This window comes from Schistocerca gregaria, chromosome 4, assembly GCF_023897955.1.
Source record: "Schistocerca gregaria isolate iqSchGreg1 chromosome 4, iqSchGreg1.2, whole genome shotgun sequence".
In the NCBI taxonomy this organism is placed as follows: Eukaryota; Metazoa; Arthropoda; class Insecta; order Orthoptera; family Acrididae; genus Schistocerca; species Schistocerca gregaria.
The window spans coordinates 397443831-397588009 of record NC_064923.1 but is presented as its reverse complement, the minus strand read 5'-3'; the positions used below and the strand labels follow the sequence as shown (position 1 = coordinate 397588009).

Sequence of the window (144179 nt, the reverse complement as noted above, 5' to 3'; positions counted from 1 at the left end):
AAAGTCAACACGGATTTAGAAAATATTGTTGTTCTAAAACACAACTAGCTTCAACTTTTGTAGTCCTGTCTTCCTCAGTTGCATATAATAACACGGTATATTGATAATTTTTACTTTTTGGAGTGTCTGACTACAAATGAATGAAACAATTTTTGTGCTATACATGTTTAGCCTTTATTCTCTGCAAGGCATCTTCAGTGGCAGGTTGCATGGACGATTTTCTACATATTATGTCTCTGTTCCATTTCTGGTGCTATTCCTCTTTGTATAATTGCCACTTTGGTTTTTTTTCCACATTTCACAGCACTAGGAACTGAACACTTGTTTTGATGCAGTGTTTTGGTTTGTGTTGCTGACTCATCAATTTTGGTTTCAAGTCTCAGTTTGGCACAAATTTTCAGTTGTGACTACTTATGCGTTACAATACAGGCCACAATATCCGAATGGTCTGCACTAATATCATTTCATGATATTGCATATTCATTCATTTCAACCCCATCAATCCATTTGTTTCATTTCAGCACATCTAATACTTTATCTACATATATATGTGTAATGTGCAGAAGGCCTATATAGTGAAATGGTCACAAAAATTCAATTTTAGAAACATAAGTCCTATTTAATTTTAAATTTCAAGCATAAAATACTTTGATCAAACAAGAAAAATTGGAAATCAAAATCTGACTTGCTTTTGGGTAATCTGCAATATCAGTACTAACCATTTCCTCACCACAGAACGTTTGTTGTATTATACAAAGAAATAATCATGTTGCTTGATGAAAGTCAATAAGACGGATGATGGGTTATTGGTAACTTCAAGCAAATAAGAAGCAGCAAACTGTCTTCTAACAGTAATTTATGTCAGTGACAAAATTATGGCCTCATCTGTTAAATTTACAAATGTGAGGAACATCACAAATGCCCTGATAGGTTCTCATGACTGTGAAAACTAATTTTGTGAAATCATATCAGCAAACAGGATTGAGCCAATGTGTAAAGGGGCCTTCACATGCTCAATATTTAATGCACAATGCTCACTGTTGTTGATTTGTGCAATGTATTGAAGAACACTGCAGAGCTTTAGATATGTTGATGCTCATTGACATTGTACCATGTAAGGGTAGTACTGCCAAGACTGACAGAAATTCAATTCATTCCAAATGAATTTCTGAGGGGAACTGGAAAAAGTAAGAGATGAAAGATCAGGGAGTGTGCAAGGTCATGTGTATTAGCACCATGAGGTACTTCAAGAAATGAAATGCCTGCCTGTTTAGGAAGTGGCAGATACTTTTTGACCACTAACTGAAGACCATGGTGTCATGACAGTAAGTAGAAACATTTATTTTACTTGGAGTAGTTTTCAGAACTGGCTCAGCTCCTGCAAATATCATGAGCATATTTTTTTTTCTTGCAACTGTAGTCACACCATAGAAATAAGATAATGTAAGCTTTCAATGTGCAGTGCAAGTACATGAAAAATTGTGTAGTTCACTTGTTTAATTTGTAATTAGTAGTAGTTGGGGTTCCGTCAGCTATGCTGCGTGTATGAGCCCCTGGTCAACTGAAATATGTCTCCTGGAAGCTTTCCAATTTATTTCATCCATTCTGCATAATTTCTGCTTGTGTTTTGCAAGGCAAGCAATTCTATCATAATACATATGAGTTCTACATTGTCAAGTGCTGACACGTTCACTATGAAGTCAGAGTTCTACATGATGTGTGCCAGGCATAAATGTTGGGCAATACATATTGTGCCATTCTTGGCCTCATACTTTTGCACAATATATTGATACAATATTATTGCACAATAAATATTATGTGTGTGACTACCCCTTTAGAAATAAAATATAAAAATATCAAGATATATGGCTGTTGAATTAAACTCCTGGGATCAGTTGAAGATAATTCCAATCTAAAACACAAGAGGATTTCAGTAACATTTGTGATGCCTGAGTAGGCATTGATATTTAATACAATTTTTCTTTATCTTTTCACTTCAGTACAGTTTTCAACCATGGTGCCACAAATAGAGCTATAATGTTCCAACTGAATTGAGAGGAGTGCCTTCATCCATCAATGAAAATGACTGTTTTCATAAGGTCATATGAAAATAATTCTTCACATTTAATCAATCCACATTTTCAATATTGACTGGAGAATTTGTTTCAGATTTATAACTATCTGCTTTCGTATTAATCACTAGGCCTACATCACTATTCTGGCAATTCCAGCACCGGGTACAATAGTTGATGAATCCCATCTCTTTTTATTCCAATTACCAGGTTATAAAAATAACAAAGGTCCACTATATATATATAATGGAAATCCTAAATATATGAGTCCTTATAAAAGGACCTACTATAACATATCCAACACAAAGTTGAGAATTGTTGGTATGATGTGATCTTAGTAGCTGAATTGAAAGATTCTGTAAAACTATCTTAGTTATAAAATTATCTGTATAAACAAATACAACAGGTAAACAGCACAACAAAAAATACATACCAGCTCAGCTCCTGCAAATATTATGTACAATTGAGAACTTCTTCTCAGGTATGCCACTTACAGTTCTCACTCCCTTCATCAAATAAACTTGCCTCTGCAGCCAAGGTCACATTTGTGCAGTATTGAGTGCTTCACTCAAGAGACGGTGGTTTGGAATTCTAGCAGAGAAAAAATCCAATATCAGGATTTGGCTGGTCACAGAATATATGCTAGTATAAGATTCATGATAACCAGATGTTGCACAAATATTGTAAGTCAAATTTTAAATTTCTTTACAGTGTACGGGATTGAGAGCATGTGGTTATGTTGATAACCCTTCTGTCAGGTTGGAGCATTAAGCTTGATGGCACTCTTACTGCATTTAATTTCAAGTAAGGTAGTATATGTATTGGGTTCATTATCTGTCTATCATCATCTTAATCAATTTTGACAACAGAAAACAAGTTACAATTAAAGCTCATGGCATGGCAAGCTATCCAAGTGGTATCAACTAGAAATGATCACATCAGACTGATTTAATTTGATTTGATTTTGACAGGGAAGCTAAAACAGCTTAGGTCTAACCTGCCACTGCCCGCACTGAAACCGAGTTTATTGTGCAGTATTGCTCCCTGTGTATCTAGTAAAGCCTGGCTGCCTGAATAGATGTAGATGCTACGGTCATTGTAGCACCTACACATATTCTCCTCCAAACATGTCCTGGTTGCAGTAATTTCGGCTTGGAATACAGAGGCCAGTTTTCCTAGAGAAATGATGCCCTCCAGTCATGGCTGAACCCCGTACACCCCTGCCCCAATGCCTCGGTCCAATTTCGAACCATCAGTGAACCAAACAATGTCCCCCTTACGGCATCGAACTGTTTTTTCCCACTGCTCCCTGCTTCCAATTATTATACTGTAAGGCTCGTGAAGCAGTTATTTTATAGTCGGCAGGCATTTCCCAAGCCATTCCTCACTCACTATGTTAGTGTGTGATTCTGGATATCCTGATGAGATCCAGTTTTTGCCAGTTTTAAGTCTTTATGCCCCAGCTGCTGCATCCATCTTGACCCAAAGGTGTAGTGGAGATGTCCAGCATGGCTTCCATTCCAGTTGTTGGTGTGCTGCTAATTCCACCTGTTATGGCTAAGCAGGCCAGTCTCTGCACCTTAGCAAGCTCCTTAGCTGCAACCTGCTGTTCTACCTTCTTCCACCACACTACGGCCCCATAGGAAATCCTAGGTCTAACCACCATGGTGTATATGCAATGCATACCTCTGGAGCTTAGGCCCCAGTTTTTACTACAAGCCCTTCTGGTACACACTAGAGAACTTTTTACCTTGGAGCAGATACTCTTAATGTGAGGGGTTCAAATTAGTTTCTCATCTAAGGTTACCCCTAGAAATTTCACTATCCCCTTCACAGGTAGAGTTTCAACAAAGAGCTTTAGATTCCAACTTGAGTGTCGGATATGCCACTTCATAAATGGCACCACAACAGTCTTCTTAGGATTAACCCTCAGATTTTGTTTAATGCACCAAGTCTGCACTATGTCCAGTCCTCCTTGTGCCATATTTCTAACATTGTCAGTAAATTTGCCAAGTATGACTATGGAAAGGTCATCTGCGTATCCTTGGCAGAAGAATTGTCTGGAATTTAGTTCCCCAATGAGTTCGTTCACCACTGGATTCCACAATGAAGGGGATAGAACTACTACAGCTAGTGGTGTTAATTACAGTCTTTTTATTCATCATGGTAGCCTCTACCCTCCTTCCACTAACCATGGCCCTGGTCAACCTACATATAGTGATCCCTAGGTCATGCACCTCTGCTGACCTTAACATGGAATCAAAGGTCGTGTTATTGAAGGCCCCCTCGATATCCAGGAAGATGCAGAGGGCTATTTCTTGGAAGTATAGTGCTTTCTCCACCCTCCTAAGGAATTGGTGAAGAGCTGTCTCACATGATTTACCTGGTTGATATACGTATTGGTTTGAATGTAGAGTGGCCCTAATTAGCCCCTCTCCCCAACGTATACATTAACCAGTTTTTCCAATGTTTTGAGATTGAAGGAGGACACACTGATTGGTTTCATATCCTTGGCCTTGATATGATCAATTCTCCCTGGCTTTGGAATAAAGACAATCTTCACTGCCCTCCAAATACTGGGAATGATTCCTATTTCTAAGTTAACCCTAAATAACCTGCATAGGACTCTTATGAGATTCTCTTCTGCCCATTGCAGGAGAGCTGGAAAAATTCCATCTGGGCCAAGTGACTTGAACGGTTGGAATGTTCCCACTCTCATTGGATTGGATTTTATTAAATTCCACACACTCCTTGGCCGATTCCCAGTCCTCTATTCAACTGGCTGAGAACCATTCTCTCTCAGGGATCACATTCTGGCCTGTGTTGTCCGGCAGAGCATATTGAGGAAAGTGAGTTTTGAGGAGCAGTACCAGCATCTCATGGGCCATATTTGTACATTCCCCATCTTTCTTCTTTAACGTACCTCCTGCATTGATTGGTACTCTAGTGAGGATTCTGTGAAGGCTGGCTTGAGCAGTCGTGCTTCCACTTCCTCACAGAATTCTTTCCAGGATGTCTTCTTTGCTTGTCTGATTGCAAGGTTGTAGCTGACAAGGGCCTCATGATATTTAGCCCATTGTCCTTTATATCTCGCAATGTTAAACAGTCTTCGTACCTGTTTTCTTTGAATTTCCAAGTTATTATTCCATCAAGGCACACTCCTAGTTGCGCACTTCTTGGTGATTGTGCAGTTGTCCTGATATGAGGTCCCTATGGCAGAGGTAACAGCCTCTGCTACTTCCTCAGACTCTACTGGATTCCTTATCAAGGTTTTAATTTCCAATAAGCCTAAGTCAAGGTCCCTTCTATATGTCTCCCAGTCTGTTTTCTTGGGATTCCTATAGGTCATGGTCTGTCTGATTCCCATTTCAACCTTGACTTGCGCATTTGGTCCAATGAGGATGCCTCTAACACCACTTGCCATTGTTTGACATAGCTGCCCATCATCATCGAACCAAAAGTTATATCAATTACTTCTTCCCTTCTGCTATTCGTGCATGTAGGTTCGTTGCCCCTATTGAGGATCTCCACACACTAGGTTGTGGGCATTGGCGTCACATCCCACCAGAAATTGGTCACCTTGCTGATGGCAAGCCTCTACCACTCTCCTCACCTCCAGAGGAGGAGAACAGTCTTCGTAAGGAAGGTATGCTGAGGCCAAAATAATTTCCCTCATGATACTTTCCTCACATTGCTGAATTTTAATAGTCACTAGGTCCATGGAGCAGAAATCCATCACTGGCATGAAATAAATTCCATTTATCACATAGATGCATCTTCTGGAGTTTCTTAGATTTCTAGCATAAATCAGCTTACCTCCAGTGCCACCAAGGCCCGATACACCCCCATTATATAAATAGGGTTCTTGTATCAGGGCCACGTCCACTTCCTGCGTCCCCAGGCAGCAGCTCAGGGCAGCAGAGGCCTCTTTACTGTGTTGCAGTTTAATCTGCAGTGCCCCCAGTCTTCATCTTGCTGCCATCATTGCCTTTGAGGTCATTGAGAATCCTGGCGTTAACCTACAAGAACCCCAAAAATAATTTCAGGTCCTGCTCTCACATCACCTTGAAGGACTTCTCTCCAACCTCCACCACCAGGGTTCATCCTTCCAGTTGATCACTCTCCAATCTTCTGTTGAGACTTTTGGATTGTGAGCACCTATTTTCTCGAACAGAGTCTTAGGAGAGACATCCTTAAGGATCTTTGGTACCCATATTGATACCTTTGCGGTCTTAAGAAGTTCTGCTGCTGTCTTGACCAGCAACTTCGCATCTTCCCATGGGTATATCATGGGCACCTTGTCCTTAAGCTATTCCACCATGTAGACCACCTCACAAACAAAAATGAGGAAATGAGGGCACCGTGATCTAGATAGACCCTCCTGAAGTTGGGTCATGGACCAGTGCTGCCCCCCTCCAGTCTTTACAAAGAGGGTCATCTGTACAGATTCCTCCTGCTGCGAGGTTATGGCCACCAGTGGATATACTTCCTGGATAATTACCATCTTAAAAACCGAGACTGGTTTCCCTATTTCTTGCCTCTCTTTTTTCTGGGCTCGCTTATCCAGGGAGGAGGGAGTCTTGGATCCCTCCCTGACCTTCTTGCTGCCTGTCTTTGATGTTGTGGGGCTCTGCGTATTCCCTTCAACCTGGGATAGTTTTTTCTTGGAGGTCTTAGGTTCAAGTCCCTTTAATTCTCTCCACTTGTCTTTAGGAAGCCATTCTTCCCCTTCCTTCTTCCTCTGTTCCCTGAGTAGTTTCCTCCTCTGGGTCCCAGACAAGGCTTTAATCTCGATCTGGTCCAACTTCTCGGTCACGATTCCCACTTCTGGCTCAGGTTCAGGCCCCGATACAGTAGTGAGAATGCCTTCCATCAGTCCTGACCCTGATGTTTGGGCATCTGAGGTCTCAGTTTGCCCCTCAGTTTTTTATTTTTTTATTTTCTTTAAGAATGTCCATATTGTTCCCACAAGATTTAGGGATCTACACTGTCCACACCACAAATACCCTGCACGGTGTAAGGCTACTTACACAGGAAGGTTGCCCGGTATCCTTGAGGCTCCATTTGCGACACGTTTTCCAGTGTGCCACGCACCTCTTGGCATGGATTGCATCACACCTTGGATTGAGAAAAGGAATTGGAAGGACTAGGCATGGATATGGAAGATTGGACGTTGTGGGACACACTTAATCTGATCCACTGGCTGAGGCATTCCCATCAGTAGGTCCTCTACCTTCGGGATAGACATCAGCTTCACACTGATACTCAAGCCTCTCCACCTGCACGGGCAATGCTTTGTCAAGATGGTGTGACCCGAAGAGGCGCCAGACACTGAATCACACAAGTGAATAAGACAGATTCCTCTATTTTAACTCACAAATGTTGCACTAAAGCCAAGTGGCATTACAGGCAGTATCAGTTTCGCTGAACTGTAGAGTACTAGATAGGAACAGAGTCAGAGTGAATACATGGTTAATTAAAAGTCATAAAATGGATAACAAAAAGAGTAGAAACTTTTACTTCATCACAATGAGCCAACTCTTTTCCTCTTACCCAGTGCCAAGAAATCGTCAATTTTATCTCACTATCTACTTCTTTCTTGATTTGCTTCTTTTTTATCTTTATCAATTACCATTCACATTCTCTTCCCACTCTCCGTAGTTTCTTGATTGTGTACTCAGCGATGAACTTGATACATCTGAACTATTTATGCCCTGTGATGAATATAAAACTCGTTAAGAATATAAATTCTCAGAAGTTGAACCATTCTCAGAAGTTGCACCACCGCCATTCACACTAACAGTCATAACCTGCAGCACAAGTGGACAATGGCTGTCACTGCATTTCTTGACTAGAAGGGACTGAGCTGCCATAATGAAAATCTCCACCCATGCACTAAATTGAGTCTTAATTGCCACAGCACTAGCACTACCGTCAAAGGCTGGAACATTGTCAACACAGCCAGACCGTTGCCACGGTGACATGCATTAAAAAACAAATACCGTCTGAACAGGTCTTCAAAGGCCCAATGGTAGAAACTGGCAACCCTCTCATCCTCAGGTTTAGGCATTAGATAAGCGTGCAGATAAGGAGAGGCGTATCGTCAGTACACGGCTCTCCTAGCCATTGTCAGTTTTCTTGACCAGTGATGTAAATTACACCATTTCCATGACTGGGACTACTCGCCACTTCTGGGGCCTACACAATCAGAAATGATGACCTAACATGACAGGGTTGGATTGAGTGGCCATAAGTAGTGTCCAGTCTAGCTATGCAGTATCTGTCATCATCCGCAGCTAGCCCTGAGAAGTACTCCACACCAGTCATTGACCTGATGTAGGCCATTCAGCCTTTACTGCTAGACATTTCCTCCACTACCTATGCGTCTCTGGCTCTACCTAGTTCTGAAGCTAATGGGAGGTGAACTGGTGCCTTCCATCTGAAGACCATCTGCTGGCTGACAAACTGAATTTGGGGTATCTACCAGGGGTCTATAGTTTGTAGCCCTGCACCTGACTTGCAGCAGAGCCACCACCTGCCCTGCACGTACGCAATCAGCTACTGCAGACTTGCTCTCCACAGGCCAATGACGTTGGTTTATAACTGCGCCAAATAGTGTGCCCAACTTAAACCAGAATATGGTGCCACAGGAAGCTGCTTTCTGCCCAGGCCTGACGTAAATCTGCATTCACCAAGGTGCTGAAAACAGTTTCTTCTGCTGCCATCAGTCTGGATGGCGGCAGTGCCACTGGCCACCTACTGCTAACACATGCCAATCCAAGCAAACCATTCCACCCAGAGCCAGTCTGTACCACTGGGTGTTGACTGCAACAATAGGCTGCTTTCAACTGCTGTACTGATTATGCTCAATGAACTTACTAACATTTTTTCACTGTTTCTATGACTACATGATGGCTGACCACCTGGTCTATGTATCTGATGCCCTGCCAACCATCCTGCAACATCTTCATGCCCTGTAGTGAGGTCAATAAACACTCAAGCTATCACGACCCCATTACAACTGGCATTAGAAGTGGCCAGTGTATTGTATCAATGTCATTGGTCAATGTACAGCATCATCAGCACAGGCATTATTCACAACTGAAGTTTGTCAGAATCAATTAAGGTGTACATGTGAAACAGTTTAAAGGACATGTAAAAGAAGATCATGCAAGTATGTGTCCACTTAGGTGCACATAGTGCCATTTATTAGGTCATAGTGCACTCTGCGCAGAGTCAGCCCCAGGTAACATCCTTCACATGTAGTACATATGAACAATATGCAGTACGAAAAGTGCATCTCGCTAACAATCCAGAGGAAAGATTGAGTTATATTATGGTAGTGTGAGATTTAAGCATTCTTCTTGTCATCCCATTTTCTTTCTCCTTTTGTTTTTTATGTATTATATAAAATCTTCAGAATGTCTGAGTCAAGGACACAGGCTGTTATCACTTAGGGAGCAGTTCACTCTTCAGTGGAGCAGCTAGCTGAGCTAATAGCGGATAATACAGATCTACATGGGTTGTTCAATGCTTTGAAAAAGGACAGAGCCTCATCCAGTTTAGCTCTTCCCCTCTGTAGATTCAACTACCGCTAGCCTCACTGATCCTTTTTCAGGCATGACAGGAGAGGATATATAAACATTTGTAGATAACCTGTTGGCAGCTGCGAGGCTGAGACCTTGGACAGTTCAACAGTTGCGACAACTGATCCAGTTAAGTTTGACTGGAGACTTGAAACTTGGGTAACTTACCTTGAGAATCTAAGAAATGCACAATCATTCAGTGAACTAAAGAAAGATCTGGTACAGCATCATAGGAAGCAGAAAATCTGCAGATACTATTGCAAATGGCTGAATGGGGTGTTGCAGAAGCAAAATGAATCTGTCAAGAATTTGGCAGACAGGATACAAAAAAGCAGTGGAAATATCTATCTTCTGATCGATTGTGAAGAAACAAATAGGTTGTTTTTTATAAGGAAGCGTAAGAGAGGGCACTGGATGCATTCCTACATGAAAACAATCATTTGCTGTGTCAAGGAAAGTACATTGAGAATTTTCGAAGCACTTGGCTGACACCAGGGGCTGTGGAGGAAATATATGTGATTATTAGAGTGTGTGATGGATGGAATGTCTTTTCTATGGATGTAAAGTGTTACTGCTGTGACCATTCAGGCCCCATTCTAAGAGGTTGTAAGTAAGTAGTGTGTAAGAGATGTGGAATATTGGGACACAGAGTGAGAGTATCGAAATAAGGTGCGTAATTGGAAGTCACAAAATATGATTAACCAGCCATTAAATGGAAATAGGAACTCCAGGTGAAAGTGGTGCTCCCAGTGAGTTTTAACGCTGCAAAAATGCATGCAAAGACAGAATCTTGCTCGAATGGCAAAGTAACTGGTAAGCAACATAGATTTTTGTTGGATACATGTTGTGGCAAATCTGAACCACATGGCAAAGATGCCCTACACAGTATATGTTATGTGGATTGCGGGAGGGGAAGGGGTGGGGGGGGGGGGAGGTGGCTAATAAGGTGCAATTGCTAGATTCGGCGGTGTTTTAAGGGTAAAGCAAAGCGGCACTGGGAAAATATAGAAGTATTGTCCCTTATGGGTGAAGGATATTGCACAATATTAGAGTTAGATTTCCTGTGTAAATGTTATGCTACAACTGACATTGGAAAAAAAAAAAAAAAAAAAAACAGAGTAGAACCTGGGTGAACCTTGATCCATCTGGGGAAAACTATTGTCAGTGACATACTGTGGCAAGATTTGTTTCTCATGAAAGATTAATCAGCAAGATCACTAAGGATCAATTCATGTGATAAAGTATGGCAAGGTACAAGAAAACTACTGTGGTTGTACATGGGAATGGGGTTGGGTTGGGTTGGGTTGTTTTGGGGGGAGGGGGGGGGGGGGGAAGAGACCAGACAGCAAGGTCATCGGTTTCATCGGATTAGGGAAGGAAGTCGGCCGTGCCCTTTCAAAGGAACGATCCCAGCCTTTGCCAGGAGCGATTTAAGGAAATCACAGAAAACCTAAATCAGGATGGCCAGATGCGGGATTGAACCGTCGTCGTCCTGAGTGCGAGTCCGTGTACTAACCACTGCGCCACCTCGCTCGGTACATGGGAATGGAACTACCTGTAAATGTTTTGTGCAGGGTGGAACGATTGGAAGAAAATGATGAGTTAGAGAATGGGCTTTTGTGTGTAAAAATATTGTACAAATATGAGAAACAGATGGTAAGTGAGTAGCACTCGTTGGTGTGGATAATTTTGGTACCAAAGATTTAAGTTTGACTAATGGATTATTGGTTGCCAGTTTAGATGTTCTACACAAAGATGATCCATACAAATCAAGTTCAGACCCTAGCCCTGGGCAAGCAAATAGTATAACCAAACTGCGTGAAAAATGAATTGAAAGAATAGCTGTGGAGATGTTACTGTAAGAATTTGAGGAGTTATTTAATCCCCATGGCCAGTTACCAGCAATCCTGATGACCCAACACAGGATCCCTACAGAGAATCAATCCTCTGTTTACCAAAAGCCCAATAGGGTGCCCCATCATTTATATTCATTAACCAATAATTATGTGATGGTATCACAGAGGAATGTGCCATCACATGGTGGACACTTGTGTTAATATTTTCAAGAAGTTGAGACAGAACAAAGAAGTATCGATTCTGCTCTGACTTTGAATACCTCAATGGTCATATGATCACAGATGCATATCTGATACTCATTATAATGGAAATCTTGCGACAACATAGGTATTACGGCCCTGCAGATCTAAGAAGTGGCTATCATCAACTAGAGGTAGTACCAGAGGACCAACTGAAAATTGTATTTACATTTCCTTGGGTCGTTACTAGTATCAGTGAATGCCATTTGGTTTGAAAAATGCACTGCCGATATTTCACCAGTTGTTGAACGAAGTTTTGAGGACATTAAAGATGAAACAGTGTAAGATATGTCTAGATGATACTATTGTGTCAGTGACAGATCTGAAAGAGCATGTACCATGGTTGAGGTAAATTTTTAAGGGATTATGCACAGCATACCTAACTCTTAGCATAGAAAATTGTCATTCTGCCCAGTGTGCAGTTAGTCAACATGGAGTAAGGACAGGTAAAAGTTTAGTGAATGTTGTACGAAGTTTTCCAGCACACTGGACAAGCAAGGAATTACAGTTGTTTTTATGGTTAGCATATTACTATAGGAAATTCATAATGGGGTTTGAGGAAATAGCACAACCTCTCTTACACTTATGAAGGAAAGGTGTGAAATTCCATTGGACACCAGAGTGTGAAAGTATGTTTGTAAAAATGAAGGAACTACCAACAATTAGTACTGTATTGGTCCTTCCAGGTTATGATAAAAGGCTCATTTTATCATGCAAAACTATCAATCGTGTGTGTAACAGGTTTTGTGTCAAGAGAAGAGGTATAGGGTGGTGAACACCCAGCTGCTTATGCGTCATAATAATTGAACGAAATTGAGAGAAAATATTATTTTACAACAGAAAATAGGATGTTAAACTTGATATATGGCATGACATACTTTCACTGCTATTTTCATGGGAAGCAATTTCAGATTACAGAGTTGAAGTGGTTACTGGGACTGAAACATCCTTTGAGTAAACTTACATGATAAGGATTAAAACTGAGTGAGTGACTTCGAAGTAGTTCCTAAACTCAGTAAGAAGAATGGTAATATGGATGATGATAACAGAAAAATTGCTGAAGCTTTGACAGTAGCTCATAGCATTGCAGAGTGACAAAAGGCACAAGCTTCTGACATGGATTGCAAACCACATTCAGTGCAACCACAGTCTGTAATTCATGACAGTATATTGTGGAAGACAAGACAACTTGGGCTCACAGAATAGTAACTGTCACACTCAGAGTAGTGGTATTGAAACCAAGTTCATGACCGCATGTTCCCATGTCATAGTGGGAGTAGTAGAATCACAGACTGAAGAGTAGCCAAAAATTATTGGTGGGGAATGCATGGATAAGAAATAGAGCAGTCTGTTAAAATCAGGTGCCAGTAGGAAACCACTACATTCTGACTATTACAGATCATTTCTCATGCTGTGTGGGGATGTTCAGTATCCCAAATCAACAAGACAACACTATAGTGCACACAATGGTGAATAACGTTACTAAAGTTAGGTGTTGGGGAAACAATAATCATGGATCAGGGCATGGAAGTGATGAACCTGTTATGCTATGTGTTATGTATTTCCAAGCAAGAACAAGCCCATTAAATCTGCAAGCTCATGAAAGAGAAGAGAATAAACACTGAACGATAGGGAAAAAACTAAGCCACTACATGAATTGCTATCACAATGATTGGGATTCCTTAGTACCTGGTAGCAGGGTACAATACTAAAACCCATGAAAGTACAGGCCTATCGTTGTACAATGTTGTGTATGGTGGGGAAATGTGGTCACTATTTGAAATGATAAAACTAAAAGTAGGAAAAAATGATGAAGAGAAATGTGGAAAGGGATACAATGAAAAGTCAAACTATAGTTACCAGCACTTGATGACTATCGTACATGTCAGACGCTTACTTCTTTTCAGGGGTGCAACAGATTCATTGCCACCAGTAACAGCAGCCTTTCCTAGTAAAGCAGGAGGGGAAAAAAGAAAGAAAAGGAGAAACAAGACACCACACAATGGAGCTATTTATAAAATATCAATATTTTTTCCGAAAATTATTGATACATATCAACGATATTTTCTTCCCTGATTTATCGATATTGAAATAGCACTATCAAGTGTCAATATTTTTATTTTATATTATATTTTTTCGCAATTTTTAATTAATATTTGAAGTTGTTCCTTTGAAATTGTAGAAGAACATAATTTTACTTTCACTGTGTGAAAGAGTCTAACTACTTTTTGAGTTTTCATCATGTCCAGTCTTTCTCTTTGACTGTGTGAAATAAAAAATAGGTGGCACAAAGAAGACCGATTACATGGGGCAGGGGGCTGAATGGAATAACAAGATTTCCGATGTGAAGAGACAGCATACCAGTTGCATTAAAAAACAGTTTTTAATGCAACTAGTGAGCTATTTCTTCACATCGGCATTCTTCAAAAACAATTGCTGAAAATGATGAACAAAAATCTAAATGACAAAACTGGTCTTTGCGATGGGCTGAGACTTGTGTGGGGAAATGCAGATGTAATTGGTGCTCGGCATTACCAAAAGAAACAGCAACATTTAACTTCACCATGCAATTTTGATACTACAGTTGCTAGGTCACTGGCATTGGCAGAACTGAAAAACAAGGAAGTTGACATTAAGTGTTTCGGACAGATTCGATATGTGACAAAACTGAACAATGGAGCCATTGGACACCTTTTTGTTGTGCCCATTAGATGCAATTACCATTGTTAGGACAGTGGTTATTGCCAAGCATGAACGCGCATCGTTGTCCTTTCAATTCTTGCTCTAAGGAGGATAGTCATTCTGCTAGCTTGTTGATATAGTTGATATACAGAATATCTAATAGTAAATCTATACTTAAAAATATACAGCTCTAAAATCTGTGATATACTTACAATGTGAAGCCAATATTTTTATAGGTCAGTACATCGATATTTCTTCTGGCAATACATTGATACCTTTTTTTTTGCTATATATCATGGGCTGACAACAATATTTTTTTTAATTATAATGTATCAGATTCATAATTTTTTTAAAATATCAACAGTCCTACCACACAAACTGCACACGATTCCATATGCATTAAGACTGCAAAAAAGATAGCAGCATATTAAGATAGTTATGTTTTTTTAGGTGTATTTATTGTATCATATACTGTGGAAACAAAATGAATGTATTTTGTGCAAAAGGTGCAGGAAGTAATTATGATATTTTAGAAATTAATTGGGAAGGATAATGTGTGAGGGGACATAACTGATGGTAAGTTAACGATTAGAAGTCATTGTGTGGTGGGGTGATAGTTATTTAATTCTGGGATGCTGTTTTTCTAAGCTCCTTAGAATTGTTATGTAATTAAGGAGTCATTAGGCTACAAAGGACAATCAGATGAGAGGAACAGAATTTTGTGAGTATTATTTGTCGATGATGTACTTGGACTGAGGAAGGGGGAATTATTATCACTTCCTTCCCCCAGGTAGTATTGCCAGCAAGGATGACTATCAGATACAGCACCATTGTGGCAGTGCTGCACCTCCATAGCTGCAAAGGGTTGAGTGCCTTGCAGAAACAACTGGAGGGAGGGGTACTTTTCTCCAGGCAGAAGGACATCACCAGTGGACATTAAAACTAATGTACAGTGTATATATACTGAAAAAAATCAAAATTATATTTTTTCTGTATTAAATGACTATACTTTCCCTTGAAGCTGTTAAACTTATTAAACTTATCAATCTTTTCAATGGTACAGGTTTTATCCTCTGGTGAAGAACTCCCTAGCATTTTAGAGCACGGGATCCAGCAAAAACTAACACATTTGGAAAGATATTTGATGCATGGCAACATGTACATTGCATATTTTTGTATTACAAAAGTATAAACAAGAATTCCATCAAGTACAGCACAATATCTTCTGAAACACTGACATCACAATTGTGCTGTGCTGTGTGCTTTTGTCAACCAATCACAGCTCATGTCAAGTGATCTCACCAGCCAATGACAGCAAATATTTAGAGCACAGCGCACGGGATGCAGTCAACAAATAGTCACATCACTATTAAGTAGCTCAAACACACAAACTGGAAAAGTTAAAAGGTTTAAGTTAATATACATACAGTATAACTACAAGAAAAGTTAAGCTTTCACATATAATATTGGTCATCATCAAATTTTTACCTTTTTTCTCTTCGTCTTCTTCTTCTTCTTCTTCTTCTTCTAAGGGTATGGTCAGGCAGCATCCTAAGAGCAGCAGCTGAATATTTCTGACAAGTGCAATTATAAATTTCACTGTTGTGCACCAAATGTTGTGGGTTACATGGTATGTTGAGCACTTTTGATTTTTCCCCAGAAAAGCCAATTACACGTGAAATTGCTCAAGAACTCACCTCACATTTTTTAAATGGATGATTATATTTTTTACTGTTGTTATTGCATAATTTGTAATCTACGAAAGAACTAAAATAAATATGAAAACTAATCTTGGAGCTTTTTTAACATGTGTTGACCTTGAAGATACGTGAAACACAAACGCACCAGTCAAACATAAATGGCTGGTCTTCTGGGCCTGTAATTTTTGTTAGTGCCTGGTCCTCAAAATAAGTTTTGAATGAGAGTCAAATGTTTCTCAATTTAAGAAAGCCATTTCACAGTCTCAAATGTTAGGTAATTCATCTTGCATAAGAGGAAATTTACTCTGAAACTAATGTTTCTCAAACCACCATTCACAATATTGTCCCACGGTCTATCAGAAATGGATAGTTGTGATGTCACGCTCATTGAAAGCAGTTTTTTGCTGTGAAGTATTGCATAGTCTTCATCTCAAAGCCTCTGACAAATTTTTCTGTTATCAGATGCTTGTGTGAGCATTGCATTTGTTGTTTTAAATGGCACATTTTCTTTGCAACTTAAGTTTTACTTTGGTGTTCTCCTCTCATCTATGTTTTATTGCTGCAGTATTATTCTGTGGCAGTAGGCAAAGCGAAATCTTTGTTATAGTATCAATTCTTGCCAGTCAAACTCACAAAAATTTAACTGAAAACTAAAACAATGAAAAATTTACCAAATTCTAAAACATTCCTATTTTTTCCCCAGATGAAACATTTCTCTCATTTTCCCCAGATTTCTCAGCTGTCCTGTGACGTATACACACTGAATGCATAATGAATGGGAAGTGAGAAAAAAGATACAAAGACTGAAAGGAGTTTTCATGGAACTGCACCTTGAAGCTGAGGAGAAGGGAGTAATAGTGAGATACACTGACAGTCAGTGTATCACATTAGTCGGTACTAACGTCTCCAGGACCAACCACAGCAAGCAGTGGACTTGGTGCCACCTTCATTGAAAAAATGAAAGCGGTGGTGGTTAGACGCAGGAGATAGGTCATTTAAAACAATATTCAGGACAAAAGATGCTGACGAACATCCAGAAACTCAATGACATTCTAATGCATGTACAGAGGGAGGGGGTACTAAAGCTCTGATGGAATGGCACATGACAACTAACAAATCTAGAGCAAGGAGTTCTGAAGAATACCAGACTGCTTTGAGCATCAACACGGACTAACGAAGTATGTAAAAATGGCTACCAGTTTGGTGAACCAGGATGCAGGTATAGTACAGACCGGGTTCAACTGACTAGACACAAGAATGACAGAAGAAAGATTCCTACAGACACTGACAAACAGTGCAGGGAACACCTAAGCTGAAGTACTGGAATTACATGAAACAATACACCACAAGATGCAAGGGCAATTACCTTCCCCCCAGCTGCCATCAAGATAGTTTCTGGACAGCATAAGTAATAAGCAAAAGGAGTAGGCAGCTACACTCAAGCTTACTGCTTCCCCGGAAGAAAAGCCCTACCTCTATTTTACCAACTCATGAGAGTAAACGTTAGCACTGACTGCACTCTCCTCCTTGTGCTAGTCAGCTTCCCAGTATCAAGCTCTCATGCCCAGTATGAATTCTAAACAACTCATCTTAACCCAGTGAGCTGGGAGACCGAAAATCATGCACGTCAGAATGAAAGAGGTACAAGAGATTTCATCATGAGGAAAAAACCATGTACTAATTGATATCAGCAGACGAACTTCGTTGCTGCTATCGAGAACAAGTCACCATATGTCCATCCCAAGTGATTCAGACAGCCACAGGAGCATGTGAGATAAAATAATTCTAAGGAGGGACAGCAGCAGAATGATGCCTGTGGGACATGCTAACATTGCAACTTATTTTCAGAAGGCGGATCCACACTACATATTCTATATACGACCCAGTGGGTCTTGTGAGCTATGATAAGCTGGACAACCTAAGGATACAGTATGGTTTGTGTTATTTCAGGGTCAACTTTCCATCATGCAGCCACCATAACGGAAGCTACAATTTTAAACACAACATATCCCATGCTATAGTGGACTGATAAACATTTAGATGCACTATCTGCCCAAAACTTAACCCTCCTAATAGTGTCTCAGAATGCAACCTCTGTAACTCTCTGGACGAGGTAATACAAGTGCAGACAGGGTTTATTAGTGTGGAGTGGCCATTCTTAACAAAGGAGTACTTTAATAAACTGAAAATTTTACCATATGTTAAACCAATTTCCAATGCCATATTATCACATATTGATCTCATTAAATCAAAATCATCTAATTTGACACATAATTTTAATTATTCTTAAAAAAATCCAATAGACACAGCTTTCAAGCATACTAAAAGCTCCCAAAAATTATGGAAATAAATTTCAAAACATAATGGTTTCAAACAACAGCACTTTTGTACAACACACTTCAAACTAAAATTAGGCAATTCAGTGAACTAAATGTGTGTTCAGCTTAGTCTAGCTTGAAAGTGAGCATAGATAGTGTTGCAGCTGGAAATATGTACCCAGTTACCAGTTCGTATAGGCTCACAAATTTCACGGCCTTCCTTTTTATTATTATTATTATTATATACACAGTCATACATACAAGCCACAAACATACCTCTTAGTAAGTTCTGATTCTGAATATTCTCCAGCTGGTTTTAAGGTGTGTACACTGCAAGAAATTTGTATGTGTTCCATGTGCTGGAAGTATTCAATACGTGCATACAAACTGTTTTGGCAAAATGGCTTTGATTTAAAACATGTCAAACTGAAAAAACTGATATTTTCTCATAATTGTCACAGCAATTTATGTCCATTTCTTTCTGTTTCGTAACAGATGTGGTGTGTTTATGGCCTACTTGAGGCGTTGATTGCGAACAGGTCATAGAGATAAAAAAGGTTATGTAAGTACGTGTTTAGTTGCATTTATAAGCTTAATTTCAATGAATATTGTAGCTACAATCTATTATTCTTTACTTTGATTCTTTTTTTGTTTTTTTTTAATTAAATAGAGTTTCTATAGAAAAAAATTAGGCTTAATACATTGGTAGGGTAAGCATAATACACTAGTGATATTTAAAGACACCATACTAAACTGATTTAACGAGTAAAACTGAAGAAAGTGAAGAAAAACATCACCCATCAAAATGACCGGCAATGGTCCTTGCAGTCCTACTAGAGTTAGAGAGATGTGAGTCAAATTAAAGTAACAATGTCTGCTGCTCTTTTCATTCAGCAGTTTTATGATGTTCATAGCCTTATTTAATAAGATACCACACACACACACACACACACACACACACACACACACACACACACACACACACACACACACAAAACAAATTTTGTTGACATTTCATATAAAAATAAAAGTTATGGAAAATCAAACAAAGGAAACTCCCAGTTGGAATATCAACAAGGTAATGAAAAGACAGATTGCTAATTAGTATAAAGATGACATGTTAAGTTGCCTCTCTGCAAATAATCTGGTCTGGTTATATTCTGGTTATATTCCTCATGGCTGTACTGGGAATCTTGGAAATGATTTTCAAGCCTCTTCAAAATCCAGTTTATATTCCATACCTACGGACTGAGTATACCTCAGTGCCAATATATCTGTAACATATGGATCCCCTACATTATTCTCCAGGCGAACTGATTTATAATACATAACTTCAGAGCAGTCTTTAAAAAGTAATGAGATACATATTTCATACTGGCACTGCTTGCTACAACTTGTTTTCTTTACTACATGAACATAATTAGCTGAGAAATACAGCACTGTTTCTCTTTCAGCATTTAGTTGTGTAATGCACACTACCTCATTCCATTCTTGTGTGTCCTTCAGGTAAATATTTAATATCATACCACTTGCTATGCTGCTGTTGTAACACATCTGAGAGAAGTACATTTTGGTTAGGTTAACACCCATCACTACAAAATATTTTATTTTTGGCAGAATGTTTTAATTGTGTGTCTAAAAAGCCTGTAATGAAAGTTGCAAACACATTAGCATCTAGCCTTCCTTCCTACTACTCCATGTAAAATATAACCTTCCACTGCACCATTCAGTAAGTTATAAAATTGTAACAGTTTAAAATAAAGGGTTGCAGACACTAATTGCACTGCACTGCTTGTACATCTCCAGCAAACACACAACACTTTCCTGCTACAGCTGCCTTTTTATTATTTAACTTCTCCTCTCTCTCTCTCTCTCTCTCTCTCTCCCCATCTGTATCTGTCTGGTGGGCACTATACTAACATCCTGAAATACTATATAACTTGTAAAGTGGCAGCAGAACACACACACAAAAGACGGTTATAATTAGCAAGCTTTTGGAGTCAGTGGCTCCTCCTTCAGGCAGAAGCGTTGAAGGGGACAGAAGAGGGGTGAAGGAAAGGGACTGGAGATGGCTAGGAAAAGGGGTAGATTTCAGATAAGTCATCCAGAACTGCACAGTAAGTCTCTCCTCACCTGCAGTTCTGGGTGACTTTCCCGAAATATACCTATTTTCCTAGACCTCTCCAGTCCTTTTCCCCTCTTTCCTCCCCTTCAACCCTTCTGCTGAAGGAGCCATTGGCTCCGAAACCTTGCCACTTACAACAATCTTTTATACGTGTGTTCTACTGCTGCTTGTTGAGCAGATTTTTTATCTATCTCATGAAATTATTTGGTCAATAATTGGTTGTTTTTGTTGTTATATATAACTTGATACTACAACAGATCACAATCATCTTTCTTTGTGACAGAATAAAGCAATGTTACATCCTTTTATTTCTTTTATAAATGAATCTTTTCCAGCAATTGCTTAAATATTATTGCTAAAGCAATCGCATTTGAACACACTGTTCAGTTCACAAAATGGCAAAAATCTGTCTCCAAATAAAGCGAGGACGTTGTGATAGGCAATAATGGGGCGGCAGCTTGAAAATTTTATCTAAAGGTTTACAAACATCTTTCAGTGTCTCTACACCTTCAGATTCCTCTTCTGTAGTAGGATTATAGCTTGTACCTGAATCAATTAAATCACTGCCTTTTGAATCACATTTAATTTAGTAAACACTGAAAACCACTTTGCTCGTGAGGGATGCACACTTGCCCCTACATTGTTTGAAATCTAGAGTAACTGTTGAAATCTTGGAAAAGGAAATACAGAGGTATGGGTATCCCCTTAGACTATGGGATCTTGTTCACTTTACTTTTTGTTACTCACCAAGTGATGGTAGCTGGGGAAGATGCTAATTATGTGTTTTAAAATTGAAATAAGAATATAAAAAAATGGTGATGCATTTCAAACAAATCTAAAGCAGAATATCTAAAGAGGAAGAAAATGCTGCTAATGACATTCAAGTGGATGCTGATATTGTTAAAAGGTGTCATAACTTCAAATGCTTGGGAGTGACATTTGTCATCAAACAGTAGAAGTATGGCTGACCTAAATAATAAACAGTTTTTGATATTGCTGAGCAACAGTCATACAATAATTTTTAAATAAGCACTTTGCTATTTGACTGTATTGTTATTTATTTAATTACAACCCAGGTCTCGGCCTTTTATACCATTTTCAACTGATGTCATTAACATATATTGCAAGACATTAAGCTTAAAATTAGGCAAATTCAGAAAAATATCGACTCCCCATGAAACGCCAGATGTAAAATAATAAAATTGGTAGGCCATGTAAGCCATAACACATCTAAATTATATCCATGGGACAACAACATAACATGCAGAACAAAACATATAATCTATCACCCCACTGTTGGAAGTATCACGATGAATGACGCAGATTTGTGGGCACTAATTAAATGGCTGTCAAGATAAACTTTTGGAGGAATTGTGGATTTTCCAGGCTTGATCATATTAAAAATGACAAAGTCATGGAGATCATGAACATCTAAAGCACAATCCTAAACTGCACAGAAAGTAAGCACCTACTCTGGTATAGTCACTTACAATGTATGCCACACACAAGATGGCCGAAATGAATACGGCAATGGACTCCACATTAATGAAGAAACCATGGCAGACCTTTGAGATGCTGGAAAGATCACATCACAGAAGCAATGGCGGCAAGCAGCTTTAATGAAGGAGACTGGAATGACGGCAAAGGATGGAGACCAGGATGCAAGAGGCAGCAACAGACATAGAGAACTTGTTGAGCAATGTACGTAGAATTATGGTGATGGTATGCTTGGAAATTCTGTGCACAAGACGTCATTTACCTGTAAGACCATCTAGACTACTTTGCATAATCATTACAGGCATTTAGCACCGAAGTTAAGCTCTATCGAACTTGGCTGGCACTTTGATGGGTGACCTTGAAGATCTGTCGACCGCTATTGGCAAGTGGGGTGCACTTAACCCTTGTGAGGCCAATTGAGGAGCTACTTGACTGAGAAGTAGCGACTCTGGTGACGAAAGCCGACAAAGACTGGGAGAGCAGCGAGTTGACTACATGCCTCTCTATATTCGCACCAAGAGACTCCTACTGCTGAGGATGACACGGCGGTCGGTCGGAACCATTGGGCCTTCCGAGGCATATTTTGAGTGGAGTTACTTTCATGTTTTAACGTTTCTTGAACTTGGATAAGTTACGGATTTGTCAATTACATGCGCATTATTTTAGCATATCACACGCCACATAAATGTGTGTTTCACAAAAATATTCGAAATTTTTATGAGTAATAATAATAATAATAAAATTACTAATGATAATAATATACATTGACTAATTTTCACTTATAGCATATGTTGTTGTGGTTTTCAGTCCTGGGACTGGTTTGATGCAGCTCTCCATGCTACTCTATTCTGTGCAAGCTGCTTCATCTCCCAGAACCGACTGCAACCCACATCCTTCTGAATCTACTTAGTGTAGTCATCTCTTGGTCTCCCTCTACGATTTTTACCCTCTATGCTGCCCTCCAATACTAAATTGGTGAACCCTTGATGCCTCAGAACGTGTCCTACCAACTGCTCCCTTCTTCTTGTCAAGTTGTGCCACAAACTCCTCTTCTTCCCAATTCTATTCAATACCTCCTCATTAGTTATGTGATCTACCCATCTAATCTTAGGCATTCTTCTGTAGCACCACATTTCGAAAGCTTCTATTCTCTTCTTGTCCAAACTATTTATCATCCATGTTTCACTTCCATACATGGCTACTCTCCATACAAATACTTTCAGAGATGACTTCCTGACACTGAAATCTATACTCGATGTTAACAAATTTCTCTTCTTCAGAAACGCTTTCCTTGCCATTGCCAGTCTACATTTTATATACTCTCTACTTCGACCATCATCAGCTATTTTGATCCTCAAATAGCAAAATTCCTTTACTACTTTAAGTGTCTCATTTCCTAATCTAATTCCCTCAGCATCACCCAACTTAATTGGACTACATTCCATTATCATCGTTTTGCTTTTGTTGGTGTTCATCTTATGTCCTCCTTTCAAGACAATGTCCATTCCATTCAACTGCTCTTCCTAGTCCTTTGCTGTCTCTGACAGAATTACAATGTCATCGGCGAACCTCAAAGTTTTTACTTCTTCTCCATGGATTTTAATACCTACTCCGAATTTTTCTTTTGTTTCTTTTATTGCTTGCTCAATATACAGACCGAATAACATTGGGGAGAGGCTACAACCCTGTCTCACTCCCTTCCCAACCACTGCTTCCCTTTCATGCCCCTTGACTCTTATGACTGCCATCTGGTTTCTGTACAAATTGTAAATAGCCTTTCGCTCCCTGTATTTAACCCCTGCCACCTTTAGATTTTGAAAGAGAGTATTCCAGTCAACAATGTCAAAAGCTTTCTCTTAGTCTAAAAATGCCAGAAATGTAGGTTTGCCTTCCCTTAATCTTTCTTCTAAGATAAGTTGTAAGGTCAGTACTGCCTCACGTGTTCCAATATTTCTATGGAATCCAAACTGATCTTCCCCGAGGTTGTGTTCCACCAGTTTTTCCATTCATCTGTAAATAATTCGTGTTAGTATTTTGCAGCTGTGACTTATTAAAGTAATGGTTCGGTAATTTTCACATCTGTCAGCAGCTGCTTTCTTTTGGATTGGAATTATTATGTTCTTCTTGAAGTATGAGGGTATTTCGCCTGTCTCATACGTCTTGCTCACCAGATGGTAGAGTTTTGTCAGGACTGGCTCTCCCAAGGCTGTCAGTGGTTCCAATGGAATGTTGTCTACACCCGGGGCCTTGTTTCGACTTAGGTCTTTCAGTGCTCTGTCAAACTCTTCACGCAGTACCATATCTCCCATTTCATCTTCATCTACCTCGTCTTCCATTTCCATAATATTGCTCTGAAGTACATTGCCCTTGTATAGACACACTATATAGTCCCTCCACCTTTCTGCTTTCCCTTCTTTGCTTAGAACTGGGTTTCCATATGAGCTCTTGATATTCATACAAGTGGTTCTCTTTCTCCAAAGGTCTCTCTAATTTTCCTGTAGGCAGTATCTATCTTACCCCTAGTGAGATAAGCCTCTACATCCTGACATTTGTCCTGTAGCCATCCCTGCTTAGCCATTTTGCACTTCCTGTTGATCTCATTTTTTAGACGTTTGTATTCCTTTTCGCCTGCTTCATTTACTGCATTTTTATACTTTCTCCTTTCATCAATTAAATTCAATATTTCTTCTGTACCCAAGGATTTCTACTAGCCCTCACCTTTTTACCTACTTTACCCTCTGCCGCCTTCACTATTTCATCCCTCAAAGCTACCCATTCTTCTTCTACTGTATTTCTTTCCCCAATCCTGTCAATTGTTCCCTTATGCTCTCCCTGAAACTCTGTACAACCTCTGCTTCTGTCAGTTTATCCAGGTCCCATCTCCTTAAAGTCCCACCTTTTTGCAGTTTCTTCAGTTTTAATCTACAGATCATAACCAATAGATTGTGGTCAGAGTCCAAATCTGCCCCTGGAAATGTCTTAGAATTTAAAACCTTGTTCCTAAATCTCTGTCTTACCATTATATAATTATCTGATACTTTTTAGTATCTCCAGGATTCTTCTATGTATACAACCTTCTTTTATGATTCTTGAACCAAGTGTTAGCTATGATTAAGTTATGCTCTGTGCAAAATTCTACCAGACGGCTTCCTCTTTCATTTCTTAGCCCCAATCCATATTCACCTACTATGTTTCCTTCTCTCCCTTTTCCTACCCTCAATTTCCGGTCACCCCTGACTATTAAATTTTTATCTCCCTTCACTACTTGAATAATTTCTTTTATCTCATCATACATTTCATCAATTTCTTCATCATCTGCAGAGCTAGTTGGCATATAAACTTTTACTACTGTAGTAGGCGTGTGCTTCGTGTTTCTTGGCCACAATAATGCATTCACTATGCTGTTTGTAGTAGCTTACCCATACTCCTAGTTTTTTATTCATTATTAAACCTACTCCTGCATTACCCCTATTTTATTTTGTATTTATAACCTTGAATTCACCTGACCAAAAGTCTTGTTCATCCTGCCACCGAACTTCACTAATTCCCACTACATCTAACTTTAACCTATCCATCTCCCTTTTTAAATTTTCTAACCTTCCTGCCCGATTAAGGGATCTGATATTCCACGCTCCGATTCGTAGAACGCCAGTTTTCTTTCTCCTGATAACGACATCCTCTTGACTGGTCCCCACCCGGAGATCTGAATGGGAGACTATTTTACCTCCGGAATATTTTACCCAAGAGGACGTCATCATCATTTAATCCTACAGTAAAGCTGCATGCCCTCAGGAAAAATTACGGTTGTAGTTTCCTCTTGCTTTCAGCCGTTCGCAGTACCAGCACAGCAAGGTCGTATCAGTTAGTGTTACAAGGGCAGATCAGTCAATCATCCAACTGTTGCCCCTGCAACTACTGAAAAGGCTGCTGCCCCTCTTCAGGAACCACATGTTTGTCTGGCCTCTCAACAGACACCCATCCATTGTGGTTGCAGCTATGGTATGGCCATCTGTATCGCTGAGGCACACAAGCTTCCCCACCAATGGCAAGGTCCATGGTTCAATGGGTGGGGGGAAGGGGAGGGGGGGGGGGGGGGAAGAATCATACAGTTCTGACTGAAGCCGCCTGCCCCCCCTCCCCTCCCCCCCCCCCCCTCCCTCTCTCTCTCTCTCTCTCTCTCTCTCTCTCTCTCTCTCTCTCTCTCTCTCTCTCTCTCTCTCTCTCTCAAGCACCAAAGAAACTGTTATAGACCTGAGTATTGAAATACAGAGATATGTAAACAGGCAGAATACGGCACTGCAGTCAGCAATGCCTATATAAGACAACAAGTGTCTGGCGCATTTGTTAGATTGGTTATTGCTGCTACAATGGCAGGTTATCAATATGTGAGTGAGTTTGAATGTGGTGTTATAGTTGACGAGACACAGCATCTCCAAAGTAGCAATGGAGTGGGGATTTTCCCTTACAACCATTTAAGAAATGTACAGTGAATATCAGGAACTGATAAAACATCAATCTCCAACATCACTGCGGCCAGAAAAACATCCTGTAAGAATGGTACCAACGATGGCTGAAGAAAATCTTCCAATGTGGCAAAAGGTGCAACTCAACCGCAAGTTGCTGCAGATTTCAGTGCTGAGCCATCAACAAGTGACAATGTGCAAACTATTCAACAAAACATCATTGATATGGGCTTTTGGAGCCAAAGGCTCCCTTGTGTACCATCGGCAACTGCATGCACCTCACCTGGGCCCATCAACACCGACATTGGACTGTTGATGACTGGAAACATGTTGCCTGGTCGGACGAGTCTCATTTCAAATTGTATTGAGCAGATGGACTTGTACAGGTATGGAGACAGCCTCATGAATCCGTGTGTGTGTGTGTGTGTGTGTGAGTGTGTGTGTGTCACGGACAAATGTAAGACCTCTACTTGATTGTTACCTTACTAAAAATAGTGTACTTCATTATTTGGTAAGTGCCTACCATCCCTGTATAGTTTATTTAACCTCCTGTGTACTTTAACAAATCACTTGAACAATTAATAACTTATTGCTTATTAAACAGTACACTGTGACATTAAATTACTCAAAGAACACTATAAATATCGCCAACAAAGTCTAAATAGTTACTACAGTGGCGAATCAATGAAATTTGTATGGTTAATTTCGAAGCAGAAACATTATTCTGAGAAACAAAGTTACATGCTTTAAGGATTAACAACAACAATATGGAAATTCAGAAAAGTGGCACAGGCTGTGAAGCAGTCACTGAAGTGAAGCACACTGTATTGGGGAGCATGGTTAGCAACTGGGTGGCCCAGCTGTTTCTTGGCCATAGTTTATTGGTGGCCATTCAAGTGGACAGACAGCTTGTTTGTTGTCATGTCCACTTAGAACACAGCCCAATCATTGCAGTTTAGTTTGTAAGTCACGTGACTGCTTTTACAGGTAGCCCTTCCTTTTATGGGATAGGTAATGACTGATCAAAATAGAGTTGGTGGTGGTAGCAGGCTGTATGGGGAAGGTCTCGCATTTAGGTCTATTACAGGTTTATGAGCCATGAGGCTAGGGGTTGGGAGCAAGGGTGGAACAGGGATGGACAAGGATACCACAGGTGGGGTGGATAGCGTTATACGACTGTGGGAGAGAGAAGGGAGGGATAGTTGGTAGGCTATTCCTCTTTTCAGAGCATGATGAGTTAATTAGTTGCTTGAATGATTCTTTTATTGAAATGACGTGGAACAGGTCAGTTAACAGGATATGCGTACTTGATTACTGTCAACAATAATGAACAGATAATTTTGTTCCTACTCATGCAACAACTACTACTACCACTACTACTACTTAAAAAAACTATTTTTACTGGCTACCAGTTTTTAATTAGACATTCGTCAATGGAATGGAAGAAGTTGTCCATGAGAAATGATATTAAATTAGACTTAAAACTTACTTCACTGCCTATCAGAGATCTTATGTTATTGGGTAATGATCAAAAATGTTTATTGCTGCTTATTGAAATTTTCTACGAGCCAGTGACAGCTTTAACAATGGGTAATAAAGGTCATTTTCCCCTCTAGTTGTAGGTATGTACATCACTGTTACTCTCAAATAGTGCTTGATTATTTACGATGAATTTAATTAGTGAAAATTTGTATTGTGACTGCACAGTTAAAATGTCCAGTTTCTTGACAATGTGCCTGCATGACATCCATGGGTGAACACCACTTATTATTCTCACTGCTTGCTTTTGCGCAATCAATACTTTCTAAGTGATGAGTTAATCCAGAAAATTATTCTATATGACATTATTGAGTGAAAATATGCAAAATATGTCAGCACATTGATATGTTTGTTTCCCAGATTAGCAATTATTCAGAGAGCTAAAGTACCTCAACTTAATTGTTTGAGAAGCTTAGTAATATACTTCTTCCGGTTCAAGTTTTCATCAATGTATACCCAAAAATTTGTAGCATTCTAGCCTTACTAACTCCTGTTCATTTGCTACATCAGTTGTTGGTATTACTCTATATGAGAGGTAGTCGAAACCCTGGCAGAGAATGTGAGTTAGTTGCTCCAGTCCTGGTGGTAATGAGGGGTCCGAATGATGGGAAAGTCAGTGGTGGTATGTGACTGGTGAGGTAAGGCATGGGAACTCGCTCTCTGCACAAGAGTGGGAGAGTACTTAAGGTCTGTGGAGGCCTCAGTGAGACCCTAGGTATATCTGGAGAGAGACTGCCCATGACTAGAAATGCGATGGCCGTTGTTGGCTAGGCTATGTGGAAGGGACTTCTTGGTGTGGAACGGGTGGCAGGTGTCAAAGTGGAAGTATTGCAGGTTCTAATATGGACAGGGGTGCCGATGTAGCCGTCTTTGAGGTGAAGGAGGTCAATTTCGAGGATGGTGACTTGCTGGATCGAGCAGGACCAGGGAAGATAATGGGAGAGGTGTTGAGGTTCTGGAAGAATGTGGATAATTTGTCCTTACTTTCAGTATAGATCACAAACATATAATCAATGAATCTGAACCAGGTGCTTGGGATTTTGGCTGGTTAGGAAGAATTCCTGTAGATGAGTCATGGATAGCTTGGTATAGAATGATGCCATGCAGGAGCCAGTGCTACATCACAGATTTGTTTGTAGGTGGTGCCTTCATAGGAGACACTATTGTGGATGAGGATACAGTTGGTCATGGTGACAAGGAAGGGGGTTTTAGGTCTGTAGTAAGACGGGCTTTGTGAAACGCAGCAAAGCCAATGGCATTGGGGATTATGTGTAGAGGGATGTGGCATCAATAGTGACTAGCAGCATCACCATGTTCTAAAGCAGGCTCATCCAAGAATTGTGCCCAGCAGGCGCACCCGCGGGCCCAAGGCAGTGTCGTTCAGCGCCCCGTCTGCAACAGTGTGTCGCTAGTGTCGCCATACGAGCAAGAGAGAGAGCTGCGGAGGGAGTGAGACCACACAGCACTACTCTGTGGTTGACTGTCCCACAGTCAGATCCAACGCAAACAAAATAACAGGGGAAGCACACCTCTGAGAAAGAGGCTGATGAGCGGTAAAACAAGCAAACCATTTACTGTTTAGGTAGCAACTATTGTTCTTGTGGCAGAATTACTACGCAAAGCTTTAGACAATATCCAAAACAAGAATCGAACATCTTATTGTTTTCTGACCCATAGGTTCATTCTATTAGTACTGCACATGCAAACTCGTCATATCTACAATAGACGTCTTCTGAAAATTATATCAGTTTCTTAAATGAACTAGAGTCATAAATATTCTATTTTAGAAATAACTTTATGTAAGGGATATAGAGTCTCATTGTTACTGTTAGCAGTTACAAGTAAATATTTTTTGTTGTGCTTCGGGCCACATCTCTCTGAATCCCTTTTCAGAGTTTAGAAATCTGATCCTTAGTTTGCTGTTTTGTATGTAAATATTTTAACCGACCAAGTTTGAAAACTTATTAAAAAATAAAATTAAGGTTATAAAGCTCTAATTCTTATAGTCAACGTTGTTAAAGAAGACAATTAACATTTTACACTTTTTTTCTTTTTCGAAGAAACGATTTTGTCAATGTTTCGTACAATATTCCCTGAGATTGATAACCTCAAAGAGTTAGTCAAATTTTAATCGCCAAGTAATGAACGGTTATTAGAAAAAGCTCTCACACGTATACGTGGAACCAAACATTGAGAGAACTTAAGCCACGTGCTTGTGCAAAAGAGGATATTTCTCTCGTGGAAGACAGCTGTAAAAGTCATCCATAGTTTTACACATGAGAAAGCGGTCCTTCAGGCGCATATCGCACTGCACATCAATCAGCTCTAGTTGAAGCACTTGTCAGATGCCCTATGCCAAAGGGAAAATGGGCAAACAAATATAAGGCCGATTGAAGGTCACTTATCACCTAAAATCTGTTTTTAAACCATTCTTGTAATTCGGAAAAAATTGCAACATAATTTGAAAACTCCACATCTTCTTTAACGCTGTCTAGTGCAGGAAAGTGTCCACAATTCTTCTAGCGCAATTGTTTTTCGCACAAAATAAGTTTTTTTTTAATGCTTGAATCGTTTGCACTAAATTGACGACAGTGATTTTCATGTTGGAGTAAAATGTTCAAAGTATATAAATGACCAGTAAGGTCACTCAAAAAATGTTCAAATGTGTGTGAAATCTTATGGGACTTAACTGCTAAGGTCATCAGTCCCTAAGCTCACACACTACTTAACCTAAATTTTCCTAAGGACACACACACACACACACACACACACACACACACACACACACACACACACACACACGAGGGAGGGCTCGATCCTCTGCCGGGACCAGCCACACAGTCCAAGACCGCTCGGCTAATCCCCCGCAGCAAGGTCACTCAAAAAAGCCAAATTCGCCACCCGCTTACGATCACAAAGTAATTCTTCTGGACGTCCTTTTTCCAAAAAGGTATTTATTTCGCCCCTCAAGGATAAAAACCGATGGAGCACCTTTCCTCTTCTCAGCCATCTTACTTTGGTGTGGTAGATGATGTCCGGGTATTCCTCTTCGATCTCAACCAGAAATTCTTTAAATTGGCGATGTGTGAGTCCATGCGAGCGAAGATAATTAACCGTTCGAAGAACTGTGTCCATAACATTTTTTTTACATTGGCAATCTTCGCATAAATTGCCTCCTGGTGTATCAGACAATAGACTGCCGCGAATAAGCAACAGCTAACTTCAGCCATTTTTGACCTCACGTAACTCTGAAATCCAGTGCGCATCCCTCGTAGCACAGGGGCTCCATCCCTTGTTACACTGGTCAGGAGTACCCATTTCAAACCCATTGACTAACACGTTTTCCACAGCTAGAAAAATGTCCAAACCTGAGGTTGTGTCTTTTAATGGTATAAGATCGAGAAACTCTTCTGTGACACGGAGATTGTCATCGACACCTCGAATGAATATGACGAGCTGAGATAAGTCCGTAACATCCGCAGACTTGTCAAGAGCAATAGAAAGTGAAATGAAGTTTGCCGATCTCTCCATTAATTGCTGCTCAATATCTGAGACCATACCTTAGATTCTGTGAGCAACAGTTTTGAGGTGAAAGAGCTATTTTTTCAAATTTTTCCGTGAGGTCTGGTGGACAAATACAAGCCGCCGAGTCGACCAGGCAATTCTTGATGAGATTCCCAGCAGCAAAGGGTTTCCATGCTTTCCCTATTCTCGGCGATCATTTGTGACTTGCGCACAAACTTTTCCCACCTGTTTCCGGCTCGTACCACGCCAAAAAAGAACATACAATTAATTTTGTACAATCCTGTTTTTGAAACACTTATCACTTTAACAATTAATTGTTTCATTCATTGAAACTCAAATATAAAAACTAACAAAACAGAGTTATTTTAGATAAGTTTTCCCGCAGTTCCGCTGAAATGGACAGCGATGCGGGGTCGCAAAATAAATTTTTATCTATTGCAATATTTGCATACAGCGGCATGGCGAAGCTCGGCGGGGCGCTGGCCGCAGGTGATCGCGGGCGCTAGCGCCCAGGGGCACAGTTTGGACGAGCCTGTCCTAAAGTATCAGGAACTGTGGAGAGTCAGTGGAGGAAATGGTTGGTATATTTGATACAGCAGGGTAAGTTACAGGTAATAGGCTGAAGGTGTTGGCTCATGAGAGCAGAGATTCTCTCAGTGGTTGACAGTACAATGAGGTGTCCTGGGTGGTTGGGTTTATGGATTTTGGGAAGAATGTAGTAGTCTGGGGAGTTGCAGAGGTAAGGAGAGAGACTCAGGGGAAAGGTCTGGGATGAGCCTAAGGATTAGAGGAGAGACTGGAAATCCTGTTGTATTTCTGGAATGGGGTCACTGTGGTGGGTTTTATTGGTGGATGAATCTTACAACTAGCAGTGTCCTAACAGGTAATCCCTGTAGTTCAAAATCACAGTGGTGGCACCTTTGTTGGCAGGCAGTATTATATGACAGTGGTTTGAAAACTTCTCGGAACGAAATAGAAAAAAAGTACTTACATCATTGAAACTTTGTTTTATTTTTCAATGTAGTCTCCTTGTAAATTAATGCACTTAGTTCAACAATGTTCCAGTGCCTTGATCCCATCTAGAAAATGCGTTTCCTCCAGGCCTGCAAAATAGTTGTAAACTCCAGCTATCAATTCTTTGTTTTAAATGAATCTTCATCCACCAAGAAAAATTTTCTGTTCTGGGAAGAGCTGGAAGTCTGACGGAGCCATATCAGGTGAATAAGGTGGGTGTGGCAATAATTCATACCTTAGTTCATGTAATTTTGCCATGGCAATGGCACGTGTGTGGGTGCGCATTGTCTTGATGGAAGATGACTTTCTTCCTTGCTAAATACGACCTTTTTTCGCTTCTGTTGCAATTTGTCCAGGAGGTTAGCATAGTATTCTCCAGTAATTGTTTGCCCAGTGGGGGGGATAATCTACAAACATAATCCCCTTTGCATTCCAGAACACTGATGCCATGATCTTTCCCAATGAAGGAATTGTCTTTGCTTTCTTTGGTGTCTGAGAATCAACAAGTTTCCACTGCTTTGACTGTTTTGTCTCTGGGGTATAGTACTGCACTCAAATTTCATCTGTGGTCACAACCCGGTGCAAAAAATCTTGTTCATTTCTCCTAAAATGGGCCAAATGTTGTTCTGAAATGTCCACTCATGCGTTTTTGATTCAGTGTCAATAGTTGCGGCACCCATCTATTTTTTCATTTCTAATTCTTCAATTAAAGTATGATATACCCTTTCAGATGGCATCTGGCAAGCAAGAGCAACATCATGCACTACCAACTGATGATCCTGAATGATTATTTGGGCACTTTTGCAAAGATTTCTGGAGTACTGACACATCTTGGCCGACCACTGAATGGATCATCATCTATGCTCTCCCAACAGAATTTAATTCATTTGTCCACTTGGCAACAGTTGAATATGAAGGAGTAGAGTCCACCAGTGTATTCTGGAAATTGTCATGAACGTCCTTTGCTTTCATATCTTTCTTTACAAAGTACCTAATCACTGCTCGAATCTTGATTTTTTCCATCTCCACAAATCACTATGCAGGAACAACAGAACCATGTCACCGCGACAGCTCTCTTCGAAGAGCACTGACGTGGCACATGTTCACAGGCAACAGTCCAATGAATATCACATGAACAACTCGTTGGGCTAGTGCTGACCTCTCGTGGTGATCCCAAGAACTTTTCAAAACACCCTCCTAAGGTTATGATAAGTTTTTTAGTTGGTGGATTGCACTTCTTTCTGTAGAAGTATCATTAGCTTCCATGTTGAGGGATTTCGGGTAAGCCCTTTGGAATACTTCGGTAGGACTAACATCATTTGGAGGAAAGGTTCACTACGACTTCAGGTCTGTTTAGGGAAGAAAATCAGTCATGCCCTTTCGAAAACAACCTTCCTGGATTTTGCCTTAAGGAATTTTGGCAAACCATGGCAATCCTAAATCTGGATTGCTGGACAGGATTTGAAAGGTCTTTCTCTCAAATGACAGCCCAGTGTGCTAACCACTGCACCGCATCACTCATCTGGAGTTACGTTAAGGATAAAGTATTTTCATCAGTTCCTGATGTGCAAATTGTTAAGGCACAAATGCTGTTGAAGTGGTGGAGAAGAGATGTTGACAAAGACATGAAGAGAAACTGATTACCACCTGAGATGTTAAATGGGCACCAAATGGAGCACAGGTGGAAATGTGGGCTACTGCGTGCAACAAACTGTATAACTGTATCCAATATAGTTTCTCAGAAATAAATTTTTGTAATACAGGAACAAATTTATGCTTACTCTGTATAATACTGCTGAAAAAGCACGAGATTTTCTGTTGTTTCATTGGTAATAATTTTGTTAAAGTTAGTTGGTTGATTGGAAACTCCCATAGTGTGGTTGTATATAAACTAACTACAATCACAGATTTTGTGCAAGTCAAAAATTGGTTGGAATTTAGATAAGACGACTGTCTTAAGAATTAAAGTTACCGTCCTTTGGTATCAATGTTACTTTAGATCATATTCTGTTAGTCAGAGTTATTCGTTTTGGACTGTGCGGCGACAAGAATAGTCGTGCTATGTCCAACATCAGCACAAGTAAAGCAAATATACCTTTGTGCCATACCCTGCCCCAAGGAACATCAACGACCCAATGTCCAACATAACAATAATGTCTCAACTAAATTTATCTTATTTGTAATGGTATTTCAATTAGTTACGCCACTCATCTACTTATTGGTTTCCTAGCATTAGATTAATATGGAATTACATTTTGCTATACAAACATACACTGAAGGAAGAATTCTGATATGTTACACCAAGTCCAAGTTAGAGTCACTGAATATTAAGAGAAGAATATATTGTGTGTTTATCTTCAAGTTGTTGAACTATGCCTTTAACAACATTGTAAATTAACAAGAAACTCCTGACATACGCTCCTTATAGATTGTGGAGCATTATCATATATTGAGCATGAAAAACTGGGGTTGCCGATTACGTGTCTACGGTAGCTCAGTATATTGGCAACTATATGTATCTACAGTCACAGATGAAGCAATTGCTCAGTTAGCTCCATAATGCTGAATGGGAACCATTCAAGAGTTTTTCATGATATAGTTGAAGGAAAATACAGACTGTTTAAGAGTCATGAACTCTTGCATTACACCACATAACTGCAAAGAATATTATGTATCATTCATTTCTTCAGAGGCAACACACAGTATCAAAAGTCTTCACTGCACATAAAACATATAACATTTATTGCCCATAAAATTACAAACTCCATATATTTCCTCCTTCTATGTTATTAAAAATTCTTAAATTGTTTCCATTCAGCAGTATGGAGTTAACTGAGCAATCTTTTCATCTGCGATTGGACGTCACTTGTCACCAATATACTGAAATATCATACACACGTAACTGGCAACCCAGTTTTTCACACTCAATGTATGAAGCTGCTGATCACAGAGGAAGAACAAGATTATTGCTGCCATGTAGTATTACATTTTTACGATTTCTTGATATTTGGCACCAGACAAACAGCACATCAATAATATGCTAAATCTGTATCTTAATATTACAAAAATAAAGATGTAAAGGTGTTAATAAAAATCAATACTTTTATTTGTATTTTATGTACAAATATGTCAATACTTTTTATTAAAGTCACCACTTTATTCTGCAAGTTTCACAACCTCCTTGTGTACTATGATGCCTGGAACTTTAGGCAACTTCTTATTGAATTTTACAATAAGTTTGTCCTCAGTTTCTGCACTACAACAACAGTTTTGGTATTCTGCCACAATCTTTTTACGCAGTCGTTTCACTGGTATCTCACCACCTTTAGATCGTACTACTTCCAATATTGCTTCATTCCATTGGAACTTCTGTAAGCCATTAGTGTTCTCAGCTGTGATACACTCAACTGCACATATTTCTTCAATCTGTTCGTCACCTGTAGGGACAACAATAATAAAATTTTATAAGCAGCAGCCATCAAAAACCTAGATTCTAGTGTACATTTCAAAATACACTTTTTGGAAAAGTAACTGTCACTATCTATGGTGTCATTCTTATACTGATAATGACTCACTGGCCACTCCATGACAGATGAGTGAGGACATGGTATTGCTCAAGGGCGTGACTATAACACAAAATTAGTTATGCCACTCATTTACTTATTGGTTTCCTATCATTAGATTAATATGGAATTATATTTTGCTATATAAACATACACGGAAGGGAAAAAATATTGATATCTATCATCTTTCAATCACTACACTTTTCTCAGTAAACTGCAGAGTACAATGCCTTACACCTGAGCATTTTGATACTTCAATTTTTTTCCTTCCTACTCATCTGTCCTCCATCAGTGATATTAGGGTGTGCAAATCAGTGAACTGTTCCATTTCATATCTCTGCAATGTGTTATACCAAGGTATTTGTATGAGTTGACTGATTCCAACAGTGACTCATTGATATAGTCATAGGATACTATTATTTTTTTTTTCATTTTGTGAAGTGCAAAATTTTACATTTCTGAACATTTAGAGCAAGCTGCAAATCTCTGCACCACGTTGAAATCTTATCAATAATGTAAAATCAGATGACAATTATTTACTTACTGTTAGTATGGAACACTTTGACAAATGTGGCAGATCATTTTGAACTATGGTTTCCATTTATTTACTGTGATGCTCACAGAATATCCAGTTTCATTTTATATTTCAAAAATGGAAAATGCAGGATGGAATAACAATATTGCAAAAATCCAACACAATCTCCAGTCTCTCCTCAAATCCTTAGGCCCATCCTATAACCAATCAACCAACCAACCAACCAACCAACCTACCTACCTACCCACCCACCCACCCTCCATCTTCTACATGCTTCCTAAAGTCCATAAACCGAACCACCCAGGATACCCCATTATGGCTGGTTACTGGGCCCCCAATGAGAGATTATCCGCTCCTGTAGATCAATACCATCAACCTATTACCTGTAACCAATCCCACTCCCTCCAATATAAAAAATATCATCCATTTCCTTCACTGATTCTCCACAGTTCCTATCCCTTCACCACACAAACCCCTGCTCATCACACCCTCTTTATTAACATCTCCAGTGCCTACGGTCTAGGTCCTATTGACACTGCCTTTCCCATCACCTGACACCAAACCTACAACCTCCTTCGTTGTCACCTCACATTCAATTACCTTTTCTGTGAAGGTATCACCACATGGCACTACCCTATGCAAACCTATTCATGGTCCACGTAGATGAATCCTTCCTAACCACCCAAATCCCCCACCTGCTTAAGATCTCTAGACAGAGTGAAGACATCCTATCCATATTCCTCCATAACATTGACACCTTCTCCATTTGCTTCACCTGGCCCTCCTCAACTCAACGTCCTTGATGTTGCCTCTACTTTAAGAGTGTCTTCATCAGTACCTTGATCCACATCAAACCTACCAACCACTAGCAATATCTCCACTTCAACAGCTGCCACCCATTCTATACTAGAAGTCCCTTCCAGTCAGCCTAGTCACCCACGGCAGTCACATTAGTGAAAATGAGCAGCCCCCCCCCCCCAAATATACCAAAAGTCTCACTGAGGCTTCACAAACCAATACTCTCCCAACAGATCTCACATGCATTGTCTCTCTAGTGACAAGGAGCACTCCCCTAATGACTCAGCACCACATAGGACTGGAGCAACTGGATCAGATTCTCTGCCAGGGCCCTGAACTGAGGAATATCCATTCCACTCCATCCACTGTGGTACTCCACTGTCCTCTGAACCTACCCAATATTTTTTTCATCCCTACCCCACCTCTGCTCCCAAAAGCTTGCCTCATGGCTCATATCCCTCCTGTAACTGACCTAGATGCAAGACCATCCTCCCACCATGACCTACTCCAGTCCAGTTGCAGACATCACCTATCCCATCAAAGACAGGACTATCTGCGAAAGCAGTCACGTGACCTGCAAACTAAGCTGCAACCACTGTGCTGCTTTCTATATGCACCTCACAACCAATTATCCATATGCCTACATGAACTGCATCAAAAAACTGTGGCTGAGAGACAGCTAGACCACCGAGGTGCTGAAAATACTGCTCAACTCAATGTGCTTCACTTCAATGACTGCTTCACACTATAGCCACCTGGACCCATCCAACCAACACCACCTTTTCTGAATTGAACAGGTGGAAACTCTCCCTGCACTATATCCTACATTCCTGAAGCCCGTCCCCCATGCCTTCTGTAGTCCCTGTTCTGCAACCACTTGTCCCCTTCCCTGTATCCACTCCAGCACTACTCAGCCTTGTATTCCACCTGTGCACTCTCTCTCTCTCTCTCTCTCTCTCTCTCTCTCTCTCTCTCTCTCTCTCTCTCCCCCTCTCTCTCCCTTCCCCCCCCCCCCCTCCCCGCTCCACTACTTCCCTCTCCAAAACCTTCCCACTGCATCTAGCAGTCCTACCCTGTCCTAACTGCCACCTTACATCTCCCATAAAGCAGCACTATACCTTCTACTACCTTTCCCCTACTATCCCTCCACCTTGTCCTTTTCTACTTTAGAAGAAAGCCTTTTGGTCGAATGCTCAAACTTACAGCAGCTCAAATGATGTGGCTCTGCGACTAAATGTCTCCTTTTAATTTTATTTTTAAATTAATATCAGCAATAGTACTTGTTTAGGAAGGTATGCCATAAGGTATGTCACTGCATCTTCAGACACAAAGCATGTTTTTAATGAGTAAAAGTGGATGTTGCTCTTTCATTAAATTACTTCAAAAATGGTTCAAATGGTTCTGAGCACTATGGGACTTAACTTCTGAGGTCATCAGTCCCCTAGAACTTAGAACTACTTAAACCTAACTAACCTAAGGACATCACACACATCCATGCCCGAGGCAGGATTCGAACCTGCGACCGTAGCGGTCACGCAGTTGCAAACTGAAGCGATTAGAACCGCACTGCCACACCGGCCGGATTAAATTACTTCGTTGTATTTTCTTTTTATTCTAACATCTGCAATTATAAAAAGTGAACAGCAGATTGTTTACATCATGAACAACACATTAACAAAATGAGGATGTCTGCATTTCTACTTGAAGTTTCTGCTACCAATAAATATCTGATTATGCAACAACATTACAATTTATTTTCTGCGACACATTCTAAAATCTACAAGCCTTTATCAACAATGAACTAAAAATGAAAGAATTTTAATTCACAGCCAGCTGCAAACGTTCTGATCCAACATCTCTTCAGCAGCTTCCATGTCAAATTTATGCTTTATTTTCTCCAAGACTGGGTGGACCCTGTTCCTGACTTCCACATGTTGAAAAAAATGGAAGAAAGTTGCCAGGAACCAAATCTTACATTTTCACATCAGCAACCAGTGATGGTAACATCTAGCCTGTGAATCACTGAATAATCTACACAAATTTTTCTATTGAAATCAGTCAGATCAACAGATTTAAACAAAATAGTGTGATTTCCTCCTCAATCCATTACATGATGTGCAGACTTAACAGTTTGCCTTTGCTGGAAACAAAAGGCAAGGTCTCCGTCTCTGTCTCAGCCCATGGGCATATTTGGCACCCTTGGTGTGCTGTGTAACTGACGTAAGAAGCTTGCTTATTGTCTATTAAACGTGTGAAATATGAGAGCGTTAGGCTGATAAAATTTATGTGGATCTAGAAAACAAATAATGCTGTGATTATTTAAAATCCAATTGTGACTACGTATGTGTGGTCACGACAGGGTCCGTATCTTGTTTAACCTGTGCAGTACACAGGCTGTTTTGTTTGTCATAAGTGTCAAACACAGAACAGCCACACGGCTTTGTCACACTGAACAGTTCTGTTATGGGATAAAAAAGTGGAACAGTTGGTCAGGGCAAAACAAAGTTAACTATCACAAACAGCACACTGACCAAGATCGACATAATTAACAAAATCTGTGTACCATATACTGAGGCTGTCAACTCAGATCACGATCTAAGACTAGCCCAATGTAAATTGTGAAATTTAGGCAATTTTACATGCAAGAAAATGGAGAACAGATTTAGTTAAAAAACTGTCATGAATTTTTTTCAAATGTTGTGGGTATGATAGATATGAGAGCAAAATTTGTTTCAAAATTAAAACTATGATTCATTATGGGTCTGGAACATTGCAACAGCGATGAATAAAGGTTTTCCCAAAATACTGCAACCAGTCACCTTTTTTGCACATAAACACACCCCTCTCCCATATGCCTACATAAATTAACATTTCGTTAAACAAAGACACATGCTAAGCACTGATGTTTAATTTCCAAGCAATAACCAATATTAATTAAGTAAAAATAAAAGTCAAATGTAATTTCAGTACTAAAACATCATAATATTAGTCTGAAAGACTTTCTAAATAGCACATGCCAACTTTCAAATCTTAATACATGTTACTTTTGTAATAATGAATCTAATATAAATCAGTATATACACTCCTGGAAATTGAAATAAGAACACCGTGAATTCATTGTCCCAGGAAAGGGGAAACTTTATTGACACATTCCTGGGGTCAGATACATCACATGATCACACGGACAGAACCACAGGCACATAGACACAGGCTACAGAGCATGCACAATGTCGGCACTAGTACAGTGTATATCCACCTTTCGCAGCAATGCAGGCTGCTATTCTCCCATGGAGATGATCGTAGAGATGCTGGATGTAGTCCTGTAGAACGGCTTGCCATGCCATTTCCACCTGGCGCCTCAGTTGGACCAGCGTTTGTGCTGGACGCGCAGACCGCGTGAGACGACGCTTCATCCAGTCCCAAACATGCTCAATGGGGGACAGATCCGGAGATCTTGCTGGCCAGGGTAGTTGACTTACACCTTCTAGAGCACGTTGGGTGGCACGGGATACATGCGGACGTGCGTTGTCCTGTTGGAACAGCAAGTCCCCTTGCCGGTCTAGGAATGGTAGAACGATGGGTTCGATGACGGTTTGGATGTACCGTGCACTATTCAGTGTCCCCTCGACGATCACCAGAGGTGTACGGCCAGTGTAGGAGATCGCTCCCCACACCATGATGCCGGGTGTTGGCCCTGTGTGCCTCAGTCGTATGCAGTCCTGATTGAGGCGCTCACCTGCACGGCGCCAAACTCGCATACGACCATCATTGGCACCAAGGCAGAAGCGACTCTCATCGCTGAAGACGACACGTCTCCATTCGTCCCTCCATTCACGCCTGTCGCGACACCACTGGAGGTGGGCTGCACGATGTTGGGGCATGAGCAGAAGACGGCCTAATGGTGTGCGGGACCGTAGCCCACCTTCATGGAGACTGTTGCGAATGGTCCTCACCGATACCCCAGGAGCAACAGCGTCCCTAATTTGCTGGGAAGTGGCGGTGCGGTCCCCTACGACACTGCGTAGGATCCTACGGTCTTGGCGTGCATCCGTGCATCATTGTGGTCCGGTCCCAGGTTGACGGGCACGTGCACCTTCCGCCGACCACTGGCGACAACATCGACGTACTGTGGAGACCTCACGCCCCACGTGTTGAGCAATTCGGCGGTACGTCCACCCGGCCTCCCGCATGCCCACTATACGCCCTCCCTCAAAGTCCGTCAACTGCACATACGGTTCACGTCCACGCTGTCGCGACATGCTACCAGTGTTACAGACTGCGATGGAGCTCCGTATGCCACGGCAAACTGGCTGACACTGACGGCGGCGGTGCACAAATGCTGCGCAGCTAGCGTCATTCGACGGCCAACACCGCGGTTCCTGATGTGTCCGCTGTGCCGTGCGTGTGATCATTGCTTGTACAGCCCTCTCGCAGTGTCCAGAGCAAGTATGGTGGGTCAGACACACCGGTGTCAATGTGTTCTTTTTTCCATTTCCAGGAGTGTATTTACAATCACCAATATGCAATGTGAGTGCTGAGCAAACGAAGTCTCTGCCCCAACATATTGTTTGAACATAATTTTAGCCACGCCTTTTATTTTTTTTGCATTCTGTAATGCATGTGGGAGTTGCTATGTATTGCAAAGTTTGTGTATTGCTATAGATTTACTGTTACTGGAAAATATACATTTTATTTTCTAGAGTAACGTGTATCAGGAATAAACCAAGTAATGGCTGCTATCGACAGGGAATCTCAAGTTGATTCCTTATTTCTAGATTTCCGAAAGCTTTTGACACCATTCCTCACAAGCAACTTCTAGTCAAGCTGCAGGCCTATGGGGTATCGTCTCAGTTGTGTGACTGGATTCGTGATTTCTTGTCAGGAAGATCACAGTTTGTAGTAATAGACGGCAAATCATCGAGTAAAACTGAAGTGATATCAGGTGTTCCCCAGGGAAGCGTCCTGGGACCTCTGCTGTTCCTGATCTATATAAATGACCTGGGTGACAATCTGAGCAGTTCTCTTAGGTTGGTCACAGATGATGCTGTAATTTACCATCTAGTAAGGTCATCTGAAGATCAGTATCAGTTGCAAAGCGATTTAGAAAAGATTGTTGTATGGTGTGGCAGACGACAGTTGACGCTAAATAACGAAAAGTGTGAGGTGATCCACACGAGTTCCAAAAGAAATTCGTTGGAATTTGATTACTCGATAAATGGTACAATTCTCAAGGCTGTCAATTGGGTGTTAAAATTATGAACAACTTCAGTTGGAAAAACCACATAGATAATATTGTGGGGAAGGCGAGCCAAAGGTTGCGTTTCATTGGCAGGACACTTAGAAGATGCAACAAGTCCACTAAAGAGACAGCTTACACTACACTCGTTCGTCCTCTGTTAGAATATTGCTGCGCGGTGTGGGATTCTTACCAGGTGGGATTGACGGAGGACATTGAAAGGGCGCAAAAAAGGGCAGCTCGTTTTGTATTATCACGTAATAGGGGAGAGAGTGTGGCAGATATTATACACGAGCTGGGATGGAAGTCATTAAAGCAAAGACATTTTTCGTCGCGGCGAGGTCTATTTACGAAATTTCAGTCACCAACTTTCTCTTCCGAATGCGAAAATACTTTGTTGAGCCCAACATACATGAGTAGGAATGATGATCAAAATAAAATAAGAGAAATCAGAGCTCAAACAGAAAGGTTTAGGTGTTCGCTTTTCCCGCGCGCTGTTCGGGAGTGGAATGGTAGAGAGATAATATGATTGTGGTTCAATGAACCATCTGCCAAGCACTTAAATGTGAATCGCAGAGTTGTCACGTAGATGTAGAATATTAATACCTGTAAGTCAATCTCATGATATAAATAATTCTTGTAATATTCAGTGTTTGCTTGGTTCGTTTTTATATCCTGCCACTGCCACATGACATGCAAAATGCCCAAACATTAGTTATGTGCACCATCTGATAGTGAAACTTTTTGCGATTCAAAACCAGTCTGATAAACAAAAACTGAAGAATAACAGAAGGAAATTGGTTGCAGTTATTTCTGGAAAACTTCGCTCCAAAATTGTCTAACTTCAAAGACAGTGACACATGCATGTTGCTCAGGGGACACAGGATGAAGTCTACAACAGTGCATGCAGAACTACTGAAACTTGTCATAACAGATGATGCAATATGTCAGATATGTTCTCTAAACCAAGGCTCAGTAGTCCTTGTGGATGCATTCTAGATGCCAAAAATGAATACTCCTCGTGTATAGTCAAAAGTGAAAGTTTTTCTCATTTGTTTATTCAATTTTAATGGCCCAGTGCGTAATGAGTTCTTTGCCCAAGTGTGAACGATCAGTGTGAGTGCTCGAAGGGAAATAAAATATTAAAAGAAGACTGAATCTGTGGCAAAACAATTAATGGTTTTTGCACCATAATGCACCTGCTTGCACTCTGTTTCTTGTTTGTGATTTTGTTAAATAATTACTTTCACTACCAGATCAACAAATGACGATGTGATGCATTCCTTCCAAATGACAGTTTTATGTGTAGCATGAGAGACTACGTAACTGAGAAGACGGGCTACTTAAGAATTCACCATTGAGAATGGTAGGTAGATAGGCAGCAGTTAAATATCATGTTGATGTCAATGGAAACATACCATTGCTTACAAAAGATCAAGCTCATTACAAAGTTTTAAATCAATTGTGAATTGTAGATTGAGTCTCATTAAAACACAAAGTTTTAAAATTGTGTCTACAGACAAATTGGCCACAGATTTTTGAAGAAAGCTTATGAAGAGGTTACCAAATTAGCAGAGAATTCTATAGTGCTACCATGCAGTCAATTAAATGATTTTAAATATTTCAAGAGTGAGTGAGTGTCACATTCAGAAGGTGTCCTAGTTTTGAACCATTCTGTGCACTAACTACTGGGAGCCAAGCAAATACCATATGCTGTAGCAAAGACAGTATTTTTCAAGTGATGATTGCGTCCTTTGCTGCATAAGTGTACTTGAAAGTAATTGAAATATGAGAAGACGAGGTAACAGAGCAGTATACTGAAGATGCAATACACACACAAAAAAAGTATCATCTCCTGTTATTTTCCTGAAGAATTCCTTTATAGAAAAATCCCCACAACTGCAATCTGACCTGCAATACACTCAAATGAAGGATATTAGAATGTACATGTTACATTGTGTGAAGTCCAAAAAGAGTAAGTTCCATATATACATCCCACACAGAACAGAGTGTGCTTCAGTTAAAACACTAATAACAACGAAACAAGGGAAAATACAGGATGGAATAACAACAATTTTAAGAAAAGGATAGAGTACTACTCACCACATGGACGAGGCACTGGATCACAGCCAGGCTCAATGAAAAGTGTGCCTGTCTGTTACTAATAACAATGATAATTATTTACAGGAATATAACGTACTACAGAAAATGGGAGTTTAACTACATCACTTACAAGTAGTGTGACAGAAGACCAAAAATAAAGTAGAAGTATGAGGGGCGATCACAGCCAATTTCAGTTGAAAAATGCGGAATTTGTTGTGGGACATCAAGGAATATTCCTGCTTCAGCTCCTATAGTTTCCTGACATTCCAATAGGTGGCAGCACTATACATAGTCTTTAAAATGACATCTAAAATGGATACGTGCTCCAAGCAGAAGGTTGTCACTTAGTTTCTTCATGTGGAAATCCAGGGCATCATAGATGTTCATAAACACTTGTAGAATGCCTACAGTGACCTGGCAGTGATAAAAGCAGTGATGTATTGGCTGATATATGTCACTATCACAATAAGGTCATACAAACCTGTCCAATCTCCCATGTGTCAGGCATCAGCACACAGCAGTGGCTCCTGCAACGATGGTACATGAGCACACTATTGCGATGCAATCGACAGATCACAATCAAACACCTCGCTGCTCAACTGGACATCTCTGTTGTTAGTGCTTACACACTTGTCCATCAGTTGGGGTACTCAAAGGAGTGTGCCCATTGTGTGCCTTGCTGCCTAACAGAAGACCATAAAAGAGCAAAGGATCATCTGTGCAGAGTACAGTTGTGTTACAAGTCTGATCATGAAAATATTTTGTTGAACATCACAAGCAGTGTAATATGGTTCCTCACTTCAAACTGGAAACAAAACAGCAATCCATGGAGTGGTGCCAAGCCATCTCTTCTTTGAAGAAAAAGTTCAAAGCAGACCATCAGCTAGTGAAGTCATGGCAATCGTCTTCTGTTACTCAGAAGGGGTTAGTCTATTCAATGTCCTCCTCATGATCCAACGATCAGCTGTGTAGTGTCCTGTATTGCTCTTAGAAAACTGAAAGAACAACTTCAGCATATTCAGTGCCACTAAAATCAAACCATCTGCATGACAATGCAAGGCCTCACATAAATCTGTGAAATTGGGAGCAGCTCAGAAAAATTCATTGGACTGTCATTCTTCATCCACCCTAGAATCCAAATCTTGCACCTTCCAACTTCCATCTGTTTGGCCCAAGAAAGGATGAACTCCAAGTTAAGCAGTACATGGATGATGGCGAGGTTATTGATGCAGCAAGACGTAGGCTCCAACATTGACCAGTAAATAGGTACCGTGTAGGCATAGGGGCCTGCCCAGTAAGGTGGTGTCAGGCCATTGCATTGAACAGAGATTATGTTGAAAAACAGGGTTTTGTAGCCAAAAGAGTGAGGGGAAAATATGGTGTATTGTAATCCTGAATCAAACTAATATGCCTTCAGAAAAATAATGTTTTGCCTTACTTACTGAATGCCCTCACAGAACAAAAAGGCCATCCAATCCCACCATTGAAATTCACCAGGTTGTAAGCAGAGTGTGCTCTATACAAGATTGCATATCAACCTCATATAGGGCAGTAAAACATGTAAAATTTTCAAAGTCCCAGAATAAAGTTATCTTGCTACATTAAGGCAATGTCGACATGAGGCGGCCGCAATGCAAACATGTCGCCGTCAAGATGGGATCAGGATGACACAGGCAGCAGACTTCAGCAGAATGTATTGGCTCAGAGCAGTGAAACAGGGTCACTTAACCTTTCTTATGTGACAAAATAAAGGCTAGGGCAAAAGCAACGAACAGTACCAAGAGCTTTTGCGAACCAAACTACCGATGCCTTCATAATAGCAAGCCCTACGCAGTCATGACTAATGATGTCAGGTAAAAATTAATCACTACTTTGCTCCATAAATACTCTAGCAGTTTAGCTCTTAAGACAGTCAAGTCAGATGGATCGATGGCGTACATGACATCTGCACTCTATTTCCTGATTGCAGTAAAGTGACGTCTGGCACAAACCTGTTGTAGATTCCCTGCACACTATGGACAACAACAGTCACTACTGAGAGAGATGGCTAGCTCATCATATTCACCAGTTGTAAAGTTCAATATCACAGTCTGCCTCTGTCACAGATGGGACGAACAGGTCTTTCTGTTCCAGAGATCAGGACACCAGCATTCCTGACATTCCAGAGGACTAAATAGGGCCTGCCTGGACGGCAGACCAATACTGTCTAACTTCACGGCAACTGTCATCACAGTAGGAAGGATGACGAAAAAAGGTGGTAAGCGGGAGGCAACAGAGTACCTCCCAAGTCAGTGTGTGTACGTTCAATACACTCACCACCATTACTCAGGGTGTCACAGTGTCACACTGCAGCCAGTATCACCGCAAGCAGCGAACTGCCAGTGTCAAAGTCAGCTGGAATGAAGTGTGTAGTGTTAGCTGCCTTGAGTGATTCCTCAGTGGGCATTTGCAGACAATGCTAACTCCGAGTCAAGACAATAGCCTTATTTTTATGGAAAATAATAACTAATTGTGAATCTTCTTTCACAGTACCTATCAGTGACCATAGGCCACCACCATCCTTCCAAGAAAAACTGGCAAGGAGCGAACTGGGAAAGTGCCTCCTGACACAGAACCAACTCTATTTACACCCTCCTAATAGTTGCGTCTTGCAGTCTCTATATACATAAACAATCTAACAGGCAGGGCGAACAGCACTCAAATTATTTGCTGATGATGCTGTAGTGTAGGGTAAGATGTTGTCATTGAGTGACTGTAGGTGGATACCAAATGACAGCCAAAAGTTCTAGTTGGTGTGATGAATGGCAGCAAGCTCTAATGTAAAAAACTGAGTTAATGCAGATGAATAGAAAAAAAGCATTAATAGTGTGCTGCTTGGTACAATCTGGTCAAATACCTAGGTATAATGCAAAGCGACATGAAATAGAATGAGCATGTAAGGGTTGTAATAGGGATGGCAAATGGTCAGCTTCAGTTTAATGGAAGAATTTTAGGAAAGTTTACTTCACTTGTAAAGGAGATCACAAACAGAACACTAGTGTAATCCATTCTAGTGCACTGCTCAATCAACATGCAATTATTAGATATGCTTCGGAAATCAAACTGGAATTCCTGGAGGGAAGGCGACATTCTTTTTTTTTAGGAACACTACTGAGAAAATGAAGAGAACTGGTATTTGAACAATACAACTACTGTCAAGGTGCTCTTTGCGTAAGGATCACAAAGACTGATAACAGAAATTAAGGCTCATATGGAGGCATATAGACAGTTGTTTTTCCCCTCACTATTTGCAAGTGGAACAGGAAAGGAGATATCAGTAGTGATACAAACTATCTGCCGCCCCTTCCAGATGACAGCTTGCGAAGTATGTATGGAGAAGTATATACAATTACTGTAATCACTGATGAATCTGGAAGGATTAACTGGTGATGGGCCACATGAGCTCCTGATCTGCATTATGTTTAATAGTTCTGGAGAAAGCGCAGATAAATAAATGTGCCACTTAGTTTGATTATTTCATGCTTCGAAGCTGTTGACTACCCAAATTTTCAGAAATGAAAAGATGTGTCTATAAATGGCAGATTGTGACAAAGCATTCATAGGCTCCAAGAAATAACAATGTGGAGTGATAACTTTTGAAATTCAAAATATAACTCAGGGAAACAAAAGCAGTAATAAATAATTTAAAATATCTCAAGATCCAGACGAAGAAAGGTCTGGGCTGGCTGATCACAATAATAAACGAGGATGAGCCAGCCATTCTGCAACACATTAAAATGTACACCACAAAAAGAAGGCGAATGAACATGTGTAGAGAAAAGAATACCAAGTCAAACAAAGGCAAAGAAAGTGCGACAGAGTTAAATGGAGAGCAGGTGGCGACCTCAGAGAGGAGGCTAAATGCCCCCTTAGATGGCATGATAACACCCCCCCCCCCCCACACTCACACACGATTAAAATGTAAAACTAAATCTGCTGTTGAGGCACTGTCACCCAACACCAAAGGTAGGATGCAGGGAAGGTAGAAGCCTATCACAGAGTGGCTAAAAGTGGGCAGTCCAGCAAGATGTAGATGAGTCACACGTGTGCCACAGTGACACAGAGGTGGGTCCTCGCAACAGAGGAGGTAGCTATGTAAGGCCAATGCGGAGCCGGCAAAGAACCACAGAGTCCCTGTGAGAGACCTGCATGGAGGTCTTCCACACATTTAAAGTCTCCTTAAGGGCACACAGTTTGTTGTGCGTACTGTGAGATTATGCCATTCCGTCTCCCAAAGATGAAAACCTTGTGGAGTAGTAAGGATCGCAGGTCAGTTGCAGGGATGCCTATCTCCAGAAGTGGTTTCTGTGTAGCCTGTTTGGCTAGCCTGTCGGAAAGTTCATTTTTTGCAATTTTGATGTGACCTGGGATCCACGCGAACACCACGGAATGACTGGACCGTTCCAGGGCATAGATGGACTCCTGGATGGTCGCTACCGAAGGATAGGGGTGTAGCACTGGCCAATAGCTTGTAGGCTGCTCAAGGAGTCAGTACAGAGAAGAAACTACTCACTAGGGCATGTGCGGACGTGCTCATTAGCATGGAAAATGGCTGCCAGCTCTGCAGTGAAAACACTGCTACCATCTGGCAAGGAGTGCTGTTCAATATCTCCTCCTCATGGAAGCCACGCGAAGCCAATGTGACCATCAGCCACTGAGCCATCAGTGTAAACCACTTCATGGTCCCAGTACTTGTCAAGAACTGAGAGGAAATGACAGCGGAGATCCGCAGCGTTAGATGAGTCCTTAGGACCATGTTAAATGTCCTGGCAAAGTTTTGGCCTAAGTGTACACCATGAAGGAGTATGTGAATAGACCTCGAGTACAGGTGGTAAAGGCAAGGACTTCACTTCAGACAGAAGAGATCGGATGCAAACCGCAATCGTAAGCCCTGACCTGGGCCTCCGATGCGAGAGACGAACCATCGTGGGTGGGAAAAGGAGATGGTAATTCAGGCGCTCAGGAGAACTACGAATGTGTGCAACATAACTGGCGAGCAGTTGTGCATGCCCAATATTCGATGGACGGACTCCGGCCTCCACCAGGACGCTGGTCACCGGACTTTTCCTAAAAGCTCCTTCTGGTGTTGCTCAGGCAGTCGAGGGCATTGAGGTGCTGCCAGCACTTCTGCTTCAATTGACGAAGATGAGGTAACCACATCAATAAGGCGTTGAAAACCAGTCCTAAAAAGCAATATGTCTCCATTACAGTTAGAGGATCGTCATTAAGGTAAAGTTCTGGATCTGGATGAGTGGTACAACACCAACAGAAGAGCCGAAAACTGGAAAACATGGGCTAGAGCCCATAACTGCGCCTTGTGGATGGCTTCCTGTTGGCGTCACTCAGCAACACCAGTACTAGAGGAGCAGTATGAAATGCAGATGTCATCTGCATACAGAGAAGGTGTGCGGGACCCCATTCTCCTGGATATGGGGGAACTATGGGAGGCACCTACTTGGACACACAAAGTACGGAGCGATAGGAAATTTTGTATAAAAATCAGGAACGGGCCCCGGAGACCCCACTCACATAATGTGGCAAGGATATGATGTCAACAGGACGTGTCTTAAGCTTTTCGTAAATAAAAAAAGATGGCAACCAGTTTTTGGCGTCTGGAAAAGGCTGTTCATATGGCAGACTCGAGGGAAACTAGATTATCCATGGTATAGTGACCCTGGCAGAAACTGCCCTGGCATGGAGCCAGTACCCAACACAACCGCCAACTTACCATATGTTCTAATAGCTTCCAAAGAATGTTAGTGAGGCTGATGGGCTTATAGCTGTCCACATCAAGTGGGTTTTTACTGGGATTGAGCACTGGAATGATGGTGGTCTCCCACCATTGTGATGGAAAGACACCATCGCACCAGATCCGGTTGATGATGACGAGAACATGTCACTTGTAGTCAGATGAGAGATGTTTGATTATCTGACTGTGGATCCAATCTGGCCCAGCAGCTGTGTCAGGGCAATGTGCAAGGACACTGAGGAGCTCCCACTATGTAAATGGATCATTATAGGGTTCACTGTGACGTTCAGTGAACGAGAGGGCTTTCCTTTTCATCTGTTGTTCGAGGGTGCAAAATGCTGGGGGATAATTCTCTGATGCGGAAGCTCAAGCAAAGTGCTCAGAGATTGCATTTGCATCGGTAGATAACATGTCACTGATGTTAATGCAAGTAACACCTGTCAGGGGTCTGGTACCCACAGACACGTCTGATCTTTGTCCAGACTTGGGAAGGTGGCATATGGCACCCAATGCTCAAGATGTACCTCTCCCAACACTCCTGTTTCCGTCTTTTTATAAGCTGGCGATCGTGGACACTGAGCTGTTTGAAAGCTAGTAGGTGCTCTAGGGAAGGGTGCCATTAATGTTGCAGTAGAGATGGCCGACACTCTTTAATGGCCTCACCGATTTCTGGCAAACACCAAGGTACTGACTTTCAAGGGATTGTGTTTTCTGCCACAAAAACGATTGTTCTAGTGACCTGCTCAACTACCACATCGATGGTACCGTGTGGGGGAGACTCAACTGTGACAGTAGAGGTGAAAGCTTCCCAGTCTGCCTTGTTTAGAGCCCATCTTGGTAGACGTCCAGAGGAATGGTGCTGGGGGTGTGACAGGAAGATGGGAAAGTGGTCACTATCACACAAGTCATCATCGGCTCTCCAGTGGACTGGCGGGAGAAGTCCTGGGCTGCATAGGGATAAATTAATGGCAAAGTAAGTGCCGTGAATCTCACAGAAATGTATGGAGGGCCCATTATTTAAGAGGCAGAGGTTGAGTTGAGACAGGAAAGTTTCGAAATCTTTACCTCAGCCAGTAAGCACAGTGCCACCCCACAAAGGGTTATGGGCGATAAAATCTCCCAAAGGTTTAGGGAGGTGATGAATCAGTGCAGCCAATGCATTTAGGGGTACAGCACCATAAGGAGGAAGATATATGTTGCAGACAGTAATTTCCTGCGTCATCCTTATCCTGACAGCCACAGCTTCAAGAGGGTTTGATGGGGCACAGGTTCACTGCATACCCAGTTCAGGACATAGACACAAACTCCACCAGACACACTATTACAGTTCGTACAGTTCTTTTAATAACCCCTATAGTCGTGAAAGGTTGGGGTCCGCATTGCCGGGAACCAGATTTTCTGGAGGGCAATGAAGAAAGCAGGTGTAAAGCTTAACAGTTGCCGTAGCTCAGCCAGGTGGTGGAAAAAAACCACAGCAATTCCACTAGCCACTGATTGAGTGGTTGTATCCATTCCTATTGTGGACGAGGCATCAGTGACATCTAGGTCCTAAGGGGACGCCGAGATCTCCACCCCATCAGCAGGTGCACAACTGGTAGGGAGTGGTGGTACTGAGGCCACTGGAAGGTCCTTTTTCTTAACAGACTTCTTTGTTTGCTTGCCCTCTTGCTTCTCTTTAGGGGCATGCTGGGAGGACTTCTCTAAAGTAGCTCCAGGCATGGAGGAAGACCGTGAAGCTCTTTGTCCAGCAGCTTTTGGCTCCTTTAGCCACTGGCGAGTGTCCGCTGTGGCGTTAGTGGAGACCTTCGAAAAGAGGGTCCCAAGGGACCCCCTCTGCAAGAGAGGAGCTGGGGGAGGATGTTGCTCCTCTGACTGGGGGGAGGTGACTGATGTCCTGTGTGTTTGGGGGGTGGGGGGGGGGGGGGAGGCTTGCTCCCGGAGTAGGTACTTTGGGAGCAACGGAAGGAGATTTTCCCTCTACCACAAAGTGGGCAGATGTAAGCTGGAGGCCCGGCCACTGTTTGTGGTACAGAGTGAGGTATGATGTACCTGTGATGGGGATGTAATGTAGCTGCAGCATATGTGGACGTCAACCGAATGCGGTGTAATCATTCAAATTTATGTTTAACCTCTTGGTCAATTGGTCCAGGGTCTTGTACTCCATAATTTTCTGCTCCTTTTGGAGTACTGTGCAGTCTGACAAGCAGGGGGACTACTGCTCTCAGCAGTTAATACAAGTGGGAGGAGGTGCACAGGGAGTGTCTGGATGGAGTGGATGTCCGCAGTCTCGACACGTGGCATTGGAAGTACAGTAGGAAGACATGTGCCCTAATTTCCAGCACTTAAAGCACCACACAGAGGAAGGGACATATGGTTCAACGTCACAGTGGTAAACTATCACCTTGGCCTTTTCAGGCAATGAATCACCCTCAAAGACCACGATGAAGGGACCGGTGGCAACCCTGTTGTCTTTGGGTCCCCCGTAAACACGTCAGATGAAATGAACACCCCACCATTCTAGATTGGCACCGAGCTCATTGTCAGACTGCAAGAGGAGGTCGCAATGGAAAATAATCCCCTGGACCATGTTGAGGCTTTCGTGGGGAGTGACAGAAACAGGAATATCACCCATCCGGTCACAAGTGAATGTCACTTGGGATTGGGCTGGAGATGCTGTCTGAATCAAGACTGCACTGCTTCTCATCTTGGACAGCGCTGTCACTTCCCCAAACTTATCCTCATGATGTTCAACAAAAAACAGACTTCACAGGTAGAAACAAGTCCCTGTCCATTCTGCTACAGACTAAATACTGAGGCAAATATGGCTCTCTTCTTTCTACTTTCTACTTTTATGATACATCTTTTATATGATTCATTAGTGTTCTTTTAGAGAATAAAATGCTGTGCCAAAAGAAAGGGAAGTCATTTTACTGCACGAATAATGTGTGACAACATACTAATAACTTTTAGCCACTACTGCTGATATCTGAATGAAACTGTCCAATTCACGAATTATAATTTTATCAATTGTCAGCAAACTATTATCTTACTGCTACATCTCAAATTAATCAGCATGAGTGTGTGCATCATCCCCTACATTATTTGATTTTAGCTGGCATGAATTGTTATTTTGTACTGAAGCAAATTGTCTACAGTTATTTCAGAAAGTCCAGTATGAGTGTGTATAAAGACGCAGCCTGAGACTGGAAGGGGATATAACTGTGACCCCACAAGACACCAGACCTGTGCAGCAAACCTACCACCCATTTATTTCACCTAAGGGTATTATTTGCATGTGAGCCCTCTGTGCAGTAGTTGTTCCTCGGACCATCAATTTTTTTAGTGCAATTCCAAGAACATTTAACATACCACATTTGAATTTCTTACATTTTAGCCACGAGGGAACTTGACAAACCATCTGGACTCATCTGCAGATCGAGGATTGGTCGGGGCTTTTAACTACTTGTGCTATCCCCAGGTGTGACTTAAGGAATTATTTTGTGGAACAACAAACAAACAGGACTTTTATTTAGCCTCCAACAGCTCAACACTAGCACTCAGGACGTAGGTACTTTTTAAAATTTTGTCTATACTGTGTGGGGCTCACAAGTCAGTCTACAGACTTAAATATTTTTGTTTCAAGACAATTTAGACCAGGACTCTGCTCGGTACTCAAGTAATTCAAGGTTGAAACAATTTTAAATTGCATTCTTTCTCATAAAAAATGTTTTTAAATGCAGAGCCATTTGAAAGGAGTTGCTGGTTCTCATGTTTCAAAAGAGAGAAGTTTCAGAACTGTTTCAATAACACTTCTGGAAGTTTATTCATCACCAAAAAACCACAGACGACTTTCTTGTTTACTGAATGGACTACTTACTATGACTGTAATAAGGCAACTGAAGAGGAGCCTCACTGCACCCATGTCTTCATTTAAGAGAAGAAAATGTGCACTCTACAAAATCATTACTGATATCACCAGACGAATACTTTATATCAAAGTGGGTACTGTGTTGTCAGATATGCATATATTAGAGCTTTCGTAGAAGTACCTGACCTAATGAAGAACACACAAAAATGTTGGGAAAAACCATTTATTTCTCTACATACCCCCTTTTTGCTCGATACACTTTTCCCTGCAATGTTCAATGGCTTTGATAGCGTGATAATGCTGAGAACCATCAAGTTCCACAAAACAGCCTTCAACTGCAGTCTTCACCTCGTGGTTTTTTTTTTTTTTTTTTTTTTTGCAACTCTATTGTCACCAAGCTATTTCTTCAAGTTTGGAAATAGAAAATAATCAGTGGGCTAAAATAAGTGAATGGGATCCATGAGGAAGCAATTCCAAAGTTAACTCATTGATTTTGGCATGGTGATAATGGATTTGTGAACTGGTACAATGTCTTGATTAAATAAAACTTTATTTTTTGCAAAGTCAAACCCTACAGTAATTTGTGTAATACTCACCATGGATAGCTTTTCCTTTCTGAAGGTAATCAATGAAAATTATCCCATGTGAATAGATATAAGAAAAAAAACTGACAGATGGAACTGTCTTTGCCTTCTTTGGAACCAATTCTCCCCTTTCAATGTACTGTTTTGACTATTCCTTTTTCTCAGGTATGAAGTGATAGACCCTTGTTTCACCATGGTTATGAATTGATGCAAAAAGTTGGGTTTATTGTAGTAAAAAATCCTCATGAAGCTGATTTTGTTCCACTGTGACACATGGCACCCGTCTTGTGCACAGCTTTCTCATGATGAAATTTTCAGACAGTATGCGGTGTACGACTCTCTTTCACAGGACTGATGACCTCAGCTGTTAAATCCCATAGTGCTCAGAGCCATTTGAAGCAACTCTCCTTCAAATCCTTATGATGCCTGCTAGCTTGCGCACTTTCAGTGGATCTCCCCAAAAACCATTTTATGGATTTTCTTCATAATTTCTGGCATATTCACCTTATTTGATCACACCTGGGCAGGTCGTATGGGCTCACTTAAACTCTGTCACCCAATATTTTACTTTAGTAAATGAAGGAGCACACTCCCACAGAGAAAAATCTAGCTCAGCTTTAACATTAGGTGGACTAGGACTTTTCAAATGAATGTACTGTATGACATAACAATGACCAGTTTGATTCACATTCACTAATTTGCTGAGAGCGTCCATTGTTGATGGTTGCCAAACAAACACTATACAAAGTAAAATCGTCAAACTTCAAATTTAAGCTTTATTAAGTTTGTACTTCCCATCACAGTAATTTGTTTAATGCAAGAACCACTATCTATATGTCAGGTCGGCTCCCTGGGATAGTCCTCGTATTCACAGGGGAAAAAAAACAAACACAAGCTTTTCCAATGGAATTAACTGGAATGGTATCTCACATTACACACTGTCTAGGTGGAAATATCACTAGCTATATTGTGTGAAATTACTGAATAATTCAAATTCTAGAAATTTTTATTCGATACAAAAGAGGAACACTTATTTGCCAGTAGTCAAAACCTAAAGAACTGGAGAAGGGCAAGAAGCAAAAACCAAACTTTCAACAGGTGAAACGAGGAGACGGAAAAGAACAATTATTATAATAGAAGAAAGTCTGGGACACAATGAATCTAATGATGTACAGGAAAACACTAACAACAAGACAAAATAGCCAATAGAAAGACTCGTTAATTTTAATGGCGTTAAATTTATAGAAGAAATTCAGCAACACTGCAACTTTTCAGACTGCCTTTATAATAGAATTGACCTCTCAATCATTGAATTGTGTGTCCTCTTTCCCTGGTAGGATTACAGAGGTATGTTAAGGACATACAACCAGCTGATTCCCAGGGCCTATCTAGCCATACAAATTTACCTTACTATGTAAGATGTTCAGTTGCTGTATGAAAGGACATGCGATTTCACATCCTGAATTAGGAAAACATAGAACATGCATTACAGGACTACATTTTCTTCCATCTACCTTCTGCTCTGTCTTACTACCCTCTAATTTTTAACATTCACTTGAAGCAAATATTTGAAAGTTAAAGCCCTAGAATAAACTTGTGTAAAATGATTCTTAAGGTGTACCTTACAGCCCGTTCCAGAACTTTCCAATCCAAAATTGGTACGCACTCCCCACTTGGTCTTTTACTCTGCTGCCACAGGTAATATTATTAATAATTTCAGTCTAAACCTGGATCAGATAGGCAATAATGTACAGAAATTTTGATTTACTCAGCATTACTGTAAATAATGAATTAATGATTATACGTTTCTTACCTTGTTCTTTTTTCTTCTTCTTCAATGGCTCAGCAAACTGGTCATCATCTAACTGCCGTTTTTTCTTAGGTTTTATTGGCACTTCTTCAGAATGCACTCCTGTGACACTATTTACATTGTTATCTAATCCATTTACATCTTTATCTTTCTTAGACTTCTTTTTCTTTCTGTTTTGTCCATCATGATCATCTTCCTCCAGAGGCTGATCATTGAACTGACTATTTTCAATTTCTTTTAGTTCAGCTTCATACTTCTCCCTCTTCTTTTTCTCTTTTTTCTGCTTCTTCGTTAATGTCACATCATCTTGTTTTCCTTCAAGTTCTTGTATTTCACCACCTTCTACCACTTCAGTTCCAGTCTCCTTTTTATCCTCTTTCATTTTCCTTTTTGGTGTAATTTGAGATTCTTCATTGACTTCTATAGGGATGGTTTCATTTTGTTTTATTGGAGCTTGAAAATTCCCACTTGCATGACTCTCAATATCATCCATAATTTCACTTCTATTTTCTTTTTTATTCTTTTTCTTCTTTGCTTTCTCCTTTGGTGTAATTTCACTTGTAACTTCCATTGAAGTGTTTTCATTTAGTACTCCTGCAGCTTGTAAATTCCCATTTTCTTGGGTTTCACTACCATCCACAGTTTCTGTTTTGTTCTTTTTCTTCTTCTTTTTACTCTTTGTTGTATCTTCACATTCCTGATCAATATCCATGGCAGTTTCATTTTGTTTCTCTGCTGCTTGTACACACTCATCTGCATCTTTCTCAGTAATGTCTATCGTTTCATCTTTTGACTTTCTCTTCCTCTTCTTTGTTTTATCCTTTGGTGTGGCTTCACAGTTTTCAACTATTTCCACAGACAAGTCTCCATTTTGTTTGTGAGAATCCTTACCCACCTCTGCAGAAGAATCTTCTTTCTTTGTCTCAACAACTTTGTCTGTAGTAGATGTTTCCACATTTTCTTTCACTCGTTTATGCTCCTTCTCCAACAAATCCCAAAGCTGGTCTAAATCATGCGGAGCGAGTTTGATGTGATTGCTTTTTAAGAAGTTCTGAAAAAATAATAAACAATTTTGAAGAAATTTTGACCATAATTTTATAGTTTTGTATGGAGACATGAAAGAAAGTACGCAAACAAGAAAAGTACGCAAACAAGAAAAGTACGCAAACAAGAAAAGTACGCAAACAAGAAAAGTACGCAAACAAGAAAAGTACGCAAACAAGAAAAGTACGCAAACAAGAAAAGTACGCAAACAAGAAAAGTACGCAAACAAGAAAAGTACGCAAACAAGAAAAGTACGCAAACAAGAAAAGTACGCAAACAAGAAAAGTACGCAAACAAGAAAAGTACGCAAACAAGAAAAGTACGCAAACAAGAAAAGTACGCAAACAAGAAAAGTACGCAAACAAGAAAAGTACGCAAACAAGAAAAGTACGCAAACAAGAAAAGTACGCAAACAAGAAAAGTACGCAAACAAGAAAAGTACGCAAACAAGAAAAGTACGCAAACAAGAAAAGTACGCAAACAAGAAAAGTACGCAAACAAGAAAAGTACGCAAACAAGAAAAGTACGCAAACAAGAAAAGTACGCAAACAAGAAAAGTACGCAAACAAGAAAAGTACGCAAACAAGAAAAGTACGCAAACAAGAAAAGTACGCAAACAAGAAAAGTACGCAAACAAGAAAAGTACGCAAACAAGAAAAGTACGCAAACAAGAAAAGTACGCAAACAAGAAAAGTACGCAAACAAGAAAAGTACGCAAACAAGAAAAGTACGCAAACAAGAAAAGTACGCAAACAAGAAAAGTACGCAAACAAGAAAAGTACGCAAACAAGAAAAGTACGCAAACAAGAAAAGTACGCAAACAAGAAAAGTACGCAAACAAGAAAAGTACGCAAACAAGAAAAGTACGCAAACAAGAAAAGTACGCAAACAAGAAAAGTACGCAAACAAGAAAAGTACGCAAACAAGAAAAGTATGCAAACAAGAAAAGTACGCAAACAAGAAAAGTACGCAAACAAGAAAAGTACGCAAACAAGAAAATTTTAGATAAAAATGTATTAGAAGCAAAAAAATAAAGAAAATCTTATTAGTTTTTCTTAATTCTTGGGCATAATTAACACACATTTATAAAATGATCAACAGACATTTACTAAGAATCCTCCACGATACCATTCTTGTTTTTGTTACTTTACACCATCATGAAAGTCAGCTTGAAGTTAACCACAAACAGTGCAAACATTTTGTGTCCGTCTGATCTATATAATGTTGGACTACCTAAAAACACTGCTTTGAACTTGTACTAAGCTTTCAAAAATTGTGTCGTCCTCACATTACCAAGCAAAGACTGATAGACACACAATAGTTTCGCTATCTAATTGGTCACAGTTACCATTAGGTAAGTAACGAAAAGTACAACAGAGCTGTTATGTATATTAACTGCCTGAATACACATTGGCAGATACCAACTGAAATCACCAATAATTCACAGACACGATACCACAAACAGTGACTCTCACAATAATTTGCGGCTACTCGGGTAGCAGAGTGCTTGTGGCGTGCACATTTTTTTTTTTTTTTTTTTTTTTTTTTTTAGGCTAGGCAGTAGTGCGAGGTCTCCTGATGAACACTCACCAGTCGACGTGCAGGCAGGGAAATCAGGATGCACTCAGTGTAAAGACACTTCAGCTATCAAGATATTAGCAGTAAATTTTCAGTGTGTTCGGAATAAAGTTCTTTAATTTACTGCCCTCCAGGGAGCGCGTGGTGCGAAAAATTATTCTCGGGACAGACTTGGCTGAACCCTGAGATTGAAAGTTGTGAAATATTTAGTGAGGGTTGGAACGTGTATCAGAAAGACAAATTAGACACTGTAGGAGGTGGTGTCTTCACAGCAGTTGACAGAAATATTGTGTCTACTGAGGTTGAAGTAGAGTGTGATTGTGAAGTTATTTGGACACGTTTAACAGGACTAGGAGAAATAAAGTTAACTGTGGGGTGTTATTACTAGCCACCAGGTTCCACCGTGGCAGTTCTAAAATCATTCAAAGGGAGTCCACATTCTGTATCGCAGAAGTACCCGGATCATGCTATAGTAGTCGGAGGCAACTTCAACTTACCTAGTACAGACTGGGATGTCTATGGATTCATTACAGGTGGTACAGACAAGCCGCTGTGTGAATTACTTTTGAACACATTATCCGAAAACTGTCTTGAGCAGCTAAATCGACAGCCAACGTGTAATGGAAATATTTTAGATCTCGTAGCCACGAACAGACCAGACCTCATCGGCGGTGTCAGTGTTGAGACAGGGATTAGTGATCATGATGTTGTCATTACGACTATGGTTACTAAAGTTAAAAAGTCGGCCAAGAAGGCTACGAGAGTATTCTTACTAGAAAGAGCAGATAAGCAGTTGTTAGCAGTCCACCTAGAAAATGAATCTACTTCATTTACTTTCAGTATGATGGATGTGGAAGAATTATGGGCAAATTTTAAACACATTGTAAATCACGCATTGGACAAGTATTTGCCGAAAAAGTGGGTTACGGGCGGAAAAGACCCACCGCGGATTAACAGTGCAATTCGGAGAATGCTAACGAAGCAAAGACAATTGCACTCGTGTTGCAAGAAAGATCAGAAGAAGAGGACAGGCAAAAGTTAGTTAGAGATTCGTGCCGCTGTAAAAAAAGCAATGCGCGAAGCATTCAACCACTACCACCGTCATACCTTAGCAAAAGATCTTGCTGAAAACCCAAGGAAATTCTGGTCTTACATAAAATCGGTAAGCGGGTCGAAGGCTTCCATCCAGTCACTCACTGATCAGTCTGGCCTGGCAACGGAAGACAGCAAAGTGAAAGCTGAAATTTTAAATTTAGCCTTTAGAGAAATCTTTCACGCAGGAGGATCGTACAAACATACCGCCGTTTGAGTCTTGTACAGATTCCTGTATGGAGGACATAGTGGTAAGACATCCCTGGGGTTGTGAATACAACCCAGTACATTGTCCTCGATGATGAGTTCATCGGAGGTGAGGGTATCATCTGGAGTGCCCCAGGGAAGTGTGGTAGGTCCGCTGTTGTTTTCTATCTACATACATGATAATTTGGATAGCGTGGATAGCAATGTGTGGCTGTTTGCTGATGATGCTCTGGTGTACGGGAAGGTGTCGTCAGTGAGTGACTGTAGGAGGATACAAGATGACTTGGACAGGATTTGTGATTGGTGTGAAGAATGGCAGCTAACTCTAAATATAGATAGATGTAAATTAATGTAGATGAATAGGAAAAAGAATCCTGTAATGTTTGAATACTCCATTAGTAGTGTAGCGCTTGACACAGTCACGTCGATTAAATATTTGGGCGTATCACTGCAGAGCGGTATGAAGTGGGACAAGCATGTAATGGCAGTTGTGGGGAAGGCGGATAGTCGCCTTCGGTTCATTGGTAGAATTTTGGGAAGACGGAAGACGTGGTTCATCTGTAAAGGAGACCGCTTATAAAACAGTAATACGACCTATTCTTGACTACTGTTTGAGCATTTGGGATCCCTATCAGGTCGGATTGAGGGAGGACATGGAAGCAATTCAGAGGCGGGCCGCTAGATTTGTTACTGGTAGGTTTGATCATCACGCAAGTGTTACGGAAATGCTTCAGGAACTCGGGTGGGAGTCTCTAGAGGAAAGTGAATCACTACTGAGGAAATTTAGAGAACCAGCATTTGAGGCCGACTGCAGTACAATTTTACTGCCGCCAACTTACATTTCGCAGAAAGACCACAAAGATAAGACAGATTAGGGCTCACACAGAGGCATATAGGCAGTCATTTTTCCCTAATTCTGTTTGGGGGTGGAACAGGGGGAGAAGATGCTAGTTGGGGTACGAGGTACCCTCCGCCACACACCGCATGGTGGATTGTGGATTATGTACGTAGATCTAAAATATCGCTACATGTTGGTAATATAAGACTGAACAGCAACTTTCGTATATACACTAACAATGGTACTTCAACGAAACTCTGACAAAACACAATATCTCAACATAAAAGTTTCATTGTATTCATGTCAACTGAATGTGCCCTTACAGCATAAATCATAAAACTGATTGAATAGCTGCAAATATGCTTATATTCAGCAGTTAAATTTTAACCCTTTTGCTAATGTTTCCAAGCTGGGGGAAATGTTTGCAAAATATTTCAAAAGTTCTCGAATAATAACTGTTTGGCTGTTCTTATAAATTTATTTAATGACTGATTTCATAGCCCAGAAGCCTCTTCATCAGGTTAAATCTGTTAAGTTACAAAAGGCACTGTTACAATTGTGGTTGAATTATAGTAAAAAATAAACAGCAAAAAATAGCGCAAAGTACTTACATGGTGAATCATGACATTAAAGATGCAACGAGGACAGGACCACGCATTCTTGTTTATGAAAAAAATGGCAAAATAAGCCAATCATCAGGTATGCAGAAAGTATGGGTCCCCAATTCCCCAGATCTGCCTTTTTTTTAAAAAACTAAGAACCATCAAGGAATATCCTTGCAAATTAATGCAACAAAAAACCAATAATGGGATTGAACACCCTGTCAAAAATTTAATAAATTTAACACAAATCCAAATGGATAACAAGTCCAACTTAACCAGTTAACCATTGGACACAGACACCACCCATACAGAGTTCCTAAAAAGTACTGGAAATGTGGGAACTATCAACAAGAACCTAATTAATAATAAAAACAGTATAGAGATGACAACTGATAGGGAAATTTGTGTGAAAATGACATGCTGCAAACACAGAAGACTGCTCTACATAGAGATGCAGGAGGGAAAGTGGCCGGCATGCCTCGGTAATTTGTACGTTTATATTCTGAAAATGTTTTTGCCAATGTTATTCTCAGTATGTGCTTATTTAACATATGACAAACTGAAATTTTTGCCCCGATATTTCAGTCACGTGTGACTGTTCTATTATGTTATTTGGCAGGAACATAACATTTTTTATCAATGACTGTGACCATGCCATGCAAATTTCTATAGGTAACACTGCCCCACTGCACATGTGCAGAACTGATTTCCACCATTGACATGGCCTACCACTCTTTCTACAGCTGACCACTTTACCACCAGCATTTCAATGTACTGCAGCCTGCTGTATTTATGGTATGTCATTTTCAAGCAAATTTACTGCCTTTATACTGTTTTTATTACTATGTGGGTTCTTGTTGATACTTCCAGCAATTTCCTTACTTCTTAGGACTCAGGGTGGATTGTGCCCATGTATCCAACGGTTAATCTATAAATTTCACCTACTGTTATCCATTTGGATTTTTAATTTTTAATTGGGTTTCTGGCCCATCACTGGTTTTTTATCGCATTAGCTTGGGAACACATTTCTTGACTGTTCTTACAGTTTATAGAACAATATTTTAAGCACGCTTGAGGAACCATGGACCCCTACTTTCTGCTTAGCAAACAATCTGTTAATTGCCTCATTTATTCACAGACAAGGAATGACTGATCCCGTCCATGTTGGAACTTCAATGTAATGATTCACCATGTAAGTAATTTGCTCTAACTCTCACTAGTGATTGTAATTATAATTCGAACACAATTTTAGTGAACGCTTTTTCTAATTTAACCTGATAATGTGGTTCCTTTGCTATGGAAGCGGTCAGTACATAAATTATTTACAAGAGCAGCCAAACAGTTATTATTCAATATGTCTTCTTAAGGTTGCAGTAGTCCCTTGTACAAGACGGGGTGTATTTCAAGAATGGCTATTTTTATTCTGTGAGCACATATTTTATAACACTGATTCCTTTCCTGAGTACTAGGAAACAATTCTGCTAACATTCTCATGGAAAACTAATGCCACCTTTTCTCCGCGTTTCTTCCTTACATTAATGTGAAGCGACAATGACCAGAATACCATGCATAATCTTAAGGTAATCTATATGCACACATTAAAATACCTGCTATTATAAGAATTTTTCTATTTAATTCCTTCTTTCTTTACATCAAGAAAAACTTAACACGTCACAACTTCTGCTGATAACAAGCAAGTATACCAGACGAACAAATTAGCGAACTATCCAGGAGACAGCATATTATTATTATATAACAAGAGCTCTAGCCTTTATCAACAGCCTAAATCTGACAGGTATTTTCTTTAGGTATTCCATATCCAAGTAAGCCACTCATCAGTTATTAGATCCCGCACAGCTATCAAACTGTGGTTGTGCTGACTAACGTGTTTCTTCACTTGCTGTTCCAAACAGTGTCAGATGCTTTCTACAGTATTAAGATCAGATAGTTTAGCAGATCGATCAAGGAGCAATAAGGTGCCTGAGTGTTCATCAAACAAGGAACCTATGCAATTAGAACTGCAAAGACTTGGGAAGAGGGGTGTGTTAATAATATGCCCCTCGTGAAGATGTTTGTCACCAAGTATGTTGAAATAAGCATCTTCATGGTAAACTGAATGAGTGGGCCCAGTTCGCTGTACAAAAAAGTATCCAAATAAATCACACAGCCACCTCCAGCCAGATCTACTCTTCACACAATGGGCCATAGGCACACTTGACAACTTGCACAAACAAGGCAAAACTGCTATTTGTCAGACTATACTGCAGACCTTCAGCTGGCTACTATTCAGTTTGAGATGTCCGGAGCATTGAAGAGTGTTGCTTTTAAGTACCCAGCATGCAATTTACCTTTTGCAAGGTACCAGACACCTAATGTCAACTGCTTCCAGTTCCTTTCACAAGGTTTGCTAAGAAACTGGAGGAGATGGATGCACATTCATGAGAGCAGCAACTACTGTCAGATTTGAACCAGAGTGTATCTGATGAAGTGCGAAGTTATCTTCTGATCGCCATTCAGTTAAGATTTCTTTACGACTGTTGTTGTTACACCTTGTTACATGGCTGCAAGTGCTACACCACTTCTCGTGGACAAACTGGAAAGACTGGGTTGATACACCAACAAATGGGAAACTTCATCCACTGCGTGATCACAGACACATCAGAACACGACAGATTCTTTCTGTTATCTCTCCTCGACAATCGGTCTTATTGCGCTTATTTCATACAAGCGACTATCCCACACTCACCACTTTGCTGCCATTACTTACATCATCAGCAGATGAGGGTCACATGACCACCTCGTACCAGTTCTACACTCCAAAGTGGCTAGTGTACTTTAAGAGGATTACTACTATTTTGCCTGGCTAGATTATTATTGCTTTCTTATCTCAGACGTTATGTCTGGTCAAAAGTAGGTGACGCGGACCTTGATCAAGTGTGACTTCCTTTTAACTGTACAGTATATGTTATATTGCATTTAGGAACTTTTGGGTAATTGAACATGTATCAATAATTACGGATTTCTGTAGTTTTATATATAAGTTTGGATGTAGCTGTATTGCATTGATGTACTGGTGGATGATGTGTGGTATGACTCCTGTAGTTGACAGTATAATTGGTATAATATCAACTTTATCCTGATGCCACATATCCTTGACTTCCTCAGCCAGTTGGATGTATTTTTCAATTTTTTCTCTTTTTTTCTTTTGTATATTTGTTGTATTGGGTTTGGATATTTCGATTAGTTGTGTTAATTTCTTCTTTTTGTTGGTGAGTATGATGTCAGGTTTGTTATGTGGTGGTGTTTTATCTGTTATAATGGTTCTGTTCCAGTATAATTTATATTCATCATTCTCCAGTACATACAACTGAGAACCCAATCAACCAAATTCTGAAAATTTTCTGATCCTTCAGCTCCATTAATGTCCTAATAATTATTTTTACACACTTCCATCAATTTCTTATGACCTTCGATCTTTGAAATTTTTTTTCACCAAGTGCGGTCAATATTCCAGAAACAGTATAATCAAGGATAACTCCACACCACTTGAACAAGCAATGTGAAATACTTCTGCCATAAATAAATTTCACTAAAGAGAACTTCCCAACATGCCTTTTTAAAAAATCCATGGTAGGAAGATCACCCCTGTTTGAAGGCACTGAAGGCACAAGGGAAATCCTGGTACAAGTCATCCATACAAGATAGTTGTTAACTGAAAACTATAATATACAAAGTGGTGTTCAATTCTGCTTCCACTACTAAATCAGTGAGCAGTTTTGCTTTTTGGACCTGTTTGCACTACTGGGTGGTAGCATTGTTCACTAATATCCTCCTATATGAAATGCATTAAACCTAATGAAATGAATGGATCAATGAGGATGAAACCAAAGATACAATGACATGAAACAGTATCAATGGTAACCATTCAGATAAAATGCCATACATTTTCAATTGTTACGGTAGATTAAAAACTGTCCCACTACTGCACCACTTGATGGTATTTATGGTATCTACATTGCTCTGCAGTTATTGTGGAAATAATCTTGCCTGCCTTCTTTACTATACAGGGTGTCCCAGCTATCTTGTCCAACCAAAATATCTCTGTAACAAGAACAGCTATTGGAAAACGATTTTCACCGGTGTCAATGTAGGGCTGGAGCCCCATGAGCATACATATTTGGAAACATTCTAAAATGAAAGCATTTGTGTTTTTTAACACAAACTTGTTTTTTTTTTTAAGGACCTCCTATATTTTTTCTTCAGCAATCCATAGCATGACAAAGCACATACACAATGGCGTTGATTGCATTGCAATATTCCCATTACATCCCGAGATATTAAGACGCAAAGTTGACGCTTGAAACACCCGACATGCACTGCTAGGGCGGGTCCTGAGGCTCACCATTATGTGCTTATGAGCGTTGATGGCAGCAGACCGTATTATTCGTTTCGGATCTCTTGATAAGTATGGAGGTGTGATTACGCATGTCAATCACATCGCAATTACGGGCAGCATGTGGTTCACGCCTGAGCCTCAGGACGTACGCTAGCAGCGCATGTTGGGTGTTTCAAGCGTCAACTTCGCGTCTCAATATCTCGGGATGTAATGGGAATATTGCGATGCAATCAACACCATTGTTTATGTTCTTTGTCATGCTATGGATTGCTGAAGAAAAAATATAGGAGGTCCATTTAAAAAAACATAAGTTTGTGTTAAAAAACACATATGCTTTCGTTTTAGAATGTTTCCAAATATGTACATTCATGGGCCCGAGCCCTACATTGATACCGGTGAAAGTCTTTTTCCAATAGCTGTTATTGTTCCAGAGATATTTTGGGTGTACAAGATAGCTGGGACACCGTGTATAAAAGACAATCTGAGAAATACTCCCATTACTGGAATATCCTGTTAGATTAAAAATATGTGCAGGACAGACTCAAACTCGGGACCTCAGCCAGAGCGAGCTGTGCTTGGCATTTAGCACCACCCAGGGAACACATTATTCACAAAGCACCACTAACGTATTTTAGTAGTAACCCATCCTTAATTATTCTCTTCAAACTGCATTCTGTGTGATTTTACTGCATACTATCAGAACCAGTTCAAGTATAATAATGTAGGTCGTTTTTCAGTTGCTTGTTAATTAGTTTCCACCTCTAATTAGTGAAAGCTGCACCACAAATATAGTTTTGCTTAAATTCTATAAATATAAAAAGCTTCTCACCAAAAATTTTGGTTTCTTTCTTGGAACATTTTCGAATTTAACAATACTGTCTAACACAGTCTTCAAACATTTTGGTAAGTTTTCTTGCGATTGGACTCCTCTGACAACTTCAAGCCATTCGTGCTGCTTACATTCACCCTTATTAGAGTTTGGCTTTGGTACAAATCCTTTTGCTGAATATTTTTCATCTTCCGTTATGCATTTTGTATGAGCCACATAATCATTACCCCTGTAAATAAAACAAAAAAGCATATAACATACAGTTATCAATTGACAATTATTGCAATTTTTCAGCATGATGCAATAAAAGTTAAATGGAAGTATATGACAACAGGAGATGTGAAGAACAGGGTCTAGACGAGAGTGAAATCGGGGCCATTATGGAAATGGTGCAGTGAGCATTCCATGCTGCAAAATTATTCAGAAAACTGGGCTTGGAGAAGTGGGTGGTGGCGAAGGGGAGAGGCATGGGTGGAGGAACAGGATGAGAAAGAGGGAGATGGGAAACGATTAACAGAGCACAGGTTGCGAAGCAGTCATTTATGTCAACTACATAAAGCAGTACAAAATACTTCGAGACTGGCTGTCCTTGTGCCCATGTCAGTAGTCTTATTGGTGGCAACGTACCTGGTTGGATAGTTTGCTCATGACCATATCCTCACAGATCACTTTCCCTCAACAGCAAGCCAGGAAATTGTTTTTTGTTCTTAAATATGGAACTGAACCACCAGGAACTACCCATCAACATGCAATAATTATACACTAACAAAGTCAAGTTAAAAGCAGTAATTCCAGTATTACAAGTTGAAATGAGACAAAAACGTTTCATGAGATGATTATCTTCTTGCCAGTGACAGTGATATGTGGTTTGTAAAGATTAGAGAATATTTTAACTATTAAGTTTTATTGTTAATTAATGTATTCTTTATCAGTGAGCTACAAGTGACTTTTTCTGTTTCATAAATGATGCAAAAAGGAGACTGTGACAGTCACATTCTCGCAATGCCAATTTTTGAGAAATAAAAAAATTAAATTATAAACTGTAAATCTGCTTAGTATTCAAACAGCCTAGATGCGTTTGTATCACAGACTGGAACAGTACAGTTGGATTACATATATGCACACTGTATGACATTATGTTGAAGTAAGACAATTTTTTTGTACAAGAAGATGCGAATAAAATGTTGTGAGCAGTTTCAAAACTTATCTGAAGATTCTTAGTTGTGTTTTTTGGAACGTGTGGACTGGATATCTATTTGGATTTTATGAAAGAATGTAATCAACTTCAAGCTTGGATATTTGAATGGAAAGTCAAATGTAACTTCACTTAGTTGGCAACCCAATCTCCCTCTTCACTTAGTTGGCAACCCAATCTTCCTCTTCTTTTAGAAAACTACGATGAAGGAGATTGATCTAGTGTGAATTAAGTTGGACTCAGTGAACTAAGCTTGAATTATGCACTTATTTAAAATATCTTGAAGTGAATAACTGACTTTTGGAGCTGATTTTTAACATACTTTCTGAGATCCAACACTGTAACCACATTGAATTAGCAACCAACTGTAGGATTTGGGGAGTTCTTGTTACAAGAATTTACTACCAAGCCGAGATTAAAATACTGCATGTACATCTCAGGATCTAAACTCATGTTAATACCACCAATTTAAATGATAGAGCAAGTTATTTCTTCAGTTGCATCTAAAGATAATTTGAGATTAACTCAAGATACAAAAAAGTATTAAGCTGTGTTGTGAATGTGGCATATTAAGATACAGAAGTTAAAATGATCGCTGGTGGCGATATTACGACAGGAAACTGAATGAAATTGAGGATTCATTTATACTTCTGGTTCACATACACTACTCGCTGCCAACAACTAAACCACAAAGCACCACGTAACTGTTTACATTGGTGAACACCTTCAGATGCAATTGGTTTATGATCTATGCAAGTGTACTGAGCATATATTAAGAGAGATAATCACACTACATTAACCCCTACTATTGATCTCATAACACAGTTACCCTAATGAAGAAGATGGTACAACTGCAAAGTAACCCAAAGAAAACAAAAGGACACATTATGATTTAAAATACTGTCGGTAATCTGAACAGTAGAGAACACAATTTTGATTGGAGAAAAAGACACACATCTGTAGCACTCTTTTCAAAGAAGCCATCAAGGAATTAATGTTAAGCATGTCACCATATTAACACTGCTGTCAATAACTATCCTCAATCCGGATATCACACGTACTGTACTTCAATTACTCTGTGACTGACATTACAGCAAGTCACGTGGTGGAGCCAGCCACCAACCGATTACAGTTCTTTCTCAAGAATCATATTCAGACAGTTTTGCTGTATCATACTTATATGTGTAGCCTTGTCAAACATGGCTGGCTGCATGAGGCACGGAGATGAGATGCCAAAACTGAAGATTTTGCCGTCTTGCATATCTCAAAAAATATATTTATGTAATCAAAGCAAAGATGCATCAATTTCTGGATGTTTCTGGGCTTTTTTTTTTTTTTTTTTTTTTTTTTTACAGATAACTGAAAACAACTATTTAAGGATTCAAAAGTTTTTACCTATATAGCCCTTAGCAACTAATTTTAAGGATGCAACCTGACAATGAGGCAAAGGTCTTTTCTTTATTGTTTTAGTACTATATCTTGAGATTAAATAACTTATTGCACTTAATTTGGAGAGTTTGTAGTGAAAAAATGTGATCTCCCGAACTCTTTGCTTTCAGTATCATGTTGCTGTGAAGAAAATGTAGCCAATATATAAGAATAGTTTTAAAATCTGCATGGATCTGTGAACTACCATCGAAATGACAGCCTGCAAGGGAATGGCACATCCTGCCACACTACGTTCCCTACAGGCCTCCTTCAAGGCCTTGTCGGACTCTTCATTTCCTCAAATTTCCATGGGTCTGGTACCCAACAGAAACAATACCTCCACCCCTGTAACTGTACAAAGTACAGCTGCTCGTACATGAAGTGTACCAATTTCTCTACTGGCTACGTGCACTCAAACAACTGTAGGACACTAAGGGAATCGGAGCAGATGAGAAACTTTTGTGTCCTGATAACACCTCATCTGCTCCAATGCCTTCAGGAATGCATGGAGCTCTGAGAAAATACATTATAGCTCTAGGGAAGGCAAATCCTGAAGAGACAGTCGGGGAAGATGGAATAGCCAAGGGAGAGCCCCTTGTTGGGACCCATCTGTATATACAACTGTAATGTAACAAAACAGAGATTAAAATGTAAAATTGGGAGTGGTACCTTTCTCAAAATTCATCAAATCTAAAATCATTCCGGGCCTCTATAGACCTCTGCTCCAACCTTAGTGTAAAACATTAAAACTAGCCACACAAATCTCTAAAAGACAATCCTCTGCATATATCCCCCATGGCCCAGCTCCTCTGTGCCAAGAATAAAAGTTTTCTACTGGTAGCTGAGCAACAGTATAAATGCAGGCGAGTATCGTATGGTCATTATTTTATAGACCTGATGCACCATGAGGATTCGTTGCCAGATGTGAAGTGGTGACTCACCAGCCTCAGCACAGAGTCTCAGTATAGTGGTGCCGCAAAAGGCTCCAGCGGCCAGCCCAAGTCCTTCATCGTGCACCGTCCAGCATTTTTATATAAGATGTTCGTGCAGATTCGTACAGTGTACACCCACAATCAGGCCGAAATTGCACAAAGGTCCTATAAAACTGGAGCACAAGTCTGGACCACTCACCTTGTACTGTGGCTAAGACATTTTAAAATGCTGAGTGCTTTCAGGGAGCATTGTTTAAGGTCTATAAAGTGTGGCAACCATATAAGCTTTGAGTTACATGTGATCTCACCATGTCTAGTTAAATGTGAGGTCCAGTAATCTCACCATGTCTTTAAAACTAACAACAGTGTTCCTCACCCACAAATCAGGAACATTTACAACTGAAAGGAAATAAAGAAACACACACACACACACACACACACACACACACACACACACACCAGTTGAGAATTTAAAATCCCTATTCTCCACTCATTCATCCAAATGACAAAGAATCAGTTGCAACTGACATGTTGTAAGGCCTGAAAGGAACAAAAGATACAGAAGTAGTTTACAAATCAAGATCACTAGACAGGGCATTTAACAATGGACATGATATCATTGATAGGTATGGCAAAGATAGTCACACAACACTATCTTGGGGGTATCACTCTCCTGCTCAAAATGACCAGAGAGGACAACTTGATAACTAAAATAGTGGGGTGAGAGGGAGGACCATATAAAGGTGTGAAGACATACTAAAAAACTGCACTCACGGAGCTGCCCGAGAATAATATGCCGCCAACTATATCATAGACCTTCTCAATATCAAAAAATATACTCAGGAAGTGATGCTGGTGCAGGAAAGTCTGTTGCGTGGCAGCTTGCACGACAGCAAGGTCATCGAAGGTGGAGGGATAGCTACTGAAACCATACTGAAACTAATCAGCTGTACGGATTCTAATATCAAGACAAGGCATTGGCTGACCATCTGCTCCAAGGTCTTTCACACATAACTAGTTAGGGCCAACATTACAATGACTACTTGGACACGTTTGGTCCATACCAGAATTTAAAAGTGGAATTAAAATGACCTCTCCACAAGTTAGGAAAGTGACCTGATACCCAAATGAGTTGGAAAGGACAAAGAGGATTTCTTTGCTCCGCCCTGTGAACTATCTTAACATACCGTAATGGACCCTACTGAGACCAGGTGATGTGTCACAAACTGTAACTAATGCAGAAGACAGAAGGGCAGTTTTATTGTTCAATCAATGGTGGAACTTAAAAGCCATAATTGCGCCTCTAAGTGATCACACTGCACCACTGGAAAGGTGAATCCTGACTGGCAGTGGCAGTAACTGTGGAAAAATAAGTCACCCTTGTCTGCACAATTTCTCACAGGGTGGTCTGGAGACCTACTTTCCCCATTACAGCAGCCACTGGCTTCTCCAAGAAATCCTCCTGATGGCCTCCCATACAACTATACTTCTAGTGGAACGGTTTATGGTGGTCAGGAACTATTGTCACAATCTCTTCTTGCTCTCCCTAGTAATTTGCTTACATTTGACCCTTGCTACCAGACAGAGTGCAAGGTTCTTTCCAGTTGGCCGGTACTTGAGAACCTGCACAGAGCCGCCCACCTCAATCTGACTGCAGTGTGGCATTTGTCGCTCCACCAAGGGGCAGGTTGCCTTTTCATCTAGCCTGAAGACTGTGGGACAGATGCTCCAAAGGCACTGTGGATCATCTGAGTAATAAGATTCGCACATGCCTGGATGCTGTCACAATGTTCAAACACAGCAAGTTGGCTGTAAAGTGTCCAGCCTGCCCTAAGATGCATCCATTGTGTGGCGGATTTCTCTGTCTGGCAGATGAATCCACACCAGTAAGCAGTCACTTCAGTGCAAGTCGTCGACCACTTCCCACTGAGCTGTGTGTATGTGCAAGACTGGGGAGCATACCGAGAGATTGACAGCAGTGAGCGACCCTGTTGCAGTGCTGAAGTGTGTGTTCCACCTGTACTGATCCACATTCAACAAACATGCACTTGAGGTCAAGAGAAGGCTCCCAATTTCTCTACCACTGGGACAGATGGTTGCAGAGACCCAAAGCATTTTATGTGCATTAAAATCAACACACAAGATGAAGACATACAGTTTTTATGGAGGACATAGCCACATTGCTCAGAGCATCTCTCTCTCTCTCTCTCTCTCTCTCTCTCTCTTTCACACACACAGACACACACACAGACACACAGACAGACACGCACACAGACACAGACACGCACACAGACACAGACACGCACACAGACACAGACACGCACACAGACACAGACACGCACACAGACACAGACACGCACACAGACACAGACACGCACACAGACACAGACACGCACACAGACACAGACACGCACACAGACACAGACACGCACACAGACACAGACACGCACACAGACACAGACACGCACACAGACACAGACACGCACACAGACACAGACACGCACACAGACACAGACACGCACACAGACACAGACACGCACACAGAGAGAGAGAGAGAGAGAGAGAGAGAGAGAGAGAGAGAGAGAGAGAGAGAGAGAGAGAGAGAGAGAGAGAGAGAGAGAGAGAGAGATAACAGACATTCCTCCAGAAACCATTCAAGTTCCACTTCAGTATTGATGCCATTTCAATGGTAAGTCTTTTTCCTTGTCACTCCTTTGCGGTGGGGAGATTGCATTGGAAGGAGGCAAGAGGGTGGGGGTGGGGGGTCGGGGAGTCTTGAGGGACTCACCAATTTCCTCTTGCAGATATTGACATCCATACCATCACAAGTATGGTCACCATCTGGTCCATCAGACAGGATCAACGCAATGTGGTCTGATGGCTTCAGTCCTGGTGGTTTTCGTCCCCAAGCTCGGATTTTGGGGACAGTAGCACAGCCATTTTAACAGAAAACATTTGCTAGATATCATCTACCGCCTGCTGTGAGAATCCATTCTCCTTCCGACACTCAGCTCTACAGCCACCACTATTGCTGTGGTGGGTACGTACAGTGGTTGTTTACCGATACAGACTTACAGCTGCATTTACAGGTGCAGGTGGAGGTGCCCTGATCGACTATCAAAGTCATGGTACCAACATCGGTTCTTGGCACAGGCAGCTTCAACCCTGAGGTAAACAACTGTACAAAAGTGTGCGTGGCCTTAAGCATCTTTTTTGTGTGAGTATGAGAGGTGTTGCGTCACTTTAATCTCCGGATCTTCTTCTTTGCACCACATGGGATGTGGTTGGGAGCAATTGACACAGTATGCAGTGTGACAGTTGCAAACGACGGTGATATGAAGAAAGCATTGACACAAAGCAGTATACATGTCCATAATGAACCAGCATGTCACAGCTCCTTTACAACAAGCCCAGCTTGGAGCTCACTGTTGACTGGTTATTTTCCAAATAATTTTGCATTCAGTAACTTGTTTACTTGGTTAGCCTGCAGTGTGTCAATCAGGAGCGTGCTGTTATGAAGCCTCTTCATAAATTTAAGCTACTCTGGAAGCTTCTCTAGAGCTTTATGAATGTAAAAAGGCAACAACTTTTAAATGGACATTCCAAACACTTTACAACAATAAATACATTATTAACCACAGGATGTGGTCCATTATTCAGACTGAATGTATTCAATGGTGTCTCATTCAACTAGCCATACTGCACAACAAACCACCCAAACCACTGGCAGGGTAAGAAAGATTTAAGCTTCATAGAAGTTCCATGAGCAGCTACAGAATTAAGTATCTGCCCAGACAAATCCCTTCTTGCCCGGGTAAGCCCTGTACAACAGATATGTGGTAGTCTCCCTGGAGGCTGCCTGTCAACAACTGTTCCAGCTCAACAGCCACAGCTGCTTTTGTAGGCAACTAAGGAAACATGAATTGTAAATATGACTGGTAAACAAGATTGATAAACATTTGAAACATCACAAATACACTTGTGGACAATCTGAGACTTGTAACTTCACAAAGGGCTTCAAAAACATTGTGGAAAATAAAAAAAATCAATACTGTCACATCTAGTAAAAAATCTAACCAGACACATTTTACTGGAGAATCTGCAACTCTAACAACAAGCTATCTTGAAGTCAGTTAAATAAAGACTCAGGTAATGCTGTTTGGCCAGTGAGACATATGTTGTTTGTTTCTAAAATTCAGAATAAAAGATGGGAAAAATGGCGTCAGATTTTCAATATTCAAATGTTTGAACACATCTGGTGAGCAGCTGAGGCAAAGTATGACACACTAAATAAGAAACAAGGAAACATTATATCTAGCAAAATGCAACAGGGGTAGCAAACTGGTCCATACATGGAGCATGTCACATCTAATGTACAATACCATATGGGGGATAATTAAGCTCCAAGACGTTTCAAGGTAAGGTGCAAGTGAATGAAGCTTTGTAACACGAATGATTATCACAATACTACATAATGCATTGAAACAGCAGTGCCAGCAATAAAACAAGGAAATGATCATATGGCATTGTTGGCCGGGAGGTCCCATTCGAGGGAGTTCAGCCGCAGTATTGCAAGTCCTCTTTCGTTGACGCCACTTCAGTGACTTGTGAGTCAATGGTAATGAAAATAACACCCAGTCCCCTGCCAGGAATCGAACCCAGGCCCCGTGTGGTAGGTGGTAATACTGCCGCAACGCTACAGAGGCAGACAGTGCTAGCAACAACTACTTTGTAAAAGGTAATCTATGTTGTTCACAGCATGCATCATGCGGCATTTTCAGTATGTCCTGCAATATCTGACACAGAGATCACTTAGTAAAACTTATGGCTCTCAATTCCAAGGCATTATTCACTGGCTGGGTTGTATTTACTTCATTCAGTGGTTAATTAAGGGAAGTAACAATGGTTTGTCTAATGCAAGTAATATTTGTAAACTGCTATACATCTACTTTGCATCTCCTTTTGCCATTATTGTGGATATGCAGGTTCAGTATTTTATCATATGGTAGTTATTAAATGACATCTATGGAGAAGATTAAGAGTTATCAGTATTTGCAATGACCAAGCAAGAGGATCACAAGGCAATTTTTGTAATTTTTTATTTATAGTACATGATTGGGCTGTTAATAAAATACTGATATATCGATATTTCTGTATATCAGCAATATTTTTTCTCCCAATATATTGATATCAGAACGGCAATTTTGGGTGCCAGTATTTTAATTTTACATTTTTTCACAATTTTTAGAGTACATTTGAAGTTGTTTCCCTGAAATGGTAGTAGGATATAATTTTACTTTCACTGTTTCTCTTTGACTGTGTGAAGCAAGTATATGTGGCACAAAAGAAGAACGCCGATTGCACTGGAGGGTGGGGGGTAGGGTGTCTATTCATCCCGTTTTTCCTGGGACAGTCCCATTTTTTTACCAAAATGTTCCACTTCTCCGAAAATTTTTTTGGGGATGCTCAAATGTCCTTTTTTTTTATAATTCCGATTGGCTAGAGTATTTTACCCTACCGGTTGTTTGACTTGCTATTAACTATGCAATTATTTATGCTAGGAAACATGTGATGACTTTCAGTATACCCCAAACATCTACCGAACTGTCACAAATCGCAAGTAATCTTAAATACACTATAGGTTACGAATAACAACGAAGATTCTTCTCTTCTAAATCGATCCACTGCATCCATCCTTTCAGCCCAGGGATACTCTACACCACTGATACTTGTTCTCTAGCTTTCGTCACGGCACTGTTTATGTTTTGCACTGTTCAATCACTGTGCCATTATGCCAAAACGAAAGTGTAATTTTAACAGCAATATAAAAAGCGAGTTTCCTTTTATCACTGGTATTGGAGAAACTGTAGAATGTATGTTCTGCAGATCAAAATTTGCTATTGGTCATGGTGAAAGGCCTGACATTGTGAATCACATTAAGACGAAGAAACATAGCACGAGTGATCAAACGAAAAGAGCAAATAAATGTGTGAGTGACTACTATGTAAACTTAAAATCAGTAACAGAAATGGACAGGCAGTTGGCAGTACAAGGAGCTACGTTTACATACCACAATGCAATGCATAACCATAGCTTTAAGTCAATGGACTGTACTACAGCAGTTGTTAAAAACTTTTCAATCCTAAATTCATATGTGGACACACAAAATGTAATGCAATCAGTTCAATTGTTATTGTACCGTATGCAGCTCAGCAGGTTTTAAATGAACTGAAAAGTGCTCGATTCATTTCTGTAATGATTGATACATCAAATCATCTGGATTTGAAGTTGGTTCCTCTCCTTATCAGGTATTTTCACTCTGAAAGTGGCATCACAGTGAAAGTGTTCGAATAGGTTAATTTATCTGGAGAAACTTCAGATTTACTTCAGAATTATGTGCTGGAGGTTTTAAAGAAATATGATCTTGAGGGAACGGTGATTGCAGTTTCTGCAGACAACACCAACACCAATTTTGGTAGTAAGCAGAAAAAAGGAAAAAAAAAAACAATTTGTTCTATAAACTGCAACAGAACACAGTGAATAATATAGCAGGTGTTAGCTGTCCAGCACATGTAGTGCACAATTCCTTTCCTTACAAACCGGCTCAGATTGCCTACCCATCGACTGCCAATTTATTGTAGACAAAATCCACCAGCATTTCCACACACACACACACATATATATATATATATATATATATATAGAGTAAGGGTTGAATCTCTGAAGTCATTCTGTAAGTTTACTGAAACTGAATACAAAACTGTACTGGGGGCGCAGCAAGACAAGGTGGCTATCTCTGCTACCAGCATTGGAAAGAATTGTAGAGAAATTTCTTGCTTTGAAACCATATTTCATTTCCCTTGATAAGTGTCCTGTTATCCTTAAACAATTCTTTGATAACCCTGGGTCTATTGTTCTGCATTTTCTTGTTAGCCAGCTAAAACCTTCCTCCACAACAATTAAATGTACTGAGAAACAAGAAATCACAATACTGGAATTATCAAGAAATAAACAAATCATTGGGCAAATTACAACGTAGAAAATGTGAAAGATTTCTAACATCCTTTCTACATGAGACTCTAAGAATGGTGGAAGAAGAGGGTGAAATTACTGTAGAACAATTTCATATTTACGCTGACATCATCTATGACTCTTGCATTGAGTACATTAAAAATGGTGTTTACCATTTCTCACACCTCTTAAAGCATTTGACTGGGTTAATACTGAAAAAGAGCAGCTACAGTGGAAGGATATTCAGGACTGTTGTGTTTTTGTTAAAAGTATTGTACCAAATTTTCATGTGCACAGAACTTCATACAAAGAGAAGGAGACAAAGTGTTTACAGGTGTAAAATATTTGCTTATTTCAAAAGTAAAAACATTAACATGAAAAACATGATTGATTTGGTGTTTTGTCTGGCAATTCCTGGGTCAAATGCTACTGTGGAACGTGTGCTTTCATTAGTGAACTCTTTGTGGTCAGATGAAAAAAACAGAATGAAAGTTGAAACAGTGAGGGCCTTGCTCATTGTCAAAACACTTTAATGGTGTATCGTGTACTGACTTATGATACAATTTCAAATGAAAATGAACTTCTTGATAAAGTAAATAAAAGTGAAAACTATGGTGATAGAATAATTGTAAAAAGCGATTTGGGATCATCTGAGTGCATGTTGTAAAATTAAACTTGTATGTGTATTAAATTTAGTCAATACAATATTTATGTCCTGTTTTTTTTTTCTTCTTCATTGTACCAGGTTTTTCTCTAATTTATTTTAAATGTGCCCTTTTTCAATGAAAATGAAATGGATACCCGGGAGGGGGGGGGGGGGGGGGGGGCAGTGTGAATGGAATAACAAGATTTCCGATATGAAGAACCAGCACACCAGTTAAGTTAAAAAACCCTTAACGCAACTAGTGTGCTATTTCTTCATGTTGACATTCTTCAAAAACATTTGCTGAAAATGATGAACAAAAATCTAAAAGACAAGACTGGTCATTGTGGCAGGCAGAGATGGAGGGGGAATGCTGACATAATCGGTGCTTAGCACTAGCAACAAACTGCAATGTTTAGTTTCACCACGCAATTTTGACACTACAACTGCTAGATTGCTGGCATTTGCTGAGGGGGAAAAAAATAATAAAAAAGCAAAAACAAAAAAAAAACAAAAAAAAACAAAAAACAGGGGAGCCGACATGAAGTGTTCTGGGCAAATCTGATATGTGAAGAAACCGAACGATGGACCCATCAGACACCTTTCAATGTGCCACTTACCAGCTGTTACGAAAGCAGTTATCGTCATGTGTGAATGTGCATCTTTTCGTTTCAATTTTTGCTCTAAGATGAATAGGCAGGCTGCTGTATTTGAGTCAAAAGACAAATAATGTGAGAAAATGCGTCAACAAGTAGACTGTTTATAAGCCAATATCAGTGAGCGCTATACACCACTGCACTGCTTTTGACCAAGATTCAAAAAACATTCTTCAGAATATGGTAAAAGCACTGGCTTTATGCTTCACAAAAACTAACCTGTAACTGTTAAAGTTAATGATGCTACTTGAGAGAGAATTTTTCAGCATTAACAGGACTGTCATCTTAATATCTCTACTAAATAAACTTAATTGTTCTGAGACTGTTGGTTGTTTACAGGACACAAAACATGGAAATGCAGATCCTGGAATAACATTTTCCTCTATGAATTAATGATGCTGTGCGAACAGTAAAAACAATCCTTGGAATCATCAGAAGATGAAAAATAAAACAACAATCCATAGCACCATCAGGGGACGAAGAATAAATTAAAATCTTGTTGTTCTATCCAATTGCAAGTCTCAAGAAAGGAGCTTTTTCAGTACTGACATGCATATTTTATTTGTGCTTTGTTTTAGCTAAATAAAACACAAATTGCAGCAATACATAGCAATGAAAAATACATTGACATGAAAATGTTCAGAAGAACGTTATAATTATATTTTCCCCTGAGACATTTAAGTCTCTTCTTTATCTAAGATAATGATCAAAGCAGACGAAATGAATTAAAATTTGTGCTGTGGCTGGGACTGAAACCTGGGTCTTCTTGCTCGCTAGGCAGAAATGCTAACCATTACACCACTACAGCACTATAGTCAACATAAGTTCAGTGCCTTCCCCAACACAAACTGCAATTCATGTCTTCAGATTATTTTCCCTTACATTGTCACTATTGCCAGGGCTCTCCGGCATTGGAGACAATGTAACGGAAAATAAGCTGAAGACATGAATTGAAATTTGTGGTGGGAAGGGGACTCAACTTGAGTAGTTCGCGCAGCAATGTTGACAGTGCTGTGGCGGTGTAATGGTTAGCATTTCTGCCTATCAAGCAAGAAGACCCAGGTTCGAGTCTCGCCGCAGCACAAATTTTAATTCATTTCTTCTGCTTCAATCATTATCTTGTTCAAAAGAAGATAAATTTGTGACTCTTTCTTTGTGAATGGATATACTACCTCTTTGTAAACTATATAAAAATACAAAATATCATTCCCTGGATTCTCTTACATAGTAATTACACGAAATTTTGAAATACCAGTAAGGAAAAAATGTATTCCATTTGATGCATGTAAACAACAGAGCAACACAATAAAATACAGGGGCAGACTCACTTATCAATCTTTTTCACTTTCTCATTTATATCATCTAAAAGATTGAATACAGCACCCTTCAATGGATGACATCTAGTAACAAGGTCTGAATTTATGTAATCTTATAAATAACTGGACCTTAATCTTGCTTTCTTCCCCTTCTGCACCCTGCCAAACATTTCAGCAAAATTTCCTCCTCACTGTCTAATAACATGGTTACTTCTGAAGTCATCATATTTATTCTCCAGATAATCTCTTTAACCCAGCACCAAATTGCCAGATATGTTATACCAAGTTTATATTCCACTTAGGTGCTACTCTACAGTGGTACATATTCCCCACACTATTCCTAAAATATAAGTTAACTGTCCCTTTAGGCGTGTGTCCACTAGTAACTTCTGCAAGTTCTTACTGCGGTGTTTACATTAGAACAAAAACTTGCACGAGTTCACTTTTGCAAGTCAATTGTGCAAATTAATTTCTGGAACTTACTACAAGTACTTGCAGAAGTGTCTCCACTAGAGTTGCTTCATGCAATAGACAAGTGGAAGTACATAGGATTATGCTTACAAACCAGAGCAACTGCCACTGTTGTGGGAATATTATTACCACTACTGAAGTAAAACCGTGACGAAAAACAAAAAGTTACAAAAGAAGGAAATTTTTAGGTAAAGTTATGGATACAGAGGCGCACATATTTAAACTGTCAAAAAACACCAATGATGGAAATAAAATCAGAGGACTTCGTACACACATTAAAAACATTCTGGGATTGCCATATGCAATTTTCAAAAATACATTGTCTATTGTACACTAAATTGTTCAAAACCAGAATGCAAAGCGATATCACCAAGCAATGCAATGACCTTTCAATTATTACAATTTTTGCACAAAGCATTTATTGCTTTTATAAATGTAGTGCATTTACATTTGTGTTAATATTGAAAAATCAGCTAAAATTTAAAGATGTGTGTACTGCCATTCTACTTCCCCTTCTGGCGAAACAAAATAATCAGTAAATTCATTTCACACTGACTTGGCCGACAGTGGCCAATTATATGTTTATGGATTCCCTTGGTACATTTGTTTCGGTTCAACTGTCTTGGTGCCATTCTCCTTTTCAATACTGACATTTTCGTACAGTACTGAATGCACGAAACACCAGTCTGAGAAAAACTTTCAGCTACTGGCAACTTTTCAGAGTACTCACAGCAAGATGCAAGAAATTGTTTCCATTAGCTTCCAGAAGCTACAACTGCAAACTGATGAAAACTTGTGGAAGTCTAATTGCTGCGGCTATTTCCATCTCAAATAACCCACAGAAGCAGCTTATGCAAGTACCTTGCAAAAGTTGCTAGTGGACATGAGCCTTTAATAATGAATGGCCTTCCTGTTGCAATAGTCATAGTTAAAGTATGATGTCATGTACACAAACTGTCTGAATAGGGTAAACTTCATTCTGCATGCTATCATAATTTAACTATTTGTGTTTTGTATTTTCTCAGGGAAGAGATTGGAGACCAGCACAGCAGTGGCCTGAACCAGGATGGAAAAGCATTTGTTAACTCCCACAGACTGCTCAGGGTTAATCCTACCCCGTGCATGAAACTACTTTGTATTCTCAATGCACAATTTTTCCTGGTTTGCTAGGAAATTTGTTACTTTGCAGTATTCATCTTATGGATGTTATTCACCATCAAAGTTGATACTTATGTACACAATGTGGTGACTGTAGCCTCTGCTTCTATTGCTGCCACTAATGCCCTCCCCCAGATGAAGATAGTGACTATAATCTACAAGTACATGTTCATAGACTGAATGGCAATGTGTGCTAGACAGTACCGACCTTCACCCCCATCTATGTCATAAGCAAAGTTATTTTATCCAAGCTACGAATATCAAATAGTCGCTCCTCTCGGACTGCAGATTCCTTTGTAAGCTTGTGGCCACAGTGTCACATTCTCACAGACCAAGGTGCAATGGGGCAGGAGCTGGTGACAGACATCAAGCACAGAGAGCAGCATGTTCCACTGTGCTCATGCCACTCATGAGACTCATTCACACTTTAAAATGCAGTTGGTAACAGTACACTACACTCAATAATTCGGCCCTCAGTAGTCCAGCACATATCCAAAAACACATAATGAATTGCCCTGCGCAACAATGATTACTTAAACAATGCTTTATATACTGTAATTGAAATTTTAGCTTTCCTTACAGTTCAGAATCATGTCTTCTAAAAGACTAGACTTTAAACAGAAACTCGAAATTTTAGACAAGTTAAATCGAGGTTCTTCACAGAAAGCCACTACTGTCGAGTTCAACGTTGGACGAGTAACTATTTATGACACCAAAAAGAAAGATGATGTTCGACAGTACTCAACACAAATGGATAGCGAGTTGGGAAAGTGGAAGGTTACGCGAAAGAGTGGAAATGAACTGGACGTAGCTGTTTACAGATGGTTCATACAACAACACAGTAAAGGAATTCCAGTCAGTGACACGATTATAAAGGAAAAAGCAACTGCATTTAACAAACAACTTGGTGGTAGTAACTTGTTTGCAGTGAGCGAAGGTTGGCTATGAAACTGGAAAAATCGACATCGCATTTGGCAGCTGCCAGTCACTGGGGAAAGTGGCTCAGATAACGATAAGGATGCTGATGAGTTTGTAAGCAAGATACGAAAGATAATGGAGGAAGAAGATTTAACTGCTGATGCCTCCTATAATGCTGATGAAACAGGATTCTTTTACAAGATGCTTCTTTCAAAAACATTAGCTGCCAATATTGAGAAGGAAGCTCGTGGCTACAAGTAATAGAAACAGCGTGTAACATTAATGGTGTATTATAACACAAATGGGAGTCATAAACTGCCACTTATGATGATTGGAAAATCCGAACATCCATATTGTTTTCAACACACTGACATAATACTCTACCAGTGCAGTATTGCACTAAGAAGAAAGCACAAATGGGCAGACAAATATTCTCTCGGTGGTTCTATGAAATGTTTGTACCAGCAGTGAGAAAAGACCTGAAGAAGAAAAAGCTTGCACTGAAAGCTATCCTTATAACTGGCAAAACTCCCAGTCATCCTTCTTCAGATGTTTCTCTTGAGCCCTACGGTATACAAGCACTCTTTCTCCCACCCAATGTGACAGCCCTAATTCAGCCCATGGACGAGGGCATTTTGGAATTAATTAAAAGTCATTCTCGACATTCACTTATCTCCTTGTTGAACGAAAGTGAAAACGACTATCGAGACTATGCTGAAGCCGTGGAAAGCAATTAACTTACGTGATGATGATTTTCAAGCAGCTGAAGCATGAAATAAAATGGAGAACGCTACCATAATGAAGAGCTGGAGAAAATTGTGGCCATCCATTGATGTCGAGTTGGATCCAGTAGCGAGAGACAGCGAAGAGCCAGTCAATTTGGAATCATCAATTACTTTGTACACTGACATGTTCCACAGCCTTCCAGGAGGAGGAGAAGAAATTGATAATTTGTTGCTAAGTGGCTGAATGAGGAAAACTGTGACACAGACCAAACTTTAACGGGGGAAGAAATAATCAAAAGCATGTAAGAAAGTAGTGATTAAGAAGAGGACACAGGAGGGGAGAGCATGAAGATTTCTCACATTGCTGATGCTGAAGCTGCCGAGGCCTTCCTGGAGTACATCATGCAACAACCAGATACATGCAGTACTGATGAGATGCTTGTAAAGTGGTTGCGTGATAAAGCATGCCACCGTCACATTTCATCATTGTGACAGTTAAAAATTAGGGACATGTTTCATAGTGAGTGATACAACTGTGTAATTATGTACAGTATATTGTACACTCATGGACTAAGTTTTATTTGAAAATTAATGTATTTTTGGATTTAGTAAAGTATATCCTCTATGTTTTAAAATTGTATACTTCGGTGTAATAAAGTAAAGTACACTACATCCCCTATGATTTCAAAATAAATGAATAAAATACAGTTCAGACACTCAATAATCTGGCACTTCTGCTAATCTGGCACCCATATGTGCCAGGAATGGCCAGACTAGCAAGAGTCTAGTGTATTATGATGACAAAGAAAGATGTCCTACGGCTATTAGCAGACATAACTTACATTCTACTACACAGACACTGAATAAGTTGGGGAAGTATCAGCTGGGAAAATTTCCAGCTAATCGTTTCTAATTTTGTTAGGAATTTCTGCAAGTGAATAACAGATGAATCAGGTACCTAATCCATTGCTTTGGATTTTCCTGCAGTTTTACTTGTTTACTTTTACATCACTTGAAACGAGACTGCATAAGTTTATTTTCAAACCTCTTATAGTTCTGAACAGTGCCATGCTAAAAGTATGAGTAAACATGCATTTCTTTCGCTCATTGTCTTATTTAATTTCCCTCAGTTACATATACAGTTAAAAAGCTAAACTGCAATTGAAAGTTCAGGTATAGAAGATGGAATGTAAAATAAATTCCAGTAACAGGTTTAGAAAAAACTTTCATTCAATTTCACTGGAAAATTTTAATAACTTGTCTTAATTAACAAAGGAGTTGTCCAACTTTCAGCATGTAAAAGTTATGGGAATAAGTAGCATCATATTGCTATCTTTGCCCTCTAGTTTAATAAAGTTTGCTTCACTACTTTAAAGTAGCAAGATAACGAGATAGGGAGCTGTATTTGGCAGAACAAATGTTTCTCAATACTATTCTTAATTTCAAATAGTGACTGAAACCAATACTGTTAGCCCAGTGCTAAAGAGAAGGATGTGAAGGATTACTCTTACGTCACATCTTGAGGAATAGTCAGAGCACAGTCATGACATAGTTTCAAAAAATGAGTATTATTACAGCAGACAAAAGTTTTGCTTCTAGGCACAAGCAGAAGGAATGAAAATTGTAGCTGTTTCCAGATACTGTGACATTTGGAAGCAAAAGTGCTACCAAAATATTATGATGATAAAACAAAATATTCATTAAACATGTTCTAATCACGCATACCTTTTCTACAGCAGGCCAGTCGACATTGACACACTTTGCCAATTTTCCACCCACTACCAGTGTGCTCTCATTCATGAGGCCCTGTACTCTAGCAACGAGTTTCTCGCTACTCCATTCCCATACAGCTACTGATTTCACATGTAATGAGCAAGCTTGATGTTCATGCTGCACACCTCTAGTATCCAACTTCCTTCATTTGAAGTGAAATTGCGAGAATGCCAACAAGGTATATAAAGAAACTCCATTGTTTTCCTGTCAGCAGTTTTTGATAAATTTGCATACAATTCTCTTCATTTTTCCTCTCTCTTCTTGCAATCTATCATTTTCTTATGAATGCACAAAGGTCGAATGTCAAATATTGTGACAGTGGATTCTAAATAAGAATTACTCTGTACTTAATGGGAAACTGTTTCTAAGGGGCTAAAACAACTTTGAAGGAACAGAAAGGTTCATTAATCATAACTTATTTCAATTTAATGTTGTCCCTTCATAACCACATTCAATCAAGCCCACACCCAAAAGCAGGTTCTTCAAGGAATTTAACGAAGTCCAGACAATACAGAACTGCATCCTGGACAGAAAATGCTATTTATACAAACATTACATATGCCTACATTACAAGCATAAGAAACTTCAAGAATGTTCCAGAAATGATACATACTGAATAATAAATATTTGAAGATGATCAAGTTCAAACTGTTGAGCCACAGTAAGCCAGCCAGCAATGCTAACTGCTATTCCACACTGCATGCAGCACAGCGCACGACAATACGAATACCGCTATTTCTACACAGAGTGGGAAAAAATTCACTCCCCGACAGGCACTATATCATATAAATTAAGAACGAAATAATATCTTTAACCATAACAAGGAACAACATTTGTTGCCTTTAAGAAACTATGTTTGAAAAATAATTTTAATAGCCAGAATGAATCTTTCACCCTGCAGCAAAACTATGCACTGTTTTGGAACTTCGTAGCAAATTAAAACTGTGTGCTGGACTGGGGCTAAAACCAGAATCATATCTTTTGTGGGCCATATTATGACTGATTCTGTTATCCAGGCACAGCTCACAATCCAGAGAGGACAGGTGACGAAATTTGTCTGGATGTCGGTAAGTGCTAAGTCGGTGAAAGAGAAGAGTCCAGTCTGAAGTCTTGATCTGGAACATAGATTTATCAGTTATATTAAGAAAATTAAAAAAGTTTCCACTCCTATGGTCTGTTATTATCCAACCAAACATTTAATCTGTTTTTGCATACCTTCATATACTCTCAATTACAAACAGTATTCCCAAGAATATGCTTATGTTTGTGGCATGTATATTCATCCCTCGTCTCATCAAATGACTTCTTCCTGCAATTTATCACTTCCTACTACAGCACCAGCACTACCAGTTCACATAGTGCATTGGATGGCAATTTCACACTGGTTACCATCTCTCCCGTCTCCTCTGCCCATCCTCCAATTCACCTTGTGGGATAGAACTAGAGGTAAAAGGAGGAAATACCTACCAGTTAACCTCATCTCCTGAGGAGCTCTAAGCAACTGGCACTTGAGAATATAAAATTGCCATTTAAACAACTTTTGTTTGTACTGAGAATAATGAGAACAAGAATAACAGTTTGAGTTGACTTGATCTACATCATACAAAAGTACAGCAAAAGGCCACAAATACACGCATTTAAAAAATTAACAAATACTGAAACTAACAATAATAAAGAAAGAGTAAGGTTTAATTATCCCACTGCCAAAGAGGTCATTAGAGACAGCAAAGTATGGAGAAGAAAATCACTTGTGTCCTTTTAAAGGAAACCATCTTGGCATTTGCCTTAAGCCATTTAAAGACACGAAAGAAAACCTTAATTTGAATGGTTTGACAGGAATTTGAATTGCTGTCCTGAAAGCAAAACAAATATCTCACCAATGACAAACTCACATGGCATGTATTATAGTATAGAACTGCAACTTTCTCTTAGAGAAACTCTAAACAGCCAAGAAAAAAATTGTGAAGATATCTTAGCTGACCCTACATATGCTGCAAAGTTAAAGTCTTACAGGTAGGCCACAACCCTAAATCTGGCATGATCTAGAGGATAACGATAATTTTGACTCAAGAATTGTCCAAGCATTTTCAAGAAACACTAAAATGCTGTGTTTGCAGCAGACATTTAATAATTGGCTAAGTTGTTTACAAGGCAACAAAAGCGAACAAGAAAAGTCAGTCACGAAGTACCTATGCTAGAATGACCAAACATACCTTAATGCATCTCCATCTGAATATTAGTAGCTACAAAATTTTCCTCACTGCAACATACCTGAATTCTTTGTGGCAATCCATACAAGACACTTGGGGAGCATTACGACACTGAAGTGCATAATGTTTGTCAACTTTATTTTTCTTTAAGGATGCACCACAGTGGCTGCAGATGAAAAACACCATCCCTGCAATAAACAGCCAGTTAGTACTTTTGACGAATATGTAACAAGCTTCATCAATGACTGACTGTTCGAACAAGCATCATATGATCAACTCAACGAACTTCCACACATGCATCTATATTCTTTGAAGTACATAAACCAACACCACATTCTCTTCATTGACACAAATAAGACAGTAAAAAGAAAATATACACAATATGAAAAGTAGATAAGATGAGGTAGTATATTCCATCAGACAGAAAAATCACTGCGGAAGAATTTATGTTATGGGTTTATCTTTGTCAGTTCTAAGGCGGACATGAGCAGCATAAAATGGGTATTGAAATCAACAGGAGAGATCGTTTATAGCTGATGAAATAGAAGCGACCAGGACAGGACTGGCAGACACACAAACGGAAGGGAATGTTATCGCTCATGTTTAGTAATGTTTTTCTTCACCATGCAATGACAAATGGGAAATGTAATGTATGTTTAAGATGGATGGTATTCACTGAATCATAAGAGAATAGCTATAGGTGGCCCAACAGTGACAATCAGTGACAGAGATATCCAAAAACACAAATAGAGGTGCAGTCACTGATTACAGATATGATAATTAAGAATGGTTAGAAATCACAGGCTGCTAATAGGAGTCAAACCAGAAATCCAAAGAAATGAATGAAGATTACGGTACAACTCTGAGGAGTGTGGTGTATAGGAAATTTCACTTGACATACAGAATTCAAATGAGCCCACGATACCATGAACCCACATAATTCCAACAACCGGTAGTGAAAATTTCACTTGATCTATAGAGCTCAAACAAAATACACGATACTACAAAATCGCACACAACTCTACCAATCTGGTATTTAACACGTCACTTGACTTATATAGCTAAGACAAAGTCCACCATACCATAAAACCAAAACTCACTGATAGCCTATAACCATATCGAAATCCTAACCTGACTGATATAGGTAAAACAAACTCCATGACACCTACCAACCACAACCCTAATACACTGCTGGGGTGAAGGTGGGAATAGTACACCATTTTAAGGTTTCCAATTCAGTCAAGATTTATTGTTGCAGAAGCGCATACATGAAATTATATCATTTACATATGTATAACAAGTGGTTCATAGATAACAGATATGGGTGTTTCAGCACGGGTCAATATTAGTATGTGGTGGCAATGCAGGCACTGACTCTGGCATCTCACTGATTGTACAAATGGCAAATACTGCTCTGGGATACATTACACCATGCTCCCTTGACCTGTTCACGTAGTTCTGTAAGAGCTGTTGGTTGACAAGTCACTTCTTATCTCATCAAACCCCTCATGTGATCAATTGGAGTATGAAGACTGTGCTGACCAGAGAAGCCATTGCATGTCTTGCAGAGCACGTTCAGCTTCATAGGCAATATGCAGGCAAGCATTTTCTGGTTGCATAAACACATCACCTTCGTGCTGCAAGAAGAAGAGCAAAATAACGAGACAGCAACATGCTGCACGTACCCAGCACCAGTTAATGCCACCTCTAGAAACACAAAAAATGAACAACAGTTGTAGCTTGTCACACCCCAAACATAAGGCTAGCGAAGGGGGCCAGTGTGCCTTGGATGGATGCACTCTACAAGACAGCACTCACCAGGTCTATGTTGTGCATGCCAATGACCACCACTTACATGCAGGTGGAATCTGCTTTTGTCACTGAAGACCACAGCATGCCAAACCATCTTCCCAGTGACCGTCTGACGGCACCAGTCTAGTCGTGCACGTCTGTACTGTGGCATGGGTGGAAGATGGGCTAGAGGTGAACAGGCCTGTAGTCACACTGCTAATAATTAGTTCGCAACAATTTGTGTTGACACATCTGGGCTTACATGGCCCCTTATCTATGGTGTGGTAGCTGTACTACCTGTCATTGCTGCCCTTACGACACGATGATCCTAGCGGGTGTCTGTGTTGCATGGACATCTGTTTGTGACAATGTCCATGTGACAACCGATACTAGCATTGTTGCACAACTGATTCAGCACATCCAACTTGGATGGCAATTCACCAAAAGAGCCATCCTGCCACTTGTAAGGCCATGATTTGACTCCTTTCAAACTCACTTAGTTGGCTGTAGGATGCACGAGTGCATCCCCGTGGCATGGATGCCTGCTTACTGCACACATCTGCGCCAGACTGAGCCTTCTCACAGTCAGCATTCCCTATTAAAAGGTAGATACAGATGGCACTCTGGTAGCTATGCCATTACACACTGTGTTGGCAGACAATGTTGATATCATTATCAGTATATCTACTATTGACCAGGTGGCTGGCATATGCCAACATCGGATCAAAATCAAAGTCAACTTTCCAAGGGTTTCTTTTCTTTCTTTTCTCTTTTTTCCAGCAATGCATGTACCAACAACTAACAACACAACCTAAAATTATATCAAAAACTGTGTTAACATCAACTTCAATGTACTACAAAAAACATGCAATTATGGAGTTAATCGAAGCGTCCGATTCCACCCGTCGGCTTTGACCCGTGACGTAAGGTTCTTGTGGTGTGTGACATCACGCCGCCGCGGAGTTTAGTTTGTGAGTGTGGCGTGTTTGTACATGTAGTTTTGATATGATCGGTGGTGCTCTCTGGTGGTGTGCGTATGTGTTGTGTGTTAGGTCACGTTTTTGGTTTAGTTTGCGTGTGCTGCATATTTATAGGTGGTGCATTGTTGTGGTCGGTGGTTCTCTCTGGTGGTGTTTATGGTTGCCGTGTTGTGTGGCGTATGAAGTTCATTTGCGTGGTAGCATTGCACCTGTGTGGTATCGGTGGCAACTGTGCTTTCAGCGGAATACTTCTCAGTGAGTTAACAATTTTGGTTTTGTAATGTCAATGTTATTGTAGTTTTTTTTCTGTTCATCGTGTGTGAATATTGGTAAATCACTTTGTTTATGTCTTTGGTAGGTGTGGATGAGACTGACAAGGTCAACAGTTTTCGGTTGTCGTCGATGATGGGGGGACGGTGTATTGTATCTAATAAAATTTCTTCAGTTATTCGGCCTGTTGGCTGAAGCCATGAAGTGTTCAGCGTATAATGAAGAAATGAGGCTTACTAAAGTTCCGGTGTCTCTGATCAGGGATGGCTATATGTGGAGATGTCCTAAGGATAACAGGTCAAGGGAAGTGTTCGATTCAAATTTTGTTGGTTTGTTGTGCTTTTTGAGGTAGTGATGATTGTGGACGTGGTTGTAATTTTGGGTTTCATGATTTGGTATCGATAGTTGCTCTTGACCTACACAGGTCAAGGGAAGTGTTCGATTCCAGTGGATACTGTATTTAGTTGATTTTGGGAAGGTTGTGGTCATTTTATTTTATAGTTTTTGTCATTTGGTTTAGTGGCATGTGTTTCCTTTGTCCCCACCCAAAAACCTCCACTTTCCCTAGCTTGTCCCATTAGTTTCATTATATTTTTGGAGGAATATGTATTTTATGATTTTTTGATCTAATTTTGTGTTTGTTTTCATGTTTACATTATGACTTCATAGTCACGATATGGGAGTAGTTGTGAATGGTCGTTTCTGCCATATTGGTGACGTCATTGATCAAAGAAGACGGGTAGAACCAGATGTTTTCTTTAACCCCAATTATGCACATAAACATACACATCGTACATTCTACAATAAAAAATTAAAACCATACAAACATACTTATAAACCAAAATCAGCTGATACATAACCCCATAAATCTCACAGCATAAAAAATATAAACACAATCTCTTGAATGGCCACCCTACACTTCTCAAATCAGGAAACCCAACAGGACACTATCGACAACACCACCGGTACCTGGTTCGAGAGGAAGTAACTTTCGTCAATCTCACACCTTCTCCACAAAACCTAACACTTCAAACACTGAGTAATTAAACCAAATAACTGTAGGAAGTAAATCATGTGCAACATGTCACCACCCTCCCCCAATGCAGCATGCAGAGACCTTCTCGTAAACTGCAGTGTCATACACATAACAAAAAAAATTACATCTCCATTCATAAACAATACTTTGCACTAATAATTCCACCCATCAGCTATGACCTGTGACAATAGTGTCATGGTGCGTGACGTCACTACAGTGCAGAGTTTTTTGAGTTGGTTATGTTTGTAGATGCCGTATTGTACTTGATAATGCCCTCTGGTGGTGGATGTGCTGAATTTAATGTGTGGTATTGGGTTCATCTGAGTTTTGGTTGTCCTAGTGCTAATGTGGTTTTCAGTTTCGGTAGTTGGTGTGAGAATGTGGGTTGTGGAAGGGTTTTCAGTGGGTTATTAACGTTTTTTGTTTGAGTGTTTGGTATATTTGTTAGGTCTGATTAGCTTGGTGTTTGATGTACGAAAAGTTGTTAGGTATGTTTCGTTTAGTGCTTGTTGTGCGGAAAGAAGTCTAATCTTTTATTGCTTTTTTAAAAGTTAAGTTCGGATATGACAGTGAAGTCCACGAGTGTATCATCACAATCTCAATGGGTGGTGATATTGCAGGACATGTTAGGTGTCACATTTGTGGTAACAACGTGAGGTTGGTGAGAGTTCCAGCGGTTCAGATCGGGGATAGCCAATGGTTTTGTTTGCATAGCTGAATGCTGTAATTTAATTTTTTTAAATTATTTCATTTGGGATAGTGTGGTGTTTTGTTCTTGTTGTATATTTAGCTTGTCCCAGCCCTATACCCCCAATTTTCTGCAGTTGTCCTGTTAGTTTCTACTTACTTTAGGAGTAGACATTGTGTCATTTTTATTTTTGTTTGCATTCATTGGCATGAGTCAAAGCAGATGAGTGTACCACAAACTATAGTTGACCTGATTATAGTTTGATGTCCCCCCAAAAAATGACAATTGTGCTGTGTGTGATAATTAGGTGGTGATGTATTTGAAAAGTGCATATTGGAGTACATGGTTATGCTCTCTGTGTGGGATGTTTGTTTCTGAATTTCTTTAACGCGATTCTTTGGGTTTCTTGAGTACTGTTTGTGTAAATAATGCTGGAAAATTTGTTAGTAAGTTATTTTGGCATTGCAGAAGTGTCAGATTCCACTCTACAAGAATATAGAAGGAAACTGGCAGTATTTTCTTCAATGAAACAATTATGGCCTTCACCTTAATTGATTTAAGGACACCATGAAAAATCTAACGGGCCTGCTTATTCCAACTGTATGTCCACTATCATAATTTTGGCTAGTAGTCAGTCAAATATAGACAGGGAGGAAAATTAAACAAGACAACATTGAAAAGGCAACAAAAACATGACAATGTCTGAATGAGTAACAAAGTGGAAACTACAGATTAAAAGAAAACTGGATAAGAAATCTGAATAGAATGTACATTTGATAGATTTTTACATAGTTCACAAGATTTAAAATTCAAATTCATACACAAAATTGAGGTGGAAATAGTCAATTCATTGTAGATTCAATCCATTTCCTTAACCACATGGCAAATGTCCATAAGAGAGAAACGATGTCAGATTTGATAATACTGATGGCATCAATCAGAAAATATGAAACAAGTTTATCAAGTTCCAGTCATTAGGCCTACTATAACAGAATGTACAGAGGCCAAAGAAGTTAAAAACAACTTGAACAGAAAGAGTCTTTGTAGAAAATAAACCAACCAACACTATCACTTCTGCAGTACAAGCTCCTTAACTCTGGCAAGTTTTGCAGCAGGTGAATGTGGTCAAGGTTTGATCATTGTTTGTTACATATAAACAGTTGGTCTTTCTAAGCTTGTTTAAGTCTGATAATTTACTAAATACAACTTTACAGCTTCTGAGGACATCTCCACCATACGGCCTATGAGACGAAATGTTACGTACAGAGAAATGCTCCAGACTGCAACCTAAAGCCATAAAGCTGAAATCATCATCAAAAGCTACAATGACATGAAGACATAATAACAACCTATTTTGCCACATATTAAAAATGTCAAAACTAAAGTATGACTGAAGCATTTTTGGAATACTATCCAGCTCTGTTGGTGAGCAGAACAGTTTTAGAGGGAACTAGTGGAATGCTATGAAGAATGCTGAGGTTGCCTGGCAACACAAGCCAAAGCTTGGTCATAATTGTTGTGTATTTGATTGGTGGATCAGTGCCCAAAAAAAAGCGTTTTTTACAGAGTGAGTGTCAAGCCTACAGGGAAAGGAGCGGGGCATAAGTGATGCACCCTTCAGAGAGAAACAGTTATTGCACGAAGACCTAACATCACTAAAGATAAAGCATTAACTCGGATCTTCAGTGTAGAGGAAATTGCCAATGGGCGTGTTAAAGGAAATGTTATAGCATTTACCTGTAGTGACTATAATAAAATTATTTGATTATGACGCCATAGTCACCACACTACTTGATGGTAACATTTATCAAAGCTGATAGCAGGAAGTACGATACTAATAAATAATAACCCACCCAGACATCAATTGGATGATCTGACATACAACATTATAAACCACTGCAATATTAATATAAATTAAATACGCACCTTAAACGAATGATAATTATCATAAAAACAAATTCGTTGGTTCGCCAATTCACAAGGAAAATGTCACCTTAACATCATAATCTACAACACAGGCTACAGATCTGACACTATATTTCAAAAAATGACGCACAAGCAAAATTAATAACCGAAGTTCTGTTTGGCGGCACTGGTCAAATCATTATATCACAACCTATAATTTATGAGCTGATTATCTATCACTTCGCATACATAACATTGGCGTCCTGGGAATTTTTTTCTCCATTCTTACAAACTCACGCTGCTGAATAGCCACCTGAGAAAAAACATACGTAAGCGTAATAACGATACTTTAATCCCCGTGAAACAAAAAAAGGGGGGGGGGGGGGGAGATCTGAGCACTATGAGACTTCACATCTGAGGTCATCAGTCTCCTAGAACTTACAGCTACTTAAACCTAACTAACCTAAGGACATCACACACATCCATGTCCAAGGCAGGATTCGAACCTGCGACCGTAGCAGTCCCGAGGTTCCAGACTGAAGCGCCTAGAATTGCTCGGCTACCCAGGCCGGCAATCCCCGTAAAAACAAGGTACCAATATGTATATAAATCTCCGATTTTAGTACATGTTTTTAGCCTTTAAAACTAATATACTGCAGCGCTCACACTATCGTCGACCCGCGCTCAGCACTTTCACTCAAACAACAGTTTATGTTCGCTTACTTGGTACAGTACTCGGGGTGAAAATGATTCTTCGTGTGTTAATGACCGAGTTACAGCACTGAATAAGTAATCTGCTTAGAAAGCAACTGAAGAACCCTGAGCATAACAACCGTAATCTAGTACCACTTTGGCCTGAAATTTGATGATGGATAACGTATCACATACAAATAAATTTTTCGGAACAACGTAAATTGAGAACTTAAAAACTTTCACGGATTTCAAGCAGTACTCACTTTGTCAATGCGTACACTCGTCGTTCGTCTACCACGTGCGTTCACCACAACAAATATTACGCTTTGTCAAAGCTATCAACGGTGAAAGATAGAATTCAGGCTTCCACCGGATGTATCTATAAACGTGATTACACAGGCATTGGAAACATGCATACGAATGCACCCAACTCAGCACCTTTCATCAAAATTATGAAACGACCCTACTTATTCACTTTCATACGAGTTAGCGTTACATAAAAATTAAAAGTAGCTTAACTTAATGACCATCAGCAACAGCCACTAGATGAGTCTACACACATTCGAAGCCTGCTCCAAATCTAAACACTGTAAACCAGCGTGAAGGATTTGGCAGGGGCTACTTTCCACTGTACAACGTATTAATGTTTATTCACGTTACATTTAAGAGTGAGGGGAGAATAATTGACTGAATGCTTCTCCTCGCTGTTTGAAGTCCATACTTTGGTCCAGAGAGGTGTCCATTAAACAGAAACACACATTTTCAATAACGTGCCAGCAGCCACAAAAAATTTAACCACTAATAAAGTTCAGTTTAAGAGGAACCTAAAGGACTTATTAGTTGCCAAATGCTTGTACTCCACTGATAAATTTATAAGTAGACCCAACTGACGTGCATATATTACTAACGTTATTAAATAATATATTAGTTCCACCTGGTTTCTGTACAAATTCAGCACAGTCTACAGCTAAATCAATGAGGTGCATGGCACTGGGTGTGACCATTGTACCAGTTACTAGCGATTCTTTCCGTTCCATTCATGGGTGGAGAAGGGGAAGAATGATTGTTTGAATTCCTCTGTGCATGTAGGAATTATTCAAATCTTATCCTCACGATCCCTATGTGAGCGATACATAGGTGTTTGTAGTATATTCCTAGACTCATCATTTAAAGCCGGTTCTTAGAACAAAGTTGATGGACTTTCATGGGATGGTTCACTTTTATCTTCAAGAGTCTTCCAGTTCAGTTCCTTCTGAACCTCTGTGACATTCTCCCACTGATCAAATAAACCTGTGACAATTCGTGCTGTCCTTTTCTGTATATGTTCAATATCCCCTGTTAGTCTTATTTAGTATGGGATCCAAACTCTTGAGCAGTACTCTAGAACCGGTCACACAAGTGATTTATAAACACTTTCCTTTGTAGATTATTCATATTTCATATTTATTTGCCTGTAGACGACTGTTGTGTTGTGTAGGCATCGTCAGATGGTTATATAAAGGATTATACATAAAGTCAGTAGTTACATAGTTATACAGATTGTGGTACAAATGATTACACAAAAGTTAACATATGATACATGATTATACAAAAGGTCAGTATGGTTGTATGACATTGACGAATTGCACTTCCCAGTATTCCATCAATAAACCGCAGTCTACCATCTGCTTTACCCATGACTGACCCTATGTGATCATTCCATTTCCTATCCCTACAAAGTGTTACACCAAGGTATTTGCGCGAGTTGGCCGATTCCAACAGTGACTCACTGATGTTATAGTCATACGATACCACATATTTTCCTTTTTTTGAAGTGCAGAGTTTTAAAATTTCTGAACGTTTAAAGCAAGATTTCAATCTATGCACCTCTTTGAAATCTTATCAAGACATGACTGAATATTTATGCAACTTCTTTCTGGCAGTACTTCATTATAGGTAACTACATCACCTGCCAAAAACCTAATGTTGCTATTGATATTGTCTGCAAGGTCATTAATGTACTACATGAATAGCAATGGCGCCGACACAGCTCCCTGGGATACACCCAAAGTTACTACATCTGATGATGACTCTCCATCCAAGATAACATGCTGTGTTCTTCCTACCAAAAAGCCCTTAATCCAGTCACAAATTTCACTTAATAATCCATATGATTATACTTTTGACGATAAGCATAGGTGTGGTACTGAGTCAAATATTTTTCCGAAATCAAGAAATATTGCTTCTTCCTGAGTGCCTTGATATAAAGCTTTCAGTATATCATGTGAGAAAAGTACGAGTTGAGTTTCACATAATCGATGTTTTGGGAATCCGTGATTTTGGCATTGAAGAGGTCATCCTGTTCAAGGTACCTCAATATGTTTCAGCTCAGAATTCATTCTAAGATTCTACAACAAATCGGTGTCAAGGACATTTGACAGTAATCTGTGGCTACTACCCTTCTTGTAGAAGGAAGTGACCTGTGTTTTTTTTTTTTTTTTTTTCAAGAAATGGGCACTGTTTTCTGTTCAAGGAATCTATGATGAAGTTAGAAGAGGGGCTAACATCGCCGCAAATTCAATAAAGAATCTGATGGGGATAGAACAAACGCGATCTTTGTAAATACATTCTGTAGAATAATTCTCGTATTTGATGATACCTAAAGGCCGTCCACACGCAACGATCTGTCTGCGCACATCACATCTGCGCAGACACATCGGTTGCGTGTGGACAGAAGATTTGCACCAACCTGAGGTTTGTGCAAACCTGGAAGATGGAGTTGGAGGTTTGAGCGAAACCTCTCAAATCTGTGGGTTCAAATCACATCTGCGCAGACAAGTTGGAGCGTGTGGACAGGAGATCGCCACAAATCTGGCGCGACTGGCGCGAAACAGCTGTTTGCTCAGTCTAGTGTTTGTATTTGTGCGCACAGGGCATTAAAATGGCTGATACTCGCCAGTGTTCTCGAGAGTTAGTAAGTGAATTCATTGAAATATATAGAAACCACCCATGTTTGTGGAATATTAAAGTAAAGAATATAGTGACCGAGACAAAAAGACAGCAGCATACACTGCTCCAATTGAAAAAATGCGGGTATTATTTCACTCAACTCTTGTTTCGATATTGCAGTTGAAAATTCCAAATGCTTGTAGCTCCTTCCTGTTGCTAGGAATCTTAATGTTACCGCCAGCCGTTCATGAGGAGAAATTGCCCTTCTCTATACAAGTATTTTTTATCATAATATGAGGGGTTACAAGCTTTAAGAGATAATTATAATTTTCGACATCCATCCCCAAATAATTTCGCCAGTCGTTAGGTTCGTTCTTAAACTCTCGCAGTAAATTTAGGTGAGAAAACTGCTTTCGATTTGGCTTTAGCTTGCCACTGATATTTCTTTTCCCCACCGACGGATAGCGTGCGAGTAGCAGACAACATCATAAACAACTGAATTTTTCTGCTTCAATAAAGCTGACTTGTTCACTTAATAAAGGTTGTTTAATGCAAATTGCCTATATCAATACATTTTCTTATTAATACACAGTGTAAGTGTTAGTTCTGTTGTGTAACTGTGAAACTCAAATCACTTTTCACTTTTAGATAGCTGACCTTACTTATAGAAGAAAACGCTATGGAGAAGCTCTCCAAGTTCTCGTGAAATTGTCATGAAAACAAATAAAACTAATGAAATAAACATGAAGAAGAAACAAAACCAGAAAGTCACTACTATATGATGAGTGAGCAAGACGGAAACAGGTTAACTTCTCTTGTTAGCACACCATGACACAGGTTCCCCCAACTAACGTCACCATCAAAACTTTCTTCCGGAGATACCTCAATTGCGACTTACGTGACCTGGAGTGATATGATTTGACATTGATAGCCTGTGTGAATACCGCCATTTGAAATGCATTGTAAAATGTTTTGACATGGTGTGACGTTATGTGATGTGGCGATAAGTGTGAATTGGTCTTTAATAATATCTCTTGAAATTCTGTAAGTAGACATTCATGGGACTATTGCCATCCACCATTAAATGTCTGCCAGTCCAAGTTTTACAGCTCCTCAGAGACGAACTCTTGTGGAGTAAATAAATCTGTTCAAGCCGATTCATACTTGATGGAACAGAATGTGACGTCAAAACATTCCGCAATGTATTTAAAATTGTGACTTTTACGTAAGTCATAAACGTCACATCACGTCACGTCTGGTCACCTCAACTACCATCAAGGTTTCTCGAGAAGAAAGTTTTGGTGGTGGCGTTGTTTGGAAGAACATACACTATAGTCTGCTATCATTGTAAGCTATCGTATTTATGCCATGCCCACTCATGTTATAGTAGTGATTTCGTGCTTTTACTTCTTCTTAATGTTCATTTTTATTACTTGGTTTGTTTTCGTGACGAATTCCTAATGATCTATGACAACTTCGATATTTTTCCATATATTCTCCGGTAAGTAAGGTCAATACCTAAAAGTGAAAAGTAAAATAGAACTGACAGTTGCGCTGAGTCTAAATAAGAACATAAAGTGATGCAGCACTTTGCATTATAGAACATTTTATTGAGTGAAAAAGTCAGCTCTTTTGAAGGGGAAAAATACAATTTTTTATACTGTTAATTGGTACATAGGAGGAGAACGTAATGAATAAGGCAAAAAAGTCTTTGTATTCTCTTAAAAGTATTGTTTGATGTGTTTGTATGTTTATAGTTTCGCAAGACAATAAATGTCGATATTTTGAAATGCTGTTTCACTTCCTAGCAATCTAACATACAAAACTGATCAAGAATATCGCTTATGGAATTTGATTTGGCTATTAATAAACTTTGTCATTGCTATTTCCTTAGCTGCAATACTATACTCTATTTATTTCTTTTTTTTAAATACAGATGGAATCTCGTAACCTCATTTTCACCATTCAGTATTGGTTTATCTGAAATGATATCATATTGACATTCTGTGCATGTTCGTACTGGAATTTACACCAACAATACAAACCGCTGTTTATTGAATGAGGATGATCAGATGATGCTTTTTCACATGCTGTGCGCCGACAGACTACTGCATTCACACACTGTGAAAATGCTAGGGTTCATTGCTTCTGCACATTTTCATGCTGCGAGCCAGCTGGCACTGCCAATACATGCGGGAAATGCGCTGCCTTTTTATGCTCTGTCAATTAACAGAGGAACAAGGAGCATTGGATGGAAGCAGACTACCAGGAAGACTGTATGACAACTAAGAATTTGCTACTTTTCTAGTAGTGCAGTGATTTTGAGAATACATTAATCTTGACTATTGTCACGAAGGATGTTGCACATTACCTCTTGTTCATTGGCAGTCTTGTAGAGTGGGCATAAATCTAGAGATGTGCCTGTTATTTGAAACAAATTTACTATAATTATATTTATAAATTTGTTACGTACATTATTTTGAATATCAACGGTCATTCAATGTTGTTACATGCTCAAACAAAAAAGAGTGGAAGGAACAGAATATGTATGACTTCTGGAGTTTTGGTGGCAACACAAAATAGATAAAAATGCATGATGACACAGAACTGTCTAATAAAATTATTTATTTACAACTGGTTTCATTGATAAACTACCTTTATGTTGATGTACATATGAAAAAATAGAAGAAGAAGTCCTGAACACTAAAACAAAAGCCAAAGAAAGAACACAATAAAAAACTTCAGATATTTAGGAAAAAAATTAGATCGTTGACAACACATAAAACTTCCACGTATGATAAATAATGTGATCAAGTTAAAATGTGAGTAACATTTAACATACGTGTTCAGTATCAAAACCATGGCATGATCAACAGTAAATTGGCACTCCAAGAGTACAGGTATGTTCCAAGAGGTCACAAAGCTAAGCCAAAGAACTTATGGCCAAAGGCAAGAAAAGCACAAGGTAAGGTGTAACTTTTCTATGTAATACATGAGTAATTAATAATTGGAAGCACATCTGACATTCAGCTGAAATCAGAAGGTGGTTATGTGATGCATTCGCTTGTATGACTTGAGTGATAAATTTATGAAAGCATTGTTAAGCATTCGATCATAGCTAAATAATTGTGACAAATAAGACTATAAATATGATTGATGCTCATTTCATTTGCAGCAATTTAAGCTGTACTCATACGTTCCTGCCAAACCATAATCAGAAATCGTTACCTATCCAAAAATGAACAACCAAATATTTATGACAGTCAAGAATATATTTATATATAATTACTGCTCATTTTATGTACAACAGTTCAAGGTTTACTCTTAGATTGCTTCCTAACCACATCCTCCGAAATCGCGACATGTTCAGAAAAAAATGGTCATATATTTGTGATGAGAAGAAACATAAATGCCACTGCTAGTTGTTTCACTGACAGCAATTTCATCTTCCATTTTTTAATCAGACTGAAGCCACAAAATGGAAGGAACTCATTACTGACACAGTACAGTCTTATGTATAATTAACATCGAATATTGCAGAATGTACTTCTGTTACATGAATAAGAAACTTCCACAATGTGTTACAAATGCGGAAGGAGTAAAATTTTAGCATAGACTAGGTATTATACGTACTTTCTTCTGTTCCACAATACCATGTCCCTAACCACACGACCATGAGATACACACGTAAGTTATCGTTTTAGAACTGTTCATAGTTAATTTTATAACGATTTTTTTTTTACAGACAATGTCATTAACTGGCATGTGATGGTAACAAATCGCACCTACAGTGATAAATCTTCATTGAGCCAGCCAATTTAAGCTTCCACACTTACATTCAAGTTAGCAGAACGTTTCGTGATGATAGGTAATTAATCTCGGGAGAGCTGTAGCTAGTTTTAAATGAATAAACATCAGGATACATATTGTATTCGACCATTGCGTCTCCATGCTACTATCCATTAAGCTCATATTGGTCATTGGTTGTAAAAATAAAACATTAAAACATTTCATGTACCATATATTTACTGAGATAACTGTTAAAATGGTTAATGGCGGCCACTGAGTGACGCGCGTTTCTTCGGCTCGCGAGTTTTTCCGCTCATTGAAGGTGTTACAGAGAAGTGCGGCAGTCCACAACGTGTGCATCTGACTAAACAAGTGTTACTTGCAGTGGTGTATTGTTCTCCGTTGATTACCACATGTGATAAGTGATAAGTGAGTGAAAAATGGGAAGAGCACGAGTAAGCGGCAGCAGGCGAGGCTACAGGGGCGCAGGCAGCGCGGGCGCCCGGTCTCCGGCGGCAGGTGAGGCCCCGCTTCCCGACATCGGGGAGCTCGTCCGGTCCCAGGTGAGTGCGGCGATGCACAGCAAAGACACGCTAGACGTAATCGTCCAATCCATCACGGACTCTGTGACGGCCGCGGTCATGGACAAACTGCAACAGTCTGTCGGGCGCAACAGCACCGAAATCCAGTCTCTTAGAAAGTCCCTGGCCGCACAAGAGAAAAAAGCCGCCGACCTAGAAGCTAAACTGTCTGCTTCCACCGATTAAATTGAGCAGTATCAGTGAAGGAACAGCTTGCGCTTGTTCGGGGTAGCTGAAAACGATCGCGAAAACACCGACGACCTGGCCATTAGCCTCGTGCGTGAGAAACTTGGCGTGCAGATCGACGTGGCCGATATTGACAGAAGCCATCGTGTGGGGCGCAGGATACCAGGTGCCACGAAACCCAGGCCCATAATAATTAAATTTGTGTCTTACCGGAAAAGAGCTGAAGTGTTTGCTCAGAAAAGAAAACTCGCCAAGAGTGGGGTTACCCTGAGGGAAGATCTGACGCGCGAAAGACTAAAAGTTTTAAACGCTGCTATCACACAGTTTGGCCTTCAAAATGTATGGACCCAGGATGGCAGGATCGTAATCAAGACGGAAGGAGGGAGGAAAACGGTGACAAACATGTTCGAACTGAAAGACTGAGCGAAATCTCGCGAGACACAAAGTCTCATATTGTAATCTGTCTAATATAAGTTAATTTTTATTCTTTCTTTTCATTTTTTTAGCTTAAATACTGCTCCATTATTTCCGTGAGTACCATAAGTACTCTATTTAAAATCAGTCAATTGTTTCACAAAAATATTGTTTCTTTATTTGTCTATCATAAGTGCTCATGTATATTCATATTGTCAGTGAAATGGGAATTAACATACACCATTAACAGGAATCTCTTTACAACCGCCTTTCTATATCTCTTATTTTCATCTTAGCCACTACCACTACTACTACTACTATCTTTTTCGTAACCACTACTGCCACTTTCCATCTTTCTTTTCGCTCCCTTCTTCGATACTTCCAGCGTGGTTTTCACCTTTAGTCCACAGACGCTTGAGTCAGTCACGACCTTGTACACACCTGTAAATATGTCTTGCCCCGCGAAATCCAGCTTTTGTCCCTCTTCCAGCCAGCAGGTAAACGGAGCGCGCTCGGTCCTACAGGCGGCCACAATGGAACGGACCAGTTCCGGCGGCGGGCTCTTTGTTGCCCACGCGAACGCGCAGTCGCTAACGGCTCACTTCGACGAGTTCTGTGACCTGTTCTGCCAATCGCTGTTCCACATTATCCTCGTCTCTGAAACTTGGTTGATACCAAACATTTCTTCCGACGCTATCCGAATCGCTGGTTACTCTCTCCTAAGGGAAGATCGTGAAACACGACGCGGGGGTGGTGTGGGTGCCTATGTTCGCTCTGATCTGACACCTACTGTACTATGCACATCGGATGCAAAGGGCGAAGGAGAAGCAGAATTCTTGTTTTTCGAAATAAATACATCAAATCAGAAACTGCTAATTGGAGTAATCTATAAACCTCCAAACGTCGGTGCCATGTCCTCCTTTCAGTCTGCCCTGTCCTCACTCGTGACACAGTATGAACACATAACCATTATGGGCGACACAAACATCGACTTACAGTTAAAATCTCCCTCTGCCGAAAAACTAAGGCGACTGTTCCACTCCAATGATATGAGTTTAACACCGCTGGACCCAACTCATCACACGCCACACAGCCACGCAATCATAGATATAATAGCAACAAAGCGACCAGATAAAATAATCCGCGCCAATGAGACATCCGCTCTGGGACTCTGTGCTCATGACGTGATATTCTTAAATTACTCAATGCATACTACCAAAGAAAAATCTCACCTGGTAACCTACAGAAACTTAAAAAATGTTAACCATGACGCTCTTCAAAAGGATTGCTCAGACATCCCTTGACATGATATAAGCAATGAACCGACTTTAGACGGAAAAATTCGGCAATTATGTCGCAAAATTATTGCACTGTATGATAAACATGCTCCTCAACGCACTGTCAAGGTAAAGAGAGCTCCCGCTCCGTGGCTCACCACTGCATTACGCCAGTTAATGAATAAACGTGATGCTGCACATAGTGCCTTCAAGCGTAACCCAACTCCCGAGGCGTACGAAGCTTATAGGAAACTCCGAAACAGAACCAAGCAAAGCATGAGGAATTCCAAAATCAGACATGCCCGCTCTGTCGTATGCGGCATATCAAAACCTGCTGCACTGTGGAAAAAGCTGCGCAGTTTCGGTATAGGGAAGCGAAGATATGACGCTGTTTATCAAGCGTCTGCAGAAGAATTAAACGATTTCTTCTCAACAGCTGTAAACTGCCACACAGCGACAAATTACCAGCCCCAAGATATCAATCTCTCGAGAGACAAGTTTTTCCTAAAACATGTCACTACAGGCACAGTACACAAGGCAATTATGAGAATCTCTTCCGAGGCAGTAGGAGGTGATGGTGTGAGCATTGGCGTGATTAAGAACGTCGTAGACACTATTATTCCAGTTATCACAGACATCTTCAACCTGTCTCTTGTCAGTAGTACATATCCTACTGAGTGGAAGCAAAGATTAATTCAGCCTATACCCAAGACTGACAACCCTAAGTCGCCAGGTGACTACAGGCCGATCAGCATACTTCCTGCAATTTCTAAAGCCCTAGAGTACATCGTCCATGAACAGCTGACGGATTACCTCAAAACTCATAACATCCATGACGAATATCAGTCAGGCTTTCGAAAGCACCATAGTACAGCAACTGCATTAATCAAAGTAACTGATGACATTAAACATGCTATGGACAGACGTGAAGCTACTATCCTAACACTGCTTGACTTTAGCAAGGCTTTTGACACAGTTGACTTCGATATTTTACTAATTAAAATGAAACAGCTGAATTTCTCAAACAGCGCAATACACTGGTTCGACAGCTACCTCAAAAACAGAAGTCAACAAGTCATTTGTGGGTCGGAAAAGTCATCATGGGAAAACGTGCGCTCTGGAGTTCCCCAAGGCTCCGTCCTTGGTCCACTACTCTTCTCACTGTACATTAACGATATTTCTTCAGTGATTCACTCCTGCAACTACCATCTTTATGCCGACGACATCCAACTGTACATAAGTGCAAGCCCCAAAAACATTGCTGGCGCAGTAGCGAGTATGAACGCAGATCTTTGCTCTGTTTCTCGATGGGCACAGAACCTAGGTCTGAAACTAAACCCCAAGAAATCCCAGGTCATACTTATATCTCATCCAAAGTCAATCAGACGGTACTTTCGCGAAACAGTCCCTAAAATACTCCTCAATGGTACCCAACTACCATACCAAGAAAACAGTAAAAGACCTTGGAATAATCTTGGATGAACACCTAAACTGGGAAGAACAAACAGTCACAGCTTGCCGGAAATCGCTCTCCTCCCTACATGCAATTCAAAAATTTAGAAAAATATTTCCAACCCATGTTAAACAAAAATTAGTCCAATCACTAGTCTTGCCTAATCTTTACTACTGCGATGTAGTTCAACACGGCACAAATAGTGAAAATTCTAGATGCCTCGAGCTAGTGATGAATGCTTGTGTTAGATGCATGTGCAATATTCGGTTGTATGATCATATCAGTCCTTCATACTCCCAGCTAGGTTGGATGCGCCCACATAAGGCACGCGATCTCCACACGATGTGCTTACTTCATCGATTTCTTAGCCACTGGTGCCCCCAATACTTATCTTCTCACATTAAACACCTATCATCATTCCACAATCGCAACACCATATCGGATACGTCTATCATCTTGGCTGTACCTTTCCATAACACAAAATCTTTCTCCATGTCATTCTCCACCTCAGCCATACGACTATGGAACGCGCTCCCCTGTGATCTTCGTCTTATCCAGAACTACTCAACATTCAAGAGGGAACTCAAAACTTACATATTAGGGATGGTATAGCCACCATTGCTGTGCCCCTCTCATCTCTTTCTTTCTCCTCTCCATCACAGCTTCGAATTTTACCGTTCTATTTCTCTTCCTCTAACCTATCAACCTCTTATATATCTCTTTCACCCCATTCTATCGTCTTATGTCTTTGCTCGATGAGAATAACTCACAAGCTGCAAGAACATAACGAGAAAATTCCCAATTAACAATGGGACTGACATTCAGAGATTATTATTCTTGATTGTTATAATTATTTTTATTGTTATAATTATCATTGTACTACTGTTATAATATTTATTTTTTTCTTTAACATCAATACTGCATAATAGGCTATATGTCCTTAATGTTATGTAGAAACTGTAACTCGTTCAATCTGTGTATGCCTGGTTAGGTGTAAGAGAGGGCCTGAAGGCCCTAATCTTGCCAGGTAAAATAAATTCATAAATAAATAAAATAAATAAACTATGAGACCTATCCCATTTATTTTTATTTTTATTGCAAATGCTTTTAAAGCTTGTACATAACACTTACATTCAATTTTTCTGCACAAAATAAAGATTAATTAAGAATATACAAGGAACACATCTACAGCGCATCCTATCAGTCTAAAGGGTAACAGACAAGAGAGAGAGATCTGAGCATCAAAACTCTTCACTTACTTTCTAATACAAAACAGAAACGTATCACAATTGGTTGCAATCAGCTATAAGCTGACCACTGCTGTATCTTGGAAACATTATAAATTAATTTACATAAGTTATCTAAATTTGAAATAATTTTCAGTAAATAAATAGACAGGTACACATGTTTGCCCTTTTCATCGCCTTAGCAACACCAGATTTACATGAAATTACGTGGGTCTGTCCATGTAATGCTTCATTCGCCCCCACAAAGCCTGAAGCAATTTCAGTTATAAACTGCCTTCAAAGCTTTAGCACGCAACATGAAAAATTTTTATATTCTTTCCAGTACAGTTAAAATAAGGTATTTTTTGGCTCTATAGTTGTTCATACAACATGTTTGAGCATTTAAAATTGTTTATACACTTAAGCTGTTGTTTCAGTACATTCCCACAAAATGTTAATGAAAGAGGTATTTGCATATGCACGTATATAGGTGAATAAAAAGTATTACATGAGTTATACAAACTGGAATGCAGTAAATCATAGAACATAGGATACATGGCAGAATTACAAAGGTCTTACATAAGCTGGTACATTATATATATTTTTTATTGTTTTATTATAATCTCTTTTTGTTGCCGGCTGGGGTGGCTGAGCAGTTCTAGGCGCTACAGTCTGGAACTGCGCGACCGCAGGTTCGAATCCTGCCTTGGGCATGGATGTGTGTGATGTCCTTAGGTTAGTTAGGTTTAAGTAGTTCTAAGATCTAGGGGACTGATGACCTCAGCGGTACAATCCCATAGTGCTCAGAGCCATTTGAACCATTTCTATAATCTCTTTTTGTTGGTTTTGGAGATTTCGTCGGTTTTGATTTTATGTAATGTTAGGTAGACTCGTCCTCATTGGATGTATTTACAAGGTTTTGATGGTGTCTTGAAGACTGATGACTGTTGTTGTGTAACTGGAGAATTTCAATTATATGAATTTATACAATATTATGTAGACTTTTTGATCTGTCGGTAGATGGTATCACAAAGATTTGTTGTTGTCTTGATGTTTGGCAGTTATAGGTGTGGAGCAGTAGAATTTCGACGATATGAATTTATGAAAGGCTATGTAGACTCTTTGTTCTGCTGTTACACAGAGGTTTGTTGTTGTGTTCTGCCACTCCACAATCCTAAACCTTGGCACGACATTAAGGCCTCTCCCTTGTGATAGAATGTTTACATCCACATATCGCCAGCATGTGACTGGCTCAATAGTCACCTTGCTGACATCTGACTTTCGCTACAGCCTTGGTGAGAAACAAGCAGCTGCAGTGTCGCCAACAAGTTCACCAGATCCAAGATTGTTTATAGAAAAGATAAAAGAGCAGTATCAAATCTCTGTAGTTGCAACAAAACGCTAAGCTACAGACACTGTAATTGCTGATTGACTGTTTATCTGTGTAAAGTATACTCAGAGTGTGGACTACTATTTAGAAATTTGTGTAAACTTGTGTTGTTCATTTTTCTAAAGTTGGTGGAGCATTTATCCTTGGAGACTACTCAGCACAAACCAAAGTTTCTTTTTCACTGCTCTAGGATTTCGTTTTTCACAGTTTACAGACTGCATTAAACTAATATCTACAATGCACACACAAGTGTCTTGTTATGTGTTAACTTAGTCACTTGTGTGTGGTAACAATTTTATATTTAAAACAGTGCATGCAAACAGTTAGTCTCTGTAGCACTCTACAATGTTCTCGGCAGTAGAACTGACCAGTGAACGTTTGTGGAAATACAAAGTTTGCATATGTGTTAATGTTTTATGAATTGTGCCTGTGTTTTCTAGATTTCTGTCGATACCGGTATACTGTGTTTACTGTTTCATCATTTCTCTCTTCGCACCAGAGTTTGGCGAAGGTGAGTACTTCTCTATGTATCGCTTGTTTCACTTCGGTAGTAGATCGTCACAGTTAAGGGTCTCTGACAATCTGTTTTGTGCTATGAAGGTGCGTTTTTCGTGGCTATTTAGTCCATGCAATGTCACGTGCACAATTATTTGCAGAAAATTTAGTCTTGGCTTTGCATTACTTCATGTAGTGAAACGTTACAATTTTGAAGTGTACAAAACTTGCAATTTGTTTGCTCTGGTTTTGACATGCTCATGTTATCTTGTGTATGGTTCTATGGCGAGATATCTTTTCTTGCCTCAAAATCTTACACATTTAACTAGTTAGAGAGTTAAAGGATAGGACCCATATTTGTGTAGCACCGCCTATTATATGGCACAAGCATTGTAACTTTACAAGAACGAAATATAAGGGACAAAGGGTTAGGAAAACACGAATGACACAAATTGTCATGGCAAAGAATAAAATCCTAACCACGATTTCATCCTTCATGTAAATATGACATGGATCATCTCTACTTAGATAAATGACAAACATACAAATCTGCGAAAAATGCAATAAATATACAAAGATAAGTACAATGACACTTTGTTTCTAATACAAATCATAAAAAGGGAAAATAATAATACATTTTCTATCCGAAACATAACATTTGCTTGCTAGTTTCTAAAGCTAACCACAAAATTCTGTGCATACTTTGCACTGTCATATAAACATACACTATTTTGAATCTGCATTTTACAGAAGTCTTTGCTTTTGTTTCATGCATAGCACCTCCATTTCATACACAATAGTCACCATTTGAAAAAATGGGTTTCTGTCATTAGCCCCAGGTTTGTTTAAAATTCTTTCATCTCATAAGAATGAAATACATACGTCTAGGTTAAAGTTCATGACATGAATAAATTCCTTCATTATCACAGTTGATACTAAAGATTTTCAATTTCCTGCTGATGAGACACACTTCATCAGCATGGCATACCCATGTTATCTTTTACACATTACAAATAATAGTATTTTATTAATTTATAGTTGCTGTTGTGGTCTTAAGTCCTGAGACTGGTTTGATGCAGCTCTCGATGCTACTCTATCCTGTGCAAGCTTCGTCATCTCCCAGTACTTACTGCAACCTACATCCTTCTGAATCTGTTTAGTGTATTCATCTCTTGGTCTCTCTCAACGATTTTTACCCTCCACACTGCGCTCCAATGCTAAATTTGTGATCCCTTGATGCCTCAGAACATGTCCTACTAACTGATCCCTTCTTCTTGTCAAGTTGTGCCACAAACTCCTCTTCTCCCCAATTCTATTCAATACCTCCTCATTAGTTACGTGATCTACCCATCTAATCTTCAGCATTCTTCTGTAGCACCACATTTCAAAAGCTTCTATTCTCTTCTGGTCCAAACTATTTATCATCCATGTTTCACTTCCATACATGGCTACACTCCATACAAATACTTTCAAAAACGACTTCCTGACACTTAAATCAATACTCAACGTTAACAAATTTCTCTTCTTCAGAAACGCTTTCCTTCCCATTGCCAGTCTAAATTTTATACCCTCTCTACTTCGAGCATCATCAGTTATTTTGCTCCCCAAATAGCAAAACTCCTTTACTACTTTAAGTGTCTCATTTCCTAATCTAATTCATTCAGCATCACCCGACGTAATTCGACTACATTCCATTATCCTCGTTTTGCTGTTGTTGGTATTCATCTTATATCCTTGTTTCAAGACACTGTCCATTCCGTTCAACTGCTCTTCCAAGTCCTTTGCTGTCTCTGACGGAATTACAATGTCATCAGCGAACCTCAAAGATTTTATTTCTTCTCTATGGATTTTAATACCTACTCCGAATTTTTCTTCCATTTCCTTTTTTTGTTTGAGTTCATTACAAAAAATAGTATAATATGGAAAAATAATAAAATAGATACATACATACATGACAAAATAATTATAAAAGAACAGATTATTGACAATTTTTCAAAATGTGTAAATATATATCTTTACTCAATAAATATTTTCAAATCACAGTGATGGTGCAATCCTTTGATCTCCTTTGTGTTTGGACATACCAGCAAATATGGTTCTTAAATAAACTGTTTACTTCCAAAATTTATCTGGCAAGTTCCACTATGGAAGTCGACCTTTGCATTCCCTGTTTGTAGAAATTCTATACCTAACAGGCAGGATACAGACAAAGCCTTAACTATGAAAAACGTGCTTTCTACAGCTCCGCTATCAAATAATACTTCAATCTGTGCCAGCATTTCAATCCTTTGAGTCCTTGCACCAAGTTCCCAAGACAACACAGTTCCGCACAGGGAAAGTTGGACCTTTTTGGTCTCACACATCTTATTAAAAAAATTTAAAGCAAGTACATTTAATTTCGTATGTATAATGATGGTAGCTGGTATTCCACCAACTACAACGTTTACTGCTGCATGAACTTGCTCTCCATAACATTCTATACTCACCATTGGATCGTTATATAATTCTTCTATTATGTCAGTTCCCTTGCTGTAATGAACCATGTTCATCATAACATTATCGATTTAGCCTTGTGGTATACCTTTTGCATTTCTTACTTTTATGTTTTCATCCTCTTTAAAAGCAAAGTGAAAAGATGAGGTAGTAGTAGCCCAGCGTAGAGCCTGTGCCTACCGTCAGGTATTTTTGACTTTCAGATGTTAAAAGAGAGAGCAGTTTTTGTTCTTGTACGAGTTGTTGGAAGGAAGGTTTCGCTCAGTGAGTGAACGAGTGAGAACCGCCATTTTTTAGCGAGTAATTGCAGACCGCCATTGTGTGTATTTTCTATGTGCATCGAACAGAAATATAGTAGTGTTTTATTAACAGAATATTTGTGAGAGTTATTATTATTTAAAGTAGTAATGCAATAAGAAGAACGGAAGCCCACCTGTGTACTTCGGAAAATTTACGAAGATCCGAATATAACAACACGGCCACAGTCAAGGAGACGGCGATCGGCCATAATATTAATAACTGGTACGCATAAAATACTATGAAGACGATTTATTTATATAAATATAAACTAAAATGATTCCTTTCCCATTACAGGCAATGCCTAGCTTATTGTGCTTGTCCTTCATGCCAAAGAATTAATCTCTTTAATTCATCCATTTTAAAAAAGCCACACATTCCACATTTTATTATCATTCATTCCCTATCCTATTATATTATCATTTTATGATATTATAAAGTGGCGACCGTGACAGGACCGATACATAGTGGGCAAAACTGTGAGTACTAGTATTGTTAGGAAAATGAATATACATGTATGTTAACAATTTCTTTATGTTCCATGTACGCTGATGATGTGACGGAGACAGTGATGTGATACTGAAAGGAAATAATAAATAAATTAGAAGGAAGAACTACAGAAACTAACATGAACACAATTAATTCAAAGATGTAGAGTTTAGACATAATACAAGCAGACATGACTAACATGAAAGCAGATATGACTAACATGAAAGCAGACATGACTAACATGAAAGCAGACATGACCACAGTAAAGCCCGAGATCGCGAAGGTAAATACAAACATGACGCACATTTCAGGCGAGGCACAAAGTTTGCGCACAGAACTCAATGACATGGATACGAAGTTCACACAGCAGATTTCGCAAATCTCCACAGAGGTGGATAGGAAAATTAATGAACAAGTGCAAATTTCAGTTCATGATATGGGTGAGAAATTAAAAGGCATAATGAGAGAAAATTTTGAGACACTAACACACACATATCGTCAGGAGCTATCCGGTATTAGAGAAACCCAAGAGAATTTACAGGCAATGCAAAAGAATACGCAGGTTAACTTAGACAACGTACAATCAGAAGTAGCAACGGGAAAAATTTTTGTGAAACAAATATACCATCACTGCAGGGAAATGCTGTTCCACCCTCCTGGACAGCGTTGTTAATGGATGAGAGCTTAATAAAACATCGACAGTTTCCCGTATTCTCAAATGAGAAAAAGCGAACGCACCCAGTAGTGTTTGTCCGAGCCTTCAGAAATGTACTGCCGAGGACTTGGACAGAAGCTCAAAAGATCAAATATGTAGTAGGACATACCGAAGGTGATGCCCTTTTGTGGGCTACGGAGATGTCAGAACTTTGCGAGACATATGATCAGTTTGAGAATGCATTTTTAGATAAATACTCGTCTACAGCTATACAGGAGAGGTTAAGACGAGAGGTATTTAACCCAGTACCATATCATTCAAAATTCGGGGGGCTAAGAAACTATTTTGAAACATATCTAAACAAGACCCGTTACTGGAATAATCGGATCTCTCATGTAGAGGTATTGAAAATCTTAAAGAACAAGTTACCTGCAAATGTTAGGCAAAAATTAGTAACTGTTCCCGAATATGACCTTGAGTATTTTCTTTCAGTGCTGGACTCAATAGATCTGATTCATGAGGATGGGCAAGCCATGCCTAGTTATCGTAACGGTAATGAACACTACCCAAACGGAAAGAACAACTATGGTAACGGCAATGGATTTGGAAACTATAATGGTCATGTGCGTATGAATGAATGGCATCCGTATGCACCGCCGCGTCACAACGGCAATCCATACAATCGGCCTACCCACCAGCCATAGGGTGACCGAGGGTACGAAAATAAATATCAGCCCCATAGGTACGGCAAAGGCCGAGACATCAGGAATCCGAGGGAAAACTTTGACAACAGGCGACAAGGAAATGCAAATTACCAGGATCGGAATATGCAACACAGGGATCCGAGAGAGAACAGGCAGCCAGTACAATCAAATCGAAACAACCAGGACACGAACTGGCGAGCACGCGAACATACAGTGAACATAGTAGAAATGACGGCAGAGAATGAATCCATACCTTTACCACCCCCAAGCAATAGTAATCGAGCGTGACTAGAGGAAGAAGGTAATGAACTGTCATTGTGCCACAGTACTAATATGAGCGACATAAACACTAACACGAACAGGGACGGAAAGGAGGAAGTAGAAACTGAAACAAACCTACACATACAGCACATCCGGAATCTATTTTTAAGGTATGATAAGGACACAGAAATGAAAGAAGACCTGTTTACTGAGGAGAAAGGAACAACACCCAAGGTAAGTGAAATTATTCAAGCAATAATAAAGTTAAAAGTGCAAAACATAGATGTACCCGTTGTTTTGGAAGCTGGCGCGTCGACAAGCCTCATGTCTAGTAGCTTGTTCAAAGAGATAGCGAGGGAAGTAAGTGTACCCACGCTACCCGTGGAGAACTGTAAGATCGTAAAGGCAATGGGAAGTAAATCTAAGGTTATAAAGTTACAGGCCAGCATACCCATTAGCATATGTGGTGTAACTTTGCAGTGTACTTTCTTGTTGATAGACAAACTGATAGTGAACTGTATACTTGGTATGGAGGTGTTCAGAAGGTATGGGGTAAAAATAGATATCGGCAGCGGGGAATGTCAATTTCATGTAGGAGAGCGCACACTGACAGTGGACTTAATAAAAACTACAACGACGAATCAGGGTAGGCAGATGCCCGATATTGATGTTAAACTTAGCTACCCTCAAGTCTTAATAGCAAGGGAGACGGAATTTGATGACCCTGGCGGTGAGATCCTAGATGAGCAAACAGTAGATAGTAAAATAAGTAAATCCACTTGTCTTAACAATGAACAGCGAAGTGAACTGGCAAAATTACTCTTCAAATATCATAACATTTTTCGTAACCAACCCAGTGTTATTAGGGGATATGAATATAAAATGGAAGTGTGTCCACATGAAACCTATTGTAGAACGTCATATGGCATTCCTTGGGCAAAGAAAGTCGCAGTAAGACAAGAAATAGAGCGTATGATTAGGTGGAAGGTGATTGAAACATCGCACTCGCCTTACTGCAGTCCGATTCTCGCAGTTGGTAAAACTGATGGAACGGTCCAGCTGGTGTTAGACGCGAGAGAAATAAACAAAATCATCGTTCCTATAAGAACAAGGCCAGAGAAACTAGAAGAGCAGTTATTAAAGTTTCATGGCGTTAAGTATTTAACATCCCTCGATTTGAAAGCTTCGTACTGGCAAATTTTGTTGCATGAAGAGAGTAGAAAGTATACAGCTTTCATAAATGCCGGGAGGAGTTACCAATTTAGGGTGCTGCCTTTCGGATTAAACGTGAGCGCTGGTGTATTTATTGAAGCATTAGACAAAGTACTTGGACCGGAGTTGCTTAGCCAGGTTACACTCTACGTTGACGATTTATTAATTGCAACTCAAACATGGGATGAACATGTAAGTATTCTGGAAAAGGTTTTTCAAAAATTCGATGAATACAATGTCACAGTTAACTTTAGAAAGTCTGAATTCGGAAAGGACAAAATAAAATTTTTAGGGCATATTATTTCACCAGAAGGGATCTTACCTGACCCCGGTAAATTAGATGCGATACGAAATTTCCCAACACCCTATAATAAGAGACAATTAAAAGGTTTTCAAGGAATGGCCTCGTTTTTCAGGAAATTTCTGCCACAACAATTGTTGAACAGTAGCTCGCTGTTGAACCTACTGCGTAAAAATCACAGTTGGCTGTGGACTAAAGAGTGTGAAAGTGATTTTCAACGCATTAAGCAGGCAGTGATTAATGCACCTATCCTTAAACACCCGGATATGGAGTTGGACTTTTGTTTAAGCACTGATGCTTGTTATCAGGGGCTTGGCGCGTGTCTGTTTCAAATAATAACAAAAGATGGTAAGGAAGAAATCAATGTAATAAGTTTTGCGAGTAGAACTCTTACAGAATGTGAATGATCGTATGCTGTAACTGAACTGGAATTGTTGGCAGTTATTTGGTCCTTTCGTAAATTTCAATATTACCTTTGGGGAAAACATACTAAAGTTTACTGTGATCATCAAGCTTTGTCCTTTCTTCTGACATGTAAGTTGTTACATAAGAGAATAGCGAGGTGGTGCATGTACCTACAGGAGTTTGATTTTGAGGTTGTGTCCATAAAAGGGGAACAGAATGTTTTGGCAGATGCACTATCACGATCACCACAAGGCCTCACCGATTATCACGACTTAGAGGAACAAACATCTGATTTCAAAGTACTTTTAATAAATGATGGAACTTTTAAACCATATTATATCAAAATGTGCAAAAACACGCAACGTCTGCAGGAAGAAGACCCGAGATGGAGCAAGGTAATAAGATATTTGCAGTCCGGAACAGTTAAAGCAGTATTACATTATATATAATAGCGTCCTCTTCCATAGAAGAGATCGGCGAATGGATAAGTGGTGTGTGTGCATACCTCAGGAATATGTGGACAACTTAATTCAACACACGCACCGCACATGGGGACATTATGGAGTGTTAAAGTGTGCTGCAAAAATTGCAACGTATTGTTATTTCCCTAATATGAAGCGACGTATAGAGCAAGTAATCAGACGATGTGCGGTGTGTCAGAAGGTCAAACATCAAAATAGGACATGTCTTAATGTACTACACCCAATAATACCAAAGCAACCAAGGGACCTTGTATCTATTGACGCCACAGGACCTTATCCCCAAGCCCGCGGCGGGGTTAAATACATCGTAGCCTTGTATGACGTTTTTAGTAAGTATCTCCAGCTGTACGCAGTCAAAACGGTTAGGTCTGGACCAATTATAAGATGGATTTTGGAAGACTACATACCACGTATTGGGAAACCGCAAGCTGTTCTAATTTGATAATGCTTCACATTTTACAGGTGACCAATGGAAATCATTTTTAAAATCACAAAACATACGTCATATTTTAGTATCCAAGTTCCACCGGGAAGCAAGTCCTGTCGAACGGTGCTTCCGTGAATTTAACAGGTTTATCCGGACATATATACCGCAGAACCAAAAGAAATGGATAGAATACGTGGGTCCGTTTCAGCACATAGTAAATCACCTACCACACACATCAACAGGGTACACACCGGCGGAACTTATGTTTGAAAAGGTGGAACTAGATGAATGGGCAAAACCGATACCTAAATTAGGGCACAAAGACATAGCCTTAGATGACAAAGTACAGCAAGCGCTAATAACACTGGAAGGGCAAGCTCAAATAAGGAAAGGCATTTACGACAAGAAATTGAAAAACGTAATAGAATTCCAGATTGGACAGGAGGTACTACTAAGAACTCATCCGAAATCATCGAAATTAAAGGCATTGAACAAAAAATGGCAATTGTTATATGTTGGTCCGTATATCATTGTTGACAAGCCACATCCTGGGTGCTACTAAATAGGAAATATAAAAAATGGTAAAATAAAAGGCATGCATGCACATAAAGATTTGCGGAAATTTATTAAATGAAAGTGCAAGTCCAATTCTTTCCTTATTTGTTGCGTTAATAAAACCCAAGTAGGTAGGAGGTTTGTCACTCTATGACGAATAAACCGATTGGCGCTCGGTTCCTCTCCAGCTAGGGGGTATAATATTTATATTTTCGTTACCCTCTCCCTCTTCTACTGTCCTGTTTAGTCAATAAGGAATGTTCAATTTTCTTCTACTATCTAAAATGCAGAGATGAGAATGCAACCTAGTCGTTAGAGATTTTTCTTGTAATTTTGGTATTGAGCTTTCTTAAGACTTAAATATCTATAGAAACACAAGAAACTTTTTTATATTCCTCAAGAGCTAACAGCTGATCGTAGGGGTCGAGTAGGCAAAAAGCATGGTTGAGTTCAGTGTCCTCAGCTAGATGCGCAAAGACACACTGCGCATCGCGACGGAAACCATTCTAGAATTTAAGCGAATCGGCATTCACGCTGCGCTGCCAACTGGACAAATCAGAAGCGACACGAAATGAAGTACCTATCAGCTCATTACTCTAACGTAAATCAGTTACACAAACAAAACGAACACAGACATTTATCCCCAAGATGGAGACTATACTGTAAAGAGCCTAATTTTAAGAGTATATCATTAAGTTAAGCATACGTAGTTTTAAGAGAAGGACCGCATCGGTGCAAGTAAAGTATAAGGAGCGTAGAATACGCTAAAATTGTGAACTTAACATAGGCTATTGAATGTACATAGTTAGAAATAAGTATGAGTATTCAAAGGAGAAGAAAATATACACAGATATTCCTATCAGACTATATACAACAGTATTAAGACAAGTTTAAAAGAAAAGTAACAACATGTACACTTAAAAGAACACGATTAGCACTGAACTTTATTGAGAACTAAGCGGCTTACATACAGCACGCAAGTCAGCGACAATGGGAAACGTAGAATGAAATATACACATAGAAAAGTGCGTGTGACGGAGACGTAAACTACAAAATAACATATCGTACGAGATTTAGCGAGAGGAGCAATAGTGCACTTATAAGACTACACTTCTTTATAGACAACATTAGAATTAGCGAGCGTGACGTATAGGGAGAATACATACCCACAAATTTGCTATTACAGGACTCACTTATGTTAGTTGCTATTAATTACATGGTACCTTATACGACAAGCATAAGCAGCTGAGTAAAACTGTCAACATGAACCGTACAACTTGCGGGAGATAAGCTAAGTAAATATGAAAACCAACCAATACACACACAACGTAATTATACGAACTAAAACAAAATAACTGAAGTAAGTTCTGTATGTTTAAAAAAGCAATATACAGAAACAAATTAATTTCACTGCTGGATAATACTTGGAAGTAGAGAGAGTGTGAAAAGTTTTAGATTCGATTGGAGGTATTAATTAGTTAATCTACGTTTGTGGTGACATAACATGCATGAATGAATCTAGGAAGAGAATGAAAGTGTATTAGAGTAATATGAGTTTATTTATATTTGTGAGAAGAAATACCCCCCATGAACCATGGACCTTGCCATTGGTGGGGAGGCTTGCGTGCCTCAGCGATACAGATGGCCGTACCGTAGGTGCAACCACATCGGAGGGGTATCTGTTGAGAGGCCAGACAAACATGTGGTTCCTGAAGAGGGGCAGCAGCCTTTTCAGTAGTTGCAGGGGCAACAGTCTGGATGATTGACTGATCTGGCCTTCCAACATTAACCAAAACGGCCTTGCTGTGCTGGTACTGCGAACAGCTGAAAGCAAGGGGAAACTACAGCCGTAATTTATCCCGAGGACATGCAGCTTTACTGTATGATTAAATGATGATGACGTCCTCTTGGGTAAAATACTCCGGAGGTAAAATAATCCCCCATTCGGATCTCCGGGCGGGGACTACTCAGGAGGACGTCGTTATCAGGAGAAAGAAAACTGGCATTCTACGCTTCGGAGCGTGGAATGTCAGATCCCTTAATCGGGCAGGTAGGTTAGAAAATTTAAAAAGGGAAATGGATAGGTTAAAGTTAGATATAGTAGGAATTATTGAAGTTCGGTGGCAGGAGGAACAAGACTTTTGGTCAGGTGAATACAGGGTTATAAATACAAAATCAAATAGGGGTAATGCAGGAGTAGGTTTAATAATGAATAGGAAAATAGGAATGCGGGTAAGCTACTACAAACAGCATAGTGAACGCATTATTGTGGCCAAGATAGACACAAAGCCCATGCCTACTACAGTAGTACAAGTTTATATGCCAACTAGCTCTGCAGATGATGAAGAAATTGATGAAATGTATGATGAGATAAAAGAAATTATTCAGGTAGTGAACGGAGACGAAAATTTACTAGTCATGGGTGACTGGAATTCGTCAGTAGGACAAGGGAGAGAAGGAAACATAGTAGGTGATTATGGATTGGGGCTAAGAAATGAAAGAGGAAGCCGTTTGGTAGAATTTGGCACAGAGCATAACTTAATCATAGCTAACACTTGGTTCAAGAATCATAAAAGGAGGTTGTATACATGGAAGAATCCTGGTGATACTAAAAGGTATCAGATAGATTATATAATGGTAAGACAGAGATTTAGGAATCAGGTTTTAAATTGTAGGACATTTCCAGGGGCAGATGTGGACTCTGACCACAATCTATTGGTTATGAACTGTAGGTTAAAACTGAAGAAACTGCAAAAAGGTGGGAATTTAAGAACATGGGATCTGGATAAGCTGAAAGAACCAGAGGTTGTACAGAGTTTCAAGGAGAGCATAAGGGAACAATTGGCAGCAATGGGGGAAAGAAACACAGTTGAAGAAGAATGGGTAGCTCTGAGGGATGAAGTAGTGAAGGCAGCAGAGGATAAAGTAGGTAAAAAGACGAGGGCTGCTAGAAATCCTTGGGTAACAGAAGAAATAGTGAATTTAGTTGATGAAAGGAGAAAATATAAAAATGCAGTAAATGAAGTAGGCAAAAAGGAATACAAATGTCTCAAAAATGAGATCGACAGGAAGTGCAAAATGGCTAAGCAGGGATGGCTACAGGACAAATGTAAGGATGTAGAAGCTTATCTCACTAGGGGTATGATAGATACTGCCTACAGGAAAATTAAAGAGACCTTTGGAGAGAAGAGAACCACGTGTATGAATATCAAGAGCTCAGATGGCAACCCAGTTCTAAGCAAAGAAGGGAAGGCAGAAAGGTGGAAGGAGTATATAGAAGGTTTATACAAGGGCGATGTACTTGAGGACAATATTATGGTAATGGAAGAGGATGTAGATGAAGACGAAATGGGAGATACGATACTGCGTGAAGAGTTTGACAGAGCGCTGAAAGACCTGAGTCGAAACAAAGCCCCTGGAGTAGACAACATTCCATTAGAACTATTGACGGTCTTGGGAGAGCCAGTCATGACAAAACTCTACCAGCTGGTGAGCAAGATGTATGAGACAGGTGAAATACCCTCAGACTTCAAGAAGAATATAATAATTCCAATCCCAAAGAAAGCAGGTGCTGACAGATAAGAAAATTACCGAACTATCAGTTTAATAAGTCACAGCTGCAAAATACTAACGCGAATTCTTTACAGACGAATGGAAAAACTGGTAGATGCGGACATCGGGGAGGATCAGTTTGGATTCTGTAGAAATGTTGGAACACGTGAGGCAATACTGACATTACGACTTATCTTAGAAGAAAGGTTAAGAAAAGGCAAACCTACGTTTCTAGTATTTGTAGACTTAGAGAAAGCTTTTGACAATGTTGACTGGAATACTCTCTTTCAAATTCTGAAGGTGGTAGGGGTAAAATACAGGGAGCGAAAGGCTATTTACAATTTGTACAGAAACCAGATGGCAGTCATAAGAGTCGAGGGGCATGAAAGGGAAGCAGTGGTTCGGAAAGGAGTGAGACAGGGTTGTAGCCTCTCCCCGATGTTATTCAATCTGTATATTAAGCAAGCAGTAAAGGAAACAAAAGAAAAATTTGGAGTAGGTATTAAAATTCATGGAGAAGAAATAAAAACTTTGAGGTTCGCCGATGACATTGTAATTCTGTCAGAGACGGCAAAGGACTTGGAAGAGCAGTTGAACGGAATGGACAGTGTCTTGAAAGGAGGATATAAGATGAACATCAACAAAAGCAAAACGAGGATAATGGAATGTAGTCAAATTAAATCGGGTGATGCTGAGGTAATTAGATTAGGAAATGAGACACTTAAAGTAGTAAAGGAGTTTTGCTATTTAGGAAGTAAAATAACTGATGATGGTCGAAGTAGAGAGGATATAAAATGTAGACTGGCAATGGCAAGGAAAGCGTTTCTCAAGAAGAGAAATTTGTTAACATCGAATATAGATTTAAGTGTCAGGAAATCGTCTATGAAAGTATTTGTTTGGAGTGTAGCAATGTATGGAAGTGAAACATGGACGATAACTAGTTTGGACAAGAAGAGAATAGAAGCTTTCGAAATGTGGTGCTACAGAAGAATGCTGAAGATTAGATGGGTAGATCACGTAACTAATGAGGAGGTATTGAATAGGATTGGAGAGAAGAGAAGTTTGTGGCACAACTTGACTATAAGAAGGGATCGGTTGGTAGGACATGTTTTGAGGCATCAAGGGATCACAAATTTAGCATTAGAGGGCAGTGTGGAGGGTAAAAATCGTAGAGGGAGACCAAGAGATGAATACACTAAGCAGATTCAGAAGGATGTAGGTTGCAGTAGGTACTGGGAGATGAAGCAGCTTGCACAGGATAGAGTAGCATGGAGAGCTGCATCAAACCAGTCTCAGGACTGAAGACAACAACAACACGAGAAGAAATAAATAGGGCGGTGGTTGTAGTGTAAGAACCCTGTAGGTAGTACATGAGTATAAATGGCGATTTATGTGGAAGATTTTTTAATGAATAATTACATGGATATACGGCGATGAATATGAAGATTAATTTTGCAGTGGTACCTAGGAAAGGGCCACGAATGCGACGTAAGAAAGAATAGATTATATAGTTTTAAGTCTTAGAATGAATGGTTGCATGAGTGTGGAAAGCAAAGTATGATGATGTATGTACGGTAAGTAATTATGAAAACGACCATCTTGAAGAAGCAGTGAAGAATAAAAAAGAAATAGTGGAGTCCATAGTAACAAAGGTACACGCTACATTTAAAGTACACTACAATACAGTGATCTGCTACACAGGCGTCAGAAAGTAAAACAAATTAGTATGAAAAATATTTCTTTAGCGACTAACTGTTACAGTTTGAGCAACTATAAGGTGAATATTAATGAAAATATCATATATGATTCGTATGAGGAACGAGCACAAAATGCAGTGAAACAATATTTTCTACACTGAGTTCTTGACACACGCAGAAGCGAAAACAGTACTTTAACATAAGCACGTTCTTCTTTCGCGGGAATGAATTATGAGTGGAATTACACATGGCAAAAATACAGTAAAAGTATCGGCCACACGTTACAAAGGGTAAACACGTACATGTCGTCGCATCAATAAGGCATAAATATGACTTGAAATATGTATACATGAATGTGTAATATTACGACGATTAACAAGCAGTGATGAAGTCAGGATTGTCAAAGGAAAAAACATCCTACACACTCGCTCACAAACGAGCACTTGTAAATATTGTACGTAGTATGGTGTCTATCAAATGCCAAGGATAGAATAAGTACACTAACAACGCACTACAAGTAGCAATCTTAGAAGTAGCTTGATCTCTGAAGCAGATCTTAGCAAATCTTCTTTTTCCATGTAGTGAGTAGTGCTGGAACGTATTTTCTATGTGTTTTTGTGAAGGTATAAACGCGCAGGAGGTCGGGCCTGCAAGTCAAGAGGAGAAAATGCAAATATGCAGAACAAATGAAAGATTCCTTCTAATTTACTTATTAGTGTGTAAAACGATACCAAACATGGAATCCATAAATGAAAACTGAAGGTGAATTGTACATTTAGTTGTCAACTATATTATTGTCAATGTCGAAGTCTATGTAAAATGTATGTATGTACTGCTTTCTGTGTGTATCTGTGAACGTAAAAATGCGCAAGTCAGTCCTGCAAGACAAGAACGAAAAAGGTGCCAACATTCTGAACAAATGCAAGATTCCTTCTAATTTAATTATTGGTGTGTAAGATGCTGTTTAACATGAAGTCCATATACGAAGCGTGAATGTGGACTGTACATTTATTTGCCAACTATATTATTGTCAATGTCGAAGTCTATGTAAAATGTATGTATGTACTGTTTTCTATGTGTAGTTGTGAACGTAAAAACGCGCAGGAGGTCAGTCCTGCAAGAAAGGAACAGGAAACCCAAATATTCAGAATAAATTAATGATTCCTTCTGATTTGCATATTAGTGTGTAAGAGGGTGCATGTCATGGAGTCCATACATGAAATGAGTATGAATTGTAAATTTGTATGTCGACTTTATTATTGTCAACGTTTTTGTCTATGTAAAATGTATGTACTATTGTCAATTTTATGTGAAATTTTATTCTTGGAAAGGAACCATTTATGTATGTATGTGAAGTGCAACGCGACGGACGACTAAAACACTCGCACGTGTGAAGTAATACAAAAATGTTAAGGCCTAATAATAGTGAAAATAACGGCTGAGCCGTAGTAAGAGTAAACGCTACAATGTGGCGAAGTGAATACAGTGAGTGTGATGCGTGTGCGACGGAAAAATGAGAGGAAATCCGTATAACCACGAGTTGTGGTGTGAGGACCGCTGAACTACAATGAACAACGGAAGACAATGCCGAGTTCTGCAGTGCGGCCCTTACCTCACCTTGCTGTGCGAAAACCTTGTCCAGGCGCGAGATGATGTATTGGTGTTCTTCGGGTTGAGCGTTGGAGCTGAATCCGTCGTATCCAGTCTCCGGACTGGAGGGCATATACAACACCGACTTCATGAGCCGGGAGCGACATTACGATGGATGCGCGGGCAGTGCTGCTGCTGACATGGCGCTCGCGTCACTGCGACGGGCGCGGTAAACAATGAGCTGCTGCTGGCCATAAGCGCAGCGAACAATGAGATAGCGTGTGCTGAAAAGGCACCTTCTCAGAACGGCCAATGAACCAAAAGCCAGTGAGAAAAACAATTTTTAACACATGGTGAGGACAATTTACGAAATGTAAAATTTTTCCCCTGTCCATACAGCTTAACAAGTATAATGAAAAATCACAGACTAAGACGTTAGCACGACATGGACGTACGATTATGTAATATAAATATATATGAATGTCGTTATGTGATATAAGTGTATGTGAATGTATTTATATGTATGAATTTGGAACAAGGAAATTAACTTTGTAGACATACTTGTAGTAGCTTAAGGGTATTAAAACTGCATTGACTTGCACCAAATGACTCAACATGAGCCCCAAGGTAAATAAGGCTACTGTATACTGTCTCACTAAATAAAGAGACTTATTCCCGACAGTATACAGTAGGGGGGCAATTGTGATATACCTTTTGCATTTCTTACTTTTATGTTTTCATCCTCTTTAAAAGCAAAGAGAAAAGATGAGGTAGTAGTAGCCCAGCGTAGAGCCTGTGCCTACCGTCAGGTATTTTTGACTTTCAGATGTTAAAAGAGAGAGCAGTTTTTGTTCTTGTACGAGTTGTTGGAAGGAAGGTTTCGCTCAGTGAGTGAACGAGTGAGAACCGCCATTTTTTAGCGAGTAATTGCAGACCGCCATTGTGTGTATTTTCTATGTGCATCGAAAAGAAATATAGTAGTGTTTTATTAACAGAATATTTGTGAGAGTTATTATTATTTAAAGTAGTAATGCAATAAGAAGAACGGAAGCCCACCTGTGTACTTCGGAAAATTTACGAAGATCCGAATATAACAACACGGCCACAGTCAAGGAGACGGCGATCGGCCATAATATTAATAACTGGTACGCATAAAATACTATGAAGACGATTTATTTATATAAATATAAACTAAAATGATTCCTTTCCCATTACAGGCAATGCCTAGCTTATTGTGCTTGTCATTCATGCCAAAGAATTAATCTCTTTAATTCATCCATTTTAAAAAAGCCACACATTCCACATTTTATTATCATTCATTCCCTATCCTATTATATTATCATTTTATGATATTATAGCCTCCATTCCATTCTGTGGCCGATATTCGGGGGCAGGATAGGACCACTTTTGGTTTGACGACCGATTTTGATGGTGAGGTTGCTGAACAGTAACCTCAACTATTTGTGTGGTTGGTTATTATATCTGGCTTGATGCTGCTGGTCTTGATTGCTGGCAGGCAGCTGTGAAAGGTTTGCTGGCGATGGCCCCCTAAAATTAGGCTGCCACTGACTCCAGGTTTAGTTTTGCTCCTAGTATCCCTGATTTTGCGAGTTCCTGTAGTCCTGATACCTGGGGTGATATTAGTAGTTATTACTTTTATTTCTACGAACAATTCTGGAATCTTTCTGGCTGGTTTTATGCGTGCACAATTTCATTCCTGTGCTCGCCATTGGGTGTGGCATCTTTGTCGTTCCCAGCATAATTCCTACCATCGTTGTTGTGGTTCACATTATCCTGCTGGCCGTCACTGTGGTTGCCGTTCATGATTTTCACGTCTTCTTGAAATAAACCAACCGAATCCACTACAGCTAAAAAGTTATCCAAAATGTCTTCAGGTGCGTGTATTAGCTTTTTCCTGATCACTGATCGTCAATTTCAGTTTTAAAATTCCTATCACTTGTTTGTTTGAGATGGGATTGTACCAATAAAATGTCTTTCCAGTGTCATTTCCGAATGTAATTTCCGAAAACTGCCTTGGTTAGTATTATAAGTCTCCAGGTTGAATACTTCAAGTCTTAGACTTGCTTGAATGTGTGGTGACCAATATTTGTTAAAGAATGGCTGTTCAAACTGTTAATACGTCGAACAGGATTCTATCATTGCCATGGCCAATAACGTGGATTCGCCCTGTATTTATGAGATGGCAAACTGAATTTTCTGTCCTTCATTTCACGTCTTTGGCAGTATGCTCTCAAAACTGCATATGAACGTCATCGCCATCGGATGTGGAAACCTTTTTTCTGTAATAAACAGCTGAAGCTGCCTGTCGGCACAAGCCGCACAGTCTGTCGGTCGACAGATAGAATGTGTATGCACTTCATCGGTAGAACCACACTACACAAAAACTCCTTTGAACAATGTTAACGTTAGCTTTATTATCACAGCCACAGTTGATGGCAAAGAATACACAGCTTATTCGCTTGCAGTTGAAAATAACTTAACATGCAGGGAACAAAAACATCAATGTTATCTCGTAACTATGCACGAACGAAACTGCCAGCATGGAAGAGACAAAAACAAAATACGCATGTACACTGAAAAGCCAAATAAAGTGGTACACCTGCCTAAAAGCGTCAGAGCCCCCGCGAGAATGTAGAAGTGCCGCAACATGACGTGGTATGGACTCGATTAATGTCTGAAGTAGTGCTCGAGAAAACTGACACCATGAATTCTGCAGGGCTCTCAATAAATCCGTAAGACTACGAGGGGATGGAGATCTCTTCTGAACAGCACATTGCAATGCATTCCAGATATGCCGAATAATGTTCGTGTCTGGGGAGTGTGGTGGCCAGCGGAAGTGTTTAAACTCAGAAGAGTGTTCCTGGAGCCACTCTGTAGCAGTTCTGGACGTCTGGGACGTCGTAATGTCCTGCTGGAGTTGCCCAAGTCCATCAGAATGCACAATGGACACGAATGGTGCAGGTGATCAGACAGGATGCTTACATACATGTCACCTGTCACAGTCTTATCTAGACGTATCGGGGACACCATACCATTCCAACTGCACACTCCTCACACCATTACAGAGCCTCTACCAACTTGAACAGTCTCCTGCTGACGTGCAAGGTCCATGGATTCATGAGGTTGTCTCCATAACCGTACATGTTCAATCACTTGATACAATTTGAAACGAGACTCTTCTGACCACGCAACATGTTTTCAGTCATCAACATTCCAATGTCAGCGATGACAGGCCTAGGCGAGGCATTAAGCTTTGTGCTGTGCAGTCATCAAGGATGAACGACTGGACCTTCAGCTCTGAAAGCCCATATTGATGATGGCTCGTTGAATGGTTCGCACACTGGCACTTGTTGATGTCTCAGCATTGAAATCTGCAGCAATTTGCGGAAGGGTGCACTTATATCATGTTGAATGATTCTCTCCTGTCGTCGATGTCGGAGGTTTGATGATTTACCGGATTCCTGATACTCACTGAACACTCGTGACATGGTCGTACAGGAAAATCACCACTTCCCTGCTACCTCGGAGATGCTGTGTCCCTTTGTGCGCCGACTATAACACCACATTCATACAACTTAAATCTTGATAACCTGCCATTGTAGCAACAGTAACTGGTCTAACAATTGCGCCAGGCACTTGCTGTCTTACATAGTCGTTGCCGAACGCAGCGCCGTATTGTGCCTGTTTACATATCTCTATATTTGAATACGCATGCCTATACCAGTTTCTTTGGCGCTTCAGAGTGTAAAATACAGCGCCTCTCGTGGCTAGAGTGCGAAATGTTTGACGGCGCTGTTTCCAAACATACGACATCCGCGGTACAACACTGCGTAACTGAATGATGTCGGCACACCAGCCCACATGGTGAAAGCGGAGCGTTATTCCAAATATTGGGCTGGAAAGTGGACACAACGTCCAGTTGCTGAGGTACATGTTGGTAGGTCCGCCTCTGTTGTAATCTGCGCTATCGGTTGTGAAAGCGCCGGCTGCTGTTGGGTGAGGCTATAGTCTTGGAAGCTCTGGCATTGCCTCTTCTTGGAAGACATAAGCCAGTTTAACCCTATTTATAGTGGTCGTCTTTCTGTTAGTTGAAATATCAATTGTATTGGCTCCCCTTGCGACTACACGGTAGGGTCCTGAGTAAGACGGCTGCAACGCCAGTTTGAAGCCTTCTGTGCGTAACATGACGTGTGAACAGGTTTTCAAGTCTTGATGCACAAAGATGATACCTGTGCCGTGTCTGTGAGGCTGATGTAGGCGGATTCGGGGAAGGTGCTTACACAGTTGGCGTAGGAATTCTGGTTGATCATCCCTTGGTTGTGACAGAGCGTTTGTTTCTGAGAAGTCTTCTGGAAGCCTCAACGTCTCGGCATACACCAATTCCGCCGAAGAAGCGTCTAGATACGGTTTGAAAGTGTTTCTGAGGCCAAGTAGTACCATGGGAAGGGGCTTAGTCCACTCAGTGTCGTGGCACATTAGTGCTGACTTAAGTGAGCGATGCCATCTCTCGATCATCCCGTTACTGCCTAAGTGATAGCTCGTCATTTTGTGGCGGTTAGTGCTGCAGAACTGCGCGAATTGTCACAACAGGTCGGATTCAAAATTCTGCCCTCTGTCTGTCGTGATGTATAACGGACACCCAAAGCGTGACACCCAATACGACATGAAAGCGAGAGCCAGAGTTTCGGCTGTGCCGTTGTTCACTGGTGCGGCTTCAACCAGTAGACGTAACGGTCTACCATTGTAAATGTGTAACGTTGTTCGTCGGACGACGGCAATGGACCTACGATGTCGATGTGGACGACACTGAAACGGGCTGTCATGATCGGAAAGCTCCCTGTCGGTGCTTACATGAGGCGGTGTATCTCGCTGCGTTGGCATTTAAGACAATACCTCTCCCACTCACAGCAGTCATTCTGTAAACCCTGCCTCATGTAACGATTCGTTATTCGGCGGATTGTTGATAAAATACCGGGGTGGGCACAAGTCGTGGAGCATATTCAACACGTCCCTGCTGAAGGCAATTGGTAGGAACGGCCGCGGTTTCGACAGGGTCTTGTCACAGTGCAGCTTGACATCGCTCCCAGGAATTTCGATAAGTTGCAGATCCAGCGTCGATGTTCCAACCGATAACAGTCCTTGTAGTTCTTGATCTGACTGTGAGCAGCGGCGAGTTTTGCGTAATAAATCGTGCTAGTAATGCTTCTGACCCGAGACAGACAGTCGACTGCCACAGTGATGATGTCACAGATGTGCCGGACGTCTGTGCTGAATTGTGAGATGAACATTAGCTGGTTTTGTTCCCTAGGTGAAGAGTTCGTTTTGTTTTGGCGAAAAGCGTAAGTTACCACTTTGTTGTCGGTGTAGATAACGAAGTCTATAGTTTCCAGGCGAGGTCTGAAGTATCTGACAGCTTCATAAACAGCCAAAAGTTCTTTGTCGAAGGCGCTGTGAGGGCGATTGTTTGCGGTAGAAAAGCTCAAGTGGTTGCCACGTGTCACTACGCCGTTCTTGCAACATTGCGCTAATCGAGTTCTGGCTAGCGTCGACCAATAGTGTCAAAGGTGCAGTAGGTTCAGGGGGCGCCAGTAGTGCTGCGTCTGCAAAGCTATTTCTGGCCGCTTCAAACGCCACACACATGCCAGTATATTATAGGTGAGTTACCATTGCACTTTGGGCCAGTGAGTGTTGCAGTTAACGATACTTGCAATTCGGCAATGTGTGACAAGTGACGGCGATTAAAGTTTGACATACCGAGGAATCGACACAATTCCTTGGCTGTATTTGGACGTGAAATCCATAAGATGTCTTCCAACTTCTCTGGAAATGGTAGCGATCTTGCTGCTGTTAGCCTGTGCCCTAGGAAATCAACTTGGGGCTGACCAAAGACACATTTGGTGGAGTTCAGGAGGGCGCCGTAGTGTTCCAACCGCTTAAACGCTTCCGTTAAATGCTGCCGATATCGAAAAAACTAACACGTCGTCCAGGTAAGCGAAAGAAAAAGTTAGGCCCTGTAAAACAGAATCAATGTAGTGTTGCCAAGTTTGAACAGCGTTCCTGAGTCCGAAAGTCATAAATTTGCTATCAAACCGGCCAAAAGAATGGTGATCACTGTCTTGAGAATGTCTCGTTCGGTTACAGGGATCTGTGTGTATGCTTTTGCACAGTCCAGGACGCTAAAAATGATTGTCCCACTCAACGCATAGTTATAGCCACGTAACAACGGCACTGTGTATCTGTCCGGTATTGTTCTGGCATTCAGGGCTCTGTAGTCACCACAAGACCGCCTAGAACAATCCTTTTTCGTGACTAAATGTAGCGCTGAGGAGCAGTGGCTTTTGGAAGCCCACGTTACACCTACACTAATCATAGTGTCCATCTCTGCTTTCGCAATTTTAAGGCCTGCTTTCGCAATTTTAAGGCCTGCTTTCGCAATTTTAAGGCGTTGTGGATCAAACGTCGCGGTCTGCAAGATGTGGGAGGATCGTCGGTCGTCTCTGTGTAGTGGACAGTGTCATGCGTTACCTCCTAAGGCCCTGCCCTACGTGAGCGAGAAAAGTGAGCGACAGTGAGCGACGTCTGGGTACGCGACACTCCAGCGACAAGCAGTAGCATCAGGCGAAAAGCTTGGGTGTCCTGCATCCGAGCGACCATGTCGCGCTACGACCAGCTGTTTCTATAATACGGCGTCCCTAATCTGTAGAATACTGTGGCTGGACAGTAAGGCTACAGAATTAGGTTTACTTAAGAACAGAAAGTGAAAATGAATGCTGTGCATGAAATTTACAAAGGGAGGAATCTCCATGGAGAATTTCATAAATATCATCAACTACGAAGATCACCAGACAAATTCTTCGAATACACATGAGCAGAGGAATATTCGACTAACTCATCAATAAATTAAATAGAATGTTTTTTTTTACATGATCAAGAACTTTTAACAGCCAATGAATGCAGAGAGATGACTGCTAGATGACTAACTACGCTAAATACAAACATAAGTAAACATTTTGGTACCAGTGAACGACAGTGAGCTGTGGTGTAGGAGGTAGGAAAAGGTCTGGAGTTCGATTGTGGGCAGTTCTTATATTTTTACTGACTCACTTACAGTTCTGTATACTAAATTTTATGCATACTGTTTATACTTCATCTATAGTTTATTTTTAAGGTCTTGCCAAAGAACTTGATCTTCACACCTAACCCAGTATATCACACACATTTAACTCCTAATAAATTACAATTAACCATGAAATTTTACAGATATTTGATGTTGCGAACGTAATTCATCAGCAGTCAATGCTAAGACCAAGTGTTTCAATTACTCTAAATGGCCTGTGAAAGTAGAGCTTACAAAATTTTTGAAAAGAAAGTCAAACATTTTGTGTAATGATTTGTCTAAAAGTATGAAATAAAAAACATTAGGGAAAATTTTGGTGCACCTCATTTTCTCTTCAGGATTTCGAGCACCATTCAAAGGTATGTAGAACGTTTCTTTGATCTATGTGTTTCTTTTACACAAATCATTTCACAAAATATTTGACTGATCTCTTTCATTTTTTAATTTCAAGTTTTATTCAGAAAACATGATCTTACTGACTCCTTGTTTGCCTTCTTAAGGTACTTGATTTGAAGGAAGCCTTTTTGACATTTAAATAGCACACCAATGTATCTTTTTATGTGCAAAATAGCTAGGTCTTGAACAGATGAAAATTTTGACACTTCATTTAAATAGCTTGGCAGCAACTTTTCGTGAAATATTACAAATTTTTCATCAGCTTATTAATTATGTTTTTCTTAATTACCCTGATTACTTTCGAGCAGTTAAATAAGTGTTACTTGCCGTGGTGTATTGTTCTCCGTCGATTAACACAAGTGATAAGTGATAAGTGAGTGAAAAATGGGAAGAGCACGAGTAAGCGGCAGCAGGCGAGGCTACAGGGGCGCAGGCAGCGCGGGCGCCCGGTCTCCGGCGGCAGGTGAGGCCCCGCTTCCCGACATCGGGGAGCTCGTCCGGTCCCAGGTGAGTGCGGCGATGCACAGCAAAGACACGCTAGACGTAATCGTCCAATCCATCACGGACTCCGTGACGGCCGCGGTCATGGACAAACTACAAGAGTCTGTCGGGCGCAACAGCACCGAAATCCAGTCTCTTAGAAAGTCCCTGGCCGCACAAGAGAAAAAAGCCGCCGAGCTAGAAGCTAAACTGTCTGCTGCCACCGATGAAATTGAGCAGTATCAGCGAAGGAACAGCTTGCGCTTGTTCGGGGTAGCTGAAAACGATCGCGAAAACACCGACAACCTGGCCATTAGCCTCGTGCGTGAGAAACTTGGCGTGCAGATCGACGTGGCCGATATTGACAGAAGCCATCGTGTTGGGCGCAGGATACCAGGCGCCACGAAACCCAGGCCTATAATAATTAAATTTGTGTCGTACCGGAAAAGAGCTGAAGTGTTTGCTCAGAAAAGAAAACTCGCCAAGAGTGGGGTTACCCTGAGGGAAGATCTGACGCGCGAAAGACTAAAAGTTTTGAACGCTGCGATCACACAGTTCGGCCTTCAAAATGTATGGACCCAGGACGGCAGGATCGTAGTCAAGACGGAAGGAGGGAGGAAAACGGTGACGAACATGTTCGAACTGAAAGACTGAGCGAAATCTCGCGAGACACAAAGTCTCATATTGTAATCTGTCTAATATAAGTTAATTTTTATTCTTTCTTTTCATGTTTTAGCTTAAATATAGCTCCGTTATTTCTATAAGTACCATAAGTACTCTATTTAAAATCAGTCAATTATTTCACATAAATATTGTTTCTTTATTTGTCTATCATAAGTGCTCATGTATACTCATATTGTCAGTTAAATGGGAATTAACATTCTCCATTAACAGGAATCTCTTTACAACCGCCTTTCTATATCTGTTATTTTCATCTTCGCCACTACCACTACTACTACTATTATCTTTTTCGTAACCACTACTGCCACTTTCCATCTTTCTTTTCGCTCCCTTCTCCGATACTTCCAGCGTGTTTTTCACCTTCAGTTCACAGACGCTTGAGTCAGTCACGACCTTGGACACCTGTAAACATGTTTTCCCCCACAAAATCCAGCTTTTGTCCCTCTTCCGGCCAGCAGGTAAACGGAGCGCGCTCGGTCCTACAGGCGGCCACAATGGGACGGACCAGTTCCGGCGGCGGGCTCTTTGTTGCCCACGCGAACGCGCAGTCGCTAACGGCTCACTTCGACGAGTTCTGTGACCTGTTCTGCCAATCGCTGTTCCACATTATCCTCGTCTCTGAAACTTGGTTGAAACCAAACATTTCTTCCGACGCTATCCGAATCGCTGGTTACTCTCTCCTAAGGGCAGATCGTGAAACACGACGCGGGGGTTGTGTGGGTGCCTATGTTCGCTCTGATCTGACACCTACTGTACTATGCACATCGGATGCAAAGGGCGAAGGAGAAGCAGAGTTCTTATTTTTCGAAATAAATACATCAAATCAGAAACTGCTAATTGGAGTAATCTATAAACCTCCAAACGTCGGTGCCATGTCCTCCTTTCAGTCTGCCCTGTCCTCACTCGTGACACAGTATGAACACATAATCAATATGGGCGACACAAACATCGACTTACAGTTAAAATCTCCCTCTGCCGAAAAACTAAGGCGACTGTTCCACTCCAATGATATGAGTTTAACACCGCTGGACCCAACTCATCACACGTCACACAGCCACACACTCATAGATATAATAGCAACAAAGCGACCAGATAAAATAATCCGCGCCAATCAGACATCCGCTCCGGGACTCTCTGCTCATGACGTGATATTCTTAAATTACTCAGTGCATACTACCAAAGAAAAATCTCACTTGGTAACCCACAGAAACTTAAAAAATGTTAACCATGACGCTCTTCAAAAGGATTGCTCAGACATCCCTTGGCATGATGTAAGCAATGAACCGACTTTAGACGGAAAAATTCGGCAATTATGTAGCAAAATTATTGCACTGTATGATAAACATGCTCCTCAACGCACTGTCAAGGTAAAGAGAGCTCCTGCTCCATGGCTCACCACTGCATTACGCCAGTTAATGAATAAACGTGATGCTGCACACAGGGCCTTCAAGCGTAACCCAACTCCCGAGGCGTACGAAGCTTATAGGAAACTCCGAAACAGAACCAAGCAAAGCGTGAGAAATGCCAAAATCAGACATGTCCGCTCTGTCGTATGCGGCATATCAAAACCTGCTGCACTGTGGAAAAAGCTGCGCAGTTTCGGTATAGGGAAGCGAAGATATGACGCTGTTTATCAAGCGTCTGCAGAAGAATTAAACGATTTCTTCTCAACAGCTGTAATCTGCCACGCAGCGACAAATTACCAGCCCCAAGATATCAATCTCTTGAGAGACAAGTTTTTCCTAAAACATGTCACTACCGGCACAGTACACAAGGCAATTATGAGAATCTCTTCCGACGCAGTAGGAAATGATGGAGTGAGCATTGGCATGATTAAAAACGTCGTAGCCACTATTATTCCAGTTATCACAGACATCTTCAACCTGTCTCTTGTCAGTAGTATATATCCTACTGAGTGGAAGCAAAGTTTAATCCAGCCTATACCCAAGACTGACAACCCTAAGTCGCCAGGTGACTACAGGCCGATCAGCATACTACCTGCAATATCTAAAGCCCTAGAATACATCGTCCATGAACAGCTAACGGATTACCTCAAAACTCATAACATCCATGACGAATATCAGTCAGGCTTTCGAAAGCACCATAGTACAGCAACTGCATTAATCAAAGTAACTGATGACATTAAACATGCTATGGACAGACGTGAAGCTACTATCCTAACACTGCTTGACTTTAGCAAGGCTTTTGACACAGTTGACTTCGATATATTACTAATTAAAATGAAACAGCTGAATTTCTCAATCAGCGCAATACACTGGTTCGACAGCTACCTCAAAAACAGAAGTCAACAAGTCGTTTGTGGGTCGGAAAAGTCATCATGGAAAAGCGTGCACTCTGGAGTTCCCCAAGGCTCCGTCCTTGGTCCACTACTCTTCTCACTGTATATTAATGATATTTCTTCAGTGATTCACTCCTGCAGATACCATCTATATGCTGACGACATCCAACTGTACATAAGTGCAAGCCCCAAAAACATTGCTGGCGCAGTAGCGAGTATGAACGCAGATCTTTGCTCTGTTTCTCGATGGGCACAGAACCTAGGTCTGAAACTAAACCCCAAGAAATCCCAGGTCACACTTATATGTCATCCAAAGTTAATCAGCCGGTACTTTCGAGAAACGGTCCCTAAAATACTCCTCAATGGTACCCAACTACCATACCAAAAAACAGTAAAAGACCTTGGAATAATCTTGGATGAACACAAAAACTGGGAAGAACAAACAGTCACAGCTTGCCGGAAATCGCTCTCCTCCCTACATGCAATTAAAAAATTTAGAAAAATATTTCCAACCCATGTTAAACAAAAATTAGTCCAAACACTAGTCTTGCCTAATCTTTACTACTGCGATGTAGTTCAACACGGCACAAATAGTGAAAATTCTAGATGCCACGAGCTAGTGATGAATGCTTGCGTCAGATACGTGTGCAATATTCGGTTGTATGATCATATCAGTCCTTCATACTCCCAGCTAGGTTGGATACGCCCACATAAGGCACGCGATCTCCACACGATGTGCTTACTTCATCGATTTCTTAGCCACTGGTGCCCCCAATACTTATCTTCTCACATTAAACATCTATCATCATTCCACAATCGCAATACCAGATCGGATACGTCTATCATCTTGGCTGTACCTTTACATAACACAAAATCTTTCTCCGTGTCATTCTCCATCTCAGCCATACGACTATGGAACGCACTCCCCTGTGATCTGCGTCTTATCCAGAACTACTCAACATTCAAGAGGGAACTCAAAACTTACATATTAGGGACGGTATAGCCACCATTGTTGTGCCCCTAACATCTCTTTCTTTCTTCTCTCCATCACAGCTTCGAATTTTACCATTCTTTTTCTCTTCCTCTAACCTATCTACCTCTTATATATCTCTTTCACCCCATTCTATCGTCTTATGTCTCTGCTCGATGAGAATAACTCACAAGCTGCAAGAATATAACGAGAAAATTCCCCACTAACTGACATTCACAAAAGAAATGTATGTTTACTTTCATATACTTAGTCACTATTATTATTATTATTATTATTATTATTATTATTACTATTATCATTATTATTATCATTATTATTGTTGATTGTTATAATTATTTTTATTGTTATAACTATCATTGTACTATTGTTATAATCTCAAATTTTTTTCGTTTGACATCAATACTGCATAATATGTTAAATGTTCTTAATGTTATTTAGAAACTGTAACTCGTTCAATCTGAGTATGCCTGGTTAGGTGTAAGAGAGGGCCTGAAGGCCCTAATCTTGCCAGGTAAAATAAATGCATAAATAAATAAATAAATAAATATTTTCATGCCAAACTAGACCTCATACTGGACACTTTCATATCCCGTTTACCTGTTTTCTCCCTTGGTTTGGCTACGAAAATTTGGACAAAACCTCTGGTGTAAGTTATAGGGAGTCTTGTTTTCGCTCTGCTCACGCGTTTACACGACGATTTTTACAACCACTTGATTTCCGAAGCGCAGGAAAGGTTCGGACGCGCCGCAAGCGACCCGTCCGCGGATATAACAACCAATATCTCAATAATGAAAAGAGATATCACTCTGGTCTCAACTTTAAACACAATTTAGATATATAGGTTACATTTCATACGCAATAATGTATGGCCTTAAATGAACTATACGGAAATTCTACACAATGTGATATTACTTCTGCAAATTCTTAAAAATTTCGTTCAGCCATGTACTCAATTTTGTGCAGCACAGTAACTATGACGCATAACAAAAATAAATGCAGACCTTTATTATTTAAAGATATCAAGCTATACGTTGCGAAAGAACCAAATTTTTTCACCGAATAGTTTTCTTAAAGTCGGTGTTAAGTAATTCATTGCTGCCATCGCGTCCGCTCCACTGCTTTGCTGAGAAGACATGTGGCTGTCGCTCTCTGTCACGCGTGCTGCAGCGACAAGATTCAAAAACGTTTGAATTCAAACGTCGCCAGTTGCAGTGGGAGACAGGCAGCGACACAGATGTCGCTCATGTAGGACACTTCCATAACTACACCTGCGGTTGTGTTTTGTCGCCTGAAGCTATCGCAAGTTGTCGTTCACGTAGGATACGGCCTTAGGCGCTCCGGGGGAAGTCAGAGCCGGAAATCCGTTCTGCAGCTCCATGTACTCTCCGTCCGCCACCTGTGTTACTTTGGCGGTGTGAACGGCTACATTCCCCCAAAATTCGGAATCTGTTAAGCCTGTGGTGTTGTTAACTAGGCATGAGTACTTCATGTCCAGTAGTAGATTATAATGGGCGAAGACGTCCGCTTCAGTGATAGGTTCGGCGAGGTCTGAAACTGTAAAATCCCACGCGAAGGCTCATCATAAGCCCAGGTCTAGATAGAAGCGCAAAGTGCCGTACATTGACTAAGTTGTTTGCAGCAGTCAGACAGAATAACGTAGGTGGTCGCTTCCTGTGCAACTTAGTCTGTGGGTAAACTGGCAAGTCGGAGCCAGAGTCTATTAATTATTTCCAGCCGGATAGCCGATCACTAGCAAACAGGCGTGAAGACACAGATCAGCAATCGGAGGAGGCGCCTACTTCCAACCGGCTTTGCTATTTGGGCAAGTGCAGGAGGTAGTGCATTTGCGCGCTTGTTCCCCGAATTTCAGATGATAGCAGCACATACCTTGCTGCTCAGGTTCAGTTGCAGAAGAGGTTGTCAATGACCAGCTGCACGAGGTCGGTGGAATCGATTCTGACTTCTGTCGCTGCCCGAGTCGTGTCGACAAGACAGTTCGCCGATCTGCTACACCAGTAGATCTACCTTGGCCGCCAAGGCGTCGTAATCTGTGTGCGAAATACGTAGTTGGCGTCGCACTAGCGCTCTGCACAGTAATTGTGCTGACAGGAGCCAATGTCATCGCATCCTGGATTTTATAAGCAAGTCCCACTATGACATCAGACTGTGACGCTCTAATCTCTTTGACAGGCGACGGCAAAAGACTGCTCCATACTGCGCACAGTAATCTGTCCAGAACGGTTCCCACGTCTCCCTTGCTTCTTAGGTGCCTAAATACTGCAAAGGCTTTCTATCAGTATCTTCCTGAGTGAGAACTTGACGGATTCGCTCTTTCTGCAATGCTGACTCTCGCTAGATCAATTCTGCTTTAAGCCAGTCGTAGGAGTTAGCTTCAGGTGGCGAGGTAATGTGCTGCACTTCTGCAGCATACTGGTCATGTAATTGTCTTACTACCAGCGCAAACTCGGTAGTGTCTGCCGAAATTTCAGAATCGAAAAAACTGGCCTCCTCCTGCGCAAACATCAAAGCTGGATTGTGTAACCACAAAGGTGGTAGTCTTACAGCCTATTTTGAGACGGCGGAAGCAGCGAGGTTCGTGTCTGTCATGTCGTAATTTTCTTCAATAAACGCTCGCTAACCCAATGGTACTACGCAGGGGTCAAACACAAGCCGGGCAGACTATTATTCAACTATTAATAGCCCATGTCATATAGGACATCGCTTCCACGCATAGAGGCGGAGCGGTAAGGAAGCATGGAGAGATGAGACTGAGTGGCAGCAGAGAGTGGGCAAACAAAGTCCACGTTGCCGATCTGCGTTGCTGCGGACAACAGTCACGCTCATTTGCCTACGGTGCCTCGTATTATACCTTCAAATGTATGAGGGGAATAATAAACACACACATAAAAAAAAGTTTTGCATCACCTCGGTTCCGAGAGTCCCGGAACCTGTACAGAAAATTGGAACAGAGATCAACATCAACATCATTTCCGTCCTTTGTATTGCTCATGAAAACCCCACATTGCATGTTGTACCACCATACAGCGACACCATCAGATGTGGTGGTCCAGATTACTGTATACACCGTTTGATGTTTGCGCAGGTGGAGACCAGTTTTTCGGTTCTGGAATTTCGGCAGACGCTAACCAGTTTGAACTGACAGTAAGCCAATCACATGACCAGTATGCCACAGAAGTGCAGCATACAATTACGCCGCCACCTGAGGCTACCTCCTACGATTGACTTAATGCAGACCTGATCTAGCGAGTGTTAGCATTGCAGGAAGAGCAAATACCCAGTAGCACGTCCTCTTGCATTGATGCATGCCTGTATTCGTCGTGGTATACTATCCACAAGTTCATCAAGGTACTGTTGGTCCATATTGTTCTACTCCACAACGGTGATTCGGCGTAGATCCCTCAGAGTGGTTAGGGGGTCACGTCGCCCATAAACAGCCCTTTTAAATCTATCCCAGGCATGTTCGATAGGGTTCATGTCTGGAGAACATGCTGGCCACTCTAGTCGACCAATGTCATTATCCTGAAGCAAGTTATTCACAAGATGTGTACAATGGGGCTGCGAATTGTCGTCTATGAAGACGAATGCCTCGCCAACATGCTGCCGATATGGTTGCACTTTCAGTCGGAGGATGGCATTCACTTGTTGTACAGCCATTACGCGCCTTCTATGACCACCAGCGGCGTACATTAGCCCCAATTAATGCCACCCCAGCAGGGAACCTCCACCTTGCTGCACTCGCTGGACAATTTGTCTAAGGCGTTCAGCCTGATCGGGTTGCCTCCAAACATATCTATGAAGATTGTCTGGTTGAAGGCATCTGCGACACTCATTGGTGAAGAGAACGTGATACAAATCCTGAACGGTCCATTCGGCATGTTGTTGGGCTCATCTGTACTGCTCTGCATGGCGTCGTGGTTGCAGTGAAGCTGCGCGTCATGCAGCTCATTACGCACAGTTTGAGTCATAAGATGACGTCTTGTAGCTGCACGAAAAGCATTATTCAATATGGTGGCGCTGCTGTCAGGATTCTTCCGAGGCATAATCCGTAGGTAGGGGTCATCCACTGTAGTAGCCCTTGGGCGGCCTGAGCGAGGAATGTCATCGATAGTTCCTATCTCTCTGTATCTCTTCCATGTCCGAACAACATCGCTTTGGTTCACTCCGAGATGCCTGGACACTTCCCCTGTTGAGAGTCCTTCCTGGCACAAAGTAACAATGCGGACGTGATCGAATCGTGGTATTGACCGTCTAGTCATGGTTGAACTACAGACAGTACTAGCCGTGTACCTCCTTCCTGGTGGAATGACTGGAACTGATAGGCTGTCGGACCACCTCCATCTAATAGGCGCTGCTCATGCATGGTTGTTTACATCTTAGGGCGGGTTTAGTGACATCTCTGAACAGTCAAAGGGACTGTGTCTGTGATACAATATACACAGCCAACGTCTATCTTCAGGAGTTCTGGGAACCAGGGTGATGCAAAAGTTTTATCGATGTGTGTATTTGAATCAATTTCGATCTCTTGTCATGACAGATATATTAACTGACGTCTTGACGATGTTGCGTCCACGGCTCCACAGATTTATGCTGTGTGATGGTGGGAGGCGAGAACAGCTGACACAGCTTTGTGAAGATGTGAAGCACAATTTTTCTCGAAATGACAATTGTCTAGTGCTTAGGAAGATTTTTGGTCCTGTAAAAGAAGGTGATATTTGAGAATTAGGACTAATGAACAAATAAGGACTCTGTAACAAAGAACCCGATTTGGCAACGTCAATCAAAACGGGAAGCTAAGATGGTTAGGCCACGTCCAGCGTTTTACAGAAGAAAGGCCCTCAAAGAAGATGATGATGGCACATCCTGGTGATAGAAGAAGGAGGGAACGACTGCAGATGAGATAGCTGGAAGATGTGAAGGCCGACCTGAGAGCAATGGGAGCGAGGAGGTGGCGCAGTCATGCTGAAGAACGAGACGATTGGAAATCTGTGATTGAGGAGGCCAAGGTTCTCAGAGGACCGTAGTGCTATGGAGTCAGTCAGTCAGACAATTGTCTAACGACAATATATTGAAACTGCTTGCAATAATTATCATTTAGTGTGATTTGAACTGTATTATAAGTAAAAATTTAAAACACAACAAAAATAACTTCAATCACAAACCTAAATCATTTTATTCGCTTGACAACTGCTTCTGTTCAGTAGAATTTTTAAAAATGTGTAAAGCATGTGTGTCTGTGTGTGTATGTGTGTGTGTGTGTGTGTGTGTGTGTGTGTGTGTGTGTGTGTGTGTGTGTGTGTGTTTGTGGATATGTCTGGCTATAGTTAAGTCTAATCAGTGCGCTTAAAAAAGGATTAGTGGTATAAAAACCAATGTATACTATCAAAATTCTTTCTGGTTGCACATTGACAGAGACATTAAAAATGTATGCTTCACCCTGCTAGAATTTTTAATGTAATGTGGCATAATCTTTTGGGAAAATGCATCTGCAAGCAAAAGTTATTTCATATGCCAAAGGAGAAACTAATGGAAGCCCTTATTTAAGAAACTTCCATTTCCATGTCTATGTATCTTACAAGCAATAATATTTGTTAGGAAAATCTTAGAAAACAACAGCTATCTTGTGCCAACTAACCAGAGTATTCATCAGTGTAACACATGGAGAAAGTAGGATATACATATTCAACATGTATACACAACACTGAAACAGCAAACAAGAAACAGACTATACAATAAGCTCTTGAGATAACATTAAAACAATAAACGTTACTTGCAAATTTAAAATTGCTGTTCATAAATATTTACTGCAAAAGTTTTGTTATGATATATATGAATATCTTGAAACATAAAAATATGTTGCCCAATATTTAAAAAGAATGAATGAAACGTTAATCAAAAGCTTTATCTAGAAAAAAACTGTTTGAATTACTTGTGTTAAATATTACGTATGAAAGCTGAATTTTCAGGTGTGATGATAATAAGTCTAAATCAATGTAAATATTCTTTTGTAATTTAAAAATGTGTATTGTAAATCACAGTGACTTGTCCAATATCATATTGTATACACCTTGTAAAACAAATGTTTAAAAGGGCCAATAAAAAATGAAATGAAACAATACACAGCGTTTCTGGAGGCTCGCGCGTGACATGTTTGATGGCGCGATTGTAGCGCTTCTGGTGTCTGGTGTACGAAATGTTTGATGGCGCGGTTTCCAAACACACACGACGATGTGCACGATACACCACTACGTGACTACACGATATCGCACAACAGCCTGTGCTTAAGATGGCTTTCTTCCAAAAGCATGGCTGCTAATGTTGGTGCTGTGCCCACAGAATTGTAACTGCATCCTCCACATATACCATGAGATGCTATTTCATTTTGTATTTGTGGGCTGAACATTGGTACATTCCCATTCGTTTGCAGCATGTGGATGGGCGCCTGTATTATGTCAGGCGATGTATAAACAACTCTTTTGACCTGTTGTTTGACGTCAGCTATTCGAGCACCATTGGGTAAATCTGCTGCTAAAATTTCCCTCATTTCACCAAGTTCTGTGCGAATACTTTCACCCACAGTTTCTGGTTCGAACACAATTTCCGCTCTTGCGGCTTGTACTGCAGCATGTATGTCTTGTTTGGCCTTATTCGTTATTATGGTATCTTTCTTAGAGACTCATTCTTGAAATTCTTTATCACGTTTTTCTCCTTGTTTTCTTGTGTCACCTTCTAACGTTGCTCAAGAGGCAACTTACTTACCTCATTGCTGAGGTTTGAGACTTTAGTCTCTATTGTGGATTGTTTGTGTTTCATTTTTGTGACATCATCTGATAATTCATTAATGATACCGGGTATCTTGCTATATGTCTAAGTCAAATTTGAAATGTCTGTTCAGACTTTGTCCAGTGTCCATGTATTTATTTTATTTTATTTTATAATTGTATGCACTCATGATCCTCGATTGCAATATTTTGCTATATTAAATTTTCAGATTGTTATTTGAATTTATCTTTGATGCTTTTGGGTTGGTTTGAATTTATTTGCAATGCTTTTGGATTATTTTCGATTCTGTCCGATTGTTGTTTGACAACTTGTGTGAAAATCGCATTAATTCGTGCAATCAAATCGTCTAATAGTGAAGCTGACTGTGCTGATGGCATGACCGGTATGCAAATTTGCGATTGTTCTTCCTCTTCCTCAAACAAGACATTTACATTTTCTGCTCCAGATTCTGATACTGAAATATCAGAATCCGCTCGACTGTTTGTCAGCATCGCCTGGAGTTTGGTTTTGTTTTTGCTGATTTGCCTCCATGCTTTCAGGCTTTCCAAGTTTTGTCAAAATCTCACAGTCAACCACAGAATTTAAAATTATTTGCACAAATCCAAATAATTACACACTTACAATACTAACAAAGAAATATATAAACATTGCAGAAAAATTATATACAATTATGAAAGACAAGATGGATGCCTAATTAAAGATACAGTAGGATGGCTAATCCTGCCGTCAGGACGTGCAAGAGCAGCCCTGTTGGCAACTTCTGACACAACAATGCTTTATAAGAAAATGTTGTACAAAAACGACGATGAAAATAATTTGTTACAAATCTTGTTTTTAATGAGTCAGATATTAAATACCCAAATTATGAAAGAAATTATTGAAATGCAAAGGTCAGCTGTGTATGGTGATGTACCTTATCCTGTTAGAATGACATATGGGGATGGAAGTGATTTTCTAGTTTCTCGGATATGTGCCAGTTAAAATTTAATTTCCATTTGTACACAGTATCTCCAGATTCGTAGATAAGTTCGTTCTCCCACAGACTAGATACACAAAGTAGAGAAAAAATATATGTAATTCCTGTATAGCGATTTTTCTGTGCCCCACACTGGATACCAAAATGACCATCTGCTTACTCTACTAAAATGTGTGATAATTTGACTTTAAACAGAAATTGAAATCAATCACTAGGAAAAAAGCATTAAAATTACCTGGAGTAGACCATTGTTGATGGTGGTTGCATCTTC

At 40.2% G+C, this 144179-nt stretch overlaps 1 protein-coding gene across 2 annotated transcripts; it reads right to left on the bottom strand.

Moving 5' to 3' along the window:
- Window positions 1-35699: 35699 nt before the first annotated feature.
- Window positions 35700-95967, bottom strand: LOC126266837 (cell growth-regulating nucleolar protein-like). 2 transcript variants are annotated; one of them, XM_049971404.1, is made up of 5 exons: window positions 95551-95967; window positions 87986-88112; window positions 67489-67717; window positions 56906-57953; window positions 35700-36054 (listed from the first exon to the last, which is right to left on the bottom strand). In XM_049971404.1, the coding sequence occupies exons 2-5, from the start codon at window positions 88108-88110 to the stop codon at window positions 35774-35776; spliced, it is 1683 nt and encodes a 560-aa protein (XP_049827361.1). In that variant the 5' UTR covers window positions 88111-88112; window positions 95551-95967; the 3' UTR covers window positions 35700-35773. The 2 variants fall into 2 exon arrangements, with proteins under 2 accessions (XP_049827361.1, XP_049827362.1); XM_049971405.1 differs by having other exon boundaries at window positions 95318-95607.
- Between the last annotated feature and the right edge of the window lie 48212 nt (window positions 95968-144179).

What these genes read in the sequence shown, in the direction of transcription:
- LOC126266837 (XM_049971404.1), bottom strand. Translation starts at nt 88,110, where the DNA reads ATGGTGTTTTTCATCTGCAGCCACTGTGGTGCATCCTTAAAGAAAAAT. An exon ending in GATTGCCACAAAGAATTCAG is followed by an intron (nt 67,718 to 87,985) that starts GTATGTTGCAGT and finishes TTTTATTTACAG; the next exon opens with GGGTAATGATTATGTGGCTC. An exon ending in GAAAGAAACCAAAATTTTTG is followed by an intron (nt 57,954 to 67,488) that starts GTGAGAAGCTTT and finishes TTATTTTTTCAG; the next exon opens with AACTTCTTAAAAAGCAATCA.